This window comes from Sinohyriopsis cumingii, unplaced genomic scaffold (genome assembly GCF_028554795.1).
Source record: "Sinohyriopsis cumingii isolate HCF-2022 unplaced genomic scaffold, ASM2855479v2 utg000913l, whole genome shotgun sequence".
NCBI classification, from domain to species: domain Eukaryota; kingdom Metazoa; phylum Mollusca; class Bivalvia; order Unionida; family Unionidae; genus Sinohyriopsis; species Sinohyriopsis cumingii.
Window position 1 is genome coordinate 2,039,220 of NW_028315943.1, and position 121,978 is coordinate 2,161,197.

Genomic DNA, 121,978 nt, shown 5'->3' on the forward strand with positions numbered 1-121,978 from the left:
AATAATAAAGCTTTGTTGGATGATTTCGTGGCCTGTTTTAATTTTTATTTGTTAAGACCAGATTTTTCAGGTGTATTGTGAGAAAAGCACCATGTTTCTAAACTCCTGATATTCCTAGAAGAAATTTTCAAGGTTAATTGTTAAGAAAAGAGCTTCCTCAAGTAGTCACAAACTGAAGTGACACCTTCCTTGTCAATGATTTTTGATGAGTAGCCCAGTTGAAAATGTCAAAATGCATAGAAACATGCTGTGCTTGAAGAAAATGTCAGAATGCATAGAAACATGCTGTGCTAGAAGATAAATGTTAGAATGCATACAAACATACTGTGCTTGAAGATAAATGTCAGAATGCATACAAACATGCTGTGCTAGAAGATAAATGTTAGAATGCATACAAACATGCTGTGCTAGAAGATAAATATCAGAATGCATATAAACATGCTGTGCTTGAAGATAAATGTCAGAATGCATACAAACATGTTGTGCTTGAAGATAAATATCAGAATGCATAGAAACATGCTGTGCTTGAAGATAAATGTCAGAATGCATAGAAACATGCTGTGCTTGAAGAGAAATGTCAGAATGCATATAAACATGCTGTGCTAGAAGATATATGTCAGAATGCATATAAACATGCTGTGCTAGAAGATAAATGTCAGAATGCATACAAACATGCTGTGCTTGAAGAGAAATGTCAGAATGCATATAAACATGCTGTGCTAGAAGATAAATGTCAGAATGCATAGAAACATGCTGTGCTTGAAGATAAATGTCAGAATGCATAGAAACATGCTGTGCTTGAAGAGAAATGTCAGAATGCATAGAAACATGCTGTGCTAGAAGATATATGTCAGAATGCATATAAACATGCTGTGCTTGAAGATAAATGTCAGAATGCATACAAACATGTTGTGCTTGAAGATAAATATCAGAATGCATAGAAACATGCTGTGCTTGAAGATAAATGTCAGAATGCATAGAAACATGCTGTGCTTGAAGAGAAATGTCAGAATGCATATAAACATGCTGTGCTTGAAGATAAATGTCAGAATGCATAGAAACATGCTGTGCTAGAAGAAAAATGTCAGAATGCATAGAAACATGCTGTGCTTGAAGATAAATGTCAGAATGCATAGAAACATGCTGTGCTTGAAGAGAAATGTCAGAATGCATAGAAACATGCTGTGCTAGAAGATATATGTCAGAATGCATATAAACATGCTGTGCTTGAAGAGAAATGTCAGAATGCATACAAACATGCTGTGCTTGAAGAGAAATGTCAGAATGCATATAAACATGCTGTGCTAGAAGATAAATGTCAGAATGCATAGAAACATGCTGTGCTTGAAGATAAATGTCAGAATGCATAGAAACATGCTGTGCTTGAAGAGAAATGTCAGAATGCATAGAAACATGCTGTGCTAGAAGATATATGTCAGAATGCATATAAACATGCTGTGCTTGAAGATAAATGTCAGAATGCATACAAACATGTTGTGCTTGAAGATAAATATCAGAATGCATAGAAACATGCTGTGCTTGAAGATAAATGTCAGAATGCATAGAAACATGCTGTGCTTGAAGAGAAATGTCAGAATGCATATAAACATGCTGTGCTTGAAGATAAATGTCAGAATGCATAGAAACATGCTGTGCTAGAAGAAAAATGTCAGAATGCATAGAAACATGCTGTGCTTGAAGATAAATGTCAGAATGCATAGAAACATGCTGTGCTTGAAGATAAATGTCAGAATGCATAGAAACATGCTGTGGTAGAAGATAAATGTCAGAATGCATATAAACATGCTGTGCTTGAAGATAAATGTCAGAATGCATAGAAACATGCTGTGCTAGAAGAGAAATAATCAGAATGTATAGAAACATGCTGTGCTTGAAGATAAATGTCAGAATGCATAGAAACATGCTGTGCTTGAAGATAAATGTCAGAATGCATACAAACATGCTGTGCTTGAAGATAAATGTCAGAATGCATAGAAACATGCTGTGCTTGAAGATAAACGTCAGAATGCATAGAAACATGCTGTGCTAGAAGAAAAATGTCAGAATGCATGCAAACATGCTGTGCTAGAAGAAAAATGTCTGAATGCATAGAAACATGGTGTGCTTGAAGATAAATGTCAGAATGCATACAAACATGCTGTGCTAGAAAATAAATGTCAGAATGCATAGAAACATGCCGTGCTTGAAGATAAATGTCAGAATGCATAGAAACATGCTGTGCTAGAAGATAAATGTCAGAATGCCTAGAAACATGCTGTGCTTGAAGATAAATGTCAGAATGCATGCAAACATGCTGTGCTTGAAGATAAATGTCAGAATGCATACAAACATGATGTGCTTGAAGATAAATGTCAGAATGCATAGAAACTTGCTGTGCTAGAAGATAAATGTCAGAATGCATACAAACATGCTCTGCTTGGAGATAAATGTCAGAATGCATAGAAACATGATGTGCTAAAAGCTAAATGTCAGAAGGCATAGAATCATGCTGTGCTAGAAGATAAATGTCAGAATGCATAGAAGCGTGTTGTGCTACAAGATAAATGTCAGAATGCATATAAACATGCTGTGCTTGAAGATAAATGTCAGAATGCATACAAACATGCTGTGCTAGAAGAGAAAAAATCAGAATGCATAGAAACATGCTGTGCTAGAAGATATATGTCAGAATGCCTAGAAACATGCTGTGCTTGAAGATAAATGTCAGAATGAATAGAAACATGCTGTGCTTGAAGATAAATGTCAGAATGCATGCAAACATGCTTTGCTAGAAGATAAATGTCAGAATGCATAGAAACATGCTGTGCTAGAAGATAAATGTCAGAATGCATAGTAACATACTGTGCTAGAAGATAAATATCCGAATGCATAGAAACATGCTGTGCTTGAAGATAAATGTCAGAATGTATAGAAACATGCTGTGCTTGAAGATAAATGTCAGAAAGCATAGAAACATGCTTTGCTAGAAGATAAATGTCAGAATGCATACAAACATGCTGTGCTAGAAGATAAATGTCAGAAAGCATAGAAACGTGCTGTGCTAGAAGATAAATGTCAGAATGCATACAAACATGCCGAACTAGAAGAGAAATAATCAGAATGCATAGAAACATGCTGTGCTTGAAGATAAATGTCAGAATGCATACAAACATGCTGTGCTAGAAGATAAATGTCAGAATGCCTAGAAACATGCTGCGCTTGAAGATAAATGTCAGAATGCATGCAAACATGCTGTGCTTGAAGATAAATGTCAGAATGCATACAAACATGCTGTGCTTGAAGATAAATGTCAGAATGCATAGAAACTTGCTGTGCTAGAAGATAAATGTCAGAATGAATAGAAACATGCTGTGCTTGAAGATAAATGTCAGAATGCATACAAACATGCTGTGCTAGAAGATAAATGTCAGAATGCATAGAAACGTGCTGTGCTTGAAGATAAATGTCAGAATGCATGCAAACATGCTGTGCTTAAAGATAAATGTCAGAATGCATAGAAACATGCTGTGCTAGAAGATAAATGTCAGAATGGATAGAAACATGCTGTGCTGGAAGATAAATGTCAGAATGCATAGAAACATGCTGTGTTTGAAGATAAATATCAGAATGCATAGAAACATGCTGTGCTAGAAGAGAAATAATCAGAATGCATAGAAACACGCTGTGCTAGAAGATAAATGTCAAAATGCATAGAAACATGCTGTGCTAGAAAATAAATGTCAGAATGCATAGTAACATACTGTGCTAGAAGATAAATATCAAAATGCATAGAAACATGCTGTGTTAGAAAATAAATGTCAGAATGCATAGTAACATACTGTGCTAGAAGATAAATATCCGAATGCATAGAAACATGCTGTGCTTGAAGATAAATGTCAGAATGTATAGAAACATGCTGTGCTTGAAGATAAATGTCAGAAAGCATAGAAACATGATGTGCTTGAAGATAAATGTCAGAATGCATACAAACATGCTGTACTAGAAGAGAAATAATCAGAATGCATAGAAACATGCTGTGCTTGAAGATAAATGTCAGAATGCATAGAAACATGCGGTGCTTGAAGATAAATGTCAGAATGCATAGGAACATGCTGTGCTTGAAGATAAATGTCAGAATGCATAGAAACATGCAGTGCTTGAAGATAAACATCAGAATGTATAGAAACATGCTGTGCTTGAAGATAAATGTCAGAATGCATAGAAACATACTGTGCTAGAAATAAATGTCTGAATGCATAGAAACATGATGTGCTTAAAGATAAATGTCAGAATGCATACAAACATGCTGTGCTTGAAGATACATGTCAGAATGCATAGAAACATGCTGTGCTTGAAGATAAATGTCAGAATGCATAGAAACATGCTATACTTGAAGATAAATGTCAGAATGCATAGAAACATGCTGTGCTAGAAGATAAATGTCAGAATGCATAGAAACATGCTGTGCTAGAAGATAAATGTCAGAATGTATAGAAACATGCTGTGCTTGAAGATAAATGTCAGAATGCATACAAACATGCTATGCTAGAAGAGAAATAATCAGAATGCATATAAACATGATGTGCTAGAAGATAAATGTCAGAATGTATAGAAACATGCTGTGCTAGAAGATAAATGTCAGAATGTATAGAAACATGCTGTGCTTGAAGATAAATGTCAGAATGCATACAAACATGCTATGCTAGAAGAGAAATAATCAGAATGCATAGAAACATGCTGTGCTTGAAGATAAATGTCAGAATGCATACAAACATGCTGTGCTAGAAGATAAATGTCAGAATGCATACAAACATGCTGTGCTAGAAAATAAATGTCAGAATGCATGCAAAGATGATGTGCTAGAAGATAAATGTCAGAATGCATGCAAACATGCTGTGCTAGAAGATAAATGTCAGAATGCATATAAACATGCTGTGCTTGAAGATAAATGTCAGAATGAATAGAAACATGCTGTGCTAGAAGATAAATGTCAGAATGCATATAAACATGCTGTGCTAGAAGATAAATGTCAGAATGCATATAAACATGCTGTGCTTGAAGATAAATGTCAGAATGAATGGAAACATGCTGTGCTAGAAGATAAATGTCAGAATGCATGCAAACATGCTGTGCTAGAAGATAAATGTCAGAATGCATATAAACATGCTGTGCTAGAAGATAAATATCAGAATGCATACAAACATGATGTGCTTGAAGATAAATGTCAGAATGAATAGAAACATGCTGTGCTAGAAGATAAATGTCAGAATGCATGCAAACATGCTGTGCTAGAAAATAAATGTCAGAATGCATAGAAACATGCTGTGCTAGAAGATAAATGTCAGAATGCATAGAAACATGCTGTGCTAGAAGATAAATGTCAGAATGCATACAAACATGATGTGCTTAAAGATAAATGTCAGAATGCATGCAAACATGCTGTGCTAGAAGATAAATGTCAGAATGAATAGAAACATGCTGTGCTAGAAGATAAATATCCGAATGCATAGAAACATGCTGTGCTTGAAGATAAATGTCAGAATGTATAGAAACATGCTGTGCTTGAAGATAAATGTCAGAATGCATACAAACATGATGTGCTAGAAGATAAATGTCATAATGCATACAAACATGCTGTGCTTGAATATAAATGTCAGAATGCATGCAAACATGCTTTGCTAGAAGATAAATGTCAGAATACATAGAAACATGCTGTGCTTGAAGATAAATGTCAGAATGCATACAAACATGCTGTACTAGAAGAAAAATAATCAGAATGCATAGAAACATGCTGTGCTTGAAGATAAATGTCAGAATGCATACAAACATGCTGTACTAGAAGAGAAATAATCAGAATGCATAGAAACATGCTGTGCTTGAAGATAAATGTCAGAATGCATAGAAACATGCAGTGCTTGAAGATAAATGTCAGAATGCATAGGAACATGCTGTGCTTGAAGATAAATGTCAGAATGCATAGAAACATGCAGTGCTTGAAGATAAACATCAGAATGTATAGAAACATGCTGTGCTTGAAGATAAATGTCAGAATGCATAGAAACATACTGTGCTAGAAATAAATGTCTGAATGCATAGAAACATGATGTGCTTAAAGATAAATGTCAGAATGCATACAAACATGCTGTGCTTGAAGATACATGTCAGAATGCATACAAACATGCTGTGCTTGAAGATAAATGTCAGAATGCATAGAAACATGCTATACTTGAAGATAAATGTCAGAATGCATAGAAACATGCTGTGCTAGAAGATAAATGTCAGAATGCATAGAAACATGCTGTGCTAGAAGATAAATGTCAGAATGTATAGAAACATGCTGTGCTTGAAGATAAATGTCAGAATGCATACAAACATGCTATGCTAGAAGAGAAATAATCAGAATGCATATAAACATGATGTGCTAGAAGATAAATGTCAGAATGCATACAAACATGCTGTGCTAGAAAATAAATGTCAGAATGCATGCAAAGATGATGTGCTAGAAGATAAATGTCAGAATGCATACAAACATGCTGTGCTAGAAGATAAATGTCAGAATGCATAGAAACAGGCTGTGCTTGAAGATAAATGTCAGAATGCATAGAAACATGCTGTGCTTGAAGATAAATGTCAGAATGCATAGAAACAGGCTGTGCTTGAAGATAAATGTCAGAATGCATAGAAACAGGCTGTGCTTGAAGATAAATGTCAGAATGCATATAAACATGCTGTGCTAGAAGATAAATGTCAGAATGCATATAAACATGCTGTGCTAGAAGATAAATGTCAGAATGAATAGAAACATGCTGTGCTAGAAAATAAATGTCAGAATGCATGCAAAGATGATGTGCTAGAAGATAAATGTCAGAATGAATAGAAACATGCTGTGCTAGAAAATAAATGTCAGAATGCATGCAAAGATGATGTGCTAGAAAATAAATGTCAGAATGCATGCAAACATGGTGTGCTTGAAGATAAATGTCAGAATGCATACAAGCATGCTGTACTAGAAGATAAATGTCAGAATGCATACAAACATGGTGTGCTTGAAGATAAATGTCAGAATGCATAGAAACATGCTGTACTAGAAGATAAATGTCAGAATGCATGCAAACATGGTGTGCTAGAAGATAAATGTCAGAATGCATAGAAACATGCTGTGCTTGAAGATAAATGTCAGAATGCATATAAACATGCTGTGCTAGAAGATAAATGTCAGAATGCATAGAAACATGCTGTGCTAGAAGATAAATGTCAGAATGCATACAAACATGCTGTACTAGAAGATAAATGTCAGAATGCATACAAACATGCTGTACTAGAAGATAAATGTCAGAATGCATATAAACATGCTGTGCTAGAAGATAAATGTCAGAATGCATATAAACATGCTGTGCTAGAAGATAAATGTCAGAATGCATACAAACATGCTGTACTAGAAGATAAATGTCAGAATGCATATAAACATGCTGTGCTAGAAGATAAATGTCAGAATGAATAGAAACATGCTGTGCTAGAAGATAAATGTCAGAATGCATGCAAACATGGTGTGCTTGAAGATAAATGTCAGAATGCATACAAACATGCTGTACTAGAAGATAAATGTCAGAATGCATACAAACATGCTGTACTAGAAGATAAATGTCAGAATGCATATAAACATGGTGTGCTAGAAGATAAATGTCAGAATGCATATAAACATGCTGTGCTAGAAGATAAATGTCAGAATGCATACAAACATGCTGTACTAGAAGATAAATGTCAGAATGCATATAAACATGCTGTGCTAGAAGATAAATGTCAGAATGCATGCAAACATGGTGTGCTTGAAGATAAATGTCAGAATGCATACAAACATGCTGTGCTAGAAGATAAATGTCAGAATGCATGCAAACATGGTGTGCTTGAAGATAAATGTCAGAATGCATACAAACATGCTGTGCTAGAAGATAAATGTCAGAATGCATATAAACATGCTGTGCTAGAAGATAAATGTCAGAATGCATATAAACATGCTGTGCTAGAAGATAAATGTCAGAATGAATAGAAACATGCTGTGCTAGAAGATAAATGTCAGAATGTATAGAAACATGCTGTGCTTGAAGATAAATGTCAGAATGCATACAAACATGCTGTGCTAGAAGATAAATGTCAGAATGCATGCAAACATGGTGTGCTTGAAGATAAATGTCAGAATGCATAGAAACATGCTGTGCTAGAAGATAAATGTCAGAATGCATGCAAACATGGTGTGCTTGAAGATAAATGTCAGAATGCATAGAAACATGCTATACTTGAAGATAAATGTCAGAATGCATAGAAACATGCTATACTTGAAGATAAATGTCAGAATGCATGCAAACATGGTGTGCTAGAAGATAAATGTCAGAATGCATAGAAACATGCTGTGCTAGAAGATAAATGTCAGAATGCATAGAAACATGCTATACTTGAAGATAAATGTCAGAATGCATAGAAACATGCTGTGCTAGAAGATAAATGTCAGAATGTATAGAAACATGCTGTGCTAGAAGATAAATGTCAGAAAGCATAGAAACATGCTGTGCTAGAAGATAAATGTCAGAATGCATAGAAACATGCTGTGCTAGAAGATAAATGTCAGAATGTATAGAAACATGCTGTGCTAGAAGATAAATGTCAGAAAGCATAGAAACATGCTGTGCTAGAAGATAAATGTCACAAAGCATAGAAACATGATGTGCTAGAAGATAAATGTCAGAAAGCATAGAAACATGCTGTGCTAGAAGATAAATGTCAGAAAGCATAGAAACATGATGTGCTTAAAGATAAATGTCAGAATGCATAGAAACATGCTGTGCTAGAAGATAAATGTCAGAATGTATAGAAACATGCTGTGCTTGAAGATAAATGTCAGAATGCATACAAACATGCTATGCTAGAAGAGAAATAATCAGAATGCATATAAACATGATGTGCTAGAAGATAAATGTCAGAATGTATAGAAACATGCTGTGCTTGAAGATAAATGTCAGAATGCATACAAACATGCTATGCTAGAAGAGAAATAATCAGAATGCATACAAACATGCTGTGCTAGAAAATAAATGTCAGAATGCATGCAAACATGCTGTGCTAGAAGATAAATGTCAGAATGCATATAAACATGCTGTGCTTGAAGATAAATGTCAGAATGCATATAAACATGCTGTGCTAGAAGATAAATGTCAGAATGCATACAAACATGCTGTGCTAGAAAATAAATGTCAGAATGCATGCAAACATGCTGTGCTAGAAGATAAATGTCAGAAAGCATAGAAACATGCTGTGCTTGAAGATAAATGTCAGAATGCATATAAACATGCTGTGCTAGAAGATAAATGTCAGAATGCATACAAACATGCTGTGCTAGAAAATAAATGTCAGAATGCATGCAAAGATGATGTGCTTGAAGATAAATGTCAGAATGCATACAAACATGCTGTACTAGAAGATAAATGTCAGAATGCATACAAACATGCTGTACTAGAAGATAAATGTCAGAATGCATATAAACATGCTGTGCTAGAAGATAAATGTCAGAATGCATATAAACATGCTGTGCTAGAAGATAAATGTCAGAATGCATACAAACATGCTGTACTAGAAGATAAATGTCAGAATGCATATAAACCTGCTGTGCTTGAAGATAATTTTCAGAATGAATAGAAACATGCTGTGCTAGAAGATAAATGTCAGAATGCATGCAAACATGGTGTGCTTGAAGATAAATGTCAGAATGCATACAAACATGCTGTGCTAGAAGATAAATGTCAGAATGCATATAAACATGCTGTGCTTGAAGATAAATGTCAGAATGCATAGAAACATGCTGTGCTTGAAGATAAATGTCAGAATGAATATAAACATGCTGTGCTTGAAGATAAATGTCAGAATGCATATAAACATGCTGTGCTAGAAGATAAATGTCAGAATGAATAGAAACATGCTGTGCTTGAAGATAAATGTCAGAATGCATAGAAACATGCTGTGCTTGAAGATAAATGTCAGAATGCATAGAAACATGCTGTGCTTGAAGATAAATGTCAGAATGCATAGAAACATGCTGTGCTTGAAGATAAATATCAGAATGAATAGAAACATGCTGTGCTAGAAGATAAATGACAGAATGCATAGAAACATGCTGTGCTAGAAGATAAATGTCAGAATGCATAGAAACATGCTATACTTGAAGATAAATGTCAGAATGCATATAAACATGCTGTGCTTGATGATAAATGTCAGAATGCATAGAAACATGCTGTGCTTGAAGATAAATGTCAGAATGCATACAAACATGATGTGCTTAAAGATAAATGTCAGAATGCATAGAAACATGCTGTGCTTGAAGATAAATGTCAGAATGAATAGAAACATGCTGTGCTAGAAGATAAATGTCAGAATGCATAGAAACATGCTGTGCTAGAAGATAAATGTCAGAATGCATAGAAACATGCTGTGCTAGAAGATAAATGTCTGAATGCATAGAAACATGATGTGCTAGAAGATAAATGTCAGAAAGCATAGAAACATGCTGTGCTTGAAGATAAATGTCAGAATGCATACAAACATGATGTGCTTAAAGATAAATGTCAGAATGCATAGAAACATGCTGTGCTTGAAGATAAATGTCAGAATGCATAGAAACATGCTGTGCTAGAAGATAAATGTCAGAATGTATAGAAACATGCTGTGCTAGAAGATAAATGTCAGAAAGCATAGAAACATGATGTGCTTAAAGATAAATGTCAGAATGCATAGAAACTTGCTGTGCTAGAAGATAAATGTCAGAATGAATAGAAACATGCTGTGCTAGAAGATAAATGTCAGAATGCATAGAAACATGCTGTGCTAGAAGATAAATGTCAGAATGCATAGAAACATGCTATACTTGAAGATAAATGTCAGAATGCATATAAACATGCTGTGCTAGAAGATAAATGTCAGAATGCATATAAACATGCTGTGCTTGAAGATAAATGTCAGAATGCATACAAACATGCTGTGCTAGAAGATAAATGTCAGAATGCATGCAAACATGGTGTGCTTGAAGATAAATGTCAGAATGCATATAAACATGCTGTGCTAGAAGATAAATGTCAGAATGAATAGAAACATGCTGTGCTAGAAGATAAATGTCAGAATGCATGCAAACATGGTGTGCTAGAAGATAAATGTCAGAATGCATAGAAACATGCTGTGCTAGAAGATAAATGTCAGAATGCATAGAAACATGCTATACTTGAAGATAAATGTCAGAATGCATATAAACATGCTGTGCTTGAAGATAAATGTCAGAATGCATAGAAACATGCTGTGCTTGAAGATAAATGTCAGAATGCATACAAACATGATGTGCTTAAAGATAAATGTCAGAATGCATAGAAACATGCTGTGCTTGAAGATAAATGTCAGAATGAATAGAAACATGCTGTGCTAGAAGATAAATGTCAGAATGCATAGAAACATGCTGTGCTAGAAGATAAATGTCAGAATGCATAGAAACATGCTGTGCTAGAAGATAAATGTCAGAATGTATAGAAACATGCTGTGCTAGAAGATAAATGTCAGAATGTATAGAAACATGATGTGCTAAAAGCTAAATGTTAGAAGGCATAGAATCATGTTGTGCTAGGAGATAAATGTCAGAATGCATATAAACATGCTGTGCTTGAAGATAAATGTCAGAATGCATAGAAACATGCTATACTTGAAGATAAATGTCAGAATGCATATAAACATGCTGTGCTTGAAGATAAATGTCAGAAAGCATAGAAACATGCTGTGCTTGAAGATAAATGTCAGAATGCATACAAACATGATGTGCTTAAAGATAAATGTCAGAATGCATAGAAACATGCTGTGCTTGAAGATAAATGTCAGAATGCATACAAACATGATGTGCTTAAAGATAAATGTCAGAATGCATAGAAACATGCTGTGCTTGAAGATAAATGTCAGAATGAATAGAAACATGCTGTGCTAGAAGATAAATGTCAGAATGCATAGAAACATGCTGTGCTAGAAGATAAATGTCAGAATGTATAGAAACATGCTGTGCTAGAAGATAAATGTCAGAAAGCATAGAAACATGCTGTGCTAGAAGATAAATGTCAGAATGCATAGAAACATGCTGTGTTTGAAGATAAATGTCAGAATGTATAGAAACATGCTGTGCTAGAAGATAAATGTCTGAATGCATAGAAACATGATGTGCTAGAAGATAAATGTCAGAAAGCATAGAAACATGCTGTGCTTGAAGATAAATGTCAGAATGCATACAAACATGATGTGCTTAAAGATAAATGTCAGAATGCATAGAAACATGCTGTGCTTGAAGATAAATGTCAGAATGCATACAAACATGATGTGCTTAAAGATAAATGTCAGAATGCATAGAAACATGCTGTGCTTGAAGATAAATGTCAGAATGAATAGAAACATGCTGTGCTGGAAGATAAATGTCAGAATGCATAGAAACATGCTGTGCTAGAAGATAAATGTCAGAATGTATAGAAACATGCTGTGCTAGAAGATAAATGTCAGAAAGCATAGAAACATGCTGTGCTAGAAGATAAATGTCAGAATGCATAGAAACATGCTGTGCTAGAAGATAAATGTCAGAATGTATAGAAACATGCTGTGCTAGAAGATAAATGTCAGAAAGCATAGAAACATGCTGTGCTAGAAGATAAATGTCAGAAAGGATAGAAACATGATGTGCTAGAAGATAAATGTCAGAAAGCATAGAAACATGCTGTGCTAGAAGATAAATGTCAGAAAGCATAGAAACATGATGTGCTTAAAGATAAATGTCAGAATGCATAGAAACATGCTGTGCTAGAAGATAAATGTCAGAATGCATAGAAACATGCTGTGCTAGAAGATAAATGTCAGAATGCATAGAAACATGATGTGCTAGAAGATAAATGTCAGAATGTATAGAAACATGCTGTGCTTGAAGATAAATGTCAGAATGCATAGAAACATGCTGTGCTTGAAGATAAATGTCAGAATGCATAGAAACATGATGTGCTAGAAGATAAATGTCAGAATGCATATAAACATGCTGTGCTTGAAGATAAATGTCAGAATGCATAGAAACGTGTTGTGCTAGAAGATAAATGTCAGAATGCATATAAACATGCTGTGCTTGAAGATAAATGTCAGACAAACATGCTGTGCTAGAAGAGAAATAATCAGAATGCATAGAAACATGCTGTGCTAGAAGATAAATGTCAGAATGCATAGAAACATGCTGTGCTTGAAGATAAATGTCAGAATGCATACAAACATGCTGTGCTAGAAGAGAAATAATCAGAATGCATAGAAACCTGCTGTGCTTGAAGATATATGTCAGAATGTATAGAAACATGCTGTGCTAGAAGATAAATATCCGAATGCATAGAATCATGCTGTGCTTGAAGATAAATGTCAGAATGAATAGAAACATGCTGTGCTTGAAGATAAATGTCAGAATGCATGCAAACATGCTTTGCTAGAAGATAAATGTCAGAATGCATAGAAACATGCTGTGCTTGAAGATAAATGTCAGAATGCATACAAACATGCTGTACTAGAAGAGAAATAATCAGAATGCATAGAAACATGCTATACTTGAAGATAAATGTCAGAATGCATATAAACATGCTGTGCTTGAAGATAAATGTCAGAATGCATAGAAACATGCTGTGCTTGAAGATAAATGTCAGAATGCATACAAACATGATGTGCTTAAAGATAAATGTCAGAATGCATAGAAACATGCTGTGCTTGAAGATAAATGTCAGAATGAATAGAAACATGCTGTGCTAGAAGATAAATGTCAGAATGCATAGAAACATGCTGTGCTAGAAGATAAATGTCAGAATGCATAGAAACATGCTGTGCTAGAAGATAAATGTCAGAATGCATAGAAACATGCTGTGCTAGAAGATAAATGTCAGAATGTATAGAAACATGATGTGCTAAAAGCTAAATGTTAGAAGGCATAGAAACATGCTGTGCTTGAAGATAAATGTCAGAATGCATATAAACATGCTGTGCTTGAAGATAAATGTCAGAATGCATAGAAACGTGTTGTGCTAGAAGATAAATGTCAGAAAGCATAGAAACATGATGTGCTTAAAGATAAATGTCAGAATGCATAGAAACATGCTGTGCTAGAAGATAAATGTCAGAATGCATAGAAACATGCTGTGCTAGAAGATAAATGTCAGAATGCATAGAAACATGCTGTGCTAGAAGATAAATGTCAGAATGTATAGAAACATGCTGTGCTTGAAGATAAATGTCAGAATGCATAGAAACATGCTGTGCTTGAAGATAAATGTCAGAATGCATAGAAACATGCTGTGCTAGAAGATAAATGTTAGAAGGCATAGAATCATGTTGTGCTAGGAGATAAATGTCAGAATGCATATAAACATGCTGTGCTTGAAGATAAATGTCAGAATGCATAGAAACGTGTTGTGCTAGAAGATAAATGTCAGAATGCATATAAACATGCTGTGCTTGAAGATAAATGTCAGACAAACATGCTGTGCTAGAAGAGAAATAATCAGAATGCATAGAAACATGCTGTGCTAGAAGATAAATGTCAGAATGCATAGAAACATGCTGTGCTTGAAGATAAATGTCAGAATGCATACAAACATGCTGTGCTAGAAGAGAAATAATCAGAATGCATAGAAACCTGCTGTGCTTGAAGATATATGTCAGAATGTTTAGAAACATGCTGTGCTAGAAGATAAATATCCGAATGCATAGAATCATGCTGTGCTTGAAGATAAATGTCAGAATGAATAGAAACATGCTGTGCTTGAAGATAAATGTCAGAATGCATGCAAACATGCTTTGCTAGAAGATAAATGTCAGAATGCATAGAAACATGCTGTGCTTGAAGATAAATGTCAGAATGCATACAAACATGCTGTACTAGAAGAGAAATAATCAGAATGCATAGAAACCTGCTGTGCTTGAAGATAAATGTCAGAATGCATAGAAACATGCGGTGCTTGAAGATAAATGTCAGAATGCATAGAAACATGCAGTGCTTGAAGATAAATGTCAGAATGTATAGAAACATGCTGTGCTTGAATATAAATGTCAGAATGCCTAGAAACATACTGTGCTAGAAGATAAATGTCAGAATGCCTAGAAACATGCTGTGCTTGAAGATAATGTCAGAATACATAGAAACATGCTGTGCTTGAAGATAAATGTCGGAATGCATAGGAACATGCTGTGCTTGAAGATAAATGTCAGAATGCATAGAAACATGCTGTGCTAGAAGATAAATGTCAGAATGCATAGAAACGTGCTGTGCTAGAAGATAAATGCCAGAATGCATAGAAACATGCTGTCTTGGAAGATAAATGTGATCAGATAACAAGTTCTTTCTACCGTATATACTCACTTGTAAGTCTAATTCATCTGCAAACAAAAATATATCCTGATGTGCCATTGCATGTGCCAGCAGATCAGGGTCTCTCTTGTTCTACTAATTACTCCTAAAAAATCTGCACAGATCTAAATCTTCAGGTGCACTTGGCAATGGTAAATCTGTGTCAGTGTAGTTTGCAGTTGAACTCACCTTGTGAGCGTGTATATACATTGATATACACAACCATATTTGTATAGTATAACCACATGTTTACAAAGAAGATTAGTGCAGCCATAACCCAGCCAACTATGTTTAAAGTCCATTCGTATGAATTCACTATCATCCAAATACATGAAAAATGTAGATGTCGTACAGACAGCCATACATTTACTTCAGATTCAGTTTATTTATTCCTTTGTGAAGTTCATAAGTAGCTCAACTGGTAATGAGACGCCCAAGTCTCTTCCTTAATTCCACTTAACTTTTTTATATGAGGTAGGTTGTTTGAAGCTTTGGAAGATCTGCCCCAGGATATACCATTGTGCTTTTGTCCATCAGAAATATTACATATAATACCTTGAATATAGATTTCAAATACTAATCTTATCATTTCACTCTTTATTTTTCTGGATATGAAGTTTTGCAGCCTGACTTTGTGCAAGAATTAAATTTTTGTTAGTCCATAAATTCATGGATTGTGGATGCTGACTAATTGTGTCCATAGGGATATTTGTACACTGGTCCATAATTTTGCTGATTATTACAGGCATGAAATCTGCGAAAAACAAAAATTGGTCTCCCTCTAATGATGAATTCACAATACATGTAATGTGGATTAGTTAATAATTATTTTATATACTCACTTATATATCAAGTCCAGCTACAAAATACACAGACCCAGCACTGCCATTACCTATTGTGCTGGCATATCTGGGTCTCGGCATTTTGTTAAGTGTAAATCAGTAGAACAAACGACATAGACCCTGATCTGCCAGCATATGGTATGATGGTAGATCAGGGCCTTTTGTTGTTTGCAGTTGAACTTGTAAGCAAGTATATATTATAAACATAACAACTTCATAGAAATATTCCTTATCTACTATAGAAGTAAAATGATCAGAATTTTTGTACCTCACTTATGTTTTATAAACAGATTATACATCTTCAAAATAATATACTCACAGAGGCAAAATTATATATGGAGGTTGTGATCTACTCAATTCGAGGACAACTATGTCAATAGCTGAGTCTGCCCATTACATTCTTGGCCTACCCTAATAGTCCATAATGTACTCGGCCCATTACATACTCGGCCCCTTGTTCCACAATTTATATAATAGTAATGTGGATATTATATTCTTTATTTTAACAGATATTTAATTTTTTAAGTCTTTGAATGTTTCTTTCAGCAGTCATATATTTTGCAGTAGAGACATGGGACAAAAATCATAACTTATACATGTACACTGTATAATCAACATTTTAAAACTGACCTTGTCCCACTGCTGTGTTAATTGGTAATTGAGTTTAAAGGTAGCACCTGTCTACTTGTGATTATAAACATGAGTTGACTCGTGTGAATCTGATTACAGTTGCACTTCCCATCAGTATACCATAAATTTTGTATCAACAGTAAATATTTTGTAGTATTCTAAGTTTAAAATGTCTCTGTTCTTGTAAGGCCACTGTGTTAATTGAGCTAAATGGATATTATTTCTTTTTTTTAATAAAAATTTGAGTAAAAAGAAAAAGGAAACATTTCTAATACTTATGTATTTATTTTTTAGTATAAAATTTTGAATCTTTGACCGTGTTTGCCCCTCCTTATTCCTTCTCTCTGTACTTAACATAATTAAATATTTATATGAATTTACTCTTAGCAGTAATTATTTGGTGTCCTCTTTTCTTGACCCAATTTTATACTTGTAAAAGTCCATAAGATGAATAATTTTCATCTGAAAGTTTGTTGATGACATTTAAGCATTCAACATTCAGGATTTAATTGAATTTGTTATGATATATTACTATTATTTTGTAAAGCAACAAGTAATATTTAATTTAATCTGAGTAAATGTGCCAAGATGATCACATTGGATCAACCCCCCCCCCCCCATCTTAACCACTCTGGTGGCCTAAGTGGTTAGAGTATCCACCTTGGATGCGGGATGCGGCTAGCATGAACCTTGGCCAAATCATGCCAAAGACTTTTAAAAAATATTACTAGCAGCTGCCTCACTTGGCACTCGGCATTAAGTGATTAGTGTTAGGATTGGTCGGCCTGGTGTCAGGATAATGTGACTGGGTGTGACATGATGCCACATGTCTGCGGCATGATGCCCCTGTGCTAGACATCACTATAAACTGCCACATTGCAGACATCGTAGCTATATGGCTCAAATTGTTAAAGCTATGTCCAAATCACACACAACACACCCTCCCAACCTGGAAAATTCCATATAGAGGATACAATGAATAGTGCTCAGTTAGAATATGTTTACCACATCTCGTTTTCTTATTGGTGAATTATGTTTCTCTGTTCATCTGGTACTCCATCTCATAAACTAATGAGTAGATTCACTAAACATCATGTTTACATGGACATGTATCTGGCATCATGGTTAACTTTGTTCAAGAAAAGGGGTATTACCTTCGGTTTCTTCCACTGTAATGTATGTGTGTTTGCACGAGTGTATGTTTGTGTGTCAGTGGGAAGTAGAATTATGTTCCTGTTTATATTTTCTGTGCTAATAATCACAAAACACAGCAGAACATAAACAGTAAACAGCTGACATTGCGAGAGATCCAGTAATAACCCTGTCTATTCATTCTATTTTACAGTAAATATTGCTAGCCAAGATGAAAAACAAACTGATTGTTTCCAGTGAATATCGGAGTAGTAATAGGGAGCTGTTTACGGACAATGGGAGATCCCAGTCAAAAAGGTCGTGGTATTGTTTACGGTCAATGGGAATTTAACATGGGGAATATTGGGCCTGTATACGGACAAGGGAAAGTTGGGTTGTTTTATAGGGACAATAGGGATGGAACAGGCGAGGTGACGTCACAGTACTGAAGATTGGTAACAATGTAGCAAGGGGCTGACCTCAATTGGGACCAAAGAGTGGGAAAAAAATCCTAGAACGCTTGGCGGGACATAGACAAAAATAAAACATACAACATACAGACATAGATTGATGAACATAAATCTATCACACAAACAACTATACAACCCATTAAAAACATTTTAGGCAAGAAAGTAAATCTTTTTGAGGCATATGAGTGGCCCTGAAAAGGGCCTTTGGTTTTTGTTAACACCATTTCATTAACTTAGAGGGCATCGCATAGGCCTTCTTCTCTTCCTCAAACTTCTCACTTCTGGACCGTAGATGAGGACTCGCTTCAGACAACCTTGTCTCTCCACATAGATGCTTCTTTTCCAAACGCTCGTATCAGTGATCCGGATGATTGTCCATGATGATTTGACATACATGTGTAAGTCCGGGTTGAACAGCATTGACGATAAGAGAGTAGATGATTATACGTTTGTCCACAGCTTGTGACGAGAACAGGTGAAGGGAATGCAGTGAACAACTGTTTTTTTATAGTGGAAGAGTGGATCAAAACGGATTGAATTTTTTCACCAATCCAAACACGCGTTACAAACTTCAGCCACAGTGCGGAGTCTGTCTTCCAATCTGAAGAGAGCTGCCTGTGACATCACATTCCCTATAAGGATGCGCTAGCATCTGTACGCAGTGAATCCATGCGACAGAATTTTCAAACATGACGGAAACTAAGAAGATGATGAATTGGGATGCAACAGCCGTGGAGACGAGAAGCAATGGCATAGCAGCAGCTACCAAAGTCAACACAGTCTTACTTCCAGAAGAGACCGATTTTAATTGAGACTTAGTTAAAAAAAATTCTTCTTTGCAATAATTTGTTCCGGTACCAGCACCTTTGCCATTTTCTCCTTCCTAACCACATGTCGAGGATTTTAAATAGAGAAAGAAGAATTGGAGAAATTTTTACAACAGCAGAAAGAAGCAGAACAAGCTTTTCTCCTTCAACAGCAACAGCGAGAAGAAGAAGAAGCAAGAAGGAAACAACAGGAAGAAGAAAAAGCAGTAGAGAAGAAACAAAGTATAAGAGAGAAGGAGGACAGTGAAAGTCAAACGGTAACGGTACTCTTAGTTATTTTGGCAGAGTTAAGGAGTCTGAAACAAATGTATCAGACTTCTTTAATACGACCCAAGAGAAAAAGACCTTCCCGAGCCAAACAGTCCAATCCTGTTACTACGCCTGAGATACCACACCTAGTGATTTCTACCAAATCATTGACAGGAGCAAGTCCAGAAGTAGGCCTTGGTCGTGGCAAAAGCTTAAGGCAGTTAAAGCGGATTACGTCCCATTCCTGAGTTTTTTTATATAGAAAAACAAATAGCCAACGGTTCTTTTCGGAGCCATCCACTTCTCTCGAAAAAAGATGTTATTCATTTTGCCAAAATCAATTAAAACTCAAAATCCCTTCTTTTGCTCCATAATGTACGTGCATGAATGCTTGAGTGTAGGTCCTTATTCTAAAAAAATCAAAACCAAGAGACACGTACGTTTTCTGTCTGGTCTATTCTGGTACAAATTTCACAATCCATACACTTCTGTTTATTTGTTCACTCTCTGTTTTTTTATTTCTTCACCTTCACAGGCTTTTCCTCCTTTTCTTCCTCACTTTCTCTTCGTCTTCTTTTCTTTCTGGACGTGTCTGGGTTCTTCCTTTTGGGAGGGTACCTCTTCTTCCTGTTCGGAACCCCTCTCTTCTTCTTGCTCCTGTTGTTTTTAGGGCATTCTGAAGACTAATGTCCGTTCTCTTGACAATAATAGCAAGTATCTTGACTTTTGTCTCTTCTGACACCTGTCTTGCGTTTTTGATGGTCTGGACAATCTGTAGCCCAGTTACCTTTCTTCTTACAGATATAGCAAGATGTTGACTTTTATTTCGAAAGGAGGGTGAGTAGTCCATCGGCTTGTCTGAAGAAAACTTTCGTATGACACCTCCCAAAGCTCTGATTAGAAGTTCGATCTGTGTGGGATCTTCCATCGTTCTGGTCGGTTTGAGAGTGAAAAGAATACTGGAAGTGAAGACTCTGGCCCTTTATATAGGGAAGACTCTGGCTTGAGATGGATATAGGGACCCATGGCGTTTAAAATGTAGTCGTTTGACTTTTTGCAGTCAAGATGAAATGATCGCATCATTTTGTGGAGAAAGGAGAAGAAAGTAAGAGGCAGAAACGTGATTTATCGCCTCGTACAGTAGCTGAAGTCGTGGCTCAAATTCATGCCAGCGATTTTGAAGATGACATGAGTGAGCCAGAATCCAGACCTAGACAGCCTACAATCAATCAAAGTTCACCACAGCCACCAGTAAACCCTCAAAAATACTATCACATATGAGAGAAGGAAAACCCTCTAGAAAATTAAGTACTACGGCTTACACGAAGACGGTGAAGTTGAAAGATTTCAAGTCCAAAGTACTATTGAAGAAAGCAGAGTGGTTCATCACTGTGCTGTGGGATTCTTTGTTAACTGCACTGAAACGGCAATGTGAAGCCAAAGAAGACAATCGCTTGAGACTTTCCATTCATCACGACAGTTTGAAGTTCCCCATTTGGATCGAGTTTAGCAGCCCAGCAGAATCGACACCTTCCAAAGTCATCGACAAGATTCAACACGTGCAACAATCCAACGACAAGTTTCAAATCACCGATGGAAAAGTGACACTATTCATGACCCACGTTTCTCTTCCCCAAGGGACAGGATGCAAAAAGGTGTTATTGGTGGACGAACTTCGCAGCACCAAAAAGAGTCTCGTCCAAATTAACAACCCTCAAGACCATATGTATTTAGCCCGTGCTGTCGTGGTGGGACGAACTTATACCGACAAGAACGACACGGTAGAATGGAAAAGAGCTTGACAAACTATTCAAAAATCGGGCAGAGCCAAACTCCACGCTACACCTTGAAATTACACCCTCAAGAAGTGCGCGGACCTCTGGGATGTGACTATGGCTATAACAATCGAGAGCAACACAAGCATTGTGGATCAAAATGCTCAGGATGTTTGGCCTCTCAACCCTGTCTGGACGAAGGACAAGAACGAGTGCATTGCCCTGCTTGTCAGCGAACTTTTGTCAGACCAAACTGTTACCAAAAACATCTAAAGACGCAAGGTTCACAGCAGACAAGTGCTTGCCAACTCCTGAGATTGTGCCCAACTTGTAGACAAGGCATACGTAACAATAGTGGCAAGTTACATATATGTTCAGGAAAGAAATGATGTCACATTTGTCGCCAAATTGTTGACCTGGAGCACGAATGCTACATTCAGAAATACCGTTCCAAACAGGAGGAGAACAAAGATGACCAGAAGAAAGGCAATTTCATCTTTTTCGATTTCGAATGCATGCAAGAGACCTGCATTCTCATTCCTGATTTCTGCGTGGCTCATTGAGGAGCAAGACTCCTGGAGGACGTGAAAAAATATTTCGGAGACTGAACACGCATCCGAATTCACCCGATAGATCGTAAACCCCATCAGCGAGACGTGGAGCCAAAAGGACATCGATCGTTACGAAGATTGTCATTACCATGCCACGGTGATAGCTCACAATTTCTCGGGATACGGTGGGCAATTTCTTCTCCGATATTATACGGAACAAACTACCGAACGTCCGAAAGTGACTTTGAACGGAGCCAAAATCATTTCCATGCAAGTGGGTCAAGTACAGTTTAAAGATTCGATGAGTTACTTGGCCATGCCTTTGAGTTGAATGCCTAAAATGTTTAGAATGACAGAAATGGCCAAAGGCTATATTCCGCACTTTTTCAATACCGAAGCCAATCAACATGCCGTTCTACCCCATTTGCATGCGGCTCACTACTACGACCCCGACAATATGCGTACCGAACAACGAGAAGCTTTCTATGCTTGGTAACAGACTAACGCCTCAGACCCCTTCGACTTTCAGGAAGAAATGTTAAATTATTGTCGTGGACATTTGACGACGCTGCTGTGGAAAATTTCGAGAACGTATCATAGAACACGGAGGGATCGATCCTTTTGAAAAAGCCTGCTCCTATGCCAAAGAGTGTTCTTTCGTGTAATGCCAACGATTCATGCCCGAAAACACATTGGCTGTCATCAGCCCTCAAACGACGAACTTTGTAAAACGTCAATACTCGTTCAATGCCCTACGCTGGCTACGTTACTTGTGCTACAAGGAAGACAAATGGATTCAACACGCCCGCAACGGAGGAGGCGAAAAGATCATCGAAAGGTATTCGGTGGATGGTTGGGACTTAGAAAACCCTCAGATTGTTTACGAGTTTAACGGTTGCTTATTTCACGGATATCCCCTCTGTTACCCTGAACGTAACACTAAAAATCAGTTTTTACAACGGACCATGGAAGACTTGTACGAGGCCACTTGTCAGCGGTGATTGAAGTTAGAACCAGGTAGTTGAAATGTGGGAACACGAGTTCGAACACCGTTTGAAAACCGATCCCAAGTTTAAACGCATCGTGGAAAGTTACAAGTTGGTTGACCCACTGAACCCGCGGGACAGTTTGTACGGAGGACGGACGAACGACATCTGTTTGCTGTACCAAGCCGACGAGGAGAAAGGAGAAGAAATCAAATGCTTGGACGTGTGTTCGCTGTATCGTTACGTGTGCAAATGTCGTCACTTTCCCGTAGAGCACCCACAATTGCTGACGGAACACATCGACGTGGACAACATTCGACAATACGAAGGATTGATTAAATGTAAAGTCTTGCCTCCCAAGGACTTGTACCATCCAGTTTTATCTCACCTTTGCCAAGGAAAACTGATGTTTCCCTTGTGCCGTACTTGTGCCGAAACGTGCAACCAAGACCGATCTTGTCAGCACATCCAGCAGGAACGCACCTTGACGGGAACGTGGGTCAGCGTGGAATTGTTTAAAGCTCTGGACATGGAATGCCAACTGTTAGAAGTGTATGAAATTTACCACTTTTCCAAGACAGAGAAATACCATAAGAGCGACAAGACAGAGAAAGACATTTTCGCAGACTACGTGGATACCTTTTTGAAACTGAAACAAGAAGCCAGCAGCTATCCTTCCTGGTGCCAAACTCCCGAAGACCAAATTAAATTCAAAGAAAAATACTGGGATCAGGAAGGCATCACTTTAGACCAAGTGGAGAAAAACAAAGGAAGGCGATCGTTTGCCAAAGTGATGTTGAATTGTTTGTGGGGCAAAATGGCACAACGACAGTGTTTACCCAAGACGGAGTATTTGACACAACCTTCTCGCTACTTCCAGATGATTAACGACAAAACCAAATGCATGAAACACGTGGACGTCCTTCGCGAAGACTTGATCTTAGTCAATTACGAAGAAGATACCTTGTCCACGGACAGTTGCATCTACAGTGATCGCCTGGGTCAACCTCACCTTGACATCGAAGAAGACTGTTTAGGAGCCTAGACGGACGAGTCCCCCGTGGACAAGATTCTAAGTTTTGCTAGTGGTGGTCCTAAAAATTACGGCTACAAATACCGGGACAAACAAGGAGAAGCGCAAACCAAGTGTAAAGTGAAAGGATTGACTCTCAATTATCGCACCAGTCGAGTGGTGAACTTTGGCGTGCTGAAAGAAGCGTTGCAGTCTGGACAGGATGGAAACTTTAAAGTGACCACCTATGAACCGCACAATATTGTACGTTTACCCACTCACCAAATCATCAGTCGACCTTTGGAAAAAGTGTATCAAATCGTGTACCAGAAGAGAGTTTGGCTACCCAGTCACCTCACTTTGCCGTAATGACACGTCGATATTTGTCAGCATATAAAAAGAAATAACGTCCAAGACCGATAGTTCATTGTAACTACCAAGACCAAGTGAGAAAGATAAATCCTTTTAAACAGGCATCATTCAAGTTCGGTGATTCTCAAGTGGAGTGCGATGCAGTGCCTTGCGAGGAGAGCGATGCCGTATGCTGTGACCTCAACTATTCAGTACCATATCATGGTAAATTTGCTATGACTACTACAATACCTACCATGGAAAACGATGCTGTGCGTGTCAAACCTGATGGATGCAAAAGCGATGCCATTCGCTACAGAACACCTTGTCATTTTACTGGTTTTCATGGTGAATGTCATCCTCCACATAAAATCATCCAGATACCACCCTATGGTTTTCATTCAACCCTAAGTAAACTCTTGTGGATTTCACCGTACCCTCATCGAAATGAACCTGTGAAAGACGAATATTCGTTCGCTGTGCGTTTGCATGAATACTGCAACTATGAAAGTCGTTTTTAAACGTTTAAAGGAAAATGGCCTAAATATATGGGAGGACCTACCCCCCGAAGAATTAGCCAGAGCCGGAATTTTCTACTTGGGCGAAGGGGATGAAGCAATTGCTTCAGTTGCGGTGTGTCTCTTGACCAGTGGGAGCAGAAAGGTTGGGCTTACCTGGAACATGCTCGATGGTCTCCACATTGTCACTACCTACCTTTAGTGGGACCCAAGTCATTGAAGTGACATGCCATGTCGTTTAAGAAACCAGCTTGGCTAGGAGTCAAACGTTGGACAACATCGAGACAAGTATTTAAATTCCATTAAAAAAAATATTAAAGGATTACCAAACGAACTGCGAGAGAAGAGCTACAAGGATGATTGGCAGGGACTTAACAGAGCAAAATCTCAATTGGTGACTGTAGAACTTTTGTGTCGAGAAATTCACAAGAAGAAAGTGACAAAAGTCAACGAACTCTTCAGATTTCTCTGGATCAAGTCTGCGTCCATCCCATTATTCCGCTTTAGACCGTGTACATTAGAAGATTTTATTGACATTCTTGACCGTTACCGTGAATGGCAGTTGTTAGAAATTACTCACTATGTCCATTACTTTCACTCTAGGAAAAGATTTTAAATAAAATTATACTGACTGACATGATCATGGATACTTTACAAGAGAACATTCGTGGGTTGCCTGTGAGAGAACTCATTTACCGAAAGCTGGTCAAAATACAAGTGAAACGCAAAGAACAATTTCATCCGTCACGTCACTGATGTTTAAACCACTGGTACCTGAATGCTATAAGAGGACTGATTCAGATGAAAGTGTTCCAGTGGTCAGACATTGTTAAACTGGACGTGGGTGAAAAGGATTGGTTTGTTGTGACTCATCCTTTTTACTACAAGGAAGACATACTGCAACGAATTCCAAAGGAAAAGTTAGAGGGTTACAAAAATCGTTTACACAACGTAAACTTAGTTCAAGAGGAAACTTTTGAACGGCGTCTTGTGATGTGCAAATTAGTGACTAAACCATTTGGATTCGCCACTGGAGTACGATCATCTCTGTGCAGAAAGTACACTTATTGCCTCCGACAAAAAGAGGTATAAAAACGACCTACCATGCCACAACCTTTATCAGTGGTGATACAGCAGATTCCGAGGAATGTCTTGAAAGGCACGATACCTTTGTCTAAACGTTAGAAAGAGTGTTTAGCCAAGCATCGACACGTTCTTCGCCAAATGGTCCAAAAGAAAATACCCATTCGTAAAAGAAAAAGATATGGCACAACGTGGAGGAATTTTGTTCATGTTGTTATGACCCTTTCTGAAAGGAGTATTGGGAAAAATAGTGGGAGAACTCATGGGAGTAAAATAAAAAGGACCAAGAAGGTAAACGGGACCTCTAGAGTTAAAAGATATCAGACGTGACCATTGAAATCCAGTGGAAGGACGAAAACTGACTTTTAGTGTCTTACAAACGATGGATTGAATTCCATCGTTGGCAAGAACAACGGACCCCACATTTGCTTCCCAATCGTCATTTGACCGAGATGTCCCAGTTACAACACGAATTGCAATCGTTGAAGGATCGCAACGATTTCTCCGAAACAGAAAAATCGCAAAGGTACGGTCAACTGTTGCAACGACTGCAACTCTTTCACCAGAAAGCTTAGACGAAACAGCTTAGCCGACTCTGAAAGATTTTTAGACCCCGAAAAAAAGTCCACCTGCACTTCCCCCAGTGACCAAAACAGACAAAGGACGAAAAGAGTGTCAAACTCCACCAGCAAAAGTACGCGAGTTAACAATACCACCAGAGAGAGTACGCAAGTTAAAAACACCATCTACATCCAGAATTGGATGGATTAAAAAGATGATGGCCAGCCTTTCTTCCACAGAAGATAAACGGAAGGTGAAGACAGAAGAGAAACAATAACAGATTCCCCCTGTTCAGACATTCTCCTCCTCCTCGACACCTATTGCTTGCCGGACACGCAAGCCAAGAAAATACCACACGAAAAGAATGAGTAGCATCAGTGAAGAGTGGATGGCCTATTAAAAAAATGGAGAAGGTGTTAGCCAGCATTTACTATGGTCCATCCCATCCTGCGGGATATGGAGGAGTTCAAAAATTGCATTGTGCTGCCAAAACCTGTCTGATAAGTCTCCGTTTACCTCAAGTGAAACTATGAACAAGCCACGTACACTTTACACAAACCCATTCGACGAAACTTTTCCAGAAGTCGTACCCGAGAAGAGGGCATCAATCATCAATGGCAAACTGATTTAGCCTATGTCTCACATTTGGCCACCTACAATCGTCGCTACAAATATTTGTTTTGTGTCATCGACGTCTTTTCCAAATTTGCCTGGGTCGTGCCATTTACTTCCAAATCAAGTAATGAGCTAGTGCGAGCCCTCCAACTGATGACGAAGCAAAATGGTCGTCACCCTCTTCGATTGTAAACTGACAAAGGCACCGAATGTCTGAACCAAGCTTTCAAAAACAAATTAAAGAAACGTGACATCCATTTTTTCACCACTGAGAATCCCGAAACCAAAGCCAGCATCGTGGAACGTTTTCAACGCACCTTGAAAGAACGCATGTGGATATATTTTACGCATCAGTACACTCTAAAGAACATTGACGTCTTACCGCACTTGGTTCAAGCATACAACCAATCTTACCTTCGAAGCATCGGACGTGCCCCCCCCCCCCCAAAGAAGTGATTCCCGACAACGAAGTGACTGTTCTGAGCGCCTGTTTGTTACGTCCCCGACGGTAACAGTCCCCAAGAAAAGTGGAGTGTTGGCAACAGGCGATTGGGTGCGTATTTTCAAAACCAAACGCTCTTTCGACAAAGGTTACTTACTCTACTAGACCACTGAATTGTTTCGTGTCACTGGACGAGTGCGTGGTCGTCATCCTGCCTTCTATAAATTGGAAGACATGAACGGGGAAGTGTTATAAGGAAAGTTTTACTTGCCCGAGATACAACGCATAACCAAAAAAGAAGACGAAGTGTACGACATCGAAATCATTCTCGAACAAAGAACCCGAAAAGGGGGAAAACACCGTGTCAAAGAAGTCAAAGTGCGTTGGAAAGGATATCCTCCCAGTTGTAAGTTCTGTATCCAGTGTACCGAGGAGTCGCTCGATAGCAAGGATATGGTTTTGGAAATATATTGAAATCGGCCTTTCGTTCGGTGGCCCCGTTTTGAAACCGATGGTCCTCTTTGACGGCCTTAGCTCCCATCGAGTATGAAATCAAAGGACAGCACGAAGATTACATCAATCGTTACAGCAGTTACTTGTACCTGAAAGTCAAAGTGAACGAAACGGATGGTAGCGATCTAGATGCCGATGAGGCATAGCTCCCGTCAACAATTTCACGCATTCCTTATTTAGCAAAGTGGATTTGTACTTGAATAAGAAACTGTCAGCATCAGCATGGATACTTCCCCTTATCGAACGTACTTGGAAAATCTCTTGACGTACGGAAAAGAAGCCAAAAACACCCATTTGAATGCTTGCATGGCATGTAAACCTGACACAGCGGGCAAGTTCGACGAGGTGGCAGATAAAGATTGCACCAACAAGGGATTCGACGCACGTCAAAAGCAAATTGCTGGAAGACGAAGTTTAGAACTGATAGACTGCTTTTGGACATGTGGTTACAAGAGAAGTATTTGCTGAACGGCGTGGATGTTGACATGGGACTCAATCGCAGCAGTACCGCTTTTCAATTGATGGCTGGTGTTGCCGATTACAAAACCTACATCGAGGAAGCCACACTCTACGTGCGACGCGTCCAAGTGTTACCTAAAGTGGGAAACGACATCAGTCACACTTTGAGCAGAATGACCGCAAAGTATCCGATACGACGCGTGGAAGTGAAAACCTTCACCATTGCCGCTGGACTCCGATCCAAGGTCGAAGATCATCTGTTCCAAGGACAGTTACCCAAGCGATTAATCATTCGTATCTGAGCAATGCAGCCTTCAACGTTGCTTCCAATCAAAATCCTTTCGAGTTTCAGCACTGCGACGTGTCTAAGATGAAAGTCAATCGCGATTACAAGACCATGTGTACCAGACCCTTCGTACCTGACTTTAGTGTCAAGATGATTTACTTGAGGTCGTACTTATCCCTGTACGAAGTCACCGGGCAGTCAGGAACCAACACGTCACGGCATTACGTACGAAGATTATGCAGGAGGCTACGCTTTGTGGGCTTTTGATTTCACTCCAGACCAAGGCAGCGACGAGGGACATTTCCACCCTATAAAATCCGGCCAGATTCGTGTGTAACTTCAGTTTGATAAAGCTCTACCTGAGACGATGAACGTCATCCTGCATGCCGCATTTGATAATACGATAGAAATCAACAGTTTGAGAGACGTCATTCTAGACTATGTGAAGCAATGGAAGCCTGTAATCCCTCTTTGGATATTGAAGAATCTTTGGAAATGGAATGGGAGGATACAGTGGAAGTAGAACCAAACGACAAAAGACGAAGAGGACATATTGATGAAGTCCAGAAGACCAGAACAAGAACAACATTTAGTATACTGTTTTGCCAAACACCTGGCAGAAAAAATTACGGAATTGATCAACACAGATTGCTATGGGTGTCAAAACGATCATCCCAGTCAAATTCAACATGATAAATATCTGATGCTGAGTCAAGAAGAAAAATTTAACGAGTATCTGGACGAAGCTTGGAGTCTCATCTCGGAAGAAGCCGTGGTGCATCTGTGGTATAAAGACTTGCGTGATCATTCCCCTCCTCTATTGATGGCTCTAAAGATCCATCACATCAGAGTGCGGAGAGGAAGCGACGAAACGGATACTTGTCAGAGGTTTTCAAGCAAAATGTTATCATTACCTGTGAAAAAAAACAAGAAAAATACAACAGAACAACACAAAAAATGGATATACTTGGGAACTTTATTACCTTTTAAACCACAGTCCGTACACTGCTTTCTGGAATCCTGTCAAGCTTATGTCATCAACACGGATGACAGTCATTTCCCATGAACCCACTGGGTAGCCGTCTACTTTCCCCGTGTTGGTTGTGTGGAGTATTTTGATTCGTATGGATAACCGCTTTTGGAAGACGACATCATTGAGTTTATGAAAAGAAATGCCCAGACAACACGATTCAATAATGTGAAATTACAAGGCACAGATTCCATGGTGTGTGGACAATATTGTGTGTATTTTCTTCATTAACGCAGTCTTGGATATTCTTTAGAACATTTAGTGACTTATTTTGATCGTCACTCTTCTAGAAACGATAACAAAATAGATCGATGGTTTAGTGACCATCATGGCTATCTTTTGTACTTAGCTAGGAAACGTAGTTTAAATCAATGGCAAAATGACTTCCATCAGTGGAAGTCTAGCTTCACTTCACAACGTTGTCAAAAGTAATTTGTTTGTTTGCTGGTTTGTTTTAATGTTAAGTGTTGGTTGTTAGTTATTTGAATAAAAATGTTGTGTTTTGAAACAATACGTCTGTCGTTTGTTTTCAATTTTTGTCATGATACATACTCTTTGAATTCTCTCTATCCCTCTCCCTCAAATCAACAATCATAGCGTTCCGACTCTAAACAGTGTAGGGATGTTTTCTATCGCGTCCGCGCTTGAACCATATAAACTACGGCAGTCTCCAGTCTAATCAGAATGCCTAGGGGAAGTGGTTCCAATTCCTTCCCTTAGGAGCAATTAAATAGCCTACTGTGTAGGCATAAAGCAGAGGTACATGCTCGAAAGAGCGCAAACATCTTTTATTTAACATAGATAGTCTGACTATCCATTGTTGACCCATCCTCCAATGAAGATGTGTTCAAGACTAGCCAGGCTGAACGAAGCTTACGTGAATTTACATCGTGTCAGGCAAAGCCTGATACCGAAGCCTGAAGAGACAGAGAATGTCAGAATGCTGAAAGTGACCGAAGACCTGATAGAAGAGCTCTTCAGGGAGGAACTCAAAAAAGAGAAAGATGAATGGACGGAGAAGTACAGATTTCAAAAGCAGAGAGAGCATAGACAGCAGCAGCAGCAGCAACAGCAGGAACCATAGGATTTGTCGACTGCCGTGTAGACTCCCTGTCCACAAAAGACAGCCCTTTTCAGGGCTACCCCATTACTCTGGAAAAGACAATTTAATTCAATAGCCAATTGTATATTAGTAAGTTAAAAAAAATTAGAAGTGTATCAATATACACTTCATTTCTTTCTTTTATGTCGAAAAATAAATACAATAGTGCATATAAGCACTTTGTTTCCGTAGCTTGTCAAAAATATAGGCTTTGTGTATTTTTAATTGTAGTTAGTGTTTGTAAGTAAAAAGTGAGTGTTTATTTTAGGTCCGCGAGTTCCATGTTTTTTGTGATAATATGGGTCTTGTACGTTTTGGTAACAGAGGATGTTTTCCTTCACGTCTGCGCTTCACAAATATTAAGTGAAAGCGTTCGTCAGTCTGGCTAACATTCGGATATTGGACGTCTAGCAGTACACACGCATTGGGTCTTGTTGCTCTTAAGAAGTGACAGATCCACAAGTTACAAATTGTGTTACCAAGCTCATTAACCGCCAAATTAGCCATCAGCCATCGACCAACAAAAACAAAAACAACAACAACATCTGTGTTTTTTCCAGCCCGCCCAGCTGTTTCGACCTACAGACGAGGACCGGCAGCCCACCAAGCTGATCGACCTGCAGACGTGGACCAGCAGCCCGCTTATCCAGCCCGCCAAGCTGTTTCGACCTGCAGAAGACGCCCAGCAGCCTGCCTACCAGTTTGGACCAGCAGATGAGGCCTAGCTGCTCGCCTAGCAGAATTCAATAATAGGTTAGCACCACCATTTTTCCAAATTAATTCAGGGAGGGAATCCAAAGGTAAATTATACATTTGGTATTAAACCTTCAGGTACATGTCTGTTTGTGCTGTTTGAAAATTTAACTCTTTCTATTTCTCAATTCTCCTTTTCCCTAACAATTAACTTTATTTACATCTATCCAATCAAGTAGTAGTAGTTTACACATAGAGAATTCAACCCCCCCCCAAAAAAAATAATTCAAATATATTTTTAATTTTTGGGGCCTCTTTCAAAATGTCAAGAGTCACTAGATCTCAAGTAAGGATGACCACCAATAGGTATACAACCGGGAAAACCAACAATCCCCTCAACATGATTAACAAACTTAATAACTCGAGTGGCAATTCCTCAGTAGGCCCAAACACCTGTGGCAAGATAGGAGAAAACCTAAGAAGAAATGACGGTAGTGACAGGTCCATTCAGAATTTCAAGCATGACAGTCCTCTCAACTTTCACAGTATTTTTGGGCATTTTACATCTTGCCCCACCTCATGTTTAGTCATTCAGCGTTCGTTGGACGTGATCTCACATATACCAGGTGACGATCCCAAAATATCCAATACAGATACTACAACAGGCAACAACAAAATTATGGAATCAGAATTAATTACCAAACCATTCCAAATGCCCTCACCTATTCAATATAGCCCAATACTAACTTATCGGGTGGCACTGGTAAAACCACATCCCCAACAACTGTACCAATCCCGAGCAGCTTGGAAGTGCTGAACTTATCTCCTAATAAGAAAAATCCTATCAAAATTGCTTTTGAATACATTACCATGGCAACCATAACCAGATCGCCAAACAATGGGAGAGAGCACGGTGCTTCCGGACTTATCGGGGCTATCAGATTTACCAGATATTTCAGACACTCAACTAACACCAGAGCACTCACCCAATTGAACCCCTACTCTTACCCTTTATTTAATATCCAACCCTCAGTCGACATCACCTACCATTCCATCACCAATTAATTACCCTCCAAGGTGCTTGTCCCTGTTACCACCTTCACCAACATAGTGCCACCCTCCTAATCACCAAGGCCAACAGACAAAGAACGTGAGAGATGCCACAAAACCACCCACGACCACCAGCAACAATGGTAAGAATGTCCAACAGAAAAAATGGCTCAAACCCCACCATTGGCACAAAGCAAGAACCAAAATGGGCAGGTAAACACCACAAAACCAAAGAGCTAAAACAACCACAAGGCAAAAGAAGTCATCTACTCCAGTCAATCACCGGGACCTTCCAAGGAAACAACTAGATTAGATACTGACATATTTAATTTACCAGATGAAGAACAGGAATGCCAATTTATGCATATGCTATCACCGGCTAAGAGGAGGGCAAGACTACCAGAGGAGATATTAGACCAAAGAAAGCGGAAGACTCCGATGAACGGAATACCTAAAGGAAAAAATACAACAACAAATTCCAAGACAGCAAACAAAAACCGAAGGAATCAACCAAGGAAAACAGGACTACCAAACAACAGACAGTAAGAAATATGAAAGAAGGGACCAAACAACCAACGAGAAAGAACAATCGAATAACAATAGAACAACAGGTGAAAACCCAATACCATAGTAAAGATCTTACGATATTCATCACCAGCAGCAGTTCCAAAAACATCAACATCAGTACCAACAGCCTAGCATCAATCCCAACTTAAACTTACTCAGGAGCCTTTGTAATTATTAGACACAGATCTAACTACATCATAGTTAGGTGCAGCACCCTAAGACAGGTAGCCAAATACATGGAAATACAACAAATTGGACCAACCTAAGTCAAAGTTACAAGGCACAAGGATCTCTCAAAAAACACCCCGAGCACAACCCAACAGGACTCAACCAAGATTAAGGAAAAGGAGCAAAAGCCTGATGCAGCCCAAGCAACCAAGACTCAACAAGACCCAGATGAATTAGCCAAAATCAACGGCAACCTACAAAAAGGTCATTAAATTACATCCGAAATACAACTTCCTAAACAATAATGACCTAGCCATATAATTAATAAACCAAGGAGCCGACATACCCAGAGCTTCCAGGTTCAAGTCAAGTCAAGAGCAACTGACCAACATAATTCTACTGGAATTCTACTCAATCCCACCACTGCTCGTTTACTTTGATGGCTACTCTTATCCACTCCTTGAATACAACAACAAGCCTCGTTTCTACAGTCATTGCAAGGCATGGGGACATCATGCCAGCAGTTGCAAAAGCAAAAATCGATGTGACACCTGCGGTGGCAGCCACAGCATCAAATGCACATTCATAGGCCAGAAGTGTGCTAATTGCAATGGACCCCATCATCCCATTTCCAAGGACTGTCCATACACCAGGAGAGAAGAAGAAATTATTCAAGTTATGACGGAACAAAAATTGCCTTATCAAAAGCAAAAGCCACAACCCAATTGAAATGTACCATGCAGGAAAGGAAGCCAGCACCACAAATACCTGTTATCCTTAAGCCTAAGCCTAAACCCGCCCCTATCCAAGTCCAACCCAACCCAAAAAACCAGCTGACAAAAGGACCATCCCCCTTGCCCTCAAACAATAATAAGAAACAGTTGGAACACAAATTAAAACAAGAAAGCAATGTTAATGGTAACACCATTCAACCAACTAACTGATATATCGACCTGCATTTGGGATGTTTATAACCAAGCCAAAAAAGAAAATGCAGATACACCATTAAATAGCAATGCAATGCAAGTAACAAGGGCGTAAGCAGTGCAGGCAACATAAGTGCGTCCCCATCCGAGGTCTTCTCACATACCACCACTATGCATTACTTAAAAGACCTCATGGTGGGAATCACAGACATCTCTCAAAACCATCATATACCTTGTATTCCATTCTTTAAATTACTATCTGATCTACTGGAAAAACACCTCGAAACCACACACTAATTTGACCATTAGAATATACCAAAATAATTAATTGCAATATCAAAAATAGATAAAACCAGGAAGAGGAAATTAATAATCTGGCAATGGAATAGCCGGGGATTAAACATCAATCAACCAGAAATAATGATTAAACTCCAACAATCCAAACTCAAACCTGATTTGATAGGTATCCAAGAAACCCTCATCAACCAAAAATCTAAAAATATACAAAAAATTCCAGGTTATTAAACCAGTAAATTCACTATGAGAGATAATGAGAAAAGGGGAGATGGTTTAGCCATCTTTGTCAGCGACACACTCTCAAATACATCATTCCAGCAGCACTGTATAATTAAAAATGACCCTGACAATCCCACAACCCTTGAGTATCAATCGATACTCATTCACAGTGGGCAACTTTTATTCGAAATTTTCAATATTTATGACCCCGCCAAGCCATGTGCCGTCTCACCTCTTAACTATGCCCAATTAATCAGCAGAACTAGTGAATATATGATATGTGGTGACTTCAACGCACATAGCAAAAGATGGGGAGGAACGCACCAAAACAAGAGAGGCAAATTGATCGAAGAATGGGTCCTCAACAACAATCTGGTCATATTAAATGACGGTACTAAAACCAGAATTTCACCAGAGGACGGGTCAATATCGGCAATCGACCTAACAATTTGCACACCCAAATTAACATCTATGACTAATTGGGAAGTAGATAGAGACTCCATGTTGGGCAGTGACCATTTCCCCATAATTATTAACATAAACTTTACCAATCCAGTTGCCACTTCCTCAAAAGTATCCAAATGGAGGCTCGACAAAGCCAACTGGCATACATTCAACTCCTTACTCACCGGTATAACTATAGCCAACCTACGGAAAGATGACATCGACAAATACAACCAAAAAATCCTGGAAGCGATAAATGCAGCCGTCACTCAAAGCATTCCCACTACTGGAACTGATATCACTTCAAATACAAAACATCCCATCCCATGATGGAATGACGACTGCAAAAATATAATCAAGGTGAAAAAGCCCTCAGTAAATTTCGCTACACAGGACAATCAACTGACTATACTGACTACAAAACAAAAGAAAAACAAGCCAAAAATATTATCAAAAGAGCAAAGGAAACATCTTGGCAAAAATATTGCTCCACCCTTGAAATTAAGCAATGCAATTCAAAACGGGTTTGGAACAAAATAAAAGCAACTAACAAAGAAAAAGCAGAACATCTAGCAAAATATTTTGCTGGAATGAGCAAAAATGATAACAATACAGCCAAATTCCAAGCACATAGAGCAAAAATAGAGTATAAATATCCATACCTCTTTACTGATCTAGACCCCAGGATGTCTCCCCTAAATGACCCGTTTAGCTTAGACGAATGGAGATCATCCCTTAGAATTAAGAAATCCACCTCTCCAGGAGAAGACAATCTAGGATATGAAATATATAAGAACATACCAACCGATATGGAAGAAATCATATTAGATATGATTAATCGATCATGGCAGATGGGACAAAATCCCCACAAATGCAAACAGGCTATAGTTATCCCGATCTCAAAAGCCAGTAAGGACCCCACAGAAATATCCTCCTACAGACCAATCTCCCTCACCGATACTGTGTGCAAGGTGATGGAGACAATGATAAACAACAGACTAAAACATCACCTTGAAAGCAACAATCTTCGCTCACAAAACCAAAGTGGCTTCCGCAATAAAAGATCTACTCTAGACCAACTAATAAGGCTTGAGCCTCGCATCAAACTAGCTTTCAATGCTAAACGAAAATGCGATCAACACCTCATAGCTATCTTCTTAGACCTTGAGAAAGTCTTCGATCCAGTTGGGACTGATGGTCTCAGCGCCAAACTGAACCACTATGGAATCAACGGCAACATGCACAAATGGATCAAAAACTTCTTAAGAGACAGACACATCAGAGCCAGAATAGGTGCACAATATTCAGAGGAATGTGTGCTCGAGAACGGCACCCCACAAGGAAGTTTCCTAAGCCCGACCCTATTTAACATCATGATAAACGACATAGAACGCTCTGTTGACCTCAGTAAAATTGATTCATCACAACTTACTGACGACAGTGGCATATGGAAAGCGGGCAACCCACGCAGCCAACAGCTAATTATTGAACTGCAAGCCAATTTAACTAACATCGACAAATGGGCTGACAAATGGGGGTTCAAACTATCAAAACGAAAACAACTGGAGTACTATTCTCCCGCCATAAAGAGTACATTATAGAACCCCCAACCCTATACATTCAAGGCGAACTAATTAAATCTGAAAAAGTCGCAAAAGTTTTTGGTATGTATTACGACCAGCACCTCTCATGGAATCATCACATCACCGAATTAGTATCAAAATGTAATGGAGACCTCAATCTCCTGAAAAACATCAAAGTTTTACAATGGGGTGCAGACCAAGACACCTTAGTAACACTCTACAGGGCCTCAATAAGATCCAAACTGGATTATGGATGTCAGATCTACGCATCTGCCAAACCATCGATTCTCAAATGCCTTGACATAATCCAAGCAAAAGCTCTACGCATATATACAGGCACACGCCAAAATACCTCTAAAGACGAACTACAGATCCTAACAGGCGAAACATCTTTAACATTAAGAGGAGAAGAATTAACATTAAGATATGCAGCAAGAATTTCCATACACAAGCCCAGTCATCCCACAAGGAACATCATTAACAAATGCAACATCCCATTTAGCCGGAGACTTGTTCCCCTCCCACCATCTGGGAAAAAGATCCACTCATTATGTAAAGAACTACAACTCGATTGCCTTCATGCAGAATCAATGCAATTCAAAGAAGTACAACCATTAGAAATAAGAACAAAGATCCTGATTAGATTAGACAATTCTTATAAGGATTTCGTCAAAATATACACAGATGGGTCAAAATCAAACAAACTGAACAGAAGTGCTGCAGCACTCACTATCCAGGAACTGAATAAGGAAATAGGAAGCAGACTCCCGGATAATTGTTCAATATACACAGCAGAATTCTGGACCATATTTGAAGCAGTGAGGACAGCATACCAACAGAAATTCCAGAAAACATTAATAATAAGCAACTCACTGAGTGTGCTAAAAATTTTTGAAACAGGCAACTCAAAGGAGAGTGAAAACCTCCTAAAAGAAGCTAACTTGCTACTTAACAACATGGAAAAACAAGACCAAATTGTAAAATTCGTGTTGGTTCCGTAGCATATAAACATCCCAGGTAAGGACAAGGCCGACCTAGCAGCAAAGAACAAACTCAACGAACCAGAACTGGCCCAAATCAAGTACAGCGTTCCAAAATTATACACGTGATATCCAAAAAATCGCCTCTAAATGGCAAACCCAATTGGGATACATGCCCCAAAGTACGCACGCTGTACTCGATACAAAAAACTGAGTCGCAAAACCAAAGCAACAAAAACAAACACCAAACACCATCAACGGATCATTAACCTATTTAATACAGGATACACCCTACTTGCAAGTAGTATGGGGAAACATGTCCTGGCTAATGGTGGAAATGGAGCAAAATGCCCCAACTGCGTTGATGATGAAGATCTCCAGCATGTTTTCAACATATGCCCGAGATATGAAGAACAAAGGAAAAAATTAACCAACACTTTAAAGAAAATTGGCTCATCGTATAACTACCCCGAACTACTTTATCAAACTAATACCCCAATCAAACAAATGATGCCATGTTGATATTCCTCAGGAAGATTGACAAGATATAACCTTACCTATTATACTCTGACCGGCTTGACATCTCATAGATCCTATATATTCTTACAATTTGACACTTACTCAACCCAATCACCCATCCGCTAGTTTCAAGCATTGTGGATGCGGAGGTCGTATACGGTTTATCGCCCAAGTAGGGGCGTGTACCGCAAAATGCGGGCTGATGCTGCAGCTGCACCCATCACCCACTACGGCATTCTGGGTGATTATACAGGCAATGCAGTTTAGTGACAGATTCAGAAGTAGGACATAGCCCAGTACCCATCTATACAATATCTGTTTGCCACATCACCGGACATCCCTCTTGGAGCGAGACATTAGGGGCTGGGGTAGCATACGGTTTACCGCCCAAGTAGGGGTGTGTTCTACGAAATGCGGGCTGATACTGCACCTGCACATATCACCCACTGCAGCGCCCTGGGTCGTCCGGATATATAATCAGTTAAGCAATGCAATAGGTGATTGGTAATTAATTAACTATCAGTACTCATACTAACAACATCTATCTGCTCTATCCTACAACTTAAGGCATGATGAATCGTCTCAAAATATACAAATTAAAACTGGCCAATAAACCTACATATTATAAGGTGGCTTAAATCCCAGCCATCAGGGCCCGCTGCAATATGCGGCAATGAACTGACATAAACGTTTTAGAAATCAAAGTAAGAACCTAAAATTAGACATTTAGGACTCATGCTACTATTTCAGTTCCCATAGTAAACTTATGCAAACACCATGATATTAAAAATTCAATAACTTTAAATTTTTGAGTGCTCATGATCAAACCTATATTTATCAGTATAGATGAAACCTGGATGTCAGCTTCTGAGTAGAGGAAAGGATATAAGCTGCGGCATTTTCTGGACCTGCATGTGTTTGAAACATGTGCTTTCAATTCCGCACCAAAGAGTCAGGTGCTAATTTTAGTAATGAGTGTTCCAAACTCAAGACTGTTAAAGGACTGAAATTCCATCAATAAAACAATGTCTCTAGTTTTTCACTTACAACTAGGATAAGCTCTCAAAAGATTCTTTTTCCTACAACATAACTTACTTTATTAACCAATCCTGGTCAGCCTAACCGGTATACACTCTATTTTATGTTCACCCATTTCCAGGCTGGTTCCCATTTTTCCATACCATTAGTACCGTGTGTCCTATAAGGTGGCTAATAACCCAAAGCCATCAGGACCAGCTACACAATGTGGCACCAAATTTGCATATTAAGGAAATATGTCCTAAAAATTTAGAACTATAAGGTGGCTAAAACCCAGTCATCAGGCCCCCCTCCCCACAACGTGGATACACTTATTATTAGAGCAGTAGCCCTAAATATTATCTGACTAAATAAATCTCCCTTAACTAGACTAGGATATTCATCATGTCATCTCTATTCTATCCTACATACAGCACAAATAATGATTTTCCAAATTACAAATACGGCAAAACGACCCCATTTACTATTCGGAAATTGGAGACCAAAAATAAAACAAAAGAAAAAGAAAAAAAGAAAAAAACGATCCTGGATGTAGTGCGCATCCCTTCCACTCGGTCCGACATACCTTTGCCACTGCCAGACATGTACCATATAAGTGAGTGCGTTCGGGCTATTCCCACTCACCATGAGTCCCATGAGACATCAATGTCTCGAAATCGGACTAATCAAATAGCACTTTATAAGTGCATTAATGCGTTTGGGGAAGTGGCACTATTCCTTCCCCCTCGAAAACATCAAATAGCCTCAAACGGGTCACTAACTAGTCGTAAATGCCCATATGGGCGCAAACGACTTTAATTAAACTGACTGACTGACAGTCTGGCTAAGTCACGTAGAATCAAGCAAACAGTGTATGTCTTGATGGAACTCAACATTGCAATACAAGACGTGGCGCCAAGATGGCTGCCCGCTATTTCAGTTATTCCTGCACCAGCACTAAGGGCCATTAAGGCTCTTGGGAAAAAACAAGCCACCAACTTGAGTTTGAGATCTGGAGCAAAAAGAACCATTCTACTTTTAACCTGGGATAACAGTATGGAGGAAGAGGACTTGAATATTGAGAAACTGTGAGACTATGGTTTAGTTCGGAATAATAGTATCAGGAGACGTAGGGAGAGGAGGAAAGCTGCTCAAGCGAGGACGGCAAACCACTCTGATACGCCCGCTAGTCATTCCAGCAGTATACCGAGAAACCCAGACCAGATACAGACCCCCCAAATGTTGAGTAGAACAACAACGTCTACCCAGACCAGTAGTCAGCAGGGGAAGAAAAAACTGAAGGATGCAGAAATGTTGATGGTCATCAACGTTAAGGAAGCTACCACTATGACTGAGAAACTGCCACAGACGGAAGAAGAAAAGCACACAGAAGAGCCTATGGTAGTTGCGGAAGGAGGGGAGGATGGGGACAGAGAAGAAGTTACGGTTGAGCAATGTGCTACGATGTTGGGTTGTCAAGATACGCTAACCGACGCCAAAAATGTCAAAAACCTTATCAGCTCTATTAAGTATATGGCATGGAGATCACTTCAACCAAAGAAGAGACCCAACACTCAACAATGGCTATTTGCTCAATGTTTACTATCGCTCTATCCAAAGCCTATGAGGACTGCCCACTTACTACCCTTGTGGAATTTGCCAATGCATTGTCAATCACCCATGGGTACGAGGCATTTCCCACAGAAACATACGATGAAAGATGCACTGCGGCAGATACCTGGGATTACGAGAACCGCAGGGAGACCTTCAGCCTGCTGACATAAATAGCCCTTCTCAGGGCTCACAAATTGCATCTGATTTTAAGGGAACCATTTTGGCTTGGTATCCCATTGTGATAAAACTATTATCTACAGAAACTCGATTTTTTGGACCGCCACATTAAAACTTAAAACCTTTACGACCTAATAGTGACCAAACTTTTCATATGTCGCTTAGACGTATTAGTTAAATTGGACAAATTAGGGCATTTATTATGTACACTATGAACTAGAATTATATAGATTTGTTAAGACGTAGGAATATTTTTAGACTTGTTGGATTTGATCTAATTGCACAGGTGGCTTACACATTATTGGAATTCTTTATCGTCCATTAGTAACAACTGGACTCGATTTGAAATAAGTATGGGCTGGCTTTTCTGGAGTACACAACATCCATGGCTGGCTTGCCGAGTTCCTTGTCTCTCCTGCCTCTCTCGGAGATTCGTACATGGACGGAGATGTGGAACAATTTCCACCCGTCCAAAGCTTGGTGTCCTGATGTGACGTCATATTGGTGATCAACCGCTACTGGCGTCACATACTACTTTGGTTCACACCCTTGCTCAATTCTGGCGGACTGAAATTCGTCGTTGAACATGAGTGCGTGTTGAGTTCATTCCCACTCATGAAGGCCCTTCATTTAGGTCGTTAGGGACTTATTAGTCCTACGACCTGATGACCCAATTAAACAGTGTTCTGTGAACACATACATGCCTCGTGGATGAGGCACTAATTCCTTCCCCCAGGATTAATGAAACAGCCAGCCGTGCTGGCATAACTCGTGATACATGCACATTAGTGCAAAAGTCACCTTAATTCAAATAGTCAAGTCAAGTCAGTCTGGCTACTTATCGTTGACTCGTCAACATTCAAGATGAACAGAGTCACAAAACTCTTGGAACGATCCTGCCTCACCTCATACATAGACCCCTGTGTGAGGTCAAGCCAATGGACAGTACACCTTCACAGGCAATAGCAGCACCACCACAACCATGTCAGCTACAGCAACTGCCACAACCACTACCACCAGCACAAAGACCCGTGATCCCCCAGATGGAAAACTGGGAGGAGGAATTGGAAAGACAGCATTGTCCCCCACAATTAAGGAGACCACATCATCCATGAGTGTGGCATAGAAGGGAACAAGTTGTCACTGTCCCTCAAACAGAGGAATGGAATCAAGCCCCGTCTGCGCTCCCAAGAACAACTGTGAATTGGGAAAACGATGTGTTTGTGGTGCCTGGCCTGGGATGTGCCAGCATTAAGCTGGTGCATCTGAAGTTATAAAAAAAACACCCAGCCCTTTTCAGGGCTAAACAAATCTCTATGAAAGAGACTTATGATTCAAGTTGCCAGTTTGTATGAGTATGGAGTAGTTTAACTATAAACACTCACTCCTTTCCTAGTATGTGTATGTGTGTGTGTGTGTGTTTGTATGAGTGAGCTTCAGTTTGTGTGGAAGGTAGATACTGTGTTTGTATGGATTAGCGTATGTTTGTTTGATAGTAGTGTTTTTTTTTTCCTTCCCTTCTGTGGGGATAGTAAAGTGTGTGTTTATATGCGTTCACGTACATTGTGTGGATAGTAAATATAGTGGGTTTTTTTTTTGCTTCTTCCCATGTGTGGATAGTAGATTTTGTTGCTTTTTCTCCTTCCCATGTGTGATAGTAGATTTTGGGGTTTGTGGATAGTATATAATAGTTTTTTCTTCTTCCCGTGTGTGGACAGTAGATTTTGGGGTTTGTGGATAGTATATAATAGTTTTTTCTTCTTCCCGTGTGTGGACAGTAGATTTTGGGATTTGTGGATAGTATATAATAGGTTTTTCTTTTCCCCATGTGTGGATAGTAGATATTGTGGGGTGGGTATTCTTTCCATGTATGGATAATAGATTTTGGGGTTTGTTTTTTCTCCCTCGCATGTATGGATAGTATATAATATGTGAAGTTATTGTAATGAGTGTTTTCCTTCATGTCCGTGCTTGAAGTATATAAATCATGGTGGTCATCAGTCTGGCTATCAATGGCCGTATGCACCAGTGGATACACTGGACAACAAATTTTTACAAAAGTCATGTTACTGAAATAAAATTAGTCAATTCTTATCAATTTTTATGTGCTGAACACGAATATGACAGTCAAATTGCAAAATTGGCTCTAGTTTTTTTGTAATCTGCAAGAAATTAATGTTTACATAACGAAATGCATTCCAATAGTAAAAGGTCAACTGTAATAGCCTACCTATAAAAAATCAAGTCATTGACTACATCTTAGATTTCTTCGCCTGTCTCTTGTACAGCTGTTCGGGAGCATCTCTGAGGAGTGTCCAGCAGTAGTCAGCCAGCATTGTAGTGGACCATTTTCCCTGGTATCTTTGTTCCATTGTTGCGATATCTTGATGAAAACGTTCGCCGTGTTCATCACTAACAATACCACAGTTGCTAGGAAAGAAATCCAAATGGGAATGAAGGAAGTGAATCTTTAGAGACATATTGCAGCCAAGTTTCTTATACTTCATCAACATGTCTTCTACTAGTTCCTTATAGTTTTCTGCCCTAACATTTCCGAGGAAGTTTGTAGAAACTAGGCGAAAAGCATTCCATGCTTGTTTCGCGTCACCTTCCAGCAAGTTGTTGAACCGGTCATCTTTGAAAAGCTCTCGAATCTGAGGACCCACAAAAACTCCCTCTTTAATCTTTGCTTCGCTGAGTCGAGGGAATTTTTCATGCAGGTATCGGAATGCTGGCAAAGTCCGGTCAATGGCTTTCACGAAGTTCTTCATCAAACCTAGTTTGATGTGAAGGGGTGGTAGCAAGATTTTCTGAGCCTCAACCAGAGCTGGGTGTTGGATATTCTTCTCTCCAATGGCTACATTCTGCCTGTGTGTCCATTCCTTCCTCATGTAGTGCATTTCCCTTGCTCGGCTATCCCACTCGCATAAGAAACACATGTATTTTGTATATCCTTGCTGCAGTCCCATTAAAAGGGCAACTACCTTCAAATCACCACATAGGTGCCAGCTGTACTTGTTATACTCAATGGAATTCAGTAGCTGCCTTAAGTTATCGTATGTCTCTTTCATGTGGACAGCATACGCTACTGGAATAGATGGAAGAATGTTTCCATTGTGCAAAAGCACAGCCTTGAGACTCAGTTTCGAAGAGTCCACAAATAGTCTCCATTCTTGTGGGTCATGAGTGATTTTTAAAGCATTCATGAGGCCCTCAATATCGGAACAGAATATCAGATTACTTTCCTTTCTGAAGAAAGGCTCCAATTGCTGGTGGCGCTTTCGATATGCAGTAATTGTGACATCTTCTTCTAGAAGATTCCATTGTTGGAGTCTTGATCCTAGCAATTCTGCCTTGTTCTTTGATAAGTCCAAATCACGAATCAGGTCATTTAGTTCTTCCTGTGTTATTCTGTGTGGGGTTGATGATGCACCACAGTGAAAATCTGGATCACTGCATGCTGATGGACCAGGAGAAGAACAGGTCGACTCACCTTTGTCTTCGTCAGATGAATCAAGAGAATATTCTGCTGGAGGTTCTGGAATAGGAAGTCCCTCACCATGTGGAACTGGTCTCAATGCAGACGGAATGTTTGGGTAGACTATTCTCGACTTCTTTCGCTTCGTTATTCCGCCGGAAAGAGGAGGAACCAAGCAGAAGTAACAGTCATTTAGGTGGTTGCTTGGCTCTCTCCACACCATTGGGACTGCAAACGGCATTGATGACCTTTTGCAATTCAACCACTGTGAAAGCTGTGTTGTACATGTAGCACAGCATATATGCGGAGCCCAAGGCTTGTCTTGGTCACCAACCTTGCATCCGAAGTAAAGATGATATGCCTTCTTCACTTGAGAATTGATACTTTTCTTCTGGTTGGCAAATGTCACTTCCCCACAAATATAGCAAAAATTGTCCGCGGTATTAACACACTTTCGAGGCATTACTGTTCTTTATTGTACGTAAATGGATAAAATAATAAGTTTTATGTAACAGTAGCTTGAACTGTCTCGCACAACGTCTAAAATATTTTAAATGCTGAACCTATCTGATTGGGCTTTATATAGTACACTGCTTACGTCAGCTTCAGCAGCCGCCTGGCATTAGTATAATAGGCCTACACATGTATAGTACACTGCTGACGTCAACTTACTTCAGCAGCCGCATGGCATTAGTATTGCATTGCATCAGAAAATGATGCAATCAACTGTGGATGATGTGAGCATGATGGTATTATGCAATGTTACATCATTATTCCGGATGTTGCTGCAGTCCTACTGGAGAAATTTACACAGTGAAACATAGAAAATGAGGTATATGAATATCTTCAAAACGAGAGCCAATACAAATTTTTCACGGTTATATTCGTGTTCGGCACACCAAAATACTACAGATTAGGGCCTTTTCAAGTCAGTAATGATTTCACTGTTGACCAGTGATATCAACCTCCCTCACTGGTCGAGAAATTAGGACTAGATTAGGGGACCAATATTTGGACAGCCACGTATTAGAAAATGGCACTCCACAAGGCAGTTTCCTAAGCCCTACCCTCTTCAACGTTATGATTAATGATCTGGAGCATGCTGTCGACCTCGATAAAATAAATTTATCCCAATTTTCAGATGACAGCAGTATATGGAGGGCAGGAAACCCTGCCAGCAACAAAATTATTAGCGAAATCCAATCGAGCTTAAAACAGATTGGAAAGTGGGCTGATAAATGGGGTTTCAAAATCTCACAAGAAAAAACAGTAGGAATTCTATTTACACCTAGAACCAAAACCAAAATAGAGTACCCAATCCTATACATTCAAGATACACAAATTAAATTTGAAAAAGTCACCAAATTCCTAGGTATGTACTTTGATGAGCATCTCATCTGGAAATATCATATCCAGGAGCTTATTTGAAGATGTAGCCTGGACTTGAACCTCCTCAAAAACATTAAAGGATTAAACTGGGGAGCGGGCCAGGATACCCTCTTAATCCTATACAGATCATTAATGAGATCTAAGTTGGATTATGGGTGCCAGGTGTATGCCTCGTCGAAGTCGTACCTATTAAAAAAGCTAGACAACATTCAAGCAAAAGCCCTTCGCAGATGTACAGGTGCGCATAAAAATACCACAAGAGAGGAAATACAAATCTTAACAGGAGAACCCACACTTCATTTACGAAGAGAAGAACTATTACTAAGATATGCATCAAGATTATCGATCCATGAAGACTCACACCCAACCAAGATCTGTGTAGCAAAGTGTAAAATCCCCTTCAGACGTAAGTTAGTCCCGGAGCTACCAGGAGTAAAGAAAATTCATGAATTAACCAGATGTCTTGAAATTCCAAACATGCAAGCTGAACAAATCGCATACCCAGATCCCATAACATGGTCATGCAACACAGTGCATATCAATTTAAGCACAACCAGACTTGGACCCAAAAATGACATTCCTCTAGAAATAAGATCTACAATACTCTCTAACATAGAAACCTCATATCAAGATTATATTAAGATTTACACTGATGGATAAAAAACAAACGATCCTATCAAAACAGCAGCCGCTATAGTTGTACCGGAAAAAGACACAGAGCTTAGAGCTAGACTCCCAGATAACTGCTCTATTTACACACTGGAATTCTGGGCCATAATTGAAGCCATTTAATGGGTGAAATCCACAAACATTCGCAAAGTACTAATTATCAGTGATTTGCTAAGTGTCTTAAAATCACTGAAATCAGGCATCTCCACCTGCCATGACAATTTCGTAAAAGAGACCAACCTGTTACTGAGACAAATGGAAAACAATGACAGGACAATCGAATTTAGTGGGTACCATCCCATATCAACATCCCAGGAAACGCAAAAGCTGACCAAGCAGCTAAAAACAAACTTCAAGAAAGCAACCATATCATACTCCAGTACAGCTGCAAAGAATACTATAGCATAATCAGGAATAAAATTCAAGGGAAATGGCAGCAGGAATGGGACAATTGTACAAAAGGTCGCAAACTCTACCTCATACAAAATGAAGTATCCAGGAACCCAAAAGTGCTGACTCTGGTCAATAAACACAGCCATAAAGTTATAAACAGAATCAAAACTGGAAAAAAATTATTGGCCAGCAGTCTCGGAAAACACATTCATATTAATAATGTTAGAGGCGTGAACTGCCCGCATTGTCATACCCCAGAAGATTTACACCATGTATTTAATGAGTGCAACAAATATCATGCACAACGGGAAATCTTTAAGACCAATCAAAAACACATAGGATTCCTAATGACCTACCCAGAATTCATGTCGTCCAGTAACCCTAACATCAATTCGACATATAATAATATCCTACTTTTCCTCAAAGAAATTGGCAAACAAGGAAAAATGTAACCTTTAATGATCATCCTCTCACTCCACTTAGAACCATAAACGATACAAACAAAAACCCTATGAAAATAAAGTAGAACTTAATACCGACTTTAAAAAAAAAACATACAAATTGTTTTTTAAAAAATTAGGCAAAATAAAAGTACATATTATTATTCTTTTCCTTCTTTTCACCATATCCAACAGCACAGATACAATCTTTCAAAATTCAGCAAGATGCTATTTATTCTCAAAACTGGATCTAAATTAACTCTGTGTTACAAACGGCTCACTTCCTATTTATACCCCCATCGTCCTTCCCTCAACCGGACATTCAATCATACTAGGCTAGCAAGTATTCAACCTATTAGCCCGATTAACGTGCCATCATGATACTTGGGTAGCGCTATAAGTAGGGTGTAATCCCCCAACAAGCGAAGCAATTGATACAGACTACTAACGATGAAGATGGGTGCTTCTATTGCCTCTCGTCGTTTGTCCCGTGGGATTATATTATCCTGAAATCGGACACAACTAAGTAGCACACTTTGTGTGCATTAAAGCATTGGGGATAAGGCTCTTTTTCCGTCCCCCTTAAACCATTAATTAGTCCGCTATTGCGGAATTTAAATCATCGTGCTTGCACTATGTGCACAAGCAATGCTAATAAAATCTCATCATCATCAGTCTGTCTACCCAGTGTTGACTAGTCAACACTGGAAGATGAATTTATTTAATGATTTAAAGAACAGTTGGTACTGGATGGTGGATGGAGCCTTTGTAGTGGAAAGGCTTGCCGATGAATGGAAGTATCAAGGTAGCCTAGACTTTGTGACCAGTCTGAAAGTAGCGAGAGATCTGATTAAAGACATGATAGAGGAGGAAGTGGAGAAATTAAGAGGCTTCATTCACCCTAAGTATGTTAGAGTTGGAACATTGAAAGAGGCACTTGATGGTGTGATGAAAGTTAGGTGTTTTTTTAGAACAATCTGACAATTTGACAGAGTGGTCTTATGTGAAATGGGGATTAGACCAAGTAAAGAAAGCTGAAGAAATGATGAGAAAGGTACTGAAAGAGGAAGTGAAGAAGATAAAAGGTAACTGGGCAAAGGAGAGAAAGGACAAAGAAAACAGAAAGAAAAAAGAGGACTTTAAAATACTGAATCAAAACTGGATCAAGGTGCAGGAAAAGTTTAGATTAATGGGCCATCCTGACTGAATGCCAGAGAAGGAAAAGAAGGGAATAATAGAGAACGTGAGGAGATGGTGAAAGAAGTGGAGAAAATAGAAGAACCCAAAGGCCCTTTTCAGGGCCACTCATATGCCTTGAAAAGATTTACTTTCTTGCCTAACAAATTTCTTTTAGTGGGTTGTATAATTGTTTGTGATAGATTTATGTTCATCAATCTATGTATGCTGTATGTGTTATATATGTCTATGTCCCGCCAAGCGTTTTAGTTTTTTTCCTGCTCTTTTGTCCCGATTGAGGTCAGCCCCTTGCTACATTGTTACCAATCTTTAGTACCATGATGTCACCTCACCTGTTCCATTCCTATTGTATCTATACAACAACCCAACTTTCCCTTGTCCGTATACAGGCCCAATATTCCCCATGTTAAATTCTGAATGTCCGTAAACAGCCCCATGACCTTTTTGACTGGAATTTCCATTGTCCATATAAATCTTGTCCGTAAACAGACCCACAACCATTTTGGCTGGATTTCCCATTGTCCGTAAACAGACCCCTATTACTACTTATCAGATATATTTCATCTCGTGGATAAAAAACAAAGAAAAAAAACCTCAAGTATTTTAACTCGTGGCTTCACCACTGGTGAAAATACTTCGTTTTTCACTTACTCGATGAAATATAGCAATTATTCACTCGAATCAAGGATATATCCTCTATATATTTGTACAGTGGTCCCCCTCTTGAACGGCCCCCTTGACCAGCCGCCACCTGCTCCTTACGGCCAGAATCCGTTGGCACCGACAAGTTTGTGTTCAAAAGTACCCCTCGCGAAAGGCCACCTGGCTAACGCGACCAGCATATTAGTGCAATAATATGATATTTACCCCTCACAAGCAGCCACATTTTATTTGAATATGTATCCAGAACCAGTATTTTATTCATAACGTGTGTTAAGTAATCTGATTTCTGTTTCCCAATGTCAGGTTTTTGTTACTGAAAGAAGTGTTGAGTAAAGTACATGTACCACTACGGTTAATATTATATCATTTATTCCTCACAAGAAGCCAAATTTTACCATAAAAACCGAGAAAGACTCAAATTTTAATCCATACAAAAGGGTAAGTACATGTGATCCAATTAGCCTTACTGCTGTGTTATCATAAGATGTCCAGTTTAGTCACTCTGATAATTGTTAAGATTACAATTATTGAACAGTAGTAACAGCTGAGAAGTGGTAGCATCGATGTACAATGCATAGGTCAGCAGGAAAATGGTTTGATAGCCTTTATGGCTTCCCTTAGTAAGATGTTGAGCTTGTTCACTTTGATAATTAGTGGCTATTACTACTGACAATAATTGTCAAAATTACGAATCCTAACAGCCACGAGGTCAAATCTGCGTGATGTTAATGGTACATATCAAAGCTGTTTTGGCTTCTCTCACTTAGTGTAAAGAAATGTATAAAAACAATAGGGTACCAGACTGCGACTAACGAATCACGTGACAAGATGACTGCCTTTAAAAACACACGGCAATTTGTTTAGATGCATACAAAATTGTTTTATCAGTATTGTAGTTGGCAACATGAATAACTTAATGCAAAAAGATCAACATGTCATCGAGGAAAAGAAAAATTCTCAGTTTAGAAGAGAAAGTGAAATTAATTCACCTGACTGAAAGGGTGGTTGGGTCGAGGATCCCTGCAGAAAACTGATGTCGGAAAGACTCAGATGAACAATATCGTGAAAGATAATGAAACAATTCTGCAGAAGTGGGAAGGTGAAATGGACGGAGAAAGGAAGATTGTTTGAGCTAGGAGACGTTTGTATCCTGATTTGAATGACAAGAAAAAGCAACAATTTTTTCAGATGAATTGGGATAGGACGACTTTCAAGTAACGGATGGTTGCACAGATTTCAAGTGCGACACAATATTAAGTGTTCTGTCCTTATTGGAGAATCAGCTGATGTTAATAATGAAGTTGTCGAAGATTGGAACAAAAAGACTAAACGAAATATGCAGGGAATATGACAGCAAGGACATTTTTAATTGTGATGAGACTAGTCTGTGTTTTAGACTGTTACCAACAAAGTGACAGATGATGTGATCTGTAACATAATTATAAAGACAGTTTTAAAACTATATCAATGGTTATTCATAGCATTCTTTTGAAAATGATGACACAGTTTGTTTTACCATTATTTCACAATATGCATGTGATTTTTTAATGAAAATATTAAATGTTTTAGAATTAAATGTATTTGTGACCTTCTTCATATGTATTTACTATTCACACTTGTCATCCCCTTCTAGAAAGGCCACCCTCATTATAAGGCCACTTCCCTGCTGCATTAGGGGTGACCTTATAAGAGGGGGACTACTGTATTCAGCTAACTTTATGGTACAAGATCTTGTAAACTTTATGGGATCGATCTACAATGATTTGCCAAAAACAGAACGAATTTATGGAAAACAAAGTTTTAATCAACACATCGCGACTCAGCATATGAAATATTTCTCTATACATCACCAATAAAATGGCAAATTTTGACATAAATCGGAAATCATTATAATTTAGCAATGATTGAAGAAATGTTTCAAATTACCGAAAATAAAAGTAGTAGTTTTAGACATCCTTCCTGTTGCTGGCTGACAACACCCCAAGAAATTCGTCAAGAATAAAAATTATTTGGACGTTTCATAAAGTTTTAAATGAATGCTGAGCAAGACAATGAACAGTATTTAAGAAATCCTTCCTATGATATAGAAAGTACAGTTACTCATACAAATCTCAATAATTTTTGGGAACAAATGGACAATAAGCAAATAATACAACTGAATTGAAGGAACTGTTAACTGAAGAACCTAACTGCATGCAGAAGCAGAAAAAATATTTCCCTTACAGAAGGGTAGACACAAGTAACGTGGATGATCAACTGCATGTAGACATTGTTGAAATCCTATCAGTTAAAACATTATATATGTTATCATATAAAATCGAATGATCGAACCAACTCTCACCACTCTTGGGCTATGAAAGTTAAAACAAAATTAGAATTGAAATTATATATACAATACCTTTCGAAAACTCTTCAAAAGGTTGAAAGCCCCAAAATATATAGTTTGATGATGGAAAAAGTGTTTTACCACAAGATAAGGATTTCAAAAGCACTTTAAATACTCGTGACACTTATGTTCCCAGACACTTCTCTAAGAGAAGAGGGAAATTTCAAATTCTTCAGGGCTGACTTGGAATAAATTTGCAGTTTACTTAATCAACATTTATTGACAAAGATTACAATCGAATCACCAATTTCTAGCCGGGAATCTGTAGAAAGAACACAACATTACTTATTATCTTGTGTTTATTACCAAGAACAATGCATCAAACTGTTTCAATTATCATTCTTTATGGTAATTTAACTTCCAATATCTTCTTGCATGGCGATACAATGCTTGCGATTTAAGTAAACAATTATATTTCAATGCCATTCATAAATTCATTGAAAAGCCAAAAAGATTTATTAAGTGCGTGTTACCATCAAGCATGCACTTTTTCAAAAGGCCATAAACAGCTGCAAATAAAAATTTCTCTATTTTTCCAGATGATTCGCCATTGTCTCCTCCAAGGCTTGCTCCAGAAAAAAGAACTGTTCACTTTTAATCTTGCTTTATGTCCTTTTCATTTACTGCTTATTTTTGTCACTCCTCCTTCTTTCACACATATTTACTCAACTTTCTACTCCAAGTTTTACAAATTTAATTTAAAATTTCTCAATTTAACTTCTTTCTTCCTTTATCCTCATCTATCGCCTACTCCCTTGTTGTTTATTCTCCTGCTTTATTTAACTTGGCTAAATGCTAATGTTTAGCCAAGAGACTTCATCTTGACTATTCAAGAATATAGTTTTTGTCATTAAAACTTAATATTTGGCCATATAGAAAAACAATATAAGAAACTGACTTTCATTCTAATCCATTGCCTTCCGTATTGTACCTCTTGTAATCTCAATTACAAATGTATTACATAAAATGTTTAAACTAAAACCTCTGAGTGCCAATTCAGACTCTGAAGTTCTATACAATATATGGTACTCATTTATATATAATGAACCATATCTATGAAACAAAGCTTTCTTGCACTAAGTGTTCCATTTCTTTGCTTCTCTTGCTATCATTGATCACAGTTGCAAATTAGTAGGATAAACCACTGATTAATGTTAGATACTTTAATTATATTACCTACATAATAATATTGATAACAGTGTTCAAGAGGTCAGTTGAAATGTGTTGATCTGACGCTATACTGACTGCTAGCTACTATGTGGGCATATCTGCATGCCCTTTAACATTATTTTTTATTATTCCACTCCCATTTGTTTTGATTTGATAAAAAAGATGTAATTAAGGGAATAATGCTAAGTGAGTCTGCTTTTAATTGATTGTAACAATACAACCAACATTACTGTAAATCAGAGATTAAAACATTTACCACTTAATTAGGTTCATAGAAATGCTAGTCAATGTATTTGTGACATTTTTCACATTTCAATACAAGAGGGCATATAATATTTCTGATGAATACACTGAAACTGAATTAAAGGATAAAACTTAAACACTAATTTCACTTCACAAAACTTATTAAAATTGGTATTTATTTCTTAAAGTGCTGCCACCAGTATTATTGCTGACATTTTCAATGATTAAAATTTCTTGTTGTTTACAGTGTACTGAGAATGTTGTTTTAGTATAGAAAACATATCAAAATATACTACTTCTTGTTAAAAGTCATGATGTTGAATTAGATTTCAGGACACTAACTGCCATTTTTGACAACAAAATGGTCCCTAAATCAAAGTATCATTTACTAGTTTTGATCATGAATTTCTTCATGTTCAACAAATTGGGGCCAATTCTTTTAGTATTCTAGAGAAAAAAAATGGGACCCATGCCTGACTCCATGTTATAAACAGGTTAATGAGTTATCCAGGTGCATGTTATTGAGGAAGTGTTGTAGTGCAGCACCATACCATAGTCCTTCATCTCAGTTTAACACTACATTTTACCCTGATATAGTAAAACTATTTAGCAAGATAAGTATTTACTCCAATGAAATTCAAATGTATCACATACAAATCAACGAACATGTTTCATAATGACACTTTAAAATTTGCCAGTGAGGACTCTGTGAAAAGACACAGCTCACAGTATATATATGACATTCTGGCAGAATCAGCTAATATAAGCAAAACAGACAGCAGCATTTGATGGACAAAAATTGTACTATGTACTGTATCTTCTATGGATGAGAGATCTGCCAGATCTGTTCCATAATTAGTTAACATCAATATACAAATTTCATGTTTCTTTCAGCTGCAAAAAAACCACTTTTAGAATGTAAAATACCTTTCTCGAATGACAATGCATTCAAATGAAATGTCATATAATAAAGACATGAAACACTATTTTATTTACAATAACTAATAATAATAATAATAGTAATAATAATAATAATAATAAAGTATTGAACAACTGAATTTGATCTACAACAACTGAACATTCCTATCATAAGAACAATTGAATTTGATCTACAACAATTTAAAAATCCTATAAACAAACCATTACTTGTGCATTAGATCAATGCGAAACTGCATATTTTCTTGAACCGCAACATACAAAAAACTATAATACTCATAACTTTCTGTCCTCAAAATATTCACACCACAAAATTTAAACAAGGCAAAGTAAAACACTTGTTATTACTTCCTAAAATTCTCCATATTTCAACACATGTTGTACACACCTTGTCCATCATTTTGTTTGTAAAAATGTTGTATGTATGTATGTATGTATGTATGTATGTATGTTTTGTGCTTGGATCGAACCTTTTCAAGATCGAATGTTATCTGTCTGATCTGCCATAAAACGTTACTCAATGTTAGTTCAGACTAGGATATCTTACTCAAAATGCAAGTCCAGACTGGGATATCTTACTCAAAATGCAAGTCCAGACTGGGATATCTTACTCAAAATGCAAGTCCAGACTGGGATATCTTACTCAAAATGCAAGTCCAGACTGGGATATCTTACTCTTAATCTACAAATGCAGACTTCTGACTGGTCTGATTATTTCTGAGTAGTTTCTGCAACCAAGTCAAGTTTTGCCACAGAGATGACAAACTTACAGACATGTTTGATTTGGAAATTCAAATACGGTTTCTCATTAAATAGTACATAATACATTTTTGCCTCTTTCTAAAATATTTCTGTGGTATTACTGTCTTTAAACAAAAGTACTGACAGCTTGCTGGATACGTTTGCGACACATTGGACATTTTCGAAAGGCTGGTGCACATAGTTCACAGCAGACTAAATGGCCACATGGAACAAAAATTACTCTAACTGGATTCTCCATGCAGATTTTACATGTTGTCTGCTCCTTCAGCCTTTTGTTTTCCTCTTCCAACTTTCCACAGTCTGGAAAACACAATTTGAAAAGTCTAATAATGTTTTCTCTTTTTCTGATCAAACTCTTCACAGGGTAAATAACTGATATGATGAAAAATGTAGGTTTCATGATAATCATAATATAATGTTTTGTGCAAATTTGTGTTATAGCCAAATGCAAAGGTGTGATGCTGGAACAACCTTCTACAAATTATTTTGTGTTGAGGCCATGCTGGACTACAAATTCAGAGCAAAGCAGTTTCTCTTTCCTTGCTAAACATGGCTAAATAATGGAAAAAGTTATTAGGGCAAAATTTTGATATTGCATAACAAGTTCTTGAACAACTGGTGTTCTACTGACTCTACCAAATAAGAATTATTCAATTAGACAAATACCTATTATTCATTATGAAAATACAAAGTATATTCTACACTGAATCTTGAAAACAGCTGTATAACTATACCACTATAACTAGCACGGAAAAAGTTCTCAACTTAAAAGTAACCGAACTAAATTGTTTTTGGCTAGGATACAATTTTGGAAAAGAGCTAATGGTAGATTTCAGAAATCTTTGCCCAAGGCCCAAGACACAGGAATCATTGTCTGACAGTCTTTGTATCGCTGATATCATTTCTAAAGTGCTCAAATTACCTATCAAGCTAGCCACAGGGTGACCCATTTAAGAATTTTGGGGGTATTTTAAATTTAGATCACTAAGCCCAATTCAGTATTAGATCACAGCATCTGTTTAATTCCTTGATATATATATGGTTCACTCAAGAAATTACTGACCAATGAATCTGACTGAACTGGACTATTAGTAAAAGTTCTATATGTACTTTAATCAAGGTCTAGAATTGAAGTCATTATGCAACAATATTATTTCTTCCTCCAATCACAATGAATTGACTTCTGACACCAAAATTAATTGGCTTCTTTCTTACCCAACATGTAAGTCATCTGCTAACATTGCTGAAGGTTCCAGGTCAAGAGCTGAAATTTTTGTACAGGAACCATTTTTATTCTTTGAATCCCAGAGCCCAAAATTTTGATATATGTCTGTCTAATGTCATTGTGCAGAAATCATATTGGTTCTTTAAGCGAGTGATATTGACCTTTGGCCTTAACTCTCAAATCAATAGGCTTTTTCTTTATCCCAAGTGCAAGCTATTTACAAAAACTGGTCCAGGTCTGTAATGGAAACCATTATTCTTCATCAGTCACTGTGACCATGACCTTTTCAACTCTAACCTCCAAAATGGCTTCTTTCCTACATTAAAAAGAACTTGTAGTGTCTGGTCAAGTAGGTGCTGTTGAAATGAAGTTAACGTGTTTAAAAAGAAAAGCTGATGCACAGAAATAGCATCATAGCATAATACTCTCCACTTGAAGGCATGCATATTAAAAACACTGTCATATCTTGTTGAATGCTGTTTTTTTTTAAAAAACATTTACAGTAATATTGTTTCTGAGAACTTTGGGATCCTCTTCTCATTTTGTTTTCCATGCATATATCTGCACTTTTTTCTAGAGAAAAGATATATATTCCATTAAGCTGTTATGTCCCACTTCCTAAATTAATTATAATGCACTCTCAACTGTACATGACTTGAAAATGTTTCACAAAATCCAAAACTAAAATCTCAGCACTAACAATGCTGATGTTCACACTGCTGTACAAATGATATCTCACATTCCTATATGAGAAAGCAATGTGAGATCAACCCATCCCATAAACATGCACTAAGTGACACTTTGAAGACAGCATTGTACTTGTGACATCTTTAATGTCTGCAATTTCTTTAAGCAATTTTAATATTGAAAAGACAAATTCTGCTGGCTTCTTAAGCAGTTATGATCAGATTTTTTAAACAATAAATTCATTGTGATATTCTGAAATTTTCAAAAACTTTCCAAAGACTGAAATACATTTTCTTTCTGTGGGTACATCCACATCAATGAGCTACAATCATCTTTTTCCAACAGTCATCATGCATTAGAGTGGGTTATGAAAATCCACCCCTTAGTATAAGAATTTGTTGGCAGGAGCTTGGTAAGGCCTTGTTTCAGTCCAAAATATTTTACTTTAGGATGGGATTACCCATTCCACACCAACACATCGGACGGTTTCTATGGACCTTTCTTAATAAGATCCTTATTTATCATTCATGTATTATAAAAATGAGGCAAAGCTGGGCAGTTTGGCAAACAAACCATAAAAGAACAAAAATCATAAATCACTACAACGTAATTTGAATCTGTAAAGGTACTACCACTCATACCAATATGAAAATCACTCAAGGTATCACCACTTACACTAACATCAAAAATCTGACTGTCAAGGTACCACCCCTAATACTAACATCAAATCTGACTGTCTAGCAGACCTGCCAACCCTAACGAGTCCATCTCAGTAAGTCAGTTGATTTTTTTCTGTAAGATTGACCAGTTTTCAGTAAGGTGTAACAAAATATCATTAAATGCTATAGTACACTGGAAAACGTAATTAAAAGTTCAACGCATTGATGGAGAACATTATGTTCAACTGAAAAGTTTGTAAAGTACGCGTAGACTTTATTTACCACTAGTACAGTTGCACAAATTTTAGTTCCAAACCCTATGCAACTCAATGGCTTGCTGATACCTCTCAACTTGACATAATTCTTGGAAATTCTTTTCCATTTCACATGACAATGGCAATCATATCTCCTGCCACAAGACATACTCAAATTGGCACGTGATGTCCAATAAACATAATTGTGTCCTTTCCAGCTTTTATTCACAAGAATCTGAATAGTCCTTTTAATAATTCTATATTGATTATTATCACTTTTCTAAAAGATCATTTTCCCCTTTGTCTTAAACATCCACGCTTTCTGGATGCCATTTTTAAAAATGATATAATCAACAGTTTGATCATGCAGATGCTTCGCATGAACAAATAGGTGCAGTTCAAATCTTCTTGGGTGCTGCTGCAAAGTTAGTCTGGTTCCCTGACTAATTTCACTAATTCTAAGATGAAGCCTGGATCCAAATAAAACACGGATGAACCAATTATCAGGATTTTTCAGCAACGATCATTTTTCCAGTTTTTGCTTGTATGCTATAAGTCTGTATTTTAAGGGTAATTTTCATAAGACTTACGGCAAAATTGTAAGAGTTGGCAGGTCTGGTCAAGGTACCACCCCTCACACTAACATGAAAATCAGACTGTCAAGGACGGTACCACACATAACACTACCATCAAATCTGACTGTCTAGGTACCAACCCTGATGCTGACATGAAAATCAGACTGTCAAGGTACCACCCCTCACACTAACATGATAATCAGTTTGTCGAGGGACCACCCCACACAATAACAAAGAAACATTGACTGCAGACAACACTGAAGTAGCTTACATAAAACTGATTTACATCATATATTCATCTAATTTAAATATTTATTTGTCCTCTTACTCAAATCGTTTATCATATATCTTCTTATCTGAGAATATACTATATGTGTGGTAACTGTTTTTAGACAATGGAATAATGGAATTTTTTTATAAAGTTAGTTCATCTTTAACTTGGTGTTTCTTTACATTTTCTTTAGAGTTTATACAGACAAACATGTGCTAAATATGTTACCACAGGTAAATGTGATATGATGTTGATGATGATGATGTAGTTACTGTTTGGTAACCTGGTATGGTATTGACACCAATGTATTGATACCTAGGTCAATGATCAAACAAATTCATAGATGGTGCTTTGATGTTTGGTGGATATTTGAATTATGAATGATAATGAGAGTATAAACAAATTACAAGTCAGTATTAAAAAACCAGACAAGCTGATCTTGGACTGATTGTTTACTGCTACATGAGAAATACCACAAATAAAGTCTGATGTTGAAATTTTCAAAAGAAATGGCTGCTTCATCAACAAATTTACATTTTATTCCTTGTCTTGGTGACATAAATAAGCAATTCCATGAATGCATTGCTCCTAAAGATTGGATATATTGGATGTTCAAGTCTCATGGATTCTAGAATTTCCATTACAGAACAGAACACAATAAAATCATCCCTGTTTTGCTCCTTAACATGTTCAACGGAAACCATTAATGATGCAATTGTTATCATATGCACATCTCAGCCTTGTTTATGATTTTATGGGGTCATAAAAATACATGTATAAATTCCCTGAAGGTCTATTAATCTCCCTTTCCAGCAGTACAAGGAAAGCAAGCATTATAATGTCAAGATGACCAATTCAATGGAATAAATGAGGTTGGGAGCTAAATCTATAATTCTTCTAAACATTCAGCACTTGCATAAACTGCACATAAACTTTCTAAAACATTATCAAATGAATTACCTTTATTTTCCAGCTCTTCTGACTCTAAGGAGTGAAATTCTTCATCTTCATCAATGGCTGAAGTAATAGCCTGAGCATGTGCCCCTGACCCCTCTGACTGACCACCCTCTGCCCCACTTGATTTCTGCTCTCCTTGCTCAGACCCCGCATGATTTTGAGCTGCATTCTCTTCCCTCACACTGCTATCTGACTTGCCTGGTAGGTAAATGCAAAAAAGATCAAAGGAGTTCTTGATTACAAATTTTTCTTAACACAAATTGGGGTACCTGATGTGAACTTTAATTACCGCATAAATGTCATGCTCTTAACAATCTACCTTTCGAAGCAATTAGGAAGAGACAACCAATCTGCATATTAAATTTGACAAAAACTCAGTTCACATCTAAATCAAAATAGAAAAGCATGTGCTTAGCATTTGTTGTCTCGATATGTAAATGTGATACAGAATGAAAAAAATATTCTCGTGAAAAATAAGCCTTAAAAAAGACAAAAAATTTCCCAGCAATTTCTCATTAAGTTCAAACAATATACTCATTTCTGAGTTGATCACATAACTAATGTAATGAAATAAACAGAATAAAATACTCACATGGTTACATATCGATGAGCAAGTCTGATGCTAACTGAAATATTCCCATCTGTGCCTAATCGTAACAACTGACATACATGTACCATGTCTCCAAATATAGTACCTGTCTAATGGCACAATTATAATCATCACAGACATTCAGTGATTGCTCCATCACTAATATAGAGCTTAAAAATGAAATATAAACAAAATAACATGAATGTCATATTATGCCTGCCCTACGTCCATTATGCAGATAACTGAAGCTTTTGTGCAGAAACCTCTTTTCTTTTACCAGTCACAGTGAGCCTCACCTTTGACCTTTTGGTCCCAAATCAACAGGTGTCTTTCTTACTTCATGTGTAAACCATCCACAAAGTTTGATTCAGGTATGTGATGTAGAACTAATGCTAATGTACTGGTAATAATGTAATGATTGAAACTAGAGATAATGTAGAACTCAAACTATTGTGCAGAAACCATTCTTCCTTTTTCAATCACAGAGACCTTGACTTCCGATTCCAGTTTTTCTTACCACAAATGCAAGTGTAGGTGGTGGAGAACTCAAATAATTATGCAGTTACCATTTTTATTTATTGTCATAGTGACCCTGGCTTCTAATTTAAATTTTAAATGTTTTTCATTATCCCAGTAGAAAGCAATCACAAATCTGATAACTGCAGATATCATGGTGACCTTTATGTTAGATCCCATAACTGACAGGGTTCTTCCTTACCTCAAGTGCAAGCTATCCAGAAAACATGGTAGCTGCAGATGGTAGAGAACCCAATTTATTGTGAGGAAATCATGTCTTCTTTCAGTCATAGTGACTTTAACGTTTTACCCCAAAATGGATAATTCCTTCAAGTGCAAGCCATCCAAAATGTTGGTAACTGTCAATGGTAGACAACTATAGTTATTGTGCAATTAGTTATAGACAGACACACAAATAATTTCATCATATAATTCCCTCCACCTTATGGCAAGTGTATAAAAAATAAATAATAAGAAAACTGCAGTCTTCAACCGCACTAGATGCTGAGACATACAAATGTTATATACTGTGTCGGCAAGATGTAAGATCAGGAAAGAAATTATAGCCAACTCTAATTAATAAATATGTAAATAACAAGAGTACAATAAAAGGCATACTAGGAGTCCTCTGTGTGGGCATTAGAATGGCATGGTTGACTCTGGAGACTATTGACCAATGGGTCTCACTGACCACAGTCATGATCATTGTAATTTAAGGTGCAGAAACCATTATTTCCTTATTGGACTAACCATGACCATGACTTTTCTTTAGACCCAAGAATCTATAGGATTCTTTATTACCATTCATAAAAATTGGTGTAGAGCAAAAGTCATTCTGCAAAATCCGTTTTCTCTTGGTGCCACAATAAGTCACCATGTCTTTCCCCTTTAGTCCCAAAATTAACAGGCCTCCTCCATACATACCTCCTTAACTGCATATTAATTTAAAGGCTGAAGAACTTAATTTGCAGAAAATGTATCCAATAAAAAAACAACATATTCAGCTGCCATGGCAACCAAATCCTGCCTCAAATTTGTAAAACCCATGACAAAGTTCATATTGTTATGCAGCGAGCTTTCTTTTCTCTTGCCAAATCTGTCATGCTTCAATTTTTCCCAATGTATGATTTGAGACAACCTAGGTCTGAGTCATTTGGCTTAGTTTGTCCAAATTCCACTGAATGTAGGCATAACAAGTGTTTTGTTTTTAGTGACAAATCAAGATTCAACACCTTAATTCAGTAAAATTTGATAGATACTTCTTTATGTTCAAATAGTCTTAAACAATTACATGTAGGAAGTATTTGGGTTTAACATTAAATCTGTTGAAATTAATCGCAAATACCTTTTTTTGGTTACAGTAACCCTGAGCTTTGATATTTAGACCTCAAAAACTGTTGGTTTCTTTCTTGCTCTAAGTGCAAGACAGTGACAAAGTTTGGTCAAAGAATTTAGTCTAGAATAAAAGCAAATGTGCATAAAGTCTTTTCATAGTTGCAATGCTCCTGCCCCGCAACCTACTGAACCCCAAATCACTAAGATTCTTCCATACCTTTAATGAAAACCCTCCACAAAGTTCATATAAGGACACCATATTTCTTCTTTCAGTCAAAATGGCTTTAATCTTTGACCTTCTGACCACAAAATCAATAGACTTCTTTTTAAGTCATCAACAAACTTTGGTGAGGGTACATTGTCAAGAATTTAAGCAGAAAACTTTTTCTGCCACAGTAATTTTTACCTCTGGAATCCTAATTCACCAGGCTAAGTTTTTCCTTAATTCTAGTCTGCGAAGCAGAACTATACTTATTGCACTGAAATCATTTACATTCTTTCAGTCTCTGTGACCTTGACTTTTGACCTTTTAACCATGAAGTCAATAATCTTCCTCCTCACCCCAAGTGTAGGCCATCCATAAAAGTCAGTAAAGGTAGATGAGGAGATATGCAATATTTGGTCAGGAGTTTGGACGTTTTAAAAAAATGAAAATATGCATATCATCTCATCACATCAGTCCTTTCAGAGTAATTTGTTGCCAATCATACTGTCGTTATATGTACAACAACCATTTTTAGCATTCTTAGGAGGTCAATGTCTGGCAGTCCTCATCCCTGTTGGTCTTAACACTTAAGAGATGATTTATTCTTACTGGGTCCAGGTTTCCAATGGAATCAATCTGAATTTTCCTCAGGATGAAAAATGTGCTTTCAATGCCTGCATTGGAATGTGGCAATGTTAATAAATTTTTGACTGAGTCAACCATGAAGTTTCATGCTTGTAGGTAGATACAGATTGTTTAAAGTGCCATGCTCACAACCATGTGATCATAGACTTTACCAGAAATATACTACACTGAAAACTAGGTGTAAAAAAAAAGCACTGGAAATTTCTGCTTTGGAATTTTCTTGAGAATTCAATCATGGATGGGAGAAAGAGATGAACTGACAATCAGAACAAGGTGAGGGTAAACAGGTTACTCATTATTAATTACTGTAATGCAAGCCTCAAGAATGTCAGCCATATGTTTTGGACTACTCTAAAGTGAGGATAAAGTGCTCAGTAATTATCTGAAATTCATTCTGTTGGTTTGTTTGTAATCTAGATTTTCCCTGTTTACAAGTAAGAAGGACTCATCTAATTGTGTTTTGTTATCACAGATTTATCTCATATGAGTTACTGAGAAAGCACAGAAAACAAGTGTTATGCATCACCCCCAGTCTGACCTGTAATCATGTAATCATTTATCCCCAACATATCTCACTTGCAAAATCTTTTGAATGTTTGTGTTTTTATTTTTAATGTACCTTTAATAATTTTAGTCTTATTGCTATGATGTCTGCAGTGTAGCCAATTACAGTGATGTACAGCAATGGGGCATCATGCCAGAGATATGTAGCATGATGCCCCACCTAGTCACATTGTCCTGACACCAGTCCTGAAAGTAACTTCTCACAATACTTATGTGGGTGAAACAAAAATAAGTCATCAAAACGTTTTTGAAGGTTTAAACAGTTTTATGGAAAGTCTAACCATCTCTTGGCCTTGATCCACCACTCTTGTTTGCATTTCCTCCAACACTAGTAATATGTCCTTGACCCTCATCTTGCTTCTGCCTTTGACCTGACCCATTCATACTCTGTGTTGATCCTGTGGCAGATGTTGAGGTTGAAACAGATGTTATGAAAGAGGTTCCCTGTGAAGAGGAAGTACAATGCACTTAAATATTTTACCTCCAGGTGGACCCAACAATTTTAGAGTAGAAAATCTCACATATCTGGTAGGCACTATTACATGGTTGCATGTTGTCTGAATACTTTACTATGGTCTTTTACCACTATCCTATATTCTGTGTAGTAACAAAAACTATAGGCAGGAAACAATGGGTTCCACTAAGCACTGTGTTAACAGTTCCTTACTTAACTAAGGGCCTTATCACCATCACTATTATGTGTACAACAAAACTGCAGGCAGGAATTCACAGGTTCTGCTGAACAATCTGCAGAGTCAATCATTCTATCTTGCATTCTTGCTGTATGGAACTATTAGAAGTATTTATATTTTTAAAGAATAAAATTCCCAACCAAAAACCTTAACACTGTCAATGCTGATGCCAATGCCATTAATATTACCTCAGTGAAATTTACATCAAGTCCTCCCTATCTACTAATGTAGGTGAGATAATAAATATAATTCAATAAAAAGATATAACTGCTCTGGACCTCAAAATATCTTGGTCCTAACAATGTGAAATCGGGACATTTTTAGGATATGGCCCTTCCACCTGACACTTTTAAGTTTATTTGATTTACATTAGATACACGTGTGCTTTAAACTGCAGAATCCATACCCATTTTTACATAGCACTGCATGTAATATACTCCAGTGTAAGATGGCATTGTTATGATTCTGTAAATATGTATGGCTATCTTGAACAATATTAGAATGGATAAAAACTGATTTAATACTTTTCATGTCCAAAGAATGACTAGACATTTCTAAGGATAAATTTCCAGGTCATTTCCTGGGGTTTTCCAGGATGAAATTACTTTTTTCAAGGTTCACACATGACCACTACTGAATGGAATTAAAGAACATTTTTGATTATAAAACATGCATTGTCTATATCTAAAGATGTTTCTCTTTCAAGACTCTCCACAAACATTGAAGTCAGAAAAGATGATCATGTATAAAACCACAAAATGTATCACATGAAACAAGTTTGATTATATTCCTATAAATTGGCATGTAAAGTCATTTCAAATTACAGAATAAAAATTCTAACTTTATTTTGCTGCATTATGTTGCTAAGTGTGAACAACATAATAAACATAAATTATAATTTGTTTCCTTTCAAACCTTTAATTCTAAAGAATTCTATAGCAAAATATATATATATATATCTCATAGAAAGTAACATTTCCTATTACAGTATTAAAAAAAAACAATAAATGCAAATAATTAGAATCTTGTCTTGTAACGAAAAGAGTTAACCTAGAATTTATCTGTGCCAATAAAATCCCAAACAAGATTTTTCAAACAACCTAATCTCCTTAAGATGATCTGGTTAAAAATCCATCATTTAAATAACATTTTAAATTTTGACAAAAGACCTTCAAAATTATATACTGTTGTATAAACAAGGACTGAATTTTCTCTAAAATCAACTTGTCTTCTTAAAATTCATTAAACCAGTCCCCAAACCTGTATTGATACAGGGGCTAGTATCATTTTTTAATATATAATACAAGGGATGATAATTTCTCATTTTAGCTCTGAAATTCAACAATTTGGACTGCAAATTTGGCTTCAAACAAAGAGCAGTCCGTTTTCTAATCTGAGTTTCCTCTGAATATTCCCACCCCATATTTCATATTTGGACATTTAGGTTTGGATGTGGGGTCATTGCAACTGCATATCGAAAATTTGGAATTTGCCACCACCATGCGGTAGTGACATATGGTAGTCACTTACCAGTGGGCCTAGAAAATTTAAACTTATGTTATATCGACTCATACCTGAATGAAATCAAGAGGAAAATGATTTATTTTCTCAGAAATGGCAAGTATTATAATCATTATGTTGTTAATCCGCTGACAGAAAGACAAAACTACAGCTTAGATAAAACCTGACCCAGTACTCGCCATTTGCATTACTAGTCACATGACTTCACAAATCTCAAATGATGACATCGGAAGTCCAATAGTCACGTGATATCAACAACAAACTCCTTTATACATGTAATGTTGTTGTACACAAATTCAATTATATTAAATGAAAGTCAGACACATTTTGTAAAAACCAGCAATCTGGCCAGTCAGAATTATCAAAGCAGAGAGCACATGTCAACGTGGTAGTTGCATGACACAACAAAACTCAAGAAGCTGTACTTGGAATATATAAATATGGAGAATTTTGTGTTCTTTCATTCTTGTATTTTTATTACAACCAGTATACGACTTTCATTTAATATTTTTTTTATTTTTTTCTCTAAAACATTTGAAAATGTAGGTTGTTAGATTTGTGTACTCATGCCACTAGCAATGCAAATCGTGAGTACCAGATCACATTTCATCGACGACATAGTTTGATCTTGTCTTTCAGCAGATTAAAGACATAACGATTTCAATACTCACAATTTCTGAGAAAATAATTAATTTTCATATCGATTTCATACATGTATCACTTGATCTAACAACGTTTAAAGTTTGCTAGGCCATCCGGTAAGTGGCTACGCTTTGCCACCACCATGTTGGCCTCTTGTGATGCTAGATTGGTTTTAATCTAGACGAATCTAATCCACTGGTCATTTGTATTGACTCAGCATATATGTTTATTGCAAGCAACCAAATGATCCATAGTGCACCCTCCGAACATTCTGATTAGAACTCGATAAATTTAACTCGAGTTTAGTTACAACTCAATTACGTAATTGTTTTGGGCATCAAGTGGTGGCAGAAAACTCCAGGGTTTTTCCAGTCTTTCACCAATATTTGTGAAATTCAAGGACTTTTCATGGTCGGGGAAAAAAATGATCATTTCTCCCAACTTTTTACTGACTTCCTGGTAGCGTGGGAGCCTTGCATTCAAATGTGAAATCCTAATTTTGCAAGCACACTATAGTATTTGCCATTGTTTCAAATAAAGAATGACTTTGTTTGAAGCACCTTTGGTAATCATGTTTATCACACACAATGAGTAAAACCTGTCCTGAGCTGCCTCTGCTGTGAGCAACCACCTGTCATTTATCGATTGATTTTATTGTCTAAATAGTGTTGCAAGTGACCACCTTAAGAAGGCAATAAGTGACAACAATTTTTATGCAAAATAAGTGTTTTGAAGCTGCTATGAATGAATGCATCACAAAAACAGATCTAAACACCAAATGGCATTGATTTAAATCCTTTGCCGAGATGACTGCTTTGGAAGCTCCATAGACAAAGTGCAGAAAGTTCTAAACAACACTGCTATAAATGACCATATTGCAGAAACAAAGACGAATAAGGAGGCTGATTACTAGTTTCCTGTGTTTTACAGGTTATGCAGGTAGTGTCATTTGTTACTGACTGTAAACCAGTATAAAGTACACATCACTAACAGCCATTGTAGTGATTGTAAGTCATGTGAATACCCATTGAGATTAACCATTATTTCTTCAAAGGGAATAGTCATGGATGTATATAGTTCAAAGGTTTGTTTATTTTCTTTCTCTTTTGTGAAAACTTGCACATCACAGATAATGTTACAAAGAAAAATAATTTTAAATGTTTGTAATGTATGCACATGATTTGTCTTTGTCTTGCAAATAACCCTAAAAAGATATGCAAAAAACTATATATGAGTTTTTATGGCATATTTTTTTTAAGATTATCTACAAGAATACAAATCCGACAGCATGTAAAATTTCTGACTATAATTATAAAAGGCAAACTCAAACTGCCATATCATTATGGTAACATTACAATTACTTCCCCTGACAGTAAGCAAATCACATTTCTCTGTGACAGTGTTAGAAAGGATGCATTTAATTTGAATGTCAATTTATGAAAAATATCCAAGAAAAAAAAAATGATTCAGAAATCAGTGCAAAATCTTTGAATATCTCTATAAGCACTATGAAGTCAAGGATATTCTGACTGGAAAGGAAATGGAACAAAAAGGATCAGGGAGGCCAAGGAAATTCTCCTCCACAGCTTACAGGCAATAGTCAAACTGTTAAGTCATGCAGTTTCTAATAAGATAGTGAGAAATGAGCTGCCATGATTACTTTAGGAGAAAAGGATGGAATTTTTATCATCTTTGTTGACAGAAACACACAAAGTGAATTTGAATTGGTCACTTTCAGAGCACTAACATGACAAGTGGGCAGGCATGGGGTCGATTACAGTTGCTCAATTACAATTATAATTACAGGTTGTATGGCACTGTTGATTACAATTACACTTTATTTGGAAGCCATGATTATGATTACGATTACAGGGGCATGATTATGATTATAATTGCTTTGTATTTGCTGCAGCCAAGTAAAGTACATTTATTTGAAGTATACTTCACCACAAACTTATATCTGATGAAACAGTTGCTAACTCAACATGAATTTTGGAATTAACAAATCATCATCTTAAATTATAGGACATAATATATTTTTAGAACAATTACCTTGTATATTGCCCACCTAAAACTACCCATCCCTTATTGTAATAGTCAACAGGATGTGGGAGGTTGCAAGTTTGAACCCCCTCCCCTCAAGTCATAAGAAAGACTTATAAAAATGGTACTAACAGCTGCCTCACTAGGTGCTCAGCATTAAGAGGTTAGTGTTGGGACTGGTCAGCCTGGTGTCAGGATAATGTGGCTTGGTGGGACATCATGCTATATGTCTGTGGCATGATGCCCCAGTGCTAGACATTGCTATAAACTGCCATGTTGCAGACATCATAGAAAAATGACTAAATTGTTCAAGCTATATTAAAAATAACAAAATACACAATAGTCAACATTCATGGTCTTTTGTTAAGGAATCATTTATTATTCTTGCAATTATTAAGTACAGAATTAGTGATTTTTTTTCATATTAAGCACATGGCTAACTACACAGTGAAGATAAGCTTGCCACCTTAGTGAAGAATCTGGATGAAAAATCTTCCGGATTTGACATGGAGATAAGCGCTGAGAAGACAAAGCTGATGACAAATAGTGGCAAACAAATCTCAGCCAAGATTAAAGTCAGAGGACATGAACTGGAAACAGTGAGCCAGTTCAAATATCTTGGTTCCATAATCACTGAAGGGGGATCAAGAGCAGAAATTTTGTCAAGAGCAGCACAAACAATGGCTGCTATGTCAAAGCTAAGACCCATCTGGAGAGACAAAATATCTGTCTGAAAACTAAAATCAGACTAATGCGAGCTCTAGTCATCTCAATCTTTTTGTACTCATGTGAGGCATGGACCATGACAGCAGAATTACAACGAAGAATCCAGTCACTATAAATGAGATGCTACAGAAACATCCTTGGCATCTCTTCCATGGACCACATCACAAATGAAGAAGAGCGTAACACCATCAGGGGCGAAGTAGGCCAATATGAGGACCTCCTCACCACCGTCAAAAAGAGAAAGCTGAAATGGTATGGCCATGTCACTAGAGCCAACAGTCTATCCACAACAGTCCTGCAGGGCAGCATCCAGGGTGGCAGAAGGAGAGGTAGACAGAAAAACGTGGACTGACAACATCACAGAATGGACCAGGAAAAGTTTTGCGGAGACACAGGCATTGGCACATGATTGAGACAAGTGGAGGGAACTGGTCAGATGTTCAGCAGCACAGTGCCTCGATGACCACACTACGTCATGAGACTGATGATGATGATGATGAACTACACAAAAACTTGGTAGGCTAATCAACACATCCAAAACTGTTCTAGACTGGTCAACCTACAGCCCTTACCTCAACCCAACAGACAATATTTGAGCTATTAAACATCAACAAGAAAAGTATAATAGATACCGAAGAAATGAAGAAGGCAGTGGTGCAATATTGGGATAGCATAGTCTATTATAGAAATGAGACTTATGTGGAGAAATTTCCCATTTCATTGGAAAAAGGGATTTAATGATGAAATTATGATAAAATGCAGGATTTTCATGCATTCAATTCAGTATAATCTTTTGTACAAATTATCTTGAATCATGTGATTGCTCATCCCAGACCTGCCAACCCTGACGAGTCCGTCTCAGTAAGGGAGTTTATTTTTTTCTGTAAGATTGACCAGTTTTTAGTAAGGTGTAAGAAAATATCAATAACTGCTATTGTAAAGATGGAAACGTAATTAAAGGTTTGACACCTTGATGAAAAACTTTATGTTCAACTCAAAAGTTTGTAAAGTATGCGTAGACTTTATTTACCACTAGTACAGTTGTACAAACTCTAGTTCCAAACCCTACGCAGCTCAATGGCTTGTTGCTATCTCTCAACTTGACATAGTTCCTGGAAATTCTTTTCCATTTCACATTATGACAGCAATCATATCTCCTGCCACGAGACATACTCAAATTGACACGTGATGTCCAATAAATGAAATTGTGTCCTTTCCAGCTTTTATTCACAAGAATCTGAATACTCCTTTTTATTCTTCTGTGTTAATTATTAACACATTTCTAGAAGCTTATTTTCCCTTTCATCCTAAACATGCATCGCTTTCTGGACGCCATTTTAAAAAATTCTTTAATCAACAGTTTGATCATGCAGGCACTTTGCATGAACAAATAGGTGCAGTTTAAAGCATCTGGGGTACTGCTGTAAAGTTAGTCTAGTTCCCTGACTAATATCACTAATTCTAAGATGAAACTCGGATCCAAATAAAACACGGATGAACCAATTATCTGGATTTTTTGGCAACGATCATTTTCCATAGTTTTTGCTAGCATGCCGTAAGTCCGTATTTTAAGGGTAATTTTCATAAGACTTATGGCAAAATCATAAAAGTTGGCAGGTCTGTCATCCTAGAACTGACAGTGGACAAACTGTATCTGATCCATAATTTCAGTGTACCTTTGTGCATCAAGTCCTTTATTGAGCTACTGTACATGGAGAACTAATTAAATATTGACTTGCTATTCCACTGTAACACAATGTGCTTTACTTTCCATTTAATATTACATTATCTTAAGAGATATCTTTCTTATTTTCTAAAGTAACAATATCCTTCTCATGACTCCAGCCATGCTACTGAGTTGCAGTGGAGAGGGTATGGCCAAGAGTTGCAAATCAGTATGAATGCTGTGAAAAGGACAAATTTTGCAAAATAAATACAAAGTGTAACCAAAATGATTTACCCGTATCATAATAAAAAAAATATTGTTAAAATTTTCACATATAAATGCTGACAAAACTCATGCATACTTGTCATGGGAAATGGGAGATGTCTGCTAAAAGTATAGCTAAGTGTATAATTATTAGCAATGGTAATCAAACTGAATGTATTAATTTTGGATGAGAGAAAGAAAGAGAGGGAGGGAGAGTTTGACTGGTTGCAGTAACTGTTGCTGAAACTCCTGCAGAACACAGAGATGCAGCTAAAAGTGAATGTTCTTGACATTAAATTAACCACAATTTTACAAAACATAAAATTAAACCACAATAATACAGAGAAGGACAATAGTGAAAAGTAAGGATTAAAGATAGTCCCAACATCACAAAACGTCACTACAAAGAATCAGGAATTTAATCATCAGCTATTTATTAAATGAAAATAATCTATTAAATTCTCCACCTTCAAATGAATTAACTCCTCAGGTTTGCAAGGTACTAATGTGGAGGTGCTTTTCTTAGTCCTCCTCACCTTGCCTGTGAAGTGTGGAGCAATGACAAATGACATGAGCTCCACTGTATCTCTAATTATAATGTGTGGAATTAACAGCAACCAGGCAGGAATTTGTTATCTTATCTTTTAGACTTCAGTAAGTAGCTCATGTACAAACTGTTAAGCGCAAAGGAAATGTGTCGTACAGGATACAAATTTCAAGATGGTGATGTTGGATTTTGAATGTTAAGTAATACTGCTTGAATATTAAGATCATGGACAAATGGATGGATGTGAACAAATCGATAGTGTATCAGAGTCCATTATAAGGAAGTAATCCTAACTGACTAAAGCAAAATTAAAATCCTAACTGTGTCTCTCCTAGTTTCAATCTGAATTCATAACTTGAGCAACAAACTAAATGGCAGTGCGTATAAATAGCACTGTCATAAATATCACTAGTTAAGATAAAGAGGCAGCATAAATACTAACTGTTGTGGAGCTGGTTGCCATAGTAACTGAGGTCATCATCGTGGCAGCTGATGAAACAGAGGATGTCGAAGTGGTAACTGATGATGACTGCTGCTCAGTAGCCTGGGTAACTGCGGGTAAGCCACCTAAGTTAAGACGCTCCATTAAAGTAGGTAGCGCTGGTGGTTGCACATCACCAGAGCGTCGGCTGGCTTCCTCTTCTTGTCGCTGCCTCTCAATGTCTTCCTCTTTCCAGATGAATTCAAGGACTTCCAGTGCAGTAATAACAACACCAGGTTCTGCAAGAGAAAGTATTATATTACCAAATAATTTTGTGATTGGTCTCCATACATTCTGAATACTGTTTATTTCATACAGTACTGTGTATTTCATGTCTAATGACAAGTTTGTGGATCTATTAATACAGTACAGTACTGTGCATTTCATGTCCAGCTAGATGTCTGAGGATCTAATGAAGACAATACTCAGTACAATTCATAGTCCACACTACTGAGTGTTGCATCACAGTCAGAATTCTAATTTTGTATCAAATGATATGAAGCTGATCCATAAAAACTGTAGAGATATAATGTTATCTTATTCACTATTGTGCATAATGTATATCCAACTGTAACTATTGCAGATCCTACCATTCCGGTGGCCTAGTGGTTAGAGCACCTGTTTTGGATACAGGAGGTCATGGGTTTGATCCCCAGCTGCGTTATACCAAAGACTTTAAAAATGGTATTAACAGCTGCCTCACTAGGTGCTCAGCATTAAGAGGTTAATGTTAGGACTGGTCAGCTGGTAGTCAGGATAATGTGACTGGGTGGGACATCATCCTAACGACTGGTTACCCGGACACCCAATCAAAAGGAAATTGTATTAAATGTGAACCTGAACTGCTTTGTTTTAAGTTCACACATGCTGGCCCCCAAGAGAGGCATAAGCATAATTATTACTAATATAAGTGGCAAAAAAGTATAATCTGAGCAATCTATATATTACATGCCATAATTACACAAAGCTGTGTGGAAAACATACATTTATTTTTACTACTTACCTGGATCTGCAGTTAAAATTATTTTCCACCAATTGGCTAAATCCATGTGGATTAGTAGTTAGTACAAAAGTATAGACAAAAAAGAGATTGATAAATTATTTATACATAACACTCACTTTAACTAGCCTATATGTCTATAGTAACTTTTGCGAATAGTCATAATTTCTACAAATGATGACTGTTGTATTACATCACTGTCAAATTCTTATTTCAAGATTTTTAAAGTGCTATTGATTTGTACTTTTCTGGATGCAAAATGTTTTTAAGTTTAACAAATTCCCTCTCCTCTAACATATTTCAGTCATATAACATCCATCAGTCATATAAAAAAATACCATTTATTAAAATATCTGGCACCATTTATTTTCAATTTAGACTGGTCTGAACTGTTTCATGTGGATACCGTAAAAAGAAAATAAAGGGAAGTAGACGGAGGTCAAACAATGAACACAGTAGCTCGTATCATTGTTTATAATTTAACGGTTAGTCATATATGTACTATACAATAATACAAAATAAGTTGTAAACAGGTTTAGTACATTATTTTCCTTTGGCCAATGAGAGGGTAGTGTTCCATTTAAGGCTGTTCCAGTAAAACATATACCCCCCCCCCCCAGGGGGAAGGCACTTTCAAATTCAACCAACCCACAACAGAAGCAATTTTAAAAAGTTATGATCCACCGTCAGACATGTTTTAATCGAAAAACACTGCCCCCTACAGAAGCATATAGAAGCACACTGCCCCCCTACAGAAGGGGCTTCCATGGCCGAGTGGTACAAGATGCTTGTCATGTGATTACTTGCCTCCAATGTGTAAATGAGAATGTTGCCAGTTACTTATGGAAGGTCAGTGGTTCTACATAAGTTGTGTTTGGTTCTCAAAAGTACTTGGATTTTCTTCAGCAGTAAAACTGGCTGCCATATATAGTCTTCATCTGAAAATGGTGTAAAGACCATAATGATCTACCGAAACCCGAGATCTCATGTCTAAATGACTTCGGCTGTTGGAGATAAACATCAAATCAACAGAGGCTCCATGTGCCCAAGTGTACTAAGGTGCTTGCTTTTACATCACTTGCACATCTCAGAGTTTTTGTCACAAATCAACCAATTTGGGTTGGTGGTCTTTCAGGGTTCTTCCTCCACCTAATATATTGTTACCCCCCAAAAAAAACCCAGACCAAACTAAATCAACCAACTAATACAATGTGGCAACAGCAGCAAAGGTACTAGTCCATCATTTTTGCCACAGCTGTATGAGTTTATAAATTTTGACTCTAGTCATTTTTGTAGACCTTTGAATATCATCTATTATGCCTTTCTGACAGTTACCAAACAGTCATCATCAGTTGGTGCAAATGGATTTATCATGGTGAGGATTTGAGATGGAGAAGTCTTAAGCAATCCTGCATCACACACTGCTGAAAAGTTTACATTTTAGCTCACTTAAAGTTTCTCTAATAATGTCCATTGTTCCAACTAGAACTGTTATAACTTGTTCAAGGTATATTCACTGATATCTGGAGATATGCATCTGTAATAAATATTTGTAACAAAGTATGAGAATGCATCAATGTTTTTCAATGATACATTTGAATTGAGCAACAACCAGAATCAACAAACCAAGAAATAAAATTATTTACATCTCTCAGGCAGAAGTACAGTGTATACTGGTAATAATAATTTGCCAAACTTTTTCCAATCATTGGACATAATCACCAGAATGGACAGAAACAGACCAGAACAGATATAACCAGAAGGTTAAAATCGATTTGATACATCTTTTAAGTAGCTAAATTCACATTGGTTTAGTTAACTGTACACCCTTTATTGTTTTTATTATACTTCTCCATTCCAGCCTGTTCTTATGATCTTGTCCACCCACATACTGTTTGTCTTTTTTATGATATGTATCTAATTTTTGTCACTTGCTTTTCCTACTACTATACTAATTGTCTGTGAATATGCATATCAATGTGAAATGCAATGGGGAGACTAAATCCAAGATTGAAAACCTCTACATTTCTGGATGTATTCTGCTTGGATTCCATGTTTCTGCACAAAACTCAAGAATTCAGGACTCACTGTACTAATTCAGTTCCCACTGTAAACCTGTGCAAACACCGTGATATTAAAATTCAATAACTTAAAATTTTGAGTGTTCATGATCAAATTTGTATCAGTAGAGACAAATCTATGACAGCTTTTGTGAAAAGAAAACCATAACAGCTGCACCATTTTCTGGACCTGCACAAATTTGAAATGTGTGATTTCAATACAGCACCAAAGAGTCAGCTGCTGATTTCAGTAATGAGTCTTCCAAACTTGGGTCTGTAAAGGGATGGAAATTATGTTAATAAAACAATGTCCCTCACTTTTTTCAGTTACAAGTAGGACAAACTCTCCAAAGATTATTTTTACTAAAATCTTACTTTCAATATCAACCAATCAGGGATAGTCAGACCCATAATACTCTATTTTATCTTCACTGATTTATAGTACGGTTCTCGTTCTTTCATATCTGTAGTGAGTCCTTCAACAACTCTCAATGGCCGTAAGCCTTTTTTGACCATGCTGACTGGACACACAGTAAGATAATGTTCACATAACAGAAATACCATAGGATAACCAGAGACCAATAAAATCAAATAAAATAGTCAAGTTATTTCCCCTGCAGGGATGCTGCCAGGATTTCAGGATTTACTCTAAGTTTTGTGTGTGTGTGTGATCTCCAGTGAGGGAGTGGTGGCAGGAGGAATAGCCATTGTTAAATATCTCTCTAACATTTAAATATCTGTCACTCTTTCTTACTGTTCCACTCTGTTAAGGCTCTAATGAAATCAAAATACTCAAAGAGACTGTCATCTCTAGTTGTATAGCGATTATTACTGTGATGTCATTGGACATGGTCACGTGGTTGTGGTGGGGTCTTGGTTGGGATGGCAGAAAGACCATAGGCTTACTCCATATTTAACAGCTAAGTACGATGTAAATTTTCTAACAATTCAGTTGGACTCAGATTACATACTTGATTCATAGTCAATGAACAGGTTCTAAAATTGAAGTGTTTATTTTGGAGCCAATATGTAATACAAATACCAAATGATGACTCGGAACTAAGTGCCAAAAGGTCTGCAGAAAATATCACCATGATTAAAATATAAATAGAAAGAACCGAACACAAACAGGACAAATTTTATCCATCTTGCTTTGAGTTTACACAGATCAGTCAGTCTCTTATGTTTAATGTCATTTAATTTTTGCACATAGAGAGCATGTACTTCATTTGGTAATACGTCTGCATGATATGAAAGTTTGTCTCATTATTCTTTTGTTGCCATGGTGGTTCTGCCAGCTAGAGATCTACACACACGTAATTATGTTGTATGGGGATTCTCTGATGTTCCCTATGAGCTAGGGCACATCACACACTTTCTTACACTTGACTACTGTCCCATCCAAACTAGCAGTTCTAGCAACTTTAGCACTCTCCTGAATCTCGTTACAATCTTCGTCAGTTTGCCGTTGAACACCAAAATACTCATTCAAGTCAAAGTCTCAACATGTCATGATTCCGAGGTCACGTGCACTGCTTATTCCGCTAAACTCGGAAATGAACACAATAATTTAAGCTAAAGTTGTTTATTTGATGTACTGTTATAAATGACCACATGTACATTTCTGGGTCTTTCTGCCTCTGAATTCAAGCACTGTAAATATCAGTAGATTTTCCCACCCAGCTGCCAGTCAAAGCCTTTGATCTTGCCGCCCAGCTATTGCAGCATGTTCTTTTGATGTACTCTTATAATGGTGACATGTACGGGGGTGGGGGGGGTGGGGGGGTGCGGCTTTCAGCCACTAAATTCTGTCATTGTAAATGTCAGCACAGCTAACTGATCAACACATTTTCCCATTAAGCAGGTGGCTGAAGCAGGACTGGCAAGTCTTTGAATTTTGCTGCCCACCTATTACATGCATATGGAGGACTCTCGCCAAAGTGATTTTCTGCATCCCCAATAAAAAAATTGACATCCAAATACGCGTGATTAAGCATTTCCGAGACCTCTGAGTTTTCACTAACATGAATTCTGCCAAAGATTCACTTCCTTGAATCAGTGCTATGCCAGATTGTTTCTCTTCCATAATGCTGTATTAGGGTTTTAAGTCCAACATTCCCATAGTCTGCTTGTTCAGACATGGGTATCTTGAATAAATATAACCGGCATAATGTTCATCCAACACGTACATCGGACATGCACTCAACATCCATTTTGGGCTCAAAATCACACACTGGTATTTCCAGTGACATTTTCTCAATGTCCAACAGACCGATAGACATGAAATTCATTGTCATCATAGCTATCACCAGCCAGTATTGGCTGACCGAAAATGTTGTCTGAAGACAAACCCTGTTGTGATTCATCCATTTTGGTTTGCTGTGTGGCCCTTAATTGAAACACATATTTGTAAAACTTCCATGATGAAAATAAGTTTAAAACTACCAAAAATGCTTGTTCCAGGGCCAATGAACCAATCAAATTAGTTTAACAGCCATTCCTGTCAAACCAAAGTATCCAGCTATCTGGATGTCGCATCAAGCGCTGCAAGACCACTACTGGCAGCACGAACTACGTTGTGAAATGCACTTTTAAAGTTAAAAGTTTAATAAAAATTACATACTGCGCAAATCACGTTTTATATCCGCAACGTTGACGTAATTTGTGGAAAGTGTATCAATGCTTTAAAAGTATGTGAGTTCGTACAAATTACGTGCACTCACGTGTACTGGCATCATTTTCTGACCCAATGTGTTATTCACGTTAGACCACTAGGAGGGGGTTAGATGTGATTTTAAATATATATATTTGTGTTTTTTCTTCTTCTGACAACCCCACCAGCGATTTCTCATTTTGTTAACACAACCCACAACAGATGTGATTTTCCTAACCAACCTTACACCTTACACAGTCAGAATCAAAATAGTTTGAAACACAACCGCCTATAGAAGTTTTTTTGAAATGCCATCCCAGCGGGGGATATATGTTTTACTGGAACAGCCCTTAGCGAGTAGCACTTGCATATTAAGGGGATGCAATCATGGCAATATTGAGCAGTAGCATGGGAAAATTGTCTGGCATTCATCTAAAGTAATAGAGCAAGCCAAAGTTTGGACAAGCATACAAAGTCAAATGCCTGAGCTAAGCAACAGTACCAAATTTATTACACTGCATGAAATCTAGCTTGAAATATCAGTGTTGATTCTTAAATAGGTCATACGAGAAAGGAAAGAAGTTTCCTCCCTTGAATTATTATAAAGTACATGTATGACAAGTAAATTATAACCAATGATATGAGCCCTTGTGATGAATAAATGCGCACAAAACACAAGCCCTGAACTATTCTGTGTCTCAATCTGAACTTGGAAACTTTTTATAATGGGTACCCAGTTGTTCATTTTATTACCCGGGTTATTGTCAGTGGGCAGGTACCTGAGTACCCATTGGCATCTTTATTTAGAAATGAGAAAGTCTGATTTAACCTCGACTTTGAAAGAAATTTTCAAAAAGATAAAACTGAGTTGAGCACATATCAAGTTTAGAAGTTTTAAGAAGGCATGGCATGGAGAAAACAAACAAAACAAGTTTCACCCCGATTATATTCTAACCTCTCTGTCTACGGAGGATGAGAATGGAATTGCGGACTGTGTCTCTCGGATATCCCATCTCCAGGAGAGAGATAGCTGTAAGTGTTTCCAAAGGGTCAGTGCTGGCAATCCCTACAACAGAAGCCAAAGGTGTTATGAAACAGCATGGTATGCAAAGTTTATGAAAAGTCATTTTCACACTGCTAAATATCAATGAGGCATAAATAAGACCTTTATAACAGACTAAGGCATTTCTTTAGCCAAGTTTGTTTTCAGCTATAAAGTTTCAAACCAGTCAAATATAAGCATGTGAAGCTGCAGTGGCATGCTGTATTTTTACAAATTTCATGAATGACAAAAAAAAAAGTGCGAAATTCATTTATTTTATTGAATATGCAAAGTTCCCACACTTAAGAAATGTCATTAAATCATGTAAACTGAGTCTTATGTCTCAGTCTGGCATACAACATTTGTAACAGGATATAAAAACAGTAAAAGACCTAAGTGTACTTAGTATAACTCACCTGATTCACATCTCAGTGCATAACAGTTCAATACAAGAGCAGGTGGCCAAGAAATCTGGGTTAGTAGAGTGTGGTCTGCCAAATTTCTCCAATGCTTCTGACTGCATGTTTTGTTATCAATTACTTCAAGGTTTCTCAAGTTCTTGCATTTGTATCCACAGCTGAGCACACATTAGTATCATTTGTCCAATACTGAAATGTCTTGTGTCCCAGGATGCTTTGTCAAATTAGTCAAATTCTGCTGGGTGTTTCTAAAGTTTTTATACTTTTCGTAATGGCAGTCATATCTGATGATGGAATGTTAGCATTTGTATAAATCTGAAAAGCATCCAAACAAGGACATCTTCTATCAAATTTGGTTCAAAGCCAACATTTCTTACTATTTTAGTAACAGCACCCATATTTGACAGTAGATAGACATATTTGTGTAATTTCAGAAGTCCTACCTATCAAAATACTTTCTTTGAAATTTCATTAAATTCTGTTAAGTGGTTTCACTGAAAAAATCATTTCTATTGTGTTTCTATTGTTCTATTTTTGATAACAGTTGCCATATATCTGATGGCAGATTTGTATAATTTAGACCTGCCACCTTGAGCAGGGGTCATGCTACCAGGCGAAGTGGGCGACTAAGTCGCCTAAAAGATGTAAACTGTGCCTTCTTCTGTTAGGAAAGTGAAAAAAACTTCACCCTGTGATTTTTTGAGGCACAATGAATGAACATCCTTTTTAAGATGCTCCCTTGCTTTAGCTAGGTTAGTTCCAGTGTAATGTTACAGCTCAAGGTGAAATGTAGGCTTCCAGACATCAAATAGTTGGTGTAGATATCAATTGCACTGACAAACTCTTGCACATTCACAGGCATGTGTTTTCATAACTTAGTGACCATTAACCCTTTCTAGAGTAAATTAGCAACTAGCACTGCCCAATTTCCACAAGTCAGCCTTTGATGAAAAAAACATACAAACTTGAGTTTCGAAACATAAACTTATGTAAATAGCAATTTGTTTTCAGAATAAAATCAATAACATGAATATTTTATCTGCTGCGTGCACATTTTTTCTTCATAAAAATCAGTTTGGAACCGTAAGTGAAAATGTCATGGGGAAACAATAACAGACATCGCTATGTCTGAGAAGTACCACTTTATTAGACTGTCTCTTTTTGTAAACCGTTGGGCAATTATATTAAGGAAAATATGCAATTAAAAAATAGCAGAGTCTAAATATTATATTACTGAAGATTTAGCTTTAAAATGTAATTATGTATTTCAGAAACAAAACAGACAATGCTATGTTGTGGAATTTCAGCGATGCTGTATGGTCAAGGTTGTATTCTGGGTTCACTCATTTGTCAGAAAATATATGAAGAAAAAAACAGTGAAGCAAATACTATTTAACCAGTGCCTAACATTACATCAAGTACATAGACAAATAAAAAAACCTTATATTTGCAATCCTATCAATGGACTGTTGTAACAAAGCTGTAAATTGAGTGGTTACATTAAAATCCTTCTTTCTAAAAATGGATGCACTTGCACGTTGGCTGTGTCGATTTGGTTGAAAAATGGGTTTAGTTCATTCATATACTAATTTTAATTCTTCAATGTTTTGGCTATGAACAGTTACAGTAAAGTTTTATTGGCAACAAAGAAATTAGGACAAACAGTATGATCTGAAAGACTTGTGCATCTGCTCTCATGTACATGGTACAGGGGTTGTTTCAAACAAGTTTAGAAATCTTTTCAATGCCATTTTTAGTGAATTTTCAGAAAGTAAAAAGAAAAATTCTTGATAAAAAGTAGTTGATTAAGCGCTTGTACTAACTTGCAATTAAAATACATCTATTCTAGTTACTCACTTAAAATTCATTACAGCGTATAGCTTCTGTTCTTCTCTTTTGAAGCCATATTGCCAAAATACACTGCATATGAATATGATAGTTTTTAAACATGCACCAAATGTGTTTATAATATAAACAGAACAGAAAATATTCTACTTGAAAATTAAGTATTGCTTAAAACCATTGTTAAATGCAAATATTCATACAGGGAAATATAGAGCATAATTCAAATAAGAGAATGAAAATTTGAAAAGAACACACACACACATACACACATAAATATACACCACTCCCTCGATAACTCGCGCCCGGATAACTCGCGATCCCGCTTATAACGCGGTGTCCGTCTTGGCTCCTGATTTTTTCTAGAGAAAATGTATTTAAAATATCTTTAAAATATGCTGAACATGAAAAAATTACGATAAGAATTGATAAATTAAACCTTGATACATTAATGGTTTTATCATCGAAAATGGTGATTAATGCCCGTAAAAATATAATCCATATTTTGAAATTTGCAAGTTCTAAAGAAGAATTAATTTCAGAGATCTTGAAAACGCTTAATTACGCGTATTTGGACGCCAATTTTTGATCTGGGATGCAGAAAATCACTGAGGCGGGAGTCCTCCGTACGCATGTAATAGGTGCGCGGGAAAATTCAAGGATTTGCCAGTCCTGTTTCAGCCACCTGCTTTGTGGGAAAATGTGTTGATCAGTTAACTGTGCTGATATTTACAATGATAGAATTCAGTGACTGAAAGACTCTTTGATGTACTGTTGCCATTTTATAAGAGTACATTAAAAAAATAAAAAAAGAACATGATGCAACAGCTAGGCGGCTAGTTCAAAGGATTTGACTAGCGGCCGAGTGAGAAAATGTACTGATAATTAGTGATTGACTTCAGAGGCAGTAAGACCCAGTTTTAAAATCCTAGCGAGACCTCTGTTTAAAGATATCATATATTATGTACGTTTTTATGATAAATAGTTGTCAGTATACTGTAAATAAACAGTCTGGTGAAATAGCGATCAATGAAAACTTCTGGTAAATGCTAACAGGTGGCAACTGAGAATGAAATAAACACCAATTAAACGTCTTCCTGTGTGAAAGTCACGTTCTAATCCTTTAATTCCGTTTCAGTGTAAACATTATAATCACAACATATTCTGTTCATTGAAAACATGAAAAGAGTCAATCGACCGTCACATCGAAACCCGTGAGTACTTCTGTGAGAACCTAATTACATGTACATGCCAGCTTTGTTTTGATCAACAACTTGGGGAAGTGTTTGTTGCATTAAAAAAAAAATCGATTTCAAGAGACCTCGGGTGCTGGATTAAGGGTCTTGGAGCTGCCTTTGACGTAAAGCAAAACATTAACAGAGACAACGACGATGATAGTGACTTCGAATGTTTCAGTGAAACTGATGTCATTAATGCCGAGGCTGTTGGGGAGAAATTCATACAGACTCATGGTCCTGAGATGGGCATTTCTCTTGATGATATGGAGGAGTGGATTTGTGCTGACAATGATTGCCCCACAGCCGAATACATGTCAGATGAAACTATAATTATTTCTATAGCAAACAAATTTGCAGCAGAAGACGATTCTAACTGGAGTAACACAAGTGTTGAAAGTGATGCAGACGCAGATGTTGCACCCCCCCACCCCTCTGCACAGGAAGCAATCCAATATTTTGATATTGCCATAAGGTGGCTGGAGACCCAAAATGTTGACTACGTAAAGCTCATGCAGTTGAGAAATCTGAGGGATTTTGCTCGGCGGCAGAGAAACCAAGGAGTATCACATGCACAAAAAAATAACTGATTTTTTCAAAAAGTGAATTGATATTTGTCAAGCGTGGCACAAACGGCAAGTATTAACTTGTTCTAATTTATGTTGTTTTAAATTTGTAGACCAATTAAATACATCTGTACTGATTAACCCTTGTTTTTTTTTGTTTTCCATTTTACTTCTATCACATTCAAAAATACTTATCTATCTATCATTCGATCGACACTGTTTCTCGAAAAGAGTCGATCTTTTGTATATAAAAAAACATCTAATTTGGATCAAACAATAAAACTAGAATGTATCCAATTCAACATAAAAATTAGTGACGTAGTACACAATGTGTGAAGTGGTACACATGTTAAGCGAATGGAAACCACGTGGAATAATGTTTTCGATGATTGCCTCAATATACTGTAATTTATCCTGAAATTAATGTTGTCCTATGAGGAAATAATAAAGTACACCCTTATGAAGAGATATTTATTAACATTTAATCTCAGAACGATTATAAAGTGAGTATTCAACAGTATAATCTGCCTACCCCCCCCTTATTTCTCCGTTATGTCGTCAATCACTTTATTGGTTTTGGGCTTATTTTATAGGTCCCTCAATAACTCACGCCTCACTTATAGTGCGGTCGATGTTTCTGGACCCCGATGTGCACGAGTTATCGAGGGAGTGGTGTATATATATTGCATGCCTTGCTTGGCATAGAGCATAATTCGAATAAGAGAATGAAAACTTGAAAACAACGCATGCACGCACGCACGCACACACACACACACACACACACACATATATATTGCATGTCTTGCTTTGCTCACACTTCTCCTTGTCCAAAAGAAGTCACTTCTCCCTAAAATTCAAGTCTAGCTTAACCCCTGTTTGAGTAGAAAATTGGGATACCAAAGGAAAAACATCAGAATTTGGAGGAAAAAAACAGGATCAGTGTTTGCATCCATGCATTTTTAAAATCTATACAAAGAAATTGAAATCTTTACTGTCTTATGCTATTTACTTAACATGAAAAACATATGCTACAGTCAAAATTGATCTTTTTTCCATTTTCATCTTTTATGCTGATATTTAATGTCAATTCAATTAACACATTAAATATCAGTATATATGATGAAAATGGAAAAGTGTTAGAGTGTCACGGGATGACTGTATTGTGTTCCTTGTGGAACTTCTGCATCACTTTTGTTCTCTTTGAAGGAGGCACAGCAACTGTGAATCAAGATTGGGAGGGGGGATTTTTCAAAAATCCTAAAATCCGAACTTTTGGAACTTTATAAAAAATGTGGGATCATCCCAAGTAAATTGAGATAAGTGACAGGTTTGCATAATTTGTACAAAAGTTTTATGCCAGGAGTTTAACAGTTAAATTTTCTTTAAGAAGTAGTAGTTTGAGGGGTTTAATATTTTTAATAATGGTGGATTGGCATCGTTGTATAAATTTGAAAATCTTTATGCAAGGATGCTTTCCCTAAAATTTGATTTGTTAGCAGTTGTCGAGAAGTTATATAATGGATTTTATTTTTAATGTGACCATATTTGCTGGCAGATAAGCATTATTTTTAAAAATGTGAAAGGTATTCATGTTTGGGAGGTCCTGTGCAAAGTTTGATTAAACTAAATCTAGCAGTGTTTGAGAATATACTGAAAATTATACTGAGCAATTGTGGACAGATACTGCATGCCACACACAAGAGGACTGGCCATAGCGTAGGCTCACTATGGCTAATGGTCAGATGAGGTAAAAATTCATGTCAATGATATCATTCAAAACAAACATTCATAAGACTTAAGTCAGAGCTAGTTTTAAAAAAAAACATAGGAGTATTTTTATGTTCAGCACTTCAATACTTCAAGTATCAGATATAACAATAATAAAATGTCTAATACATTTCACTTTTTTTTATAAATACTGATTGAGGTAGCTACAGAATCTTGTGCTATAAATTTCTTTGATCATCACCAACTTTTCAATGAGACCACCTGGTTTCCATTCAATATTATGTAATGAAATACTTTTTCTGGTGTTAATTTCAGTTCCCATCTAAAAAAATGTCTATAATAACACAGACACCAGTATGTCAATATGACAAAGATACCAAAGTGTCAATATGACAGAGATACCAAAGTGTCATTATGACAGATAACAAAGTGTCAATATGACAGAGATACCAAAGTGTCACTGTGACAGATAACAAAGTGTCAATATGACAGATACCAAAGCATCAATATGACAGAGATACCAAAGTGTCAATATGACTGAGATACCAAAGCATCAATATGACTGAGATACCAAAGCATCAATATGACTGAGATACCAAAGTGTCAATATGACAGAGATACCAATTTATGTCAGTATGAAAAAGATACCAATGTGTCCATATCCCACAGATACCAATATAATTTCAATTGCCACTGATACAAATATTTCATATGATAAATATACCAATGACACAGATACCAAAGTGTTCATTTGCTATAGATACCAATGTATTCATAAGACTGATATCAAATTTGGGAAACTGAAGAAACCTTTTATCAAGTTCAAAGTCAATCAGGGTTCCTAACTGAATTCAAATTTCAAGGGACAAAGAAATTTTACTTGTACTTGGCCTTTACAATAATAAGTGTTGTACCAAAGTTTGTTTCATTCCATAATATTTCTTAAGAATTATTAATCAGAAACAAGATTCATGATGCAAGAAAATTTCCAAGTCAAAAAGATAACTCAACTTTTAATAGAAAAGGTGAAAATCAACTTCATGTACATTTGTACAATATTAAACCTTACCAAATTTTGTTTGGATAAACTGATGATGTCCTTCAAGTCACTGGTTGGAAACAAAATTCTGACATAGCCTGTGTGGAATACAAGCATATACATGAGAGACATGGTTGGCACTAGACAAAATCGCCGTGCGGAATACAAGCATATACATGAGAGACATGGATAGCACTATACAATGTGATGTGTGGAATACAAGCATGTACATGAGAGACATAGGCTGTGTGGAATACAAGCATATCCATGAGAGACTTAGGCTGTGGAATACAAGCATATCCATGAGAAACATGGGCTGTATACATGAGAGACATGGTTTGCACTATACAATAGGATGAGTGGAATACAAACATACATGAGAGACATAGGGTGTGTGGAATACAAGCATATCCATGAAAGCATAGGCTGTGAATACAAGCATATACATGAGACATAGACTGTGTGGAATACAAGCATATCCATGAGAGACATAGGCTGTGTGGAATACAAGCATATCCATGAAAGCATAGGCTGTGAATACAAGCATATACATGAGACATAGACTGTGTGGAATACAAGCATATCCATGAGAGACATAGGCTGTGTGGAATACAAGCATATACATGAGAGACATGGTTAGCACTACAATATGCTGTAAGGAATACAAGCATATATACCAGAGACATGGTTAGCACTATACAATAGGCTGTGTGGAATACAAGCATATACATGAGAGACATAGGCTGTGTGGAATACAAACACACATGAGAGACATAGGCTGTGTGGAATACAAGCATATCCATGAGATATAGGCTGTGTGGAATACAAGCATATCCATGAGAGACATAGGCTGTGTGGATTACAAGCATATCCATGAGAGACAAAGACTGTGTGGAATACAAGCATATACATGAGAGACATAGGCTGTGTGGAATACAAGCATATACACTGAGACATGGTTAGCAGTATACAACATTCCATATAATATGGCAAGGACACAAAAACAAGAGGAAACACTTTTAAACTGAGATCTTTGCAATGACTAATTTTGTCATACTGCAAAGAAGATATTTTACCTGTGCTTTCTGACTCAATAATCTCTAGGAATTTGCCATGACTCCTTGTGTTTAAAGTCGGATTCAAACCAAAGATAAACCTTTTCGTATAAATAGAAACAGTTCCATACGACCCATATGCCCAACAAATATGATACATTCAAAAAAAGATGTAAGTTACACAGGAGCCAAAATTCCATTCAATATCTGTTGAAAAAAGGTGCTCTTTAAGCTTAGCCTCATATTAACAATTTCGCTTTTAGTATACTGAGTCCTTTGAAAGATGCTGAATATAAATGAAACAAGCAATGGCTGGGATGGGAAGAGAGGGTTGAGTCTTGTTTCTTTTAAATTTTATATAGCAAATTAAAATATCTATGCAAGTAGCATCAAGTGCCTTGTTCAGGGGCACTGAAGCTGACTGAGGCTTATCTAATGGCAGAATCTTAAGTTGCACCATTATGCTTGTGGTTCTAAGATTATATAACCATTAATCAATCAGTAAGGCTGAATGATAATAAATGTTTTCAGATCACTTTGTGTTGAATAGTTTTAAACCTTTTGTACCCTACTGCAAATACATATATCCATCCTGAACAGAATTATATGCCCTTTCCACTTATCTGGTAGGGGTATGGAAAAACAAGATATCCAAGTGGGCCTGATATTGTTCGCAAGACATGCTAGGATATGAATGCAAATTTATATATGCACTGAAGCTGTGAAGTGGAATGCAAAGGTTGGCTGCTTAGCTACTTCATTGGTTTTGCTAATCATCTTTTTAGACCATACAGTTATCATACCTCACCTGAAGAATTTGGTTGTAACAAAAGGTTAAAATTATATTCCAAACAAAGTAATCTAAAACCATTATTGTCATATTGTTGGTTGGGTGGTCTGAATTCAGAACTTTGTTTTTTTATTATCATCTCTTGGAAATAGGAACTAAGTGCATTTGCAAAGAAGACGATGAAGGAGCCATTACCAAAGCTGACATTAGATGGTATTATATCAGCAACCCATGGATTACAAGAGCAAATGGCTCACTGTTGTTATATTGCAATCCAAAGTAAGTGTACAAGAATGAAATTGACATCTGATCCATAATGCATTTCACATGTACAGTATCATAGATAGGGGAAAAATGCACTAATGATGCTGTACAGAATGAATAATTCTGATTGAAATAATATTTTATAAGTTACAGTGTATATAGAAGTTTTAAAACATGGGGAAACATCTTGGGAGCAGTGAATTTGTTTTCTTGATAAGTTCCAATGACCATGACAGGCTTATTACTTCGAATAGCTCAAAATATAAACATTCTGAAGACAAGTGAGAAATTGTTGTGCAGAGAGAAGCATTCTCACTAGAGAACTTGCAGAAAGGAAACTTTGCTTGTTTTCACATTAAACAAGAGTCCACTGAAGGGAGTGACTCTTTATAGGTTGAAAAAAATTTCAATGAATTCAAGATAAGAACTTTTAACTGCTGAGTGCTGAAAATATTCTTTATATTCTACAGCAATAACAAAATTGTTAAATTATGTGCTGTGGATGTCAAACTGGCACCATTCTGAGTTAGGATCAACAAGACATCATAACGTCTTCTGGTCAGCACCCCCATGCTGATATGACTTACTGTTCTGGAGAAGTCACAAAAATAAGATTCTTAAAATGGTAGCCTTGGTGGCTATATTGGATATCAGATTGGCACCATTTCCATTTAGGACCAACTAGACATGATCAAAATACATCCTATTATAATACCTCACCCCTTGGCCCCACAAGTGGTAGGTGTAGTACTAGCAAAAGGGGAGTAAGTGAGGATATTATATATTATAATCAAATATAAAGTAAATCAGGCATTTTGTTGCAGAAAATTAGTGATAAAAACAATTTTAACCAAAACCTCAGATTTTTCAACTCATGGCCAAAACTAGGGTTAGGAGCAGTACTGAGAGAAAGGGAGTATGTGATGTTACTATATTCCAAATATGAAGTGAATTTGGTAAGGACATGCCGAGACAGAAATACAGTGTGACCCCACTATAGCATGCTCCATTATAACATGAATTCAGATATAACACATTCATGGTGTGGGTCCTGAAATTTCATATACATGTATTTTTCTCGTACACACACAAAAAAAATTCTTTCTTAAAAGTACAAAAAAAACCAAAAACCAAAAAAAGATTATTATCATTTTGGGGATGAGATCACATATGAATAAAATAAGATGATCATGGCATGGCTCCTGAAATTTTTCATGTATTTTTCTCGTACACAAAAAAGTAGTTTTTTCTTCTTAAAAGTACAAAAAAATATTGTGTAAAATGTTTATTCTGGGATCGTGTAGGGCTACACCAATGTCACAAACTTGGATTTTTATTTACTTATTGCGGAAAAATATACCATCTGGTGATTTTTTTATTGGCGTTATTGTTGGCTGTTTAAACTTGTAGATACAACCATTGGTTTGGGGTGGAGAAATTCAGAGGACCCATGAGAGGAAGCCACAAACTCGATATAAAATGCACTGAAATTGATCTATTGTTACATACACAAATTCTCTGTCCATATTGACAAACCATCTAAACAGTGCATTGTTATATCATAATCCACTTATCCTGACATCTAGCATGAGTAATGGATGTGGTGAGATATCCACTTTTTTGTTGTTGATGTTTCTGGTAACGGAGATCAACTGGACGAGGCATTATCTCATAATCTATCTTTCATCGGATTTTTGGCTGCTTGCTAGTAATTAATATATTTACATAGACTGACATCTGTATGTGGATGGTAAGTAAAATTCCTCTTCTTTTCACTCAGAATTATATCCTTCAGAACACTCACATTTTCTGTAATAATCCCTGTGATCAGATAAGAACACCTGCATCTCTACTGTCCATAGACCCTTCGTTCAATTTATGATGCATGCATGGAAGGCAGCATCACGTTGCTACCACAAATTTAAAAAAAAAAAGAAAAGAAAAGAAAAAACACACATCTTACTGATTGGCTTATTCAATAGGCAGGGAGGAACAGTAACTAGAATAGACCAAATGACGGCCAATTCCCTTATAAAAATGTACCCAGATAAAATAGTTTGCTGAAATTTCAAAGGAAACAGGTTACCTTTGAAGCACCGATTGTTATGAAAACGTACTCAGCAAATGGAAAAAAAAATCTGTCTCAATCATGCAAGATAATTATTTGATGTTGCTGCCACAAAAATAATTTTTCAAATTTGTTTGGTTCTCCAAAGCTGTCCTTTAGTGGCGACTTCAATAACGCATGCACCCTTTATCAAAGAAAGCCGACTACAATCTTCAATAAAAACAAAAAACTTTTCTTCAAAAGGAAGTCAGTACCAAACTTAAAATAAAAGTAATGGAATCTGATGGATTTTTGCATTTTCCAATGTGACTGGAACAAGTTAGCTGTGCTGTGAAAGTTTCCTTTTTGCAGGGAAAAAGTTTATGCTTACAAATGCTACCGATGGCAGCTTAAAATGCAAATGAACTTTTACCAGCTTGGGACATACTGAAAAGTAAATGTGCTTCGTCATTCATATCGTGATTGTGTTATGTTTTCCCACTGAATTCAGACCAATATGCCTGTGACAAAATTATTGAATATTTTAAATCTGTGTGTGTGCATATTTTCAATGGAATCACTTGTATTGTGGATTCAATGTATATGGCGAGATTCACAGGTGAGTACACAGTGTTGATACTCTATTCATGCTATACATTAGACATGTATATATAAACAGTATTCATGTATATGTACCAACTTGTGGTTCTCTAAATAAAGTAAACTATTATATATGCCTTCTCTGTTTTCACTACAGGTATATTTCTCATTTAATATGCATCGATTTAAGGTGGTAACTGTGCCAATGAAGCATGTATTTTACTGCTCGCATTTACTACCTACCCCCCCTCCCAGCAAATTGTCTGGGGGACATGCATTATTTTCTTCAGCTAACTGACCTGGTTGCTTATAACACGGTTCGGTCTATAACATGGTCGGGTTTTATAGCTCCCAACCACTGTGTTATAGCGGGGTCACACTGTACTGGAAAAACTTTATGCACACACACACACATAAACAACTGGACAAACCAAATGCTAGATGTTTTCATTACTGGGGTATAAAATTCTGATGCATACCATATTGTGCTTTCCTTCTGCTCTCTGCACGCTGGGTTGATAGCTGGAACAAAAGAATGAAAACAAGGCTAAATAAAAGGTCAACCCTGTTTCACACAGTTTATCCCTAAGTTTACCAGAAGCAAAATACAGAAATGCCAACTCTTACCTAATTGATACAGAAATGTCAATATAGACCATTATAAGTCACATGATCAACATTAGTCACTGATCAAGGCTGTGTGATATTGCTGAAAGTTTCAGATCTTAAGATATTTATGCTCTGAGTATGGGCAATTACTAATAATTATGAATTATCTAGAGCAAGGAAGCAATCTTTTAAGTTGTAAGTTATCGGCTGTGTTTATTTTATACAATGTACCTCTGAAGTTCAGGAAGTGAAAATAGCCATGCTGAGCTAGCAATCTTATATGATATGCACATCAGAACTAAGGTCCATTTATCAACTCTCAACTCAAATTAAATTGACTAATCAGATATAAAAACTTGCAGGTTCTTTCAACCTCCTTTAGGGTATAGAATCATTTCTTCTCGTTTAATAACAAGGATTACCAGTGGGAAAAATCAGGGAAATACCTTTACAGAAATGCAAAACTCCAGAGTGGTACCCTCATTAAATAATAACAAATCATCAATGAATATGAGTATTAATATATTGTAGGAATTTAAAGGACCTTTATGTAAATGTTCAAGATTGCAGTGATGTAATAAGCAAGTAAAAAGTATTAAAATAAAAGAAGGACCACCTGAAAATGCAAAGTGCTCCTTAAACTTGGCCTAAGGGTCCCTTTTCTTGGTAAGCTGTTGAACACTGGACAGGGGTTGAGTAATTAACAGAACATAGTCTAATTTTTTATTTTACTTGCATGTCATTCATATAGCAACATGACAGACTTTTGAGCTAACTTACAGTAACTCTCGATCTTCAACCTTTAAAATGTTTATTTAAGCCCATTGTTTGATCCAGTGAATCCAAGAAACAGTCTGATGCAAGTCAACCCATGCAACAATCTGATGTCAGTCAACCCGTAAAATATAATCTGATGCCAGTTAAACCATTAAAACAATCTGATGCCAGTCAACCCATGAAACACAATCTGAAGCCAGTCAACCCACTGAAATACAATCTGATGCCAGTCAACCCATTGAAATACAATCTGATGCTAGTCAACCCATTGAAATACAGTCTGATGCTAGTCAACCCATTGAAATACAATCTGATGCTAGTCTACCAGTGCAGTACAATCTAATGCTAGTCATTAAAACTGAAGCATAATCGATGCCAGTCAATCAATGAAGTTCAAGAGTAACCATCTCCCCCAAAAATCCTTTTCCAAATGTTGATTGCCATGTTTTGCTGATGTAAACTTTACTGCGGACAATGCATTAATTTCTTAATATCTTCAAAAAAGTGTCTTTCTTTGTACCACATTTAAAATACAAAAGGCTATTCCAGACTTAAAGGTTGGGGGAACAGTGATGAAAAGCACTCACTTTAATAAAAGGTGGTTGGATGGGATAATTCAGAGTGCTGTAAATGATTTATGTTGACCAGTGCAATTAAATGTGATACATAGTTGAATTACACCTCTGTTATACATTTCATTCTGCAACAGCTTAATATTAATATTGTTATTGGTTAATCTAATATATATGAACACATGCCTTCTAATATATATGAACACATGCTTTCTAATATATATGAACACATGCTGTCTAATATATATGAACACATGCTGTCTAATATATATGAACACATGCCTTCTAATATATATGAACACATGCCTTCTAATATATATGAACACATGCTTTCTAATATATATGAACACATGCCTTCTAATATATATGAACACATGCTTTCTAATATATATATGAACACATGCTTTCTAATATATATGAGCACATGCTGTCTAATATATATGAACACATGCTGTCTAATATATATGAACACATACCTTCTAATATATATGAACACATGCCTTTTAATATATATGAACACATGCTTTCTAATATATGAACAGATGCTTTCTAATATATATGAACACATGCTGTCTAATATATATGAACACATGCCTTTTAATATATATGAACACATGCTTTCTAATATATATGAACACATGCTGTCTAATATATATGAACACATACCTTCTAATATATATGAACACTTGCCTTCTAATATGTATGAACACATGCTTTCTAATATATGAACACATGCCTTCTAACATATATGAACACATGCCTTCTAATATATATGAACACATGCCTTCTAATATATATGAACACATGCTTTCTAATATATGAACACATGCCTTCTAACATATATGAACACATGCCTTCTAATATATATATGAACACATGCCTTCAAACATATATGAACACATGCCTTCTAACATATATGAACACATGCTTTCTAATATATATGAACATATGCTTTCTAATATATATATGAACACATGCTTTCATACCAGTTCAGACTGTTTCTTTAATACCGCATTGACAAATCTCTGGCCTTTGCCTTTTTGAACATGTGAACATGTTGGATACCATCTGCAGTGTTCGATCCAGGGATTATCACCAGGTTCCCAGTTTCTAAGTCCACCACCACACTGGTAGCATCTAGTATAGTCCTGATTACCTGTATAATAAAATGTCATCATGCAAAACTAATTCTGCTGGATGTCGATGCATATACTATCACAAAATACTGGCTAACACAGAATTTAAGCAAATCTAGCAAGTGAATTGATTTTTGCTACAATTTTATTCACAATAATGATTTTGATGAAGAAAAAAAAGATTATGATACCTATGATATAAATGATGACAACTAGACAGACAGACAGATGGAGGGTTCTTAACCCATGGCCTTGCAACCCAAAACTGGGTCACCCTGCTGTTTTGAGTGGGTTGCTGAGATCAACCCTTATAATTTGAAATTTCTTACCCATGTGTGTTTTTAGTATTTGATAGGTGGAAGGTGATGGGTTGCAAGGCTAACACCACAAACCTAATCTGGGTCTCCACCCAGAAAGGTTAAGAACCACTGATCTAGACAGACTGTTTAGGAATGAAGGTTAGGTACTAGTATCCATCATGTCATTTTGAAGCAACACTGAGATATTATCTTTTGTCTATTCTTGTTATGTGACCCTCCCTTACTGTCAGCAGTGATTCATTTTTTTTTTAAGCTTGATAATTTCCTTGAGTTGCAGAGGTAGACAAAATCTGTTGCACAATAGCCTGGAATAACTAAAAGCTGTGCAACCAAATGGCTCAATGCCCAGAAGGACATCTTTTTTATATTAAAATACTAGTGAGTAGACTTGCCATGAAAAGGCTTTCTTATATTTAGTATCAATAGTGGCCATATTTGGCAATAGCACAACATTATTTTCACAAACCTGAAAAGACCAAAATTCCAGGATGTAATGTAGACGGGGTGGGGGTGGGGTTTGAGCCCATTTTAAGTGTAAGGTTCTCAAAGTAAGCTTCACCCAATGGTTCATAAGGGAGTATTAACAAATTCTGCAAAATGTAGATTCCATCTCAGCATCAGTGAGAGAGATATCTTTCTCTGTCTGTTAAAAATAGTAGACAAGATAAAAAAGATGAAGGTCTGACCCAATGTACGGAACTGAAGAGAACTTGAGAACATTGGACAGGCTAGCCATGAACCCTTAATGGTGGAGACCAAATATTCTCTCTTCTTGAAAAGGAAATGAAGATTGACCACTACTGCGCTCAAAGGAGGAAAGCATATATTTTACCCAGGGAAGACATTTTTAAAAAAATATATAGGCTAGGGTACACTGATTTCTCTAAGAGTTCATTTGAAAACAAGTGGGTCTGATATTACTCAGCTGAACAGCTGTCACATATCAGATTGCAAATGCAAATTCACACAGGTATTTGAAGAGAGGAAAGAAAAAGCTTGGAGCACATTCTATCTCTCTCTCTCTCTCTGTGTAAAAATAACTTTCTCCATATAAGAAAAGACAAGGCATTTATACAAACACCATTATCCCCTGGATCTGTTCCTGATCATGAGGACTAGGCCCATATTCATAACTCAGAAACTGTTAATACAACTGCCCTTAAAGTACACACACTCAATTGACCTTACAAGGGGAATTAATATGTGCAATCATCATGCATTCTGTTTAATCCACTCACCCACCCACAGGGTTCCATCCCTGGAGTAATAACTTGCAAACTATTGAGATTTCCACCAAAAGGAACGAGGAGACTCAGAGGTTAAAGTGTTGGATTCATGACCAGAAGGTTGTGGGTTCAAGTCCCACAATCAAATCAGCCTGGATTGACTAGTGAATTTCTTAAGAATTTTGTTTTAGCATCATCATCTTGCCTTGATTACTCTGAGTAATTTTATTTTGTAGTGTTTCAGGAGGAAAACAAAGCATATTGAGTTATTTAATACTTTGTAAAAGATAGAAATGCAAAATAATAATGGAATTTTTGACAATGCCATTGAATATATGAAATGCCTTAAAATAATATGCAATACATGAGATAATATAGACACCAAAATGTTACAGGCACTTTAATAAGTCAATAGTATCACATTTTGAACTCAAGTATTTCAAGCATGATCAAGATTTTATCTAGAAATTCTCTTCAAATAAATTTATAAATGTGGATGCATGTTTTTTCTTCTTTTTCTCACAAGAATTCTTTTTATAAAAAGCAAAATATTTTTCTTGCACATAAATATGTACAGAAATTCTGATTCTTTCATAAATGTATTGGTCTGCACCAGAAGCACAGAATATCACTTTGTTTGGCTAGACCTAGTTTTTGATATTTTGTCCAGAGGTTTTTAAATTCCCATGCAGTTGACTTCTTTGGCAAAATGTATCAGTGTGCATCCAAGATAAACATACCATAACATTTCTGGCTTGGCTGAACAAAGTGCACTTTTAAGTTGTTTGCTTAGTGACTTTATTTAAGTATGGGCAATTAAAACAAAATGTCTTGTCCAAGGATATAACATGACTGAAACCTCTTTATCCATAAGATTGTAACACTTTATTGGTAGTTTTCAAATTAGTCTAATAATTCAAATTATCAACTTGGAATGCTATTTGCTATATGGATATTTTATGTATTTTTTCAGTTTAAATTACAAATCATTTACTATAACCCCTATTGTGTATTATTTTATTTTTTATGACTTGCTCTATTGAAATGGATGCACCTTGTACACTTACTATTTTAAAATTTTCAATTTATTTACTGCAAGAGAAAGAACTATGCATAATCCCAAACCATTGATTCGAAATAGTCCTTATCATAGGTTATTTCACTTGTATTCCTTAAACAACAGGATGAATCAGCTACTGGGACATACATATATATTCCAGGTTTCATCAAAAACAGATCAGAAAAATGGCCTCCAGAGAGGCTGCAAGATCATCTCATTATAGTCCATGGGCTAGGTAAGCTTACCCCAGGACTATATCTCTTTGGAATGTTTTATGCTTGAGGGTATGCCAAACAAGAAAAAGATGTTAACATTGCAAATTTTAGGACGCACTTGTTCTGCTGGCTAAATATTCAAGGGAACTCCAAGTGTCTTATTTCGGGAACACAATGAGACAGTTGTTGGATGTTGCAACACCGAATCCTTTCTTGTTGGAACCAGTGGAGCAGCAGAGAGAGTGAACCGAACTTTTGATGAAACGTCATTTTTGAAAAATAAAGATTCCTAAGAAAATTAAAAAAATAAGGTCACTAATGCTAAACCAATGCCTCTAACTTTGCCAAGAGTTTCTCTAATTGGGTTAGTTTATTTTGTTACTTTATTTTTGTTGTTTTTTTTTTAAAAAAATTTGTACGCGCGTTTTCATTTACCCACCTGACATCTCAATGAGGTCGCACCCTCTCTACTGCTGTAATTAGATCATTATTATATCAATAATACCAGGTTCAGAATCTTACAGATTAGCTAGAGAAAGATTAGAAGCAATCAAAAAGTTTTTGCCTGTTCGTGATTCTCTTAGACAAAACTTCAAGAACGTCAGGAAGCGCAAGTTCAATTTGCAGAAGATACAGAGAAGTTATTTAAACCTATTACAAAGGTTTCTGAAAAAACTGCAGCAGCTACTGAAAAGATAGCAAGAAGAACTAGACAAACAAGAGATATTTTGAAAGATCTTCCAACTGAAATAGTTGCTGCTCAGCCTCCTCCTGTAGGTGAAGAAATACTTGATGAATTGGCTCATATAAAAGAATCTACAGAAAAAACAAAAGAGGAAAAACCAAAGGGAAGAAAAGGTGTTAAATTTATAGCAAAATTTACTGATAAAGGTGTTGAGGAAATAAAAAGTCATAAAAATGAAGTCAACTTATCTGTGTTTGCAGTGTTAAGTTATGCTCGAAGAAGAAATTTTTTAAATCTAAACATGTTAAAGGTGTTAATCGTAATACATAGTATAATTGGGTGTATTGTGTACATCAAGAACTTGATCAGATAAATAGTAATAATATAAACAACATTAATTATGCTAGGGGAATAAATAATTTTTCACAGCAGTTAGAGGATGAAAAACAAAAACTACCAAGGCTACTGAGGCAATCAGAACCAGAACCTCCTGAGCAAGAACCTTCCTATCAGCTTCCTCCACCACAGCAACAAATAAAACGAGAACAAAAAGAGCCACAATCTCCCGGGTCACAAATTACTTGGTCACAACGAAAAACACAACCTCCTCAGCAAGAACCTAGTGCTTATAGAAATATATTTGTTGAAGGAAGTCATATATTACTTAAAAATCGAGCATCATCAGCAATGGTTGCTGCTTTTTTGGAAATAGAAAAAAAATATTTGAATAAAGATTTTGTTGAACATATAGAACCTGAAAAATGGATTGCTTTGGTATATGCCACCCATAAAAATTTAGATTCTTTAGATACTACTAGTCAAGATTTTATTGACTTTAAACAAGAAGTAATGAGATGTAGAAAGGGAAGATATAAAAGATTAGTTGAAGAAACAAATAAGACTTTTGAAGAAGTTAAACAGCAATATAATGACCCTGATGAAATTTACAAACCTAAGTCTGGCGCTACTGGAAGTGGTTTTTACTCAACTACACCAGGAGGAAGTGGTATTATTGCTTGTCCTAACTACATCATTTCCGATGCTGATCGACTAGAAGTTCTAACTGGAGGAAAATGCACAGGAAATAATTCTCCACAAATTATCAACAAAATATCTGATATTTGTCAAAGATTTTTTACAGGCAGTGTTATGGATCACAACAGTTATCATTCTCTCATTAATGAAATTGTCGATGATTATTACAGCGACAAAAAAACAACTAATTAATCAGCATGTAATTTAAAAATGATTATACACAATGCACAACATGGACCTATAATGGTCAGGGTAGTAAATTCGTGATTACCAACTTACAAAGCGATTTACGGAGATGGACTCGGTGATGTTGTTCAAGGTTTATTTAAGAGAATAGCTCCAAAAGCAATACCAGTTGCAAAACAATTAGGGATGAAGGCTATTGAGGCTGTTCATGATAAAGGTATAAGTGCTATTGGAAATGTTACTGGTTGTTGTTGTTGTTGTTGTAGGATTTAACGCCATTTTCCAGCACACGATAGGCTATACATGGCGGTCAGTATTAATGGTGGAGGAAGAACCCGGGAAATCCCCGGAAAGAACCACCGACCCTCGAGAAGCTACTGGCAAGCTTTCTCACATATCCACATTGGCTGAATCTGAGACTCAAACCTATGCAGACAGAGGTGAGATGGCAGTGATCCGTAACGGAGAGCGCTTTAGACCACTCGGCCACTCGGGGCCCCGAAATGTTACTGGTAAAGCATTTTCATTGATCAAAGAAAGATTAGCTCAATTAGTATGAAGAAAACCACAACCATCGGTGGAACTGGCCAGCACTGAAGTTATGCCTGCAAAAATTAATAAAATAATAAATCAAGCTGCAAATGAGAAACTAGCAGAATTGGCTGTTAAAGAAGTTGTTCCTACAAAGTTAATGGAATTACACTGATAATACAAGTTTTATTTCAGGAAGTGGTCTTCGTGTTAGACAAAGATAGTTATAATAAGATGTTTAAGCGTATATCCGATCCAGCATTTGATATAGATGCACCAATTCTTAAAGATGAATCCATACGCGATTATCAGTATTATTCTTATGACACATGAGTACCAAATCAGCGTGATCGAGTCGAATTACAAGTTCAAGATACAAGCAGGTATTTCTTATCTGCCGAAGTATTTATCGAAGTAGAAGGAGAGCTTGCAACAGATGTTCCTCTTAATACAGCATACGGAGATAATGTTATAGTTGGTTTTGTTAACAATGGTATTATGGCATTGTTTGATAGCACTACGTACATGATTGATGGAAGAAATATTCAAACAATTCAAAAAGACGTTGATGTTGCCACAACAATAATAGGTCTAACAAGATATTCTGATGATTTTACTAAATCAGCTGGACTGTCAATGATGTTCGCCAAAGATAAGGCTGATCATCCTGATCCCAAACAATATCTAAAAGTACAACTATCACAAAATACTGTGACTAATTCACAACCAGCTGGAGCAATAGACAGACCTGGCGCTGATTTCTGATATTACAGAATATCAACGACTATACAACTTAGGATTTGCTGCATGCAAATTAATGTTGAAAAATGGTCGTAGAAGATTTTCATGTGCAATTCCACTCACACATCTTTGGATTCTTAGAAATGTCAGAAAAGTTATCTTTGGTTGTTGTTGTTGTTGTTGTTGTAGGATTTAACACCATTTTTCAGCACAAGATAGGCTATACATGGCGGCCAGTATTAATGGTGGAGGAAGAACCCAGGAAATCCCTGGAAAGAACCACCGACCCTTGAGAAGCTACTGGCAAGCTTTCTCACATACCCATATTGGCCGAATCCGAGACTTGAACCTATGCAGACAGAGGTGAGATGGCAGTGATCCGTAACAGAGAGCACTTTAGACCACTTGGCCACTCGGGGCCCCTAGTTATCTTTGGAGTGAAACATACAGTTGTACTTGTAAGAAAGGGTAACGATAATGATGCTATTTGGCGACCAGCCGCTGTTGCTGCTGGTAAAGTATTACTAACAAAACTTTCGTTGTGGATGCTGGTAATGACTCCAACGATTGCCAAAGAACAAAAATTGCTCTCTTTTATGGATCAGGGTGGTAAATCATTGTTGTCATGGTTAACAATGACCACAGATAGCATTCAGAGTAATATTGCTGGGTTATTTACATGGCATATTGCATCACAATAAGGAGTTTCTGCACCAAGGTATATATTTATCACTTTACAAAATGCTGAACAATTAAATACATAGTCATATGATATTTGACAATTTTAATGTTAGTGAAATTTCTTTATGGATAAATGGACATCAAGAACCATCTGAAGATATAACTTTAATTCTGAAAATAACTACATAGCACGTACATATCATCATTTGATGACATTTATGGGGCATGATCAAAATATAGATACCGGTTTACAAATATCACAGTTAGATTTTAGAAATCTGTATCTGAGCTATTACTTCTCTTTGGAACATCTTGATTTATGTAGACAATCTGTTGTTGATATTCACTTTCGAGCTCGTGTAAACCCAGCTGGTGGTGTTAACTACAGAGCAGTTGCAGTTATTCTTTCAGATAAAGCAATGTTACTCGAAGGTGTTAGTGGAAGAATGAGAGTTATTGACGCTCCAGTGGAAAATATGTAGTTGTAATTAAATCACTCATCATATTATAAAAATGTTGAATAGTCACGTTAATGTCACTCTGACTTCCGGTCAGGTGAATAAATTACAATCAAAACTTGCAAGTAAATGCGGAACAAAAAGAACACTAAAAAATGATCAAATTTCTAGGGGCGGTCCAAACAAATTATCATTAACCAAGACTCAGCTCAAACATTTTAACAAGGCTTTAGAATCAAAAACTGGAGTTCAACTTCATCCTTCTCTGAGTTCCATTAAAGACTCAATTAAAACAGGCGGTATATTTCCACTTCTTGTGGCTATACCAGTGTTAATAGCTGCTGCAACTCCAGCTGTAGCAAAAGCCGCTGCGTTGGGTGCAGTTAGACTGCATGGCATTAAAGAAAGCAACAGGAAAAGAATATAAAAAAAAGGGAAGGGGTCTAAGATTACCAGGAACCCCTTATCGGTAAGGAAAAGGTCTGAGACTTCCAGTAACACTTCGTTAATCCATCCAATGTAAAATTTTGATTTACTTGATGCTGCTAAAAAATTGAATATAAACAATTTTAGAGGAGTTTTTATGTGTGATCAATTACCGAAACAGCTGCACAATATTGAGACAGGAATTATAAATACTGATAATAATTCAGGTCCTGGTACTCACTGGGTTGCATACGCATTTGGTCCACGCGGTTCTATTTATTTTGATTGATACAGGCTGCCTCTGCCAGTAGAATTTTTAAAATACACCAGGAATATTCCATTTTGGTATTCATCATTACCAACACAAACACTAACTGATCCACCAATATGTGGTCGTGAAGTAATTAATGTATTAAATGCTATATCTTTATCAATATTACTGCCTCATAAAGTAGTGCACAAGTAGCCATTAATCATTTTAAACAGATCTTAAAGTATAATGGTTGATATTTATGGATAATCTTCTTCTATCAAAGACAAGAAAAGAAAAAGATAATACTGATTTGTAAAATTATGTGACTAAAGATGAACTTGCCGATATTATGAACCTCTCTGGAGTTGACCGAGATGAAGTTATTTTTCAGGATAAATACGGTGTTTCAAAGATGAGTAATATCAAATGGAATGACAGTTCGTAGAGTTCTCAGTTCTACCATGGATAATATTCCAGTATTTACTGACAGCAGTAGAATCAGAGATTCAAATATATCAACTGCAACTATTAGAAATGAAATTGCAAAAAGTGTTGCTAATCGTTTGTGAAACACTGGTGATACAATGACAAGTGAACTCAGCATGAACGGAAATAAAATAGTTGCTTTAAGAGATCCAACATCTGATGAAGATGCTGCAAAAAAAATATATGTAGACAATAACTATAATACTGCAGATACTAAATTATCCATGCTGCGAAATGCGTATGATGCTCACGTATGTTTTTAAATCTTTGTAGAAACTTTGAAAAACTCAATAAAATCACAGATGATTTCTTTGGCACCCTGTTGACTGCTGACGTAAAACTATCTGATATTAACACAAAACTCGATGGCATTATGACAGCATTGTCAGATATTGAAATAATTAGAAAAAAACGAGAAAATGTTATAAGTGAAATTCCTAATATCGTTAAAAAATTTAACTTGATTAAAATTCCCCACAAGCAGATTACCAACATAGTATACACAGTGTCATCAGGATTCTCAACATGGTCATGGCAAAATAACACTATCAAACATACTGCAGAAGTGTGTACAGGTTGTCTGTGTTCAGCGCTGCAAAATTTAGTATATACACTACGTATCCCTGGTGTCATTCAACTGATAAGTTTTCTGGAACCATGTCTATGGTGTTAAACAGCGGAAATGAAGAAACATTTATACTAGAATCAGCTGATAAGAAATTAACCACATCTTACTGTTGGTGTCTGGACTTTGTTGCTGAAACACCTCAATTGATTACTAAATAAAATATAATGAGCACTTCAATTGATGTTCACCATGATGTTGCAGCGCAACATTATAGATACAGTCAAGCATGTGAATGACAAACAAAATTTAAAAATATCACTGACGAGTATATAGTAAAAGTAAAGAAATATCGCAGACGTGTAGTTATTGTTGACATAATTGTTTATTCAGCGTCTGCTGTTATTGCTGGAACTGGCATATTATTATCAACAATAACACCATCACTAGTGATGGCACCAGTAGTTGTAACAATTTGTGTTTCAGCTGCAACAATGATTGCCGGTATTCTTAATATCATTGCAAAGAAAATATGTATGTGCACAAATGCAAAATTGCATGATTATATAATAAAATTACACACAGCGATATTAGCATACTCCAAATTATCCTCGTTATTATCAACAAGCCTTAGTGATTGAAAAATATCAGATTTTGAGTTCACGGATATGATTAAAATCTACAATGAAGCAATGACTGTGATTGATTTAGAAAATCAGGATTTAAATAATAATATCAACTCCACTGACGTCATCAGGCGAGCTACTTCAACAAATTGTAACGAAAACAGCTCCAACAAATACAACAATGATATCAGTAAGCTCAACTAATCCAGAATTTAGCGTTAGCTTTCCAACTGCAATTTCAGTGAAAGAAATCACTTTAGCACAATTACGAGCATATTACAGTTGGCCAAATATCAGATCAAAATCGTCTGGTGGATTGCAGGCGAATAATTCACTTATATTTGCAAATAAAATAAAGATGATGGAACACCTGATTGGCAGGTTGTCAGCGTAACTACAGGCAAAAATAGCTATAACAGTTCATGAACCAACATTATCAGCTGCGATAGAGATAAATTCGACAGATTATGTTGTAGATATTTATCAATCGTCAATCAGATACGTTGTAGGATGGCCTGAAATCCCGCCAGAATATCAAGGGCCACCAGAACCAAAGTTAAATGATTTTAATACAGTTAGAAAAATATTTATAAAACTGCCAGAATATCAAAAAAGAAGACCATGGGCATATGTAGATGCCATTGTAAATAATAAAAAATATCTGATGATACAACACTTCCTAGAATGGAAAGAACTATATATGAACTTAATATATCTACTAGAAATCCAAATATCGACGAAGATCTTATTAACGCTTTTCCTAATCAAATTAAGTCCAAAACACTCTAAATCACTTATAGATTGACAAAATTTATTTTCTGGCATCATACAATATTACAACACTGATACGTTTCAAAAGATCATTGAAACGATAGAACATTTAAACCAGGTTACATCAGATCTCGAGTTTGTGAATAAAATTATTGTTGAAAAAGAGATTGTTGAAGGTAATGAAGTAGTTAGAGATGGCTTTGCTGACTTTAGAGGACGTGTTATATATGAAAAGATATTAAGAAATTATTTCTTGATCATTATAAAATAACCAAAAAACAGTTACCAACATTTATAATACCAAAATTTAAAACCGATGAACTAAAAAAATCACTCAACGATCTCATCAAAGAAAACTTTATAAAAATCGTTGAATCATGGAGAAAAATAGCCCCACCTCCAACTATTCTCAAACATAACAATAATCCGTAAGGTGAAGGTCATCATATTTCACCAGGAATCGTTAATATAACTTCAGCTATCGCAGTCAATCTTGTATTTGATGCAATTGAAGGCAGCTATCAAACAGATCTTGAAAAATCAAATCAAACTCAACAAGGATATATTTTATATACATTTACACTGCAAGTACCTCGTGGATATTAAATCGTACAAGAACCTATTAAGCCTGTTTATCTACGATGTCATAATAATTTATTATCAAGAATACATTTCAAACTTACTGACCAATCCAGACACATAATTGACCTGCATGGAGAATTTTTCAATATACATTAAGACGTAAGATCTTAATGATTTTTGCAGAGTGTTTTACAATTATTTAATCAAGAGGTATATTATATAATATAAAAGCATGTGAGAGTTTTCATACACGAAAAAGGAGGAGGTACTTGAAAACGCCATCAGAACAATGACACAGTCTCCAGTCAATACTGAACAATTTAGTGTTAATATAGTTATTGATGAAAATGGCAACAAAGACTTTAGATGAACTGCGGTGAGAACATTATTATGATCAAACGTGATAGAGATCAGATTCTGAATTATGCACATTCCTGCATTAAATCTGATCCGCTTAAAAATACATTGTCTAATTCTGAATAAAAAATCTGATTTCATTAAATTGATGGGTATATTATTATCTAAAAAATAAAAAATATATTATAACAGAATATTTTTTAATGATTATCGCTAATCACTAGTCACCTCACTAGTCATAACTTTCATTTTCATCACTATTTTCACTTTTACTCTCATAACTGCGTTTTCGTTTTCACGATCTGATGTAATCTTTTTCAGTTGTCTTATGCATGTATTGACAACCTTTTTTGTTTAGTATTCGTCTGATAATTTTGATCTAATTTGTTTCAATCGCAGGACGAATTTCTCCACTTCTGTATCTTTCACTGTTGATAAAGATTGTAATATAATTTGCTGAATGGTTTTAATTAATTTGTATTCCGCCGATAGTGTATATCCACCTTCAAATTTACGATTTTGTAATGATTCAAAATCATAAATAATTTTTTCAGTATCAACTCGAATTTTTATACCGTCATGTTTTAATTTCTTAATTGCAGAAATAGTAGCATTAATACATTAATATTTTTGTAGTTCTTTTTATTGTATATATATTAGAAAATATATATTTAAATTGTATTTTAAGAAAAAATAAACAGTAGCATGGTTGGCGGTGAGGGGTCCCTTCTTTGGCCTTTGCGCCTTTGATAGGGCCCTTTTCTGATCTTCTCGGCACCCCACGAGGCTTTTCTTTAGGCCGATATTCTTTCTGAGATTTAGAGCTCACATCACGCTACTGTTTATTTTCGGAGGCGACACAAATTCTTTCATAAACATTCCTTCAGCGAATTTTCTGAACGAAACGAAATTTTAGAATATTCACAAGGTTGTCTATGCCTTTCAATTTCATGTACACCTCCCCCAATACCAAACCCAGGGGAGAGTGCAAAACGGAACTCACCACATTGTTCAACATGGTGAGAAGGTGCACATGAAATCTCATCGGGCTGGCGCCCCCATCTTTCAAAACAAAAACCTCAATTATCGCTACCGTCGACAGTATGCCGGTCACGAGATTCGAACCCTGATCCCCAGTGATAAGAATCAGCCGCATTAGCATAATATAATAAATACATATTTCAGAAATTATTATAAAGTTACCTATGCTTGATTGCTACAGATTATTATACTGAATAAAATTTCAGCGTGATTTTCTATTTTTCAGAATTGTGTAAAATAAATGTATATATATATATATTTCTGCCTTGACAAAGTTAGGTTTGAAAAATATATATTTCTGTGTAACAGATCTAAAAATAGCTTTATTGTATTGTACATGTAACCACGTGCTTTTCTGTCTTGATTCTGTTTGTAAGTTAGAAACCATAAATTATCCTTCCACTAATTTGAACTATTATACAATTATGTTACTTCACTGATATTAATTATGACATAGATGGTTAATTAATTAATTATGATGACAAAAATTAATTACGATTTACGGAGAAAGATATACTCCAGCGTTATTTTTATTCTTTCAGGTCAATGGCATCAAAAGGGAGGCAACTACTAAATTAATCTGTCAAGGAGACAGAGTTATCTCTCTTTAATATTACTGAAATTTGATTGAGGTATCAGAAAATAAATAATTATTCTATCTCGATATTCTTGTGACTGGGGAAAGTATGCCAAATATATATTATTATTATAGTAATTGGTGACCTTTAACCATTGACAACAGAAGTCTCATAATGACAAAAAAAGTTAAATAAATAGCTAGTAATATATTATGTAATAACAAGCGGGATAAATACTTAATTACTCTACCGGAGAGAGACAGCTATCTCTCTCAACAATAATGGAAAGTTATTTTTTGCTTATATTATTTGAAAACGCCAATTTGGTTATATATTTCACAATAAACTACACTGAATTTGAGTGAATATTAACAAATTTACCAGCTGCATATATCGATGGAAATATTATTTCTTCGCCAGTCTCTACATTTGTAGATACACTTGATCTTGCAAGTTTTGAATGTTTGCCAGTATTTCCAAATCTGCTGTTCTGGCTTTGTGTGATAGCTCTCAGATTAGATAAATTATTATCGATTTTTATGCCGTTGATATGATCGATCACAAGACCGTCTTCGACTATTCCGTAATAACATTCGAATATAAATCAGTGACAGTAATAATGTTTATCCCCATTAATATTAATTTGGAGATAACCAGTATTAGTGACAGTACTGACTAAAGTTCTTTTTAGTCGACAGTTTTTGATTACACCATCACTATTTGCTTCATAATTTTTGATGATAGGCTGTTTGACAAACTCAGTTTGCTCCATTTATATACAATATTATTTGTTTAATTATTTGTCTAAATCATTCCTTAAAAAATCTTGCCAAATAATCTTCTTTTCTTATGACCTTATCACTGTCATTTTTTTTATCATAATATCTTTTCAGTTCTCTGTATTTTGTACCACCACATTGCACACACAGCTGCATTTCTTCTCTAACTCCAACACCGTATTTCAAACACGGTTTTGGTCCTAGACTTCCATTATGAATGCTTTGTAAATTAAGTCCGCAGAATTCGTTTACGTAAGCTTTGGTACAAGGAATCATAGAACCTATCATTAGCCACTTGATTTTGTTCTTTGTGTGAATAATTATATATATATATATATATATATATATATATATATATATATATATATATATATATATATATATATATAATATTTCAATTTAAATAATTGTCTTAATTTTAATATGGATGAATTTGAGAGATTATCTAAGATTAAGTCTTCTAAAGATAAATTTAATCTTGTCAGAATATCCCTTGACATACCGATACGAGCTCTGGTTGATCCGACAAGTAAAACTTTGGTTAATTAAATTCATGACACCAAGAAAGAATTTAGCAAAGATGGCGCATCTCATATGTGGTCAAGTCAACGTTTAAAATCATATGCAACACCGATGGTGTTGATGCTACGATGAATGACCAACGAGCGGCAATGATTATTAATTATCTCGACGATCGAAAATATCTTTTTAAAGTAAAATTTGTTGTATTAGCAGAAACAGACAACAATACATGGATTATCCATGACAAACATGACCCTGTCCGTCATAATGAAAAACTTGCCATATTGAGTAAAAATTCCAAAACAGGAATGTTGACTGGTATTGACAAACCGTACTATGAACAAGCATATCCTGTAACCGCTGTTTTCTACGCGTTATATCCGACAAATGATAAACCCAGCGTCAATAATCTAAAGCCAATGAAATTTTCACAAATAAATTGTGTAGCCAAACGAGTAACGGAACATTTTACCGTTTCGACTCGTGGAAATGGTCTAACGGATAAAAGATGTAAAATAATAAACAAGTGGGGAGAAATAGTTAAAGATACCGGAGCATCTGTCAAAGACGTTGCTGAACAAGAAAAAAAAATTAAAATTTCCAATAATACTAAAAACAATAACAGGAGAGATTTTACATGATTCTAAATATTATATAAATGAAAGGGAACTCCAATAAATATTATTGATCAAAATGCACATGTGTGGACTAATGCAGTAACAATATTTCCCTGAAACAGAACTGTTAAATTTTATAACGATGATATATTTGATTTTATTAACAAAATAAGTAAGAGTGATTCAGCATCAGTATGGTTATCTCAAAGTTTTGATGATGGAAATTATGATCAGTTTGTAGGAACTAACGACGTTATTTTTTGCACAGAATCTCTCCATGAAAAAATGAAAAATCTTGCGTTAAGATATACTGATGATGCTGAACAATTAATCAGTAATTGTTTTACGATTCCGTCAGTCACAGTTCATTTTGCTGGTGAAAAAACTCGTGGAAACCAACACGATTGGATTTTCTTGAAGAAATACAATGCAGTTGTGTCAAACATGGACACCGTGGATTATGGAATCCTAAATACGATTATAGGGATGTTATTTTGGTTGAAAGTTTTCTTGGTATGGGAGAGTGTTCTAAGTATTTTTAGCGATTTGGTCATCCCACACACGAGATGACCAGAGTATCGATAAATGGACCATTGCCAGATTTTGATTTGACTGGATTCGCTTGTATCGAGTTATTTAAGTTTGCCAAAAATCTTCATCCGATTTGTTATGTCTGGTTTAGCAAACATTTTTCAGAAAAAATGTGGGTTCCAACAGTATTATTATGGCATACGCTCGATGTAAACATACTGATATTTCTGACAATAAGTGAAGCAATTATATCATATTGTCCACAGAAAGAAGTTTGGTTACCACAACAAAAGAAATATTCTGATGATGAAAATCCTGATATAACTGATTTTGAGAATAAAATCGCAAAAGATCTTGGCAGAAAAATAATCGGTAAATTCACCTGAGGATCATATGATCATAAATGACATTGTACAAGACTGATTACAGATGATGCTGAACTAGATTTTATAATTGCTAACACAACGAACAGAAATACGTTTATTTGTCGAAGCAATGTTAACTTATCGGACGGAACTAAATTAGGTACAATTGTGGGTTATATTGATGGTGAGTCACCACAATTTACTCATTTCAGATCAATTCTCACATACGTTTCGATAAATCTATTATCGATGATAAACAGAGTTTCTAAGTTTGCTGTCAGAGTCGCTGTGGATTCGTTTTATATCAGCAAGAATTCAGGATTGCTAGAACAACTACATATCGGCACTTATGCATCATGGGGTGAATGGAGAATAAAACAGGAAAATATACTTGATTATTCTGAATCAACCAACATTGAAATTAAAGATATTTATTAAAAAAATAATCAAATATCAAAATTGTCATCAGCACTGTCAGTGTATGCTCCCGTAGCTAGACATAAAACAGTTTATCTCAATGGGCCTGGTGGTTCTGGTAAAACAACTTGTGCGACTGAACTATTTTGTAAATTTGATATGGTCATTTTAACCCCTACACACAGACTCGCAAGAGAAATGAGAGAAAGAAATATTAAATCATGTACTTATCATAAATTCTTTTGCTGGAAGGGAGATAAATGGACTCCTGAATGAATGGGAGAGAAATATATTCCAAGGATTATTGTTAGGGATGATATATGTACAGTGTCGTTAGAAATATTAAAAACACTTCTTGATTGGTTGACAAAAAATACTGCTGTACTGCGATCATGGTCAACCGTCACCTTTTGTTGGACTGTCTCCACATGAATGGCTAAAAAAGTTTGTAGATTATTATGAAGAAATAAGTGATGATCATAGAGCACTTGATCCAGAATTAAGAGAGCTTAAGAAATTAATCAGACTACAACCGAATAAAGTTCAGTGTGAAATAATGCATGAAATAATTACAGACACTCCTATTAACGATTTTTGGAATTTATGGAGACCAAATGATTTGATATATAGTGGCAAGTAGAAAGATGGTTCATGATACACTTCAACAATAATTATTTATGTTACATAAAGAAAAATGTTCAAATCTACCCATACCATTCTGTTATCAACTGGTTGATACGCGATGGCAGAATATCAACGTTGATATATCAGGATTGTCAGAAAAATAAAATTTTGTATTAAATGATATTGTCTTAGTTCATGTCAATGTTGTTCAGAGCACATTAATCATGGACAAAACTCCATGGACACTAGGATACGCAATGGCAATTCATTCATCACAATGATTAACCATCTCTGATACAAATGTTTGGATCGTCAATAATCATATTGAATTGTCAAATTTAGTTTATCTCGCAGTATCTCGAGTCAGAAGAATATCGCAGCAAAGGAGAATTGTCATAGACTTCACAGAATCCACTGGCAATAGCGATGTTATTGACAATGATATAGTAAGAAAAAAGTTAGCTATAAACAGTGTGACAAAAAAACATAAGCGCGCCTTTGATCTTGATGCTGAATTTATCATGACACTGAAACAACAGCAAAATAATCATTGTGTGAGATGTAATACAGTAATGTTGTGGAGCAATATTCTTAATAATCCAAGACAATTTACTGTAGACAGAATTAATAGTAGTTTTGGTCATACACGCGAAAATGTGATGCTGACCTGTCTTGAATGTAACTGAAGTCGAGGTGATAGTTTACAAAAGTGAATGCAGTGGTAATTGTGTGTCTTCAAGAATTACTTGTAATTGTTCACGTACAAATTCACGCTGAGGAGCAGCTGAATCTAGTCTGTAGATTGCAGGTCTACCCATGGATCTTACCATGCTAGATATTTTATGTGTCATAATACTCCAAACAGGATCAGTCGCTCTTTTTTTACCACCTTCAAGTTCACCAGGTTCACATAAATACCTGACAGTAACATCACCTAATACTGGTTGTTTTGAAAATTCATGTTGCTGTATTGGTATATGTTTTTTTGTAATCGTATTAACGAGTTTCATAGAAGTTGTTCAAGTAATTTCATTATTTAATGCATTTATCACACTTGGTAATCTTGCAACCCATTTGCAAGATCTCATATCATTCTGAATTATTTCCTTTGCATATTGGAATCCAAATAACCGCTCAGCAAGTGTTCAATTAAATTGTTCAACAATTGTCTGATTACGATGAATTGCAGTATATCGTCTGATTTTGACGTGTTTTTTCATCAGAGATGATACTGCACCAAGAAATTCTTTGTCAGGATGAACCTGTAATAGTTGTGGCCATCATAAGGGTCCTCGTTGATAAATTCATTCAAAGCAGAAGAAACTTCAGTTGCTGTTTTAGTTGATAATGGTTCAGCTTCCTTATATCTACTCGCAACGTCAACGACAGTTAATGCATATTTGTATGTTAATTGACGTCTTCCAATTTAATAGCATCATGTGGTAAAAATAAAATGTCTGCTTGATGAACTTCATTAGGAATACTGACATCGAAAGGTGCATGATGAATTCTTTTAGGTGGTGGTAGATAAATTTGCCATAATACCTGTCGTGCTAATCATTTTTCAGCAGCAGAGCATGTAACATTTGCTGCATCAGCAAGTTTACTAATCGCTGCTCTACCCCTCCAATATTCTTTTGGGCTATAATAAATCAATTCCATTATATCAATAATTGGTTGATTAATTACCAGCTCTGAATAATATTACACCTTTCATCGCAGATCTTACCAGCCAATTAGCTAATGATTCTCTGAAAGATTTATTTCTTAAAGAATTTAATACATGAATTAATTTCACATCTGCAATATGTCATTGTTGCAGATCTTTACTTTTATGAGCTACATCATGAGCATGACATGCTTGTTCAATATCATTTATAGGATACTCTCCAGGTCTTGGTTGATCTGGCTCATCAAGTCGGATATCAAGTCGGGTTCCAGAAGCACAATAATTATATCCAGGAAGATGATTTTCTCCAGGGTATTAAGCCCATGGAGTTCCTGGTAATTTTCCTAATGAAGTAGCGATATCACTGCTGATTTTATTATTAGAAATAACTTTATATTTATTTGTACCACCTTTTAAACATTTACCTGTAAGTGCACGCTTTTTATTTTTTGTTATTACTGTTGTTAATCCATTTGTGGAGGCTCTACATTGAACACAGTATAGATCCATATTATTTATTATATTTCTACAACACGGATGTCACTGATTTCTCGGCGACACAAAAACAAGAGCCAGTAAAACATATTTCAGCATTACTGAATATTATCAGAATGATAATAATAGGGCCATCTGGGTCTGGTAAAATGCAATTATTACTTAAGTTGATAATGAGATGGCTCAAGTGGGACAAGTTATATTTAGTTGCACCATCAGTTGATGATCAGAGATGCTATGATGTACTTAAAGATTTTAATGAAAATGCAAAATTGTTAAATGAAGATGGTGATGATACTATTTATTTTATATCCAATATTGATGAAGCACCATCTGTAGATGAATCAGATGGATTTATTAATAATCTTGTGGTATACGATGACGTAGTCTGGACAAACAAACAAATCCAGCTCGGATATTTTCTAGAGGTAGGCATAAAAATACTGATGTGATTTATGTTACTCAGAGATATACACAAATACCTAAAGTGATCAAAGATAACTGTAATATTTTAGTTGTGTTTAATGGAGTTGATACACATACTCTGCGAAATATTCATCAGACTTGGTGTAGTGGGGATATGGACATGATTAAGTTCAAAAACTTCTTTTCAAAAGCACAATCTGCTCCACACGGATTTATAGCAAGAAATTTACACGATCCCAGAACAAGATATCATGTGGGTCTTGATAAAATCTTTGGCTGATACAGAGAGGGTGCGACCTCAATGAAACATCCCATGGGTAAACGACAACACACATACAAATTTAGAAAAACACTAACGACAAGAGATGAAGTAACCAAAAAAAACTAACCCAATTAGAGAAACTCTTGGTAAAGTTAGAGGCTTTGGTTTAGCATCAGTGACCTTATTTTTTAAATTTTCATAGAAAGCTTTATTTTTCAAAAATGACGTTTCAGCAAAAAGGTCAGTTCACCCTCTCTGCTCCTAGTGATTTTGTACACATGGGCAATATATTTGGGCATTTTCTTTGTCCATAACAACAGAAAACATCCAAATATCTCAACCCATTTGGCCACTAGAATTAAGGTTTTAAATATGTGGATATCAATGCGAGTTGGTGTTTTTATGCAAAATCATTTTTTCCCCCCAAATCACAACCTTTATGCACTTTGTTTGCAATATTTTGCATCAGACTATGGGAGAGAAGACTCTTGGAATTAATTTTAGCCATTTTATAAGCCACTGTGGGTTGTTCTTAATGTTATTCAACTGATCCTCCTGGCTCCTAACTCTTTAAAAGTTTATTCTTTCATGAAAAGAGAGAAAAACTGCAAAAAATTTTGAGCAATAAAACGATATTATCATATTTTATACAAATCACTGACTGGGTATGGCATGTCTACATCATCAGCTGTGAACATACTTGCATATTTTAGATGCATTAGATTTATTATTAGCAGTAATGTTCAGTTTTTGAAAGCATTTTGCTTTACAGCTTGTGGACATCATTTACCAACAGAACATGTAATAACCATTATTATTATCATCTGATCTTTTAGTGAACTGGAGTAAATGAAGAAATAAAGGAAGTAAATGGATTCACAAAAGATAGAAAGTGCAGACAGTGAAGGTTCAACTTCAGAGAAAGGAAGAGACAGATATGTGTTATTCACTTTGCAGGATCAAACTGTGAATCATACACATTTTTATCCCAAACTAAAGATCCAGAGAACAGAATGAGGAAGTTCAAAGAGATATGTACACAAAGGCTGACTCGACCTATAGAATCAGGACAAAGGATGGAGGATACTTGTGAAAATGTACCTGATGAATACACTGAACACAATGTGACTGTTATTCGAGGTTTACAATGAACTTGTTCTGATTGCAATCATCACCTGTCTTGTCATTTGAACCTCAAACTTCATGCCGATCTTTTGATGAATCTGATAGGGTTCTTTTCAAGCCTGACTGCATTTTTGACAAGAAAGAAGGATGAAGGAAAATAAAACTGACAAGAGTATGGACAATCGATGTTGATCTTGTAAATTTGGTGTTTTATGGCACATCAACACAACGCTATTTAGTGCCAATGCAACAGAAGTAAAGTACCTTGCCCAAGGACACACAATGGTAACTGACCCAGTTTGATCTGACAATAGGATTTGAGTCCAGCATGCTAATCACTGAGCCACCACACCTCCTATATGGACAACAGAAGAACTAGGATATGATGGATGAAAAGTAGTCCTTGAAACACCTGAAAGAAGAGATGAGAAACTTTTCACCAGAATAGGAGGTTATGCTTTGTTTGCTTAATAAAAGGCACAGATCCATAGTCATGTCATAAGAAATACATTCAAGATCCAGTCTACCAGAGCAATGAAGATGAGAAAGAAAAGTTAAAGCAGAAAGTGACTGATATGATATCATACATGCCAACCCCTGGCGAGGAAAAAGTGTAATCCAAGTGGACAAAAAGAGTAATCTGAGCAGAAAAAGAGTAATCCACACATAACATGATAAAAATTCAATGAGCATATGTACAAAATGATTTATTTATCCCTCTGGACTTTTAACATCAATTACTGCTTCAGGTTTTCATATATAACACTTTGAGCTTTAAAAAGCAACAGACTCTCATATTGCATCTCAAAACATTTTGTACCAGCTGAGACTAACAATATCAGACGATTTTGTTCTTGCACATGCATATTTTCTACAATTTTGGAATCAAGAAACATCCGTCTGAACAAAGGACCAATGTAGTCTTCTGCTAGGGGTAGTCCGTGTTCTATTAAGAACTCGGTACATAACGCCTCTGCATTTTTAAAATTCATGTCCACAATTTAGTTCTGCTGTAAAAAAGAAGTTACCTTAGTATTGGAGTTAGTAAAACGAGCTAATTAAAGGTTTCTTTGTTTTACCATGATGACCAATATTAAAATCCTTTCCACACAGCCTGCAAGGGGCGTGAAGCTGCCCTAGAATGGAATGCTGTTTTGTATAATTCATGTATTCATCTCTGAATTGATTTTTCATCTTTTCCTAATCCATCTGTGAAATTATCTGAAAAACATTTTGCTCTAATACACGCACTGACTAGAATAAATCTGACTTGACTTTTAGTGCCAAATACCTACAGACTGGTTCTGCACCAGATATGAATTAGAACAAAGAATCTGCGAGCAAAGATTAAACATTAGAAAACCAGTCTATTCTCTCCTAACTAAGCCTTACAGCTGCTATAAATAGAAACCGAGGTCAAAAGTTTGAAAGTATAACCCAGCATGTTTCTTGGAAATAGGGCAGCTGCTATAAATAGAACATAATACTGTTAGGAAAGTGCATGCAAGTCTACGGACAAGCGTACACTTATGTCGTAGTTACATAGAAGCCTTCTTTTCTAGAACATGGTCTGTGAGATTAATGGGATGTTAATGAAAATGAGAAAACAAATTATTAATTTTTTTTGGAGGGGGATATACCGAAAATGCATAATCCGTATACATTTATGCATAAGGCATAATTTAGTGAAAAAAAGAGTAATGATTATGCCAAAAGTGTAATGGTTGCATGTATGTGACACCCATGTTTATCAAGTGATCAATATTAATATTCATAGATCTTGCTCATGTTTGAACTTGTCAATGATATCGATGATACAAACCTGTATTCCATGTTTGATCAAAACTGGATGAAAAATATGGCCTCCAGAGTGGTAACAATTAAATGCTGATGGATGCACTATGGACACATGGCCATACCATAAGCTCACCTGCCCAGATGAGCTAAAGATTCAAAGTTCTAAACTTCATTTAGGGATGACTATTCCACCTTCCCTGGGTCCCAAGTATGTTTAACTGGAACAGCTCTTACTGGCAGGTGGCATTATTAGAACCAGTCTGAAAGGCTTTGATGTCAGGATGCTCATTATCAATCTGAAAAACATTCACTTTCTTGAAACATTCAATACATTTTTTAATAGATCAGTATCATTTGTACAGACTTGTAAGGATTAGTGCAAGAGTGCTTTTCACAACTCTGGACTACAATGGTTGTATATTTTTTGTAGAGTAAGTTGAAAATAACACATGCTGATGGACCATATATGATTGATGCTGGAATATATGACAAACTCATTTGGTTTGAGGACCAGGTGAACTAAAACTGTAACACAGTCATAATTGCAAGAAGCAATAGTGCATATGTGACCTATTTTTGAAAGAATGAATTTCTTAAGATATTAGCCTCATCAGGCTTTATACTCATAAAAGCAACAGTGTCAGACAAATACAGCTGAATACAATGTGGTCCTTTTAGTGTAATAAGTGTGTCACAGAGACCTACATGTACTTTTCTTAGCAATGACTATAGAATGGCACCAGAAAACTGATACCAGAGACCTATATGTACTTTTGTTAGCAATGGCCACAGAATGGCATCAGGAAACTGATACCTAGGTCTCGTCTAAACTCTGCAGACAGAATCTTTGACAGAAAGACAAATTTAAATCACCTGTGAAAAAGAATCCTGCTTCTGCCATTTGCTGTGGTGTCTGATCCAGATATGGAGGCCAACCATGTCTAAAGGTTGCAATACGACTGGGAAGTGAGACATGTTTTGGAAACTTGGGCCTGTTATCTACTTCAGATTGCATTGATTCTTCCACTGGATGGGACTGCACTCTTGGAGTTGTCTCCCCTGAACCCAACTTCTGTTGTTGCTGCAATATCAACAATAATTCTGTAAAGGGGGCGCTCTACAGATGTTATGAATTGGTGCAGTTGTCTGCATTTGCAACATGAACAATGGAGAGACTGTTGGCATACTTCTATGTTACTTTCATGTACTGTGACTGAAATTTCATTGGCTCTTCTACTTATGGAAATTGTACATGATCTAAGCACCCAGCTAAACAAAATGACTGCTCTGATGTGCTCAAAAACTCAGCATGAATTATCTTCAGTAGTTATTAAAATAGGGAAAATTAATTTTTCCAGATTAGACAGTTTCTGGAGTTTCTGAAAGTGCAATGAATGAATTACCAAATATATAAAAATCTTAAAAAGTTATCAGCTCTTTTTTTGCAATTTACCTCTAAGCCCAGGAAGTGAAAATGACCAAGCAGAATTAGCAGTTTCTTTGCAAGGTACACATCTGAAGCAAAGCCAAGCTGTATACTCTATAACCCAATATACACCCATCAATCAAACACCAAAACAAACAGAATTAAAAGTTCATTTAACAATAGATAAGATTTACAAAATCATTCTTAAATAGCCAGTACAACCAGTGAGGAAAACTTGGGAAATTATTTTTCTAAAAAAATTTCTTCTTTCAATTAGAATGATCTTGCCCTTAGACCATTTAAGCCTGATTCACTGGTAGATGGTGAATAACTTGAGTTGTGCAGAAACTAAATGGACAACAGACTGATGGAAGAATGGACAACGTCATCACATAAGACACTCTGTCTTATGGTAGGCGCACAAAAAGTAAAAAACATTAAAGCCCTTTAGGCTGAATACTTTCTATCAACTTTGGTCATATTCTTTCAAGTGGTTCTTTAAACAAATTTGTTCAAAAAAGTTCTATTATTGGCAACAGCATCCATACACATATTTGCTGGTGGATCAGCATCACCTTTCAAATCGAAAAGCCATTAATGCCAGAATGTTTTTATCAAATTTGTTCAAATGCTGCATAGTGGTTTTTGAAACATAATTTTATGTAGCCATACTTGATGGTGAATCAGCATCATTTTTTCTCAGACTTAAAAATTCATGCCAGGATGCGCAAACATGACCATATGTGTTGGAAATACAGTCCAGTGGACTTTTTTTTTTATTAGAATTTAAACATAGCAAATGTTGATGGACAAATTGTGTGACACACAACCTATGATGGACACATAACCATACCATAAAATCACTTGGCTTTACTGCAAAGAGAGTTAAAATAAAAAATACCATTTTATTTGCATTTGGAGAATTTTGTTCACACTACTAAACCTAATCATGTCTAAGTTACATGTATGTTGCTTAAATCATGCAGCTGATGTGAGGAAATTTCAATGTCATCTTATTTTCGTGACTACTGCAGTGATGTAAAAAATCTAACCTTCAGAAATTTAGGGAGAAAGAATATTTAATCAAATATAAATATATAGGAATTTCAAACATTGTAAGTTTGCAAACCCTTAAAAATATAGAAATTTCTTCTTATACTATGATTTTTTAATGACAGCCTTAGCCCCTGAGCTTACCCCAACACTGTCATCCTCAACTATGTTTGAAGCTCTTAACACTTCACTATATTCAGATCTGCTTCCTACAGCCTGACTCTGACCGGCATATGACCCAAATGGATGAGATAGGGGCAGAATTAAGTTGCAATCTGCTCTGTTGATATCTACACTTCCATCAGGATTTATGGGGATGTTTCTGTGCCCTTCTTGTCTCCCATTTAAAAAGGGGCAATTGGGAGACAATCTTCGATGGACTTCATGGGGGTTGTCCAAAAACTTCCATTCTCCATGTGACACCCCACAGGAAAAGCATCTGGTCTGTGTTCCCTGTCCTGTATAAAAGAATCCTTCTCTGGCAAGACGGCTAGGACTGCCCTGGGCTGAAGAAGGATAGTTCTGGTATGTCTGCAATCGCATCCATTCCACAGACATGCATTCCTCAGCACTAGGAGAAGAGCTTCTGCTTTCACAGTTGAAAAACTCATTCAGATTGGAAAATGGATAGTTCAGTATGGACTGTAATCTCTGCAGAGCTTGCATTGTTACAGGTCGTAATTGAAACAACCATTTTAATGACCCACCAAATGGTCCTATTAAGTACTGTTTTTCATGGACCCTAAGTTCACTGGTGGCCATATTAAATCTGCCAATCTCATGACCGATTTCTAATGCACTCTCATCAAAAGTCACTTTAGACTTAAACAATGTATCTGCATTAGTGGTTTTAACGAGTGCAAAGTCATGTGATTTATTAGACATCTCATTTGAAATCGCTGTTTGGATCTCTGGTTGCCTTGATCCATAAGGTGATAAACAATGGCTGAAAGAGATGGACTCTATTTCTTTGTCAGACTGGACCAACAGTTTTGGCATGAAACATGCAGTCTCATCTGATCTTTCATGCAAGGAGGTCTCAGGCTGGGTTGAATGATTGAATTCTTCTGGACCATAACATCCAAACTGCTCAGAATCTGGTGAAGAATGACACTTTCTGTGGCTGTCAGACTGGCATGATTCCAAGAGTGCTGAAAAACATAATTTTCTTTGGCCTTAAGAGAGAGCTAAGAAAAAGAATAATACAATAAATTGTTATGTTTGCAGAAAAGATTCATTTCAAAACAGAATTTGGACAATTAAAGCATCAATTATTCAAGGTTGATGAAGATACAAAGCCTTTTTAGGATCATGCTATCAGATATTGTGACAAAATTAAATATAATTCAGTGAATGATACTGAGATTACATAGCTGTATTATAAAAAAAAGAAGCAAAACATAGCATCTTTATTAGAGACAGAAATAAAATTCAACATAACATTACTATTATTGGCATCTATAACGTGCTTGCTATCTAATCTATGATGTTAGCTGAGGTACACTATAGTACAATAAAGATCCATTATTCCTTCTTTCAAATTTTATCTAGCTTCCTTCTCATACTTTTCTCTAACGGATTCTTTTACACACAAAAGGATGGTCAATGGAAGGAACAAAATGATTTTTTGTTCTACTGTTCTGTTACTATGACTGTTTAGAGAAAGTAGTAGAAAAGTACTGACATGATACTTACGCTCTGTTTTGTGAAGAATATGATGAAAGGACAAAATACAAAAATGTCAATAATATGATACTATTGATTATTATCAGTATATATAGGAACGTGATGAGATAATGTGTTGTACTGGAGAACTTGCATCTAATTTCATACGAATATCTCCTATATTAATATAAATGAACTGCTTCATAAAAATGAACAAGCTTTGTATGGCTATATTTCTTTCAATATATTTGTTTCCCTGTCTTATAACAAACTTGCCCTCATAGACAAGGATATGCTGATATTTCTATGCATCTATAAATGAATGTATCAATGTTTATGCATCTCCATCCATCCATCTATCCATGAGGAAATTTAGTATGAAATTCCGGTTATTACTAATTGCCAACTAATTTATGATGAAAATGCATGCTATGTTCCACACTAGAATCAGCATATCTTCCACAAGGTCTTTATGTACTGATGCATAGCACTCAATTTTTGGAAATTACGACAAATAAAATTAGATAACTAAGATAAGAAAATGTGTGTGTAATTTGGATTTTTAACATAGCTTTAAGAATATTTCAGTCATATTGCTACAATGCCTGTAGTGAGACAGTTTATAGTGATGTCTAGCACTGGGGCATCATGCCACAGACATGTAGCATGATGTCCCACCCAGTCACATTATCCTGACACCAGGCAGACCAGTCCTAACACTCAACTCTTAATGCTGAGTGCCAAGCGAGGCAGCTGTTAGTACCATTTTTATAAGTCTTTGGTATGACTCGGCTGGGGTTCAAACCCACGACCTCCTGCATCCGAGGCAGATGCTCTAAACGCTAGGCCACTGGAGCGGTGAGGAAAATAAATTATACAATAAATTATTATGAGTACACAAAGGCTTCATTTTCAAACAGAATTAGAACAATTAAAAAAAAATTATTCAATGTTGATGAAAATCCAATGCATTATTAGGATCATGTTTGACTGGACATTATGACACAATGTCATCAAAATTCAATGAATGATACCAAGATTGCACCGCTGAATGATTACAAAAAATAAGCAAAGCATAGTAATAATGTTAGAGACAGAACAATATTTGACAATATTAAAATCATTGGCATCCATAATTTCTTTGTCATCCAACCCTGTGATTTTAGCTTAAGTTCTCTAAAGCAGAATAAGGTCTATTCTTCCTCCTTGAAAGTTTTGTCCAGTTTGGTTCTTCAATTTTTTCTCTGAGATTATTTCACCTCTAAAAGGATGGTTAATGAAAGAGAAAAAAAATGACTTTCTACTCCTTTGGTCTGTTGCCATTAATAATAATAATGATAATAATAATAATAATAATAATGCTTTATTTATAGAGGGTGACTCATTAGTCAAGGACTATTCTCCCTTGAGGCCCTCTTAAGGAGAGTATAACAATGCACATTATATGAAGATAGCAATAATTAATGTTTATTTTAACATGTTTAGTATTAAAATACTAAATTCCATTATCTATTAGAAACACATACATGCTCATGATATCTCTTCTTAAATACTGTAACATTTTCAGCTGATTTTACATGTAGTGGAAGCTTGTTCCATAGAACTGTACCAGAGTGTTGGAAGCTCTTTTTAAATTGCTCTGTTCTTGGTTTTGGTGCTAGGTTTCCATGTGATATTGATCTCAACTGGTATAGTGCTGAAAAAGGCCTGAATAAGTCCTGAAGATACTCTGGTGCAGTTCCATGTAGACATTTATATAAAAGAACTGCCTTGTGAAAATCTATCCTGTCATATACTGTAAACTTCTGTAAACAATGCTTTTGAGGGATGATCAATAGATGCATCTAAAATTATGTGTGCTGCTCGTTTCTGAAGTTTATAAACCCTGTCAAGCTCTTTTTTAGCACAGTTTCCCCACACATTTGAACAATAATCCATTGTTGGAAGAATATATGACTTGTAGTATAGATTGCGAGTTTGGACTGATAGTCTGTTTGGAGAAAGTAGTGAAAATGTATTAAAATAATACTTACCCTCTGTTTTATGA

At 36.3% G+C, this 121,978-nt stretch overlaps 3 protein-coding genes across 6 annotated transcripts in view; 2 read left to right on the forward strand and 1 right to left on the reverse strand.

Annotated features, from left to right (window-relative positions):
- The window catches only part of LOC149773033 (cyclin-dependent kinase 8-like), an 85,499-nt gene extending 85,476 nt beyond the window's left edge, over positions 1 to 23 (forward strand). For all 4 annotated transcript variants that reach the window (XM_089946838.1, XM_089946840.1, XM_089946839.1 and 1 more), the window contains one exon: positions 1 to 23. This exon is cut by the window's left edge and continues 615 nt beyond it. The gene's annotated coding sequence lies outside the window, so the exon portion shown is untranslated.
- A 34,778-nt stretch (positions 24 to 34,801) lies between these two features.
- On the forward strand, positions 34,802 to 35,551 carry LOC149773034 (uncharacterized). Its single transcript, XM_089946826.1, has one exon. It carries the CDS (start codon positions 34,802 to 34,804, stop codon positions 35,549 to 35,551), a length of 750 nt encoding a protein of 249 aa, XP_089802952.1.
- A 16,460-nt stretch (positions 35,552 to 52,011) lies between these two features.
- Positions 52,012 to 121,509, reverse strand: LOC149773035 (baculoviral IAP repeat-containing protein 3-like). The gene is made up of 9 exons (XM_089946925.1): positions 118,411 to 121,509; positions 116,661 to 116,868; positions 93,186 to 93,355; positions 90,721 to 90,763; positions 78,570 to 78,680; positions 71,863 to 72,140; positions 63,601 to 63,763; positions 59,469 to 59,663; positions 52,012 to 55,137 (listed from the first exon to the last, which is right to left on the reverse strand). The coding sequence occupies exons 1-9, from the start codon at positions 119,263 to 119,265 to the stop codon at positions 54,944 to 54,946; spliced, it is 2,217 nt and encodes a 738-aa protein (XP_089803051.1). The 5' UTR covers positions 119,266 to 121,509; the 3' UTR covers positions 52,012 to 54,943.
- Positions 121,510 to 121,978: the final 469 nt, after the last annotated feature.

Bases quoted from the DNA above. Each gene is read 5' to 3' on its own strand.
- LOC149773034 (XM_089946826.1), top strand. From the start codon at position 34,802: ATGAGAGATAATGAGAAAAGGGGAGATGGTTTAGCCATCTTTGTCAGC.
- LOC149773035 (XM_089946925.1), bottom strand. From the start codon at position 119,265: ATGCCAAAACTGTTGGTCCAGTCTGACAAAGAAATAGAGTCCATCTCT. The intron at 78,681-90,720 runs GTATGCATCAGA...CTTCTGTTGTAG, and splicing joins CAGAAGGAAAGCACAATATG to GGATTGCCAGCACTGACCCT. The intron at 55,138-59,468 runs GTAATTCATTTG...TGTGTTTTCCAG, and splicing joins AGAAGAGCTGGAAAATAAAG to ACTGTGGAAAGTTGGAAGAG.